This window comes from Oncorhynchus mykiss, unplaced genomic scaffold, assembly GCF_013265735.2.
Source record: "Oncorhynchus mykiss isolate Arlee unplaced genomic scaffold, USDA_OmykA_1.1 un_scaffold_282, whole genome shotgun sequence".
Taxonomy (NCBI): Eukaryota; Metazoa; Chordata; class Actinopteri; order Salmoniformes; family Salmonidae; genus Oncorhynchus; species Oncorhynchus mykiss.
In genome coordinates, this window is record NW_023493736.1 from 51,819 (window position 1) to 195,000 (window position 143,182).

At 42.7% G+C, this 143,182-nt stretch overlaps 1 protein-coding gene across 1 annotated transcript; it reads left to right on the forward strand.

Annotated features, from left to right (window-relative positions):
- The first annotated feature begins 63,532 nt into the window (after positions 1 to 63,532).
- Positions 63,533 to 119,729, forward strand: LOC110503213 (T-box transcription factor TBX18). The gene is made up of 8 exons (XM_036973648.1): positions 63,533 to 64,048; positions 68,183 to 68,342; positions 68,974 to 69,075; positions 69,597 to 69,768; positions 72,313 to 72,480; positions 86,554 to 86,618; positions 117,449 to 117,540; positions 118,911 to 119,729. Exons 1-8 carry the CDS (start codon positions 63,808 to 63,810, stop codon positions 119,462 to 119,464), a joined length of 1,554 nt encoding a protein of 517 aa, XP_036829543.1. The 5' UTR covers positions 63,533 to 63,807; the 3' UTR covers positions 119,465 to 119,729.
- The last annotated feature ends 23,453 nt before the right edge of the window (positions 119,730 to 143,182 follow it).

A 143,182-nucleotide genomic window follows, 5' to 3' on the forward strand; every position in this document is an offset into this window, starting at 1 on the left:
CTAAGCGTCAGTATAGAGACAAAGTAGAGTTGCAATTCAACGGCTCAGACACAAGAGGTATGTGGCAGGGTCTACAGTCAATCACGGATTACAAAAAGAAAACCAGCCCTGTCGCGGACCAGGATGTCTTGCTCCCAGACAGATTAAAACACTTTTTTGCTCGCTTTGAGGAAAATACAGTGCCACTGACACGGCCTGCAACCAAAACCTACGGACTCTCGTTCACTGCAGCCGACGTGAGTAAAACATTTAAACGTGTTAACCCTCGCAAGGCTGCAGGCCCAGACGGCAGGCCCAGATGGCATCCCCAGCCGCGTCCTCAGAGCATGCACAGACCAGCTGGCTGATGTGTTTACGGATATATTCAATCAATCCTTATCCCAGTCTGCTGTTCCCACATGCTTCAAGAGGGCCACCATTGTTCCTGTTCCCAAGAAAGCTAAGGTAACTGAGCTAAACGACAACCGCCCCGTAAGCACTCACTTCCGTCATCATGAAGTGCTTTGAGACTAGTCAAGGACCATATCACCTCCACCCTACCTGACACCCTAGACCCACTCCAATTTGCTTACCGCCCCAGTAGGTCCACAGACGACGCAATCGCATCCACACTGCACACTGCCCTAACCCATCTGGACAAGAGGAATACCTACGTGAGAATGCTGTTCATCGACTACAGCTCAGCATTTAACACCATAATACCCTCCAAACTCGTCATCAAGAGACCCTGGGTCTCAACCCCGCCCTGTGCAACTGGGTACTGGACTTCCTAACGGGCCGCCCCCAGGTGGTGAGGGTAGGTAACAACATCTCTACCCCGCTGATCCTCATCACTGGGGCCCCACAAGGGTGCGTTCTCAGCCCTCTCCTGTAGTCCCTGTTCACCCACGACTGCGTGGCCATGCACGCCTCCAACTCAATCGTCAAGTTTGCAGACGACACTACAGTGGTAGGCTTGATTACCAACAATGACGAGACGGCCTACAGGGAGGAGGTGAGGGCCCTCGGAGTGTGGTGTCAGGAAAACAACCTCACACTCAAAGTCAACAAAACAAAGGAGATGATTGTGGACTTCAGGAAACAAAAGAGGGAGCACCCCCCTATCCACATCGATGGGACAGTAGTGGAGAGGGTAGTAAGTTTGAAGTTCCTCAGCGTACACATCACAGACAATCTGAAATGGTCTACCCACACAGACAGCGTTGGGAAGAAGGCACAGCAGCGCCTCTTCAACCTCAGGAGGCTAAAGAAATTTGGCTTGTCACCAAAAGCACTCACAAACTTCTATAGATGACAAACGAGAGCATCCCTCCATCTCCCCCTCTCTCTCCTTCTCTCTCTCTCTCTCTCTCTCTCTCTCTCCTTCTCTTTCTCTCTCCATCTCCCTCTCTCTCTAGCTCTCTCTCTCTCTCCTTCTCCCTCCATCTCCCTCTCTCTCTCTCTCTCTCTCTCTCCATCTCTCTCTCTCTCTCTCCTTCTCCCTCCATCTCCCTCTCTCTCTCTCTCTCTCTCTCTCCCTCTCTCTCTCCTTCTCTTTCTCTCTCCATCTCTCTCTCTCTCTCACCTTCTCCCTCCATATCCCCCTCTCTCTCCTTCTCCCTCCACCCCACCCCTCTGAAATTGAATTGATAAAAGAAGGAAAGAGAGAGAGAAAGGGTTTAAACTATTGCCGTCCTGTGAAATGGGAGCAGATTAATAGCAGTGAGAGCATTCCCACTCTTGCTAATGCAGACCTTGTGTGTGTGTGTGTGTGTGTGTGTGTGTGTGTGTGTGTGTGTGTGTGTGTGTGTGTGTGTGTGTGTGTGTGTGTGTGTGTGTGTGTGTGTGTGTGTGTGTGTGTGTGTGTGTGTGGAGGGGGGTGGTGGACCGGCGCTTCGCTCCAAATTGAAATGTTTCAGGAGTGTGTTGGAAGGTGATGACAGGAGAGAAGTGAACCAGGCGTTTCCTCCAGATGTTAAACACGCGCACACACACACACACACACACACACACACACACACACACACACACACACACACACACACACACACACACACACACACACACACACACACACACACACACAACCTCTGAGATCTGCTACACATTTCGATTTTATAGCTACCTCAGTCAGCCTGAGGGGGAGGAGGGGGAGAGGGGAGCTGATGGGGAGGAGGGGGGAGGAGAGGGAAGTGGGAGGAGGAGGGGTGAGAAGGAGGAAGAGGAGGGAGGAAAAGGAGGAGAGGGGAGACTAACTCATTAACTCTGTACCAGACTCTCAAAGGAGAGAGAGATGAAGAGAGAAAGAAAGTGAGATATATTGAGAGATAGAGATGGAGATATAGAGAGAGAGACAGAGAGAGAGAGACACCCTACACCGTAATTACCCCCCCCCCACACACACACACACACACAAACACACACACACACACACACACACACACACACACACACACACACACACACACACACACACACTATTGCAGAGTAAAGTCATTTGAACATTCCCCATATTTATGACCATAATTTCACCACTTCCTCAGTGAGTCTCCAAGAAAAAACAGATGTATAACAACTCAATGTTCTAATGTTCTCGCATTCATACCATTCATAATAGATATACCTATTCAGAAAGTACTCAGACCCCTTCCCTTTTTCCATTTTGTTAAGTTACAACCTTATTCTAAAATGGATTAAATAAAACATTTTGACAAAGTGAATATTTTTGTAAAAAAATATACAGTTGAATTCGGAAGTTTACATACACTTAGGTTGGAGTCATTAAAACTAATTTTTCAACCACTCCACACATTTCTTGTTAACAAACTATAGTTTTGGCAAGTCGGTTAGGACATCTACTTTGTGCATGAGACAAGTCATTTTTCCAAAAATAGCTTACAGACAGATTATATCACTTATAATTCACTGTATCACAATTCCAGTGGGTCAGAAGTTTACATACACTAAGTTGACTGTGCCTTTAAACAGATTGGAAAATTACAGAAAATGATGCCATGGCTTTAGAAGCTTCTGATAGGCTAATTGACATAATTTGAGTCAATTGGAGGTGTACCTGTGAATGTATTTCAAGGCCTGCCTTCAAACTCAGTGCCTCTTTGCTTTACATCTTGGGCATATCAAAAGAAATCAGCCAAGACCTCAGAAAAACAATTGTAGACCTCCACAAGTCTGGTTCATCCTTGGGAGCTATTTCCAAACACCTGAAGGTACCACGTTCATCTGTACAAACAATAGTACGCAAGTATAAACACCATGGGACCACGCAGCCGTCATACCGCTCAGGAAGGAGACGCGTTCTGTCTCCTAGAGATGAACGTACTTTGGTACGAAAAGTGCAAATCAGTCCGAGAACAACAGCAAAGGACCTTGTGAAGATGCTGGAGGAAACAGGTACAAAAGTATCTATGTCCACAGGATAACGAGTCCTATATCGACATAACCTGAAAGACCGCTCAGCAAGGAAGAAGCTACTGCTACTGAGATCCTATAAGAACATACTCTGTCCTATAAGAACACACGCTGTCCTATAAGAACACACTCTGTCCTATAAGAACACACTCTGTCCTATAAGAACAAACTCTGTCCTATTAGAACACACTCTGTCCTATAAGAACCTATAAGAACACACTCTGTCCTATAAGAAAACACTCTGATCTATAAGAACACACTCTGTCCTATAAGTACACACTCTGTCCTATAAGAACCTATAAGAACACACTCTGTCCTATAAGAACCTATAAGAACACACTCTGTCCTATAAGAACCTATAAGAACACACTTTGTCCTATAAGAACACACTCTGTCCTATAAGATCACACTCTGTCCTATTAGAACACACTCTGTCCTATAAGAAAACACTCTGTCCTATAAGAACACACTCTGTCCTATACGATCACACTATGTCCTATTAGAACACACTCTGTCCTATAAGAAAACACTCTCTCCTATAAGAACACACTCTGTCCTACACGAACCTATAAGAACACACTCTGTTCTATAAGTACACACTCGGTCCAATAAGAACCTATAAGAACACACTCTGTCCTATAAGAACCTATAAGAACACACTCTGTCCTATAAGAACCTATAAGAACACACTCTGTCCTATAAGAACACACTCTGTCCTATAAGAACACACTCTGTCCTATAAGAACACACTATTTCCTATAAGAACACACTCGGTCCTTTAAGAACACACTCTGTCCTATAAGAACACACTCTGTCCTATAAGAACCTATAAGAACACACTCTGTCCTATAAGAACACACTCTGTCCTATAAGTACACACTCTGTCCTATAAGAACCTATAAGAACACACTCTGTCCTATAAGAACCTATAAGAACACACTCTGTCCTATAAGAACCTATAAGAACACACTTTGTCCTATAAGAACACACTCTGTCCTATAAGATCACACTCTGTCCTATTAGAACACACTCTGTCCTATAAGAAAACACTCTGTCCTATAAGAACACATTCTGTCCTTACGAACCTATAAGAAGGCACTCTGTCCTATAAGTACACACTCTGTCCTATACGATCACACTATGTCCTATTAGAACACACTCTGTCCTATAAGAAAACACTCTCTCCTATAAGAACACACTCTACCCTACACGAACCTATAAGAACACACTCTGTTCTATAAGTACACACTCGGTCCAATAAGAACCTATAAGAACACACTCTGTCCTATAAGAACCTATAAGAACACACTCTGTCCTATAAGAACCTATAAGAACACACTCTGTCCTATAAGAACACACTCTGTCCTACTAGAACACACTCTGTCCTATGAGAAAACACTCTGTCCTATAAGAACACACTCTGTCCTATACGAACCTATAAGAACACACTCTGTCCTATAAGAACACACTCTGTCCTATAAGAACACACTCTGTCCTATAAGTACACACTCTGTCCTATAAGAACCTATAAGAACACACTCTGTCCTATAAGAACCTATAAGAACACACTCTGTCCTATAAGAACCTATAAGAACACACTTTGTCCTATAAGAACACACTCTGTCCTATAAGTTCAAACTCTGTCCTATTAGAACACACTCTGTCCTATAAGAAAACACTCTGTCCTATAAGAACACATTCTGTCCTATACGAACCAATAAGAACCTACTCTGTCCTATAAGTACACACTCTGTCCTATACGATCACATTATGTCCTATTAGAACACACTTTGTCCTATAAGAAAACACTCTCTCCTATAAGAACCTATAAGAACACACTCTGTCCTATAAGAACCTATAAGAACACACTCTGTCCTATAAGAACACACTCTGTCCTATAAGTACATACTCTGTCCTATAAGAACCTATAAGAACACACTCTGTCCTATAAGAACCTATAAGAACACACTCTGTCCTATAAGAACACACTTTGTCAATTAGAACACACTCCGTCCAATCAGAACACTCTGTCCTATAAGAACACACACTGTCCTATAAGAACACACTCTGTCCTATAAGAACACACTCTGTCCTATAAGAACCTATAAGAACACACTCTGTCCTATAAGAACACACTCTGTCTATAAGAACACACTCTGTCCTATAAGAACCTATAAGAACACACTCTGTCCTATAAAAACCTATAAGAACACACTCTGTCCTATAAGAACACACTCTGTCCTATAAGTACACACTCTGTCCTATAAGAACCTATAAGAACACACTCTGTCCTATAAGAACACACTCTGTCCTATAAGAACCTATAAGAACACACTCTGTCCTATAAGAACACACTCTGTCGATTAGAACACACTCCGTCCTATCAGAACACTCTGTCCTATAAGAACACACTCTGTCCTATAAGAACACACTCTGTCCTATAAGAACACACTCTGTCCTATAAGAACCTATAAGAACACACTCTGTCCTATAAGAACACACTCTGTCCTATAAGAACACACTCTGTCCTATAAGAACACATTCTGTCCTATAAGAACCTATAAGAACACACTCTGTCCTATAAGAACCTATAAGAACACACTCTCTCCTATAAGAACACACTCTGTCCTATAACAACACCCTCTGTCCTATAAGAACACACTCTGTCCTATAAGAACACACTCTGTCCTATAAGAATCTATAAGAACACAATCTGTCCTACAAGAACACACTCTGTCCTTTAAGAACACACTCTGTCCTATTAGAACACACTCTGTCCTATAAGAACACACTCTGTCCTATTAGAAAACACTCTGTCCTATCAGAACACACTCTGTCCTATACGAACCTATTAGAACACACTCTGTCCTATAAGAACACACTCTGTCCTATAAGAACACACTCTGTCCTATTAGAACACACTACTTCCTATAAGAACACACTCTGTCCTATAAGAACCTATAAGAACACACTCTGTCCTATAAGAACACACTCTGTCCTATTAGAACACACTCTGTCCTATAAGAAAACACTCTCTCCTATAAGAACCTATAAGAACACACTCTGTCCGATAAGAACACACTCTGTCCTATAAGAACACACTCTGTCCTTTAAGAACACACTCTGTCCTACTTCCTATAAGAACACACTCTGTCCTATAAGAACCTATAAGAACACACTCTGTCCTATAAGAACACACTCTGTCCTATTAGAAGACACTCTGTCCTATAAGAAAACACTCTCTCCTATAAGAACCTATAAGAACACACTCTGTCCGATAAGAACACACTCTGTCCTTTAAGAACACACTCTGTCCTATTAGAACACACTCTGTCCTATTAGAACACACTATGTCCTCTAAGAACACACTCTGTCCTATAAGAACCTATAATAAAACACTCTGTCCTATAAGAACACACTCTGTCCTTTAAGAACACACTCTGTCCTAAAGGAACACACTCTGTCCTATTAGAACACACGTTGTCCTATAAGATCACACTCTGTCCTATTAGAACACACTCTGTCCTGTAAGAACACACTCTGTCCTATAAGAACCTATAAGAACACACTCTGTCCTATAAGAACACACTCTGTCCTATAAGAACCTATAATAACACACTCTGTCCTATAAGAACACACTCTGTCCTTTAAGAACACACTGTCCTATTACAACACACTCTGTCCTATTAGAACACACTCTGTCCTATAAGAACACACTCTGTCCTATTAGAAAACACTCTGTCCTATAAGAAAACACTCTGTCCTATAAGAACACACTCTGTCCTATACAAACCTATAAGAACACACTCTGTCCTATAAGAAAACACTCTGTCCTATTAGAACACACTCAGTCCTATAAGAACCTATAAGAACTCACTCTGTCTTATAGAAACACACTCTGTCCTATAAGAACACACTCTGTCCTATAAGAACACACTCTGTCCTATAAGAACACACTCTGTCCTATTAGAAAACACTCTGTCCTATAAGAACACACTCTGTCCTATTAGAAAACACTCTGTCCTATAAGAATACACTCTGTCCTATTAGAACACACTCTGTCCTATCAGAACACTCTGTCCTATAAGAACACACTCTGTCCTATAAGAACACACTCTGTCCTATAAGAACACACTCTGTCCTATTAGAAAACACTCTGTCCTATAAGAACACACTCTGTCCTATTAGAACACACTCTGTCCTATAAGAAAACACTCTCTCCTATAAGAACCTATAAGAACACACTCTGTCCGATAAGAACACACTCTGTCCTATAAGAACACACTCTGTCCTTTAAGAACACACTCTGTCCTATTAGAACACACTCTGTCCTATTAGAACACACTATGTCCACTAAGAACACACTCTGTCCTATAAGAACCTATAATAACACACTCTGTCCTATAAGAACACACTCTGTCCTAAAGGAACACACTCTGTCCTATTAGAACACACGCTGTCCTATAAGATCACACTCTGTCCTATTAGAACACACTCTGTCCTGTAAGAACACACTCTGTCCTATAAGAACACACTCTGTCCTATAAGAACCTTTAATAACACACTCTGTCCTATAAGAACACACTCTGTCCTTTAAGAACACACTCTGTCCTAAAGGAACACACTCTGTCCTATTAGAACACACGCTGTCCTATAAGATCACACTCTGTCCTATTAGAACACACTCTGTCCTGTAAGAACACACTCTGTCCTATAAGAACACACTCTGTCCTATAAGAACCTATAAGAACACACACTGTCCTATTAGAACACACTCTGTCCTATTAGAACACACTCTGTTCTATAAGAACACACTCTGTCCTATTAGAAAACACTCTGTCCTATAAGAAAACACTCTGTCCTATAAGAACACACTCTGTCCTTTTAGAACACACTCAGTCCTATAAGAACCTATAAGAACTCACTCTGTCTTATAGAAACACACTCTGTCCTATAAGAACACACTCTGTCCTATAAGAACACACTCTGTCCTATAAGAACACACTCTGTCCTATTAGAAAACACTCTGTCCTATAAGAACACACTCTGTCCTATTAGAACACACTCTGTCCTATCAGAACACTCTGTCCTATAAGAACACACTCTGTCCTATAAGAACACACTCTGTCCTATAAGAACACACTCTGTCCTATAAGAACCTATAAGAACACACTCTGTCCTATAAGAACACACTCTGTCCTATAAGAACACACTCGGTCCTATAAGAACACACTCGGTCCTATAAGAACACACTCTGTCCTTTAAGAACACACTCTGTCCTATTAGAACACACTCTGTCCTTTATGAACACACTCTGTCCTACTTCCTATAAGAACACACTCTGTCCTATAAGAACCTATAAGAACACACTCTGTCCTATAAGAACACACTCTGTCCTATTAGAACACACTCTGTCCTATAAGAAAACACTCTCCTATAAGAACCTATAAGAACACACTCTGTCCGATAAGAACACACTCTGTCCTATAAGAACACACTCTGTCCTTTAAGAACACACTCTGTCCTATTAGAACACACTCTGTCCTATTAGAACACACACTGTCCTATAAGATCACACTCTGTCCTATTAGAACACACACTGTCCTGTAAGAACACACTCTGTCCTATAAGAACACACTCTGTCCTTTAAGAACACACTCTGTCCTAAAGGAACACACTCTGTCCTATTAGAACACACACTGTCCTATAAGATCACACTCTGTCCTATTAGAACACACTCTGTCCTGTAAGAACACACTCTGTCCTATAAGAACACACTCTGTCCTATAAGAACCTATAAGAACACACTCTGTCCTATAAGAACACACTCTGTCCTATAAGAACCTATAATAACACACTCTGTCCTATAAGAACACACTCTGTTCTTTAATAACATACTGTCCTATTAGAACACACTCTGTCCTATTAGAACACACTCTGTCCTATAAGAACACACTCTGTCCTATTAGAAAACACTCTGTCCTTTAAGAACACACTCTGTCCTATAAGAACACACTCTGTCCTATAAGAACCTATAAGAACACACTCTCTTTCCTATAAGAACACACTCTGTCCTATTAGAACACACTCCTGTCCTATTAGAACACACTCTGTCCTATTAGAACACACTCTGTCCTATAAGAACACACTATTTCCTATAAGAACACACTCTGTCCTTTAAGAACACACTCTGTCCTATAAGAACACACTCTGTCCTATAAGAACCTATAAGAACACACTCTGTCCTATAAGAACACACTCTGTCCTATTAGAACACACTGTCCTATAAGAACCTATAAGAACACGCTCTGTCCTATATGAACACACTCTGTCCTATAAAAACCTATAAGAACACACTCTGTCCTATATGAACACACTCTGTCCTATAAGAACACGCTCTGTCCTATTAGAACACACTCTGTCCTATTAGAACACACTCTGTCCTATTAGAACACACTCTGTCCTATTAGAACACACTCTGTCCTATTAGAACACACTCTGTCCTGTAAGAACACACTCTGTCCTAGTAGAACACACTCTGTCCTATTAGAACACACTCTGTCCTATCAGAACACTCTGTCCTATAAGAACACACTCTGTCCTATAAGAACACACTCTGTCCTATAAGAACACACTCTGTCCTATAAGAACCTATAAGAACACACTCTGTCCTATAAGAACACACTCTGTCCTATAAGAACACACTCGGTCCTATAAGAACACACTCGGTCCTATAAGAACACACTCTGTCCTTTAAGAACACACTCTGTCCTATTAGAACACACTCTGTCCTTTATGAACACACTCTGTCCTACTTCCTATAAGAACACACTCTGTCCTATAAGAACCTATAAGAACACACTCTGTCCTATAAGAACACACTCTGTCCTATTAGAACACACTCTGTCCTATAAGAAAACACTCTCTCCTATAAGAACCTATAAGAACACACTCTGTCCGATAAGAACACACTCTGTCCTATAAGAACACACTCTGTCCTTTAAGAACACACTCTGTCCTATTAGAACACACTCTGTCCTATTAGAACACACTATGTCCTATAAGAACCTATAATAACACACTCTGTCCTATAAGAACACACTCTGTCCTTTAAGAACACACTCTGTCCTAAAGGAACACACTCTGTCCTATTAGAACACACACTGTCCTATAAGATCACACTCTGTCCTATTAGAACACACTCTGTCCTGTAAGAACACACTCTGTCCTATAAGAACACACTCTGTCCTATAAGAACCTATAAGAACACACTCTGTCCTATAAGAACACACTCTGTCCTATAAGAACCTATAATAACACACTCTGTCCTATAAGAACACACTCTGTTCTTTAATAACATACTGTCCTATTAGAACACACTCTGTCCTATTAGAACACACTCTGTCCTATAAGAACACACTCTGTCCTATTAGAAAACACTCTGTCCTTTAAGAACACACTCTGTCCTATAAGAACACACTCTGTCCTATAAGAACCTATAAGAACACACTCTCTTTCCTATAAGAACACACTCTGTCCTATTAGAACACACTCCTGTCCTATTAGAACACACTCTGTCCTATTAGAACACACTCTGTCCTATAAGAACACACTATTTCCTATAAGAACACACTCTGTCCTTTAAGAACACACTCTGTCCTATAAGAACACACTCTGTCCTATAAGAACCTATAAGAACACACTCTGTCCTATAAGAACACACTCTGTCCTATTAGAACACACTGTCCTATAAGAACCTATAAGAACACGCTCTGTCCTATATGAACACACTCTGTCCTATAAAAACCTATAAGAACACACTCTGTCCTATATGAACACACTCTGTCCTATAAGAACACGCTCTGTCCTATTAGAACACACTCTGTCCTATTAGAACACACTCTGTCCTATTAGAACACACTCTGTCCTATTAGAACACACTCTGTCCTATTAGAACACACTCTGTCCTATTAGAACAAACTCTGTCCTAGTAGAACACACTCTGTCCTATTAGAACACACTCTGTCCTATTAGAACAAACTCTGTCCTATTAGAACACACTCTGTCCTATTAGAACACACTCTGTCCTATTAGAACAAACTCTGTCCTATTAGAACACACTCTGTCCTATTAGAACAAACTCTGTCCTATTAGAACACACTCTGTCCTATTAGAACACACTCTGTCCTATAAGAACACACTCTGTCCTATAAGAACACACTCTGTCCTATAAGAACCTATAAGAACACACTCTCTTTCCTATAAGAACACACTCTGTCCTATTAGAACACACTCCTGTCCTATTAGAACACACTCTGTCCTATTAGAACACACTCTGTCCTATAAGAACACACTATTTCCTATAAGAACACACTCTGTCCTTTAAGAACACACTCTGTCCTATAAGAACACACTCTGTCCTATAAGAACCTATAAGAACACACTCTGTCCTATAAGAACACACTCTGTCCTATTAGAACACACTGTCCTATAAGAACCTATAAGAACACGCTCTGTCCTATATGAACACACTCTGTCCTATAAAAACCTATAAGAACACACTCTGTCCTATATGAACACACTCTGTCCTATAAGAACACGCTCTGTCCTATTAGAACACACTCTGTCCTATTAGAACACACTCTGTCCTATTAGAACACACTCTGTCCTATTAGAACACACTCTGTCCTATTAGAACACACTCTGTCCTATTAGAACAAACTCTGTCCTATTAGAACACACTCTGTCCTATTAGAACACACTCTGTCCTATTAGAACAAACTCTGTCCTATTAGAACACACTCTGTCCTATTAGAACACACTCTGTCCTATTAGAACAAACTCTGTCCTATTAGAACACACTCTGTCCTATTAGAACAAACTCTGTCCTATTAGAACACACTCTGTCCTATAAGAACACTGTTTGTTTGGTTTGCGAGGAACTTTGTCAATCTGCGTCCTTAGTGCTGAAATTCAAAAACACTTTATAGAGAGATCACACACTAATAACCTGAGTTTGTGTTGTGCGTGTGTCACGCCCAGTGACACGGCTGTGGTCTGATTACAGTTTTTTACAATCCCTTTGGCACTAATTTCAGAACCTTGTGGTCCTTTTTAAAAACTCTAGACTCAAAACTCAAAACCGCCATCAGTTGTAACACAGGCTGTCCAATGTTCAAAACATTGCATTGTGCATTCATATCTTTAAAGAAACCTTGCACCTGCAGAATCATCGGTTCAAATAACTCATTTATCATGAAATACCATAGGAACATTAATTTAGATCACCCACACACAAGATACCGATAGTTTTACTGTGTAGTTGTTCGTACAATCATTAAATATTGTCGTACAAAATATGTGATACATGTTTCATTATGCTACTACACATAAATGCATCACTGTAAAAGGACTAGTAGAGAGAATACTACAGACACAGTGGAATCATTGAACAAAATATGACATTTATTGATGGAATACAATAAAATCACTCATAGGTTTCTTTGAATCAAAGCAAAAATAATTAGCTACAAAAAAAGAAAAAACTACTGTACTTCTATATTTCCATCAACCCTGTCTTGTGGATTTGGCCATAGGTTCTCATCCACATCACAATGGATGTTTTCATTGGCCAAACATCTTGGGAAGAATCTTCGGGCGAATCCAGACCTGACACTGGTCTGCCGTGTTGTCATTGCATGGTGAATCCAGGCCTGACACTGGTCTGCCGTGATGTCATTGCATGGTGAATCCAGGCCTGACACTGGTCTGCCGTGATGTCATTGCATGGTGAATCCAGGCCTGACACTGGTCTGCCGTGATGTCATTGCATGGTGAATCCAGGCCTGACACTGGTCTGCAGTGATGTCATTGCATGGTGAATCCAGGCCTGACACTGGTCTGCCGTGATGTCATTGCATGGTGAATCCAGACCTGACTCTAGTCTGCCTTGATGTCATTGCATGGTGAATCCAGGCCTGACACTGGTCTGCCGTGATGTCATTGCATGTGTCATCCATGGCCTGTAGAAGGGCGGCTTGTTCGGTGAAGAAGGGTGGCCTATCATATACCTTCCACCTCCATGTGGAGAAAGATTCCTCAATCATTTTTTAAGAAAGGAGAGTACGGGGGTAAGTACAGGGTGGTAAATTGTGGATGGGCCTGAAACCAGGCTTGCAGCATTTGAGCATGGTGGAACCTGACATTATCCCACACAATGACATAGGTCACGCCATCAGCTCTACAGACTTGATTTAGATCATCAAGGAAGGTTACATTCGAACAGTAAATCATGTGGCTGCCTGCAACTCAATATATAGAGTATTCGAGTAGAGAGCTTTAGATGTTGTTCGACCAAACATTAGAACAGGCAAGATGAGTAATCTAAGCATCTTTGACCGTGGTATGATTGTTGATGCCACACATGGTGATTCCAGCATCTCAGAAACAGCTGCCTTCCTGGGATTTGTACGCACTACAGTCTCTAGAGTTTACAGAGAATGGTGCGATAAACAAAACACATTCAGTGAGCGGCAGTTCTGTGGGAAAAACACCTTGTTAATGAGAGAGGTCAGAGGAGAATGTTCCAGACTCATTCAAGCTAACAGAAAGGCCACAAAACGCTCAAATAACAGCTGTTTAAAACAGTGGTGTGCAGAAGGGCATCTCTTAACGTACAACACCGTGAATAATTCAGGCTGTTGTGGAGGCAAAAGGGGGTCCTACCCAGGACTAGATAGGTGTACCTAAAAAAAGTGAAGTCAGTCAAATCTGAAAACATGGTCTGGAAAAGTGGTACACGGGACCATAGAAACAGTGTCTGATAAAAAATGATGATGAAATATTACATCCATAGATAATGTAGTCCAATTGGTTCATGTTCCACGGTAATTGGTGTCAATGGATCTCGTTATCCTGAAACTTTCATGATCTTAACTTGGAATATTGTTTGTCGGGTTTCCATAAAACTATGCATTAAGAGTAACGCAACAGTTACTTATCATGTTGAGCAGTTGTATCAATTGATAGTCAGATCATTGTAATGAAATGAATAGACAGTCATTTCAGATGTAATGTGTGAATTTCATTTTGAAATGGTAATACTTTGATGTTAAGTTGTGTCATTTTGAACAGGTGATTTTAGTTCAATGAACAAATGATCTTAGCTTTATGTGTGTTGTATCCAAGCAATTGGAAAAAGAGTTTTGAAAAATGCGCATTTTGAGTTTTGTGTCTAAAGTTTTGAAAAATGACCTCAATGTTCCCGAAATTAGTGCCAAAGTGATTGTAAAAAACTGTAAAAAAAAGATGAATGCATAAGAAGTGAAACTATTTTTATTGTCCCTCTCCACAGGGGAAATATTAGAAAAGAGAGGAAGAAATTAATGAAAGAATGAGAGTGGAGGGAGAGAGGGCAGGGTCCATTACACACCTGGATCTGAACTGGCCATTCACCCTGAGAGGGAGAGGGAGAGGGAGAGGGAGAGGGAGAGAGAGAGAAGGGAGGGAGGGAGACGGGTGGGGGAGAGGGAGGGATGGTGAGAGAGAATAGGGGTAAAGAGAGAAGGGGAGATGGAGGAGAGAAAAGTGTTTTAATTTCTCTCAATTTTTTATCCCTGTGGACAGCAAGTGTAAATGTAACCTTTCAATCTTCATCCCTCTCTTTTTGCCAACTCCCTCCTCCTCCTCTCTCCCCTCATCCTCTGTCTCGCCACCGCTCTTTCTCTCTCTCCCCCTCACCCTCATCCTCTGTCTCACCACCCCTCTTTCTCTCTCTCCCCCTCACCCTCATCCTCTGTCTCACCACCCCTCTTTCTCTCTCTCCCCCTCACCCTCATCCTCTGTCTCGCCACCCCTCTCTCTCCCCCTCACCCTCATCCTCTGTCTCGCCACCCCTCTTTCTCTCTCTCCCCCTCACCCTCATCCTCTGTCTCACCACCCCTCTTTCTCTCTCTCCCCCTCACCCTCATCCTCTGTCTCGCCACCCCTCTCTCTCCCCCTCACCCTCATCCTCTGTCTCGCCACCTCTCTTTCTCTCTCTCCCCCTCACCCTCATCCTCTGTCTCGCCACCCCTCTCTCTCTCCCCCTCACCCTCATCCTCTGTCTCGCCACCCCTCTCTCTCTCCCCCTCACCCTCATCCTCTGTCTCGCCACCCCTCCCCAACCCCCCCACCCTTATCCTCTGTCTCGCCACCCCTCTCTCTCTCCCCCTCACCCTCATCCTCTGTCTCGCCACCCCTCCCCCTCACCCCCACCCTCATCCTCTGTCTCGCCACCCCTCTCTCTCTCCCCCTCACCCTCATCCTCTGTCTCGCCACCCCTCTCTCTCCCCCTCACCCTCATCCTCTGTCTCGCCACACCTCTCTCCTCCCTCATCCTTTGCTCCATGCCAACCACCATTAACCCACCGCCACATTAGAGCCTTTAATCGGCACAGCCTGCCAACACACTGCTCTCAGGGGATGTGAAGAGATGGGTGTGTGTTTCTGCGTTACCGTAGTTGTTAATGGCTGGCTGTGTAATCTCTTGCCAAGAATTCATATTTCACACACAAATCCTACATGCACACACGAGCGCACACAAACACAGAAACACACACATCCATCTCCTGACTCCCTTGGGGTACGAGGATGCAGCTGGACCAGACTCCGCCCGATTACATCATCCCCGGACATTCGGCTGTTTGTTTTATTGTTTCTTCGTGTTACGTTTAAAGATGCAATACAATATTTTACTCAACTGCAGTAAATGACACAGAGCCATTGATTTGTGAAGAATACAGCTTAGAAAGGCTTCATGAGCTGAGTTATTGTCTTACCCCATCAGAGCCCCAATAGAAGTTTGCACTTCTACTTTGAGAACGGTCAAATTGATACAGATTTATTTTTATCGCCCAAAAAGGGTTTCCGTTTAGTTGCTGTTTGAATCCCAGATTAAGATTAAGATTAAGATTAAAGATCCACCACTTTTTTTTCAATTTCCACCTAAAATGACATACCCAGATCTAACTGCTTGTAGCTCGGGCCATGAAGCAAGGTTTTGCATATTATTGGTATCAAGAATGAAAGGAAACACTTTGAAGTTTATGGAAATACGAAAGGAATGTAGTAGAATATAACACAATAGATCTGGTAAAAGATAATACAAAGAAAAAAACAACCGTTCTTTTGTATTTTTTTGTACAATCATCTTTGAAATGCAAGAGAAAGGCCATAATGGGCGGCAGGGTAGCCTAGTGGTTAGAGCGTTGTACTAGTAACCGGAAGGTTGCAAGTTCAAATCCCTGAGCTGAGGTAATTAGATTTTGGCCACTAGATGGCAGCAGCGTATGTGCAAAGTTTTAGACTGATCCAATGAAACACTGTATTTCTGTTCAAAATGTTGTATCAAGACTGCCCAAATGTGCCTAATTTGTTTATTAATAACTTTTCATGTTCATAACAGTGCACTCTCCTCAAACAATAGCATGGTATTCTTTCACCTTTAATAGCCACTGTAAATTGGACAGTGCAGTTAGATTACCAATAATTTACGCTTTCTGCCAATATCAGATATACCTATGTCCTGGGAAATGTTCTTGTTACTCACAACCACATGCTAACCGCATTAGCCTATGTTAGCTCAACCATCCCGTGGATAGAACATCGATCCCGAAGAAGTTCATGAACTTCTGCCTGTTCTCGAACTGCATATGGCCTGTCCCTTGTATTTTAATAAATATCAGAGACTCAAACCATCTGCCTCCTGTGTCTGCATCTTGGTCTCGCCCTGTGTCGTTATATCTCTGACAGCTGGAAGTGATAGCTAAAACTTAAACCCTCTTCCATGGCTGTTTCCTACCTACGGTAGCAACAAATTCATTTGGAGTTACAACATTAAATAAATCAAGATAGCTAACTAATTGATGGGAAGTTACCAAGCTGGTGATATTTAATTCACATAGCTAGCTATACAGTATGTAATTTTAGCTAACTAGCGAACATTACGTTAGAGGCTCCTAAGATTTTGCCTGAACACCAAGTTTCTGTAGTCAAATCAAATCAAATCACATTTATTTATATAGCCCTTCTTAGATCAGCTGATATCTCAAAGTGCTGTACAGAAACCCAGCCTAAAACCCCAAACAGCAAGCAATGCAGGTGTAGAAGCACGGTGGCTAGGAAAAACTCCCTAGAAAGGTCAAAATCTAGGAAGAAACCTAGAGAGGAACCAGGCTATGAAGGGTGGCCAGTCCTCTTCTGGCTGTGCCGGGTGGAGATTATAACAGAACATGGCCAAGATGTTCAAATGTTCATAAATATCCAGCAGGGTCAAATAATAATAATCACAGTAGTTGTCGAGGGTGCAGCAAGTCAGCACCTCAGGAGTAAATGTCAGTTGGCTTTTCATAGCCGATCATTGAGAGTATCTCTACCACTCCTGCTGTCTCTAGAGAGTTGAAAACAGCAGGTCTGGGACAGGTAGCACGTCCGGTGAACAGGTCAGGGTTCCATAGCCGCAGGCAGAACAGTTGAAACCGGAGCAGCAGCACGGCCAGGTGTACTGGGGACAGCAAGGAGTCATCATGCCAGGTAGTCCTGAGGCATGGTTCTAGGGCTCAGGTCCTCCGAGACAGAAAGAAAGAGAGAAAGAGAGAATTAGAGAGAGCATACTTAAATTCACACAGGATTATGAGGAAAAACATTAAGATCCACAACATTTATTCCATGGGACAAAACTAGGTCCAGAGTATGACTGTGGCAGTGAGTAGGTTCAGAGACATGTTGGACAAAGTCGATGATGGCTCCGAAAGCCTTTTGGAGTGGGTCTGTGGACTTTTCCATGTGAATATTAAAGTCACCAAAGATTAGAATATTATCTGCTATGACTACAAGGTCCGATAGGAATTCAGTGAACTCAGTGAGGAACGCTGTATATGGCCCAGGAGGCCTGTAAAACAGTAGCTATAAAAAGTGATTGAGTAGGCTGCATAGATTTCATGACGTCATTATTTTTTTTGTAAATTGAAATTTGCTATCGTAAATGTTAGCAACACCTCCGCCTTTGCGGGATGCACGGGGGATATGGTCACTAGTGTAGCCAGGAGGTGAGGCCTCATTTAACACAGTAAATTCATCAGGCTTAAGCCATGTTTCAGTCAGGCCAATCACATCAAGATTATGATCAGTGATTAGTTTGTTGGCTACATGTCACGTTCGTCGTAAAGAGGAGACCAAAGCGCAGCGTAATTAGAATACATGTTATATATTTTAATAAAGACGGACACTAAACAAACGAACGTGAAGCTATAATATAAATGTGCATACACAGGCAACTAGACATAGACAATAACCCACAAAATACCCGAAGAAGATGGCTGCCTAAATATGGTTCCCAATCAGAGACAACGATAAACACATGCCTCTAATTGAGAACCAACGTAGGCAACCATAGACATACATAAACACCTAGATAATAAACAACCCCATAAACCTACAAAACCCCTAGACAGTACAAAAACACATACAAGTGTCCCACTTGTTGTTGATTCTTCACAGAAAAATACAGTTTTATATCTTTATGTTTGAAGCCTGAAATGTGGCAAAAGGTCGCAAAGTTCAAGGGGGCCGAATACTTTCGCAAGGCACTGTACATACACATACCTGTATAGACATACATACTTTTTAAAATAATATACCTTTATTATTATTCCCCGCAAACCCTACCGCCGATCCCCCAATTGGAGTAAACTAATAAACACTTCGGCTTTTACCTTCAATTTATACATCTTATAGACATTTTACAGACAGTCTATTTTACAATAGTTATTTTTGTTTGTTTTTAGTCCTTCCTCTATTTTTGATGTCTATTTGTAACTGTTCTATTTGTAACTGTGCAATTTCACAAAATTCTGTGCTTCCTTCTTTTCACTCAAAGTTGTATTTTATTTGACCGTTATTTTACCAGGTAAGTTGACTGAGAACACATTCTCATTTACAGCAATGGCCTGGGGAAATGTTACAGGGGAGAGGAGGGAGGAATAGGCCAATTGTAAGCTGGGGATGATTAGGTGACCGTGATGGTATGAGGGCCAGATTGGGAATTTAGCTAGGACACCGATGTTAACACCCCTACTCTTAGCGAAACAGCAGCCCTCGGTCTCTGTCCAGTGGTTCCTCCTTTAAAAGTTGGGTCATACTGTGGCCTCGCCGCATTCTGTGGCACGTCATTTAATTGTCAGCCTTTTTTTATTGCAAATTATTGCTAATTTGACCCCCAGAGGGCATCTTTGAGAAGCATTTGATAGTATTCCGTATTGGCTTTACCAGAGAATTTAAAACCTTTTTTCTAATAACATAGTATATGGGATTGATTTTAAGAAATGTTGCTTAATTCATTAGATTAATATTATTGTGTTTCTATTCAGAGGAAAATGAAAAACAAAACCCTCAGGGTTTCCGTTAGGATGGAATGGAAAATATGGCGCTGTACAACGTGACGGTCGGGAGTAGGCTACAGGATTGGAGGATTCTACATTGTTTGCCTTCATTAGACAACTTTGTTCCAATATTTCTGTAAATCAGTGATATTTATTCCCATAGTAATTCGTTATGGATCCATAACTAAATCAACATCTGCACTTTGAAAGTTTTTTTTGTCATTCATTTATTAACAAAATGTGTTTTTTTGCTTATTAGAATGTACAATGTAGAAAATAGTAAAAAAAAATACTTGATTAGTTAATTTCATGGTGTTTCTATTCCATGAAAAATTAAAAACCCTCTGGATGGAACAGAAAATATGTACAACGTGACGCTCAAAAATTCAGAGCGTTGTCAGATTGTCAGTTTGTAAATTCAGACCGTTTCACTCTCGAAGCGCACACTGGACGTTCGGGCCGAGGAGTAGGGTTGATTTGAGCGTGCTGGCCTTACAACGGCAGTCAAGCACCCAAGCTAACGTTGGCTAGCTTGCTAGCTACTTCCAGACACAAATGAACCCACTCTGACCATTTTACTCACCCTAGCAGAGCCGGTAAGGCAGTTTTTGTGTTAACCATAGTGGTGACTGTAACTATGCTGCTGGAAACAATTTATTTACACTTTTTTGACGACGTTTACTGACATTGGCCATGTTCGACAGGTGTTGAGCGCTCGTAAATGAAATATTCTGTGTTCTGGTACTGGATTGGTCGGACGAGCGTTGAACAGACCTGAGCGTGGGTGCTTCCTGTTTCAGTTTCTGTTCATTGGCTGGGAGCAACAAAATGGAGTCGTGGTCAGCTTTTCCGAAAGGAGGGCGGGGGATGGCCTTACATGCGTCGCGGAAGTTAGAATAACAATGATCCAGGGTTTTTCCAGCCCGGGTGGCGCAATCGATACGCTGATAGAATTTAGGGAGCCTTGTTTTCAGATCAGCCTTGTTAAAATCCCCAGCCACAGTAAATGCAGACTCAGGATATGTGGTTTCCAGTTTACATAGAGTCAAATAAAGTTATTTCAGGGCCGTCGATGTGTCTGTTTGGGGGATATATACACGACTGTGATTATGATCGAAGAGAATTCTCTTGGTAGATAATGTGGTCAACATTTGATTGTGAGGAATTCTAAGTCAGGTGAACAGAAGGACTTGAGTTCCTGTATGTTATGATCACACCACGTCTCGTTAACCATAAGGCATACACCCCCGCCCTTCTTCTTACCAATGAGATGTTTGTTTCTGTAGGCGCGATGTGTGAAGAAACCGGGTGGCTGTACTGTCTCTGAAACATACCCCGAGTGAGCCATGTTTCCATGAAACAGAGAACGTTACAATCTCTGATGTCTCTCTGGAAGGCAACCCTTGCTCGGATTTCATCGACCTTGTTGTCAAGAGACTGGACATTGGCTAGTAGTATGCTCGGGAGTGGTGTGCGATGTGCCCATCTACAGAGTCTGACCAGTAGACCGCTCCGTCTGCCCCTTCTACAGCTCCGTTTTTTTGGGTCGATGCAAGAAATAACAACGTAAGAAATAACAAATAAATAAACTAAATACTGCAAAGTTTCCTAGGAACGTGAAGCGAGGCGGCCATCTCTGTCGGTGCCGGAAGTAATGACTAGATGTAGTAACATTAGCCTAATGTTAACTAGAGGTACTAATGTTAGCCTAATGTTAACTAGATGTAGTAACGTTAGCCTAATGTTAACTAGATGTAGTAAATTTAGGATAATGTTAACTAGATTTAGTAACATTAGCCTAATGTTAACTAGAAGTAGTAACGTCAGGATAATGTTAACTAGATGTTGTAATGTCAGGATAATGTTAACTAGATGTAGTAACTAGATGTAGTAACGTCAGAATAATGTTAACAAGATGTAGTAACGTTAGGATAATGTTAACAAGATATAGTAACGTCAGGATAATGTTAACTAGATGTATTAACATTAGCCTAATGTTAACTAGATGTAGTAACGTTAGGATAATGTTAACTAGATGTAGTAACGTCAGGATAATGTTAACTAGATGGTTTAATGTCAGGATAATGTTAACTAGATGTAGTAACGTTAGACGAATGTTAACTAGATGTAGTAACGTTAAGATAATATTAACTAGATGTAGTAACGTTAGGATAATGTTAACAAGATGTAGTAACGTCAGGATAATGTTAACTAGATGTAGCAACATTAGGATAATGTTAACTAGATGCAGTAAAGTCAGGATAATGTCAACTAGATGTATTAACATTAGCCTAATGTTAACTAGATGTAGTAACATCAGGATAATGTTAACTAGATGTAGTAATATTAGCCTAATGTTAACTAGATGTAGTAAGATTAGGATAATGTTAACTGGATGTAGCAATGTTAGCCTAATGTTAACTAGATATAGTAACATTAGGATAATGTTAACTAGATGTAGTAACATTAGCCTAATGTTAACTAGATGTACTAACGTTAGCCTAATGTTAACTAGATGTAGTAACGTTCGCCTAATGTTAACTAGATGTAGTAACGTTAGGATAATGTTAACTAGATTTAGTAACATTAGCCTAATGTTACCTATATGTAGTAACGTCAGGATAATGTTGTCTAGATGTTGTAATGTCAGGATAATGTTAACTAGATGTAGCAACATTAGGATAATGTTAACTAGATTCAGTAAAGTCAGGATAATGTTAACTAGATGTATTAACATTAGCCTAATGTTAACTAGATGTAGTAACGTTAGGATAATGTTAACTAGATGTAGTAACGTCAGGATAATGTTAACTAGATGTAGTAACAGTAGCATAATGTTAACTAGATGTAGTAACGTTAGCCTAATGTTAACAAGATGTAGTAGCGTTGGGATAATGTTAACTAGATGTAGTAATGTTAGCCTAATGTTAACTAGATGTAGTAACGTCAGGATAATTTTAACTAGATGTAGTAACATTAGCCTAATGTTAACTAGATGTAGTAATGTCAGTATAACGTTAACTAGATGTTGTAATGTCAGGATAATGTTAACTAGATGTTGTAATGTCGGGATAATGTTAACTAGATGTAGTAGCGTCAGGATAATGGTAACTAGATGTAGTAACGTTAGGATAATGTTAACTAGATGTAGCAACGTTAGGATAATGTTAACTAGATGCAATAACGTTAGGGTAATGTTAACTAGATGTACTAAATTTAGCCTAATGTTAACTAGCTGATCTGAGAGGATGGAAGTTCAAAATGCAGCTAGATGCAGATGGCTAATGTTATCTAGCTGGCCTTGGAGGATGGATGTTCAATATGTAACTAGATGTAGTAACGTTAGGATAATGTTAACCAGCTGGCCTGGGGCATCGTTGCCCATGAACGGAAGTTAGGCTAGCGGGCAAGCATTTTAGCCAGGTAGCCTAGGACAACAAAAAATAAAAGCGTGTACTGTCTGATAGAGTCATAGACCGTTTAGTGAAAGAGAGATGTTTCTCTACAAGTAGGGTGACTCAGTAGGGTGACTCAGCAGGGTGACAGCGGGGTGACTCAGTATGGTGACTCAGTAGGGTGACTCAGTGGGGTGACTCAGCATGGTGACTCAGCGGGGTGACTCAGTGGGGTGACTCAGTAGGGTGACTCAGTAGGGTGACTCAGTGGGGTGACTCAGGGGGGTGACAATGGGATGACTGTGGGGTGACTCAGTAGGGTGACTCAGTGTGGTGACTCAGTGGGGTGACTCTGCAGGGTGACAGCGGGGTGACTCAGTGAGGTGACTCAGTAGGGTGACTCAGAAGGGTGACTCAGTAGGATGACTCAGTGGGGTGACTCAGTAGGGTGACTCAGTAGGGTGATTCAGTAGGGTGACTAAGTGGGGTGACTCAGAAGGGTGACTCAGTAGGGTGACTGAGCGGGGTGACTGAGCGGGGTGACAGTGTGGTGACTCAGTGGGGTGACTCAGTTGGGTGACTCAGTAGGGTGACTCAGTAGGGTGACTCAGTGGGGTGACTCAGCGGGGTGACAATGGGGTGACTCAGTGGGGTGACTCAGTAGGGTGACTCAGTGTGGTGACTCAGTGGGGTGACTCAGCAGGGTGACAGCGGGGTGACTCAGTAGGGTGACTCAGTAGGGTGACTCAGTAGGGTGACTCAGTGGGGTGACTCAGTAGGGTGACTCAGTAAGGTGACTCAGTAGGGTGCCTCAGTGGGGTGACTCAGAAGGGTGACTCAGTAAGGTGACTGAGCGGGGTGACTGAGCGGGGTGACAGTGTGGTGACTCAGTGGGGTGACTCAGTAGGCTGACTCAATGGGGTGACTCAGAAGGGTGACTCAGTAGGGTGACTGTGCGGGGTGACTGAGAGGGGGTGACTTAGCGGGGTGACAGTGGGGTGACTAAGCGGGGTGAATCAGCGTTTTTTTTCCTACTCCATATATTAAATGAAGGACACGTGTATCTGGAGCATGTCTACTCCTTAGCTCTAACAGAATGCCAGACATCCAGAAGTCTATAAAGATATCTGACCCTTTCCACCGGTGCTTTCTCTCCTTCACTACCTCTCTCATGTGATAGAAGGGGATTTCTGATGGAACTTTCAGTTTTATTTCCAAGTTTCCATTGTTAAAGAATCTGCTCCGAATTACCCTTGACCTGCATCGCACCCATTTCTCTCCCTCCCCCTCTCTCTCCCTCTATCTCCCTCTATCTCTCTCCCTCTCCCTCTCTCTCCCTCATCTCTCTCTCCCTCCATCTCTCTCTCCCTCCACCTCTCTCTCCCTCCATCCCTCTCTCCCTCCCCCTTTCTCTCCTTCCATCTCTCTCTCTCCCTCCATCTCTCTCTCCCTCCCCCTTTCTCTCCCTCCCTCCATCTCTCTCTCTCCCTCCATCTCTCTCTCCCTCCATCTTTCTCTCCCTCCATCTCTCTCTCTCCCTCCATCTCTCTCTCCCTTCCCCTTTCTCTCCCTCCATCTCTCTCTCTCCCTCCATCTCTCTCTCCCTCCATCTTTCTCTCCCTCCATCTCTCTCTCTCCCTCCATCTCTCTCTCCCTCCACCTCTCTCTCCCTCCCCCTTTCGCTCCCTCCATCTCTCTCTCTCCCTCCACCTCTCTCTCCCTCCACCTCTCTCTCCCTCCCCCTTTCGCTCCCTCCATCTCTCTCTCTCCCTCCACCTCTCTCTCCCTCCCCCTTTCTCTAACTCTCTCCCCCTTTCTCTCCCTCCATCTATCTCTCTCCCAACATCTCTCTCTCCCTCCACCTCTCTCCCTTCATCTCTCTGTCCCTCCCCCTTTCGCTCCCTCCATCTCTCTCTCTCCCTCCATCTCTCTCTCTCCCTCCACTTCTCTCTCCCTCCACCTCTCTCTCCCTCCCCCTTTCGCTCCCTCCATCTCTCTCTCTCCCTCCACCTCTCTCTCCCTCCACCTCTCTCTCCCTCCCCCTTTCTCTCTGTCCCTCCCCCTTTCTCTCCCCCATCTCTCTCTCTCCCTACACCTCCTCCTCCCCAACCTCTCTCTCCCTCCATCTCTCTCTCCCTCCCCCTTTCTCTTGCCCTCCATCTCTCTCTCCCTCACCTTTCTCTCCCTCCATCTCTCTCTCCCTCCATCACTCTGTCCCTCCCCCTTTCTCTCCCTCCATCTCTCTCTCCCTCCCCCTTTCTCTCCCCCACCTCTCTCTCCCTCCATCTCCCTCCCCCTCCCCCTCCGCCTCCATCCATCTCGCTCTATCTCTCTCCCCCCACCACCCCACCTCTCTCACTCCATCTCTCTCTCCCCCTACCTCTCTCTCCCCCCACCCCTCTCTCCCTCCACCTCACTCCCCCCACCTCTCTCTCCCTCCACCTCTCTCTCCCCCCACCTCTCTCTCCCTCCCCCTCCATTCTTCTCTCTCTCCCTCCATCTCTCTCTGCCTCCACCTCCCTCCCCCCCACCCCCCCACCTCTCTCCCCCACCTCTCTCTCCCCCCACCCCCCCCCACCTTTCTCCCTCCACCTCTCTCTTCCCCATCTCTCTCTCCCCGTACCTCTCTCTCACTCAATCTCTCTCCCCCCACCTCTCTCTCCCTCCATCTCTCTCTCCCTCCACCTCTCCCTCCCTCCACCTTTCTCTCCCCCCATCTCTCTCTATCCCCCACCTTTCTCCCTCTATCTCTCTCTCCCCACCTCTCTCGCCCTATCTCTCTCTCCCCATCTTTCTCTCCTTCCACCTCTCTATCCCCACCTCTCTCTCCCCCCACCCTTTTCCCTCCATCTCTCTCTCCATCTCTCTCTCTCCCCATCTCTCTCTCTCCACCTCTCTCTCCCCATCTCTCTCTCCCTCCACCTCTCCCTCCCTCCACCTCTCTCTCCCTATCTCTCTCTCCCCATCTCTCTCTCCTTCCACCTCTCTCTCCCCACCTCTCTCTCCCCCCACCCTTTCCCTCCATCTCTCTCTCCCCATCTCTCTCTCTCCCCATCTCTCTCTCTCCACCTCTCTCTCCCTCCATCTCTCTTTCTCCCTCCATCTCTCTCTCCCTCCACCTCTCTCTCCCTCCCCCTTTCTCTCCCTCCATCACTCTCTCTCCCTCCATCTCTCTCTCTCCCTCCCCCTTTCGCTCCCTCCATCTCTCTCTCTCCCTCCACCTCTCTCTCCCTCCACCTCTCTCTCCCTCCCCCTTTCTCTCGCTCTCTCCCCCTTTCTCTCCCTCCCCCTTTCTCTCCCTCCATCTCTCTCTCCCTCCCCCTTTCTCTCCCTCCATCACTCTGTCCCTCCCCTTTCTCTCCCTCCATCTCTCTCTCCCCCCTTTCTCTACCTCCATCTCTCTCTCCCTCCATCACTCTGTCCCTCCCCCTTTCTCTCCCCCACCTCTCTCTCCCTCCATCTCCCTCCCCCTCCACCTCCCCCTCCATCCATCTCTCTCTCTCTCTCCCCCCACCCACCCACCTCTCTCCCTCCATCTCTCTCTCCCCCTACCTCTCTCTCCCCCCACCCCTCTCTCCCTCCACCTCTCTCCCCCCACCTCTCCCTCCACCTCTCTCTCCCCCACCTCTCTCTCCCTCCCCCTCCATTCTTCTCTCTCTCCCTCCACCTCTCTCTCCCTCCACCTCTCTCTCCCCCCACCCCCCCACCTCTCTCCCCAACCTCTCTCTCTCCCCCCCACCTCCCCCCCACCTATCTCCCTCCACCTCTCTCTTCCCCATCTCTCTCTCCCAGTACCTCTCTCTCACTCCATCTCTCTCTCCCCCCAACTCTCTCTCCTTCCATCTCTCTCTCCCCGTACCTCTCTCTCACTCCATCTCTCGCTCCCTCCACCTCTCCCTCCCTCCACCTTTCTCTCCCCCCACCTCTCTCTATCCCCCACCTTTCTCCCTCAATCTCTCTCTCCCCATCTCTCTCTCCCTCCACCTCTCTCTCCCCACCTCTCTCTCCGCCCACCCTTTTCCCTCCATCTCTCTCTCCCCATCTCTCTCTCTCCCCATCTCTCTCTCTCCACCGCTCTCTCCCTCCATCTCTCTCTCCCTCCATCTCTCTCTCCCCCCACCTCTCTCTCCATCCATCTCTCCCTCCCTCCACCTCTATCTCCCCCACCTCTCTCCCTCCACCTCTCCCCCCCACCTCTCTCTCTCCCCATCTCTCTCTCCCCATCTCTCTCTCCACCTCTCTCTCCCTCCACCACCTCTCTCTCCCTCCATCTCTCTCCCCCATCTCTCTCTCCATCCAACTCTCTCTCCATCCACCTCTCCCTCCCTCCACCTCTCTCTCTACCACCTCTCTCCCTCCACCTCTCCCCCCACCTCTCTCTCTCCCCATCTCTCTCCCAATCTCTCTCCCCCATCTCTCTCTCTCCAACTCTCTCTCCCTCCATCTTTCTCTCCCCCAACCTCTCTCTCCCTCCACCTCTCTCTCCCTCCACCTCTCTCTCCCTCCACCTCTCTCCCCCTCCATCTCTCTCCCTCCACCTCTCCCCCCACCTCTCTCTCTCCCCATCTCTCTCTCCCTCCACCTCTCTCTCTCCACCTCTCTCTCCCTCCAACTCTCTCTCCCCTCACCTCTCTCCCTCCATCTCTCTCTCTCCACCTCTCTCTCTCCACCTCTCCCTCCCTCCACCTCTCCCTCCCTCCACCTCTCTCTCTACCACCTCTCTCCCTCCACCTCTCCCCCACCTCTCTCTCTCCCCATCTCTCTCACCATCTCTCTCTCCCCCATCTCTCTCTCCAACTCTCTCTCCCTCCATCTTTCTCTCCCCCAACCTCTCTCTCCCTCCACCTCTCTCTCCCTCCACCTCTCTCCCCCTCCATCTCTCTCCCTCCACCTCCCACCATCCACCTCTCCCTCCCTCCACCTCTCTCTCCCCCACCTCTCTCCCTCCACCTCTCCCCCACCTCTCTCTCTCCCCATCTCTCTCTCCATCCACCTCTCTCTCCACCTCTCTCTCCCTCCAACTCTCTCTCCCCTGACCTCTCTCCCTCCATCTCTCTCCCTCCACCTCTCCCTCCCTCCACCTTTCTCTCCCCCACCTCTCTATAACCCCCACCTTTCTCCCTCATTCTCTCTCTCCCCATCTCTCTCTCCCTCCACCTCTCTCTCCCCACCTCTCTCTCCGCCCACCCTTTTCCCTCCATCTATCTCTCCCCATCTCTCTCTCTCCCCATCTCTCTCTCTCCACCTCTCTCTCCCTCCATCTCTCTCTCCCTTCATCTCTCTCTCCCCCCCATCTCTCTCTCTCCACCTCTCTCTCCCTCCATCTCTCTCTCCCCCCACCTCTCTCTCCATCCATCTCTCCCTCCCTCCACCTCTATCTCCCCCACCTCTCTCCCTCCACCTCTCCCCCCACCTCCCTCTCTCCCCATCTCTCTCTCCCCATCTCTCTCTCTCCACCTCTCTCTCCCTCCACCACCTCTCTCTCCCTCCATCTCTGTCCCCCACCTCTCTCTCCATCCACCTCTCTCTCCATCCACCTCTCCCTCCCTCCACCTCTCGCTCTACCACCTCTCTCCCTCCACCTCTCCCCCACCTCTCTCTCTCCCCATCTCTCTCCCCATCTCTCTCTCCCCCATCTCTCTCTCTCCAACTCTCTCTCCCTCCATCTTTCTCTCCCCCAACCTCTCTCTCCCTCCACCCCTCTCTCCCTCCACCTCTCTCCCCCTCCATCTCTCTCCCTCCACCCACCCTCCACCTCTCCCTCCCTCCACCTCTCTCTCCCCCACCTCTCTCCCTCCACCTCTCCCCCCACCTCTCTCTCTCCCCATCTCTCTCCCCATCTCTCTCCCCCCATCTCTCTCTCTCCACCTCTCTCTCCCTCCATCTCTGTCCCCCACCTCTCTCTCCATCCACCTCTCTCTCCATCCACCTCTCCCTCCCTCCACCTCTCGCTCTACCACCTCTCTCCCTCCACCTCTCCCCCACCTCTCTCTCTCCCCATCTCTCTCCCCATCTCTCTCTCCCCCATCTCTCTCTCTCCAACTCTCTCTCCCTCCATCTTTCTCTCCCCCAACCTCTCTCTCCCTCCACCCCTCTCTCCCTCCACCTCTCTCCCCCTCCATCTCTCTCCCTCCACCTCTCTCTCTCCACCTCTCTCTCCCTCCAACTCTCTCTCCCCTCACCTATCTCCCTCCATCTCTCTCTCTCCACCTCTCTCTCTCCACCTCTCCCTCCCTCCACCTCTCTCTCCCTCCAGCTTTCTCTCTCACTTGTTTTTCTTCTCATTTTAGCCAACAGAACTTAAAGGGGCAATAAAACATACACATTTTAATCAGCCTTTTAAACAGTTGTTTCTCGTTTGCCTTCCAGAGACAGTTTGTAAACTCCTCCCTACCTCCAACCCCACCCCTCCCCTTGCTTGTAGAGTCACTGATGCATAATGGTCAGAACTTGATAGGCATACAGAGGGTATGGGCTAGTGTGCAGTAATGAGAGTGTGTGTGTGTGTGTAGTTGTCTTCGTGTGTGGTCTGTGCATTATATTACTAATACATAGATGTTATTATATTACACACTCTTTCATCTCTGTCTGGTTGTGTCATCATGGAGACAAAGGAACTTCAGTATAGAACTAATGACTACTACAGGACTACAGAGAGAGAGAGAGAGAGAGAGAGGGAGAAGGAGGGAGGGAGGGAGGGAGGGAGGGAGGGAGGGAGGGAGGGAGGGAGGGAGAGAAAGGGGGTGGGAGGGAGGGAGAAAGAGAGAGGGAGAGAGAGGGAGAAGGAGTGAGGGAGAGAGAAAGGGGGTGGGAGGGAGGGAGAAAGAGAGAGGGAGAGAGAGGGAGAAGGAGGGAGGGAGAGAAAGGGGGTGGGAGGGAGGGAGAAAGAGAGAGGGAGAGAGAGGGAGAAGGAGGGAGGGAGAGAGAAAGGGGTGGGAGGCAGGGAGGGAGGGAGAGAGAGAAAGAGAAAGAGAGAGAGAAGGGGTAGGGAGGGAGGGAGGGAGGGAGGGAGGGAGGGAGGGAGGGAGGGAGGGAGGGAGGGAGGGAGGGAGGGAGGGAGGGAGGGAGGGAGGGTGAAAGAGAGAGGGAGAGAGAGGGAGAAGGAGGGAGAAAGAAAGGGGGAGGGAGGGAGGGAGGGAGGGTTGGAGAGAGCGAGAGAGAGAGAGAGAGAGAGAGAGAGAAGGAGTAGGGAGGGAGGGAGGGAGGGAGGGAGGCCGGGGGTATAGTTCTACTAAACTATATGGAATTGTTTTAGGAAGGTCATATCACAGATTATTTATATAATATACAGAAATGTATAGATAGATGGCATGTCTCCTGGTCTGATAAACACTGCTCTAGTTCTGTCACCTTTCACCTCAGATGGGATGTCTCCTGGTCTGACCAACACTGCTCTAGTTCTGTCACCTTTCACCTCAGATGGGATGTCTCCTGGTCTGATAAACACTGCTCTAGTTCTGTCACCTTTCACCTCAGATGGGATGTCTCCTGGTCTGACCCACACTGCTCTAGTTCTGTCACCTTTCACCTCAGATGGGATGTCTCCTGGTCTGATAAACACTGCTCTAGTTCTGTCACCTTTCACCTCAGATGGGATGTCTCCTGGTCTGATAAACACTGCTCTAGTTCTGTCACCTTTCACCTCAGATGGGATGTCTCCTGGTCTGACCAACACTGCTCTAGTTCTGTCACCTTTCACCTCAGAAGGAAAAAAACAGATATCTCTAGCTGAAGCTGACAGATTTTTATGGGGATTTATGTATAATGCTAGATAGATTTCCGCGGGGGCGCGGACATCGACCTTAGAGGGTTAATGGTTGTGAAATGTGAAAACTTAGGATGGATCAAAAACATTGTAGTTACTCCACAATACTAACCTAAATGAAAGAGTGAAAATAAGGAAGCCTGTACAGAAAAAAAAATATTAAAACATGCATCGTATTTAAAAAAAATGTGTCAAAGAAATGAACTTCATGACTCACAACTGTAATCGCTGCCAAATGTGATTCTAACATGTATTGACTCAGGGGTGTGAATAATTCTGTAAATTATATATTTCTGTATTTCATTTTCAATAAATTAGCAAAAATGTCAAAAAACATGTTTTCACTTTGTCATGATAGGGTGTTGTGTGTAGATGGCATGTTGAATTCCGGCTGTCACGTAACAACATGTGGAATAAGTCAAGGGGTCTGAATACTTTCTGAAGGCTGTATGTCCCCATACTTTAAGACAGCTTCTCCTCCCACAGCGTACAGGTTTATATTTACAGAGATCACAGTGTAAAGGTTTATATTTACAGAGATCACAGTGTAAAGGTTTATATTTAAAGAGATCACACAGTGTAAAGGTTTATATTTACAGAGATCACACAGTGTAAAGGTTTATATTTACAGAGATCACAGTGTAAAGGTTTATATTTAAAGAGATCACACAGTGTAAAGGTTTATATTTACAGAGATCACACAGTGTAAAGGTTTATATTTAAAGATATCACAGTGTAAAGGTTTATATTTACAGAGATCACAGTGTAAAGGTTTATAGTTAAAGAGATCACAGTGTAAAGGTTTATATTTAAAGAGATCACACAGTGTAAAGGTTGATATTTAAAGAGATCACACAGTGTAAAGGTTGATATTTAAAGAGATCACAGTGTAAAGGTTTACATTTAAAGAGATCACAGTGTACCCTATAAACTCCACCTGGGTTGGGGTCAATTCCTTTTCAATTCATTCAATGAAGAAAGTTCAGTTTCCTCATTTCCTCCTGTTAGAATTGGACTTTCAGCTGACTTCCTGAGGTGACTGAATTGAAATGGAGCTGACCCCAACCTCCACTGATACATTGCCCCATATGTAAGCCCCAAAATCAACAGGAGTATCTGAGCAGAACAAAGGATCATGCTGACATGCTTCTCCTATTGTTCTACACAATAATCTGTGCAATACGAACATAGACAATATTCATTGGGAGAATATCAACTGCATTTCCTTGATTCCTCACATCCTCTTTCTTTGATTCCTTCAAACCCATTGGATGAGGTGAGGGGCCCTCTCACCATCTCATCCAAGGGGTTTTTAAGAAGGATTCCTCGTGCCCTCAAATGGGTTTTGAGAAGGAGGCAAGGAGAGAGGACACAATAAATCAAGGAAAAACAATTGAGATTCTGTTATTGCCAAAGACATGTGGTCCCTCCCAAATCAACTTCTTGGAAAAATATAATTTCCTTGATTCATTGTGTACTCTCTCCTTGCATCCTTCTCAAAACGCATTTGAGGAAGCAAGGAATCCTTCTCAAACCCATTGGATGAGATGGTGAGAGGGCTCTCCTCTCTGACCTTCTCATCCAATGGGTTTGGAGGAAAACACGAGGAATGCAAGGAGACAAAAAAATGCACTCCTTAAAGTATAGATGTAGGTGGAATCTGCGAAAGCCAGCAGCAACGGGAGGAGTCGGGAACCAGGTTATTTTCTTCTAGTTAGGCTATCTTGATTTCTGTCTCCCTCTTGAGGAATGTGTGTGTCTTGATTATTTAAAGCAACAGTAGCCTATATATAGTTTATTTTACTAAATCAAATCAAATCAAATCAAATCAAATCAAATCTCTATGAAAACACATAAGGAGTGTCTATATAGGGAAAAATACACATTTTAAAATATAAGTTAAAGAATAGGACTAAATCAAATCAAACTTTATTTAGTCAATGTAAAATAGGCGTTGTAGATTGCCTCAAGATAACATCGTAATATTCTATATCTGTAAGTTCAAATCAAAGTTTATTTGTCACGTGCGCCGAATACAACAGGTGTAGTAGACCTCACAGTGAAATGCTGAATACAACAGGTGTAGTAGACCTCACAGTGAAATGCTGAATACAACAGGTGTAGTAGACCTTACAGTGAAATGCTGAATACAACAGGTGTAGTAGACCTCACAGTGAAATGCTGAATACAACAGGTGTAGTAGACCTCACAGTGAAATGCTGAATACAACAGGTGTAGTAGACTTCACAGTGAAATGCTGAATACAACAGGTGTAGTAGACCTCACAGTGAAATGCTGAATACAACAGGTGTAGTAGACCTCACAGTGAAATGCTGAATACAACAGGTGTAGTAGACCTTTTTTATTTTTTTTATTTTTTATTTCACCTTTATTTAACCAGGTAGGCTAGTTGAGAACAAGTTCTCATTTGCAACTGCGACCTGGCCAAGATAAGGCATAGCAGTGTGAACAGACAACACAGAGTTACACATGGAGTAAACAATTAACAAGTCAATAACACAGTAGAAAAAAGGGGAGTCTATATATACATTGTGTGCAAAAGGCATGAGGTAGGCAAATAATTACAATTATGCAGATTAACACTGGAGTGATAAGTGATCAGATGGTTATGTACAGGTAGAGATATTGGTGTGCAAAAGAGCAGAAAAATAAAAATAAATAAATAAAAACAGTATGGGGGTGAGGTAGGTGAAAATGGGTGGGCTATTTACCAATAGACTATGTACAGCTGCAGCGATCGGTTAGCTGCTCAGATAGCAGATGTTTGAAGTTGGTGAGGGAGATAAAAGTCTCCAACTTCAGCGATTTTTGCAGTTCGTTCCAGTCACAGGCAGCAGAGAACTGGAACGAAAGGCGGCCAAATGAGGTGTTGGCTTTAGGGATGATCAGTGAGATACACCTGCTGGAGCGCGTGCTACGGATGGGTGTTGCCATCGTAACCAGTGAACTGAGATAAGGCGGAGCTTTACCTAGCATGGACTTGTAGATGACCTGGAGCCAGTGGGTCTGGCGACGAATATGTAGCGAGGGCCAGCCGACTAGAGCATACAAGTCGCAGTGGTGGGTGGTATAAGGTGCTTTAGTGACAAAACGGATGGCACTGTGATAAACTGCATCCAGTTTGCTGAGTAGAGTGTTGGAAGCAATTTTGTAGATGACGTCGCCGAAGTCGAGGATCGGTAGGATAGTCAGTTTTACTAGGGTAAGTTTGGCGGCGTGAGTGAAGGAGGCTTTGTTGCGGAATAGAAAGCCGACTCTTGATTTGATTTTCGATTGGAGATGTTTGATATGGGTCTGGAAGGAGAGTTTAGAGTCTAGCCAGACACCTAGGTACTTATAGATGTCCACATATTCAAGGTCGGAACCATCCAGGGTGGTGATGCTGGTCAGGCGTGCGGGTGCAGGCAGCGAACGGTTGAAAAGCATGCATTTGGTTTTACTAGCGTTTAAGAGCAGTTGGAGGCCACGGAAGGAGTGCTGTATGGCATTGAAGCTCGTTTGGAGGTTAGATAGCACAGTGTCCAAGGACGGGCCGGAAGTATATAGAATGGTGTCGTCTGCGTAGAGGTGGATCAGGGAATCGCCCGCAGCATGAGAAACATCATTGATATATACAGAGAAAAGAGTCGGCCCGAGAATTGAACCCTGTGGCACCCCCATAGAGACTGCCAGAGGACCGGACAGCATGCCCTCCGATTTGACACACTGAACTCTGTCTGCAAAGTAATTGGTGAACCAGGCAAGGCAGTCATCCGAAAAACCGAGGCTACTGAGTCTGCCGATAAGAATACGGTGATTGACAGAGTCGAAAGCCTTGGCAAGGTCTATGAAGACGGCTGCACAGTACTGTCTTTTATCGATGGCGGTTATGATATCGTTTAGTACCTTGAGCGTGGCTGAGGTACACCCGTGACCGGCTCGGAAACCAGATTGCACAGCGGAGAAGGTACGGTGGGATTCAAGATGGTCAGTGACCTGTTTGTTGACTAGGCTTTCGAAAACCTTAGATAGGCAGGGCAGGATGGATATAGGTCTGTAACAGTTTGGGTCCAGGGTGTCGCCCCCTTTGAAGAGGGGGATGACTGCGGCAGCTTTCCAATCCTTGGGGATCTCAGACGATATGAAAGAGAGGTTGAACAGGCTGGTAATAGGGGTTGCGACAATGGCGGTGGATAGTTTCAGGAATAGAGGGTCCAGATTGTCCAGCCCAGCTGATTTGTACGGGTCCAGGTTTTGCAGCTCTTTCAGGACATCTGCTATCTGGATTTGGGTAAAGGAGAACCTGGAGAGGCTTGGGCGAGTAGCTGCGGGGGGGGGGGAGCTGTTGTCCGAGGTTGGAGTAGCCAGGCGGAAGGCATGGCCAGCCGTTGAGAAATGCTTGTTGAAGTTTTCGATAATCATGGATTTATCGGTGGTGACCGTGTTACCTAGTCTCAGTGCAGTGGGCAGCTGGGAGGAGGTGCTCTTGTTCTCCATGGACTTCACAGTGTCCCAGAACTTTTTGGAGTTGGAGCTACAGGATGCAAACTTCTGCCTGAAGAAGTTGGCTTTAGCTTTCCTGACTGACTGTGTGTATTGGTTCCTGACTTCCCTGAACAGTTGCATATCGCGGGGACTATTCGATGTTAGCGCAGTCCGCCACAGGATGTTTTTGTGCTGGTCGAGGGCAGTCAGGTCTGGAGTGAACCAGGGGCTATATCTGTTCTTAGTTCTGCATTTTTTGAACGGAGCATGCTTATCTAAAATGGTGAGGAAGTTACTTTTAAAGAAAGACCAGGCATCCTCAACTGACGGGATGAGGTCAATGTCCTTCCAGGATACCCGGGCCAGGTCGATTAGAAAGGCCTGCTCACAGAAGTGTTTTAGGGAGCGTTTGACAGTGATGAGGGGTGGTCGTTTGACTGCGGCTCCGTAGCGGATACAGGCAATGAGGCAGTGATCGCTGAGATCCTGGTTGTAGACAGCGGAGGTGTATTTGGAGGGCCAGTTGGTCAGGATGACGTCAATGAGGGTGCCCTTGTTTACAGAGTTAGGGTTGTACCTGGTGGGTTCCTTGATGATTTGAGTGAGATTGAGGGCATCTAGCTTAGATTGTAGGACTGCCGGGGTGTTAAGCATATCCCAGTTTAGGTCACCTAACAGAACAAACTCTGAAGCTAGATGGGGGGCGATCAATTCACAAATGGTGTCCAGGGCACAGCTGGGAGCTGAGGGGGGTCGGTAGCAGGCGGCAACAGTGAGAGACTTATTTCTGGAGAGAGTAATTTTCAAAATTAGTAGTTCGAACTGTTTGGGTATGGACCTGGAGAGTATGACATTACTTTGCAGGCTATCTCTGCAGTAGACTGCAACTCCTCCCCCTTTGGCAGTTCTATCTTGACGGAAGATGTTATAGTTGGGTATGGAAATCTCAGAATTTTTGGTGGCCTTCCTGAGCCAGGATTCAGACACGGCAAGGACATCAGGGTTAGCAGAGTGTGCTAGAGCAGTGAGTAAGACACACTTAGGGAGGAGGCTTCTGATGTTGACATGCATGAAACCAAGGCTTTTTCGATCACAGAAGTCAACAAATGAGGGTGCCTGGGGACATGCAGGGCCTGGGTTTACCTCCACATCACCCGCGGAACAGAGAAGGAGTAGTATGAGGGTGCGGCTGAAGGCTATCAAAACTGGTCGCCTAGGGCGTTGGGGACAGAGAATAAGAGGAGCAGGTTTCTGGGCATGGTAGAATATATTCAGGGCATAATGCGCAGACAGGGGTATGGTGGGGTGCGGGTACAGCGGAGGTAAGCCCAGGCACTGGGTGATGATGAGAGAGGTTGTATCTCTGGACATGCTGGTTGTAATGGGTGAGGTCACCGCATGTGTGGGGGGTGGGACAAAGGAGGTATCAGGGGTATAAAGAGTGGAACTAGGGGCTCCATTGTAAACTAAAACAATGATAACTAACCTGCACAACAGTATACAAGGCATATTGACATTTGAGAGAGACATACAGCAAGGCATACAGTAATCACAGGTGTTGAATTGGGAGAGCTAGCTAAAACAGTAGGTGAGACAACAACAGCTAATCAGCTAGCACAACAACAGCAGGTAGAATGGCGATTGATTAGGCAGAGAGGGTCGGATTAACTACACACAGAGCCTAAATGCGGCTGGGGCCGACAGATAAAACATAAACAAGCAGAATGGATTACCGTGAATTAATGGACAGTCCAGCATGCATCAGCTATGTAGCCAAGTGATCAGTGTCCAAGGGGCAGCGGTGGATGGGGCAGGGAAGCTGGACTGGCGAGTGTTATCCAGGTTAGAAAACTAACAATGACTAAATAGCTTGTAGCCAGTTAGCTGGTTAGCTTCTGAAGGTTCTTGAGTGTGTTCTAAAAGTGTAAAGATAATAGCGGTTCCGTATCACATTGGGTGAGGCAGGTTACCGGAAGGTATAAACAAATAAAAAATCGAAAAGGGATAGAAAGTAAATATGGGTTCAGTGAGTGTTTGGGACGCGGCGATTCAGATGGTTAGCAGGCCAGTGCTAACAAGCTAACAGTTAGTAGACGGTGCTAAACACGGTAGCAGTTAGCGGACCGGGCTAAACAAGCTAGCAGTTAGCAGGCCGAATTTGCAAGCAAGGAGATAGCAAGGGCTAGAGAGTTAGCCTTTGGGGACGTCGCGATGGGGGGAGTCTGTTTATTCCTCTTCATGCGGTGACATCAATGGACCGGTCGTGGGTCTGGATATTGTAGCCCAGGAGCTCAAAATGTTCCGTTTGCGATGGGAATCCGGGGGTGAAAAATAAAAATAAAATAATAGATAGGTCCGTTATGCTCTGGTTAGAGTCGCGTTGTTCGAACTGGCGAGAGCTTTCCGAGCTAAAGGTTAGCTGATGACCGGTTAGCTGACCGGTTAGCTGAAGACCGCTAGCAATGTTTTGCTGAAGCTGGTAGTTAGTTTGCTAGTTGGCTAGCTTCAGTTGAGGGGTTCCAGATCCGAAGTAAATATAAATACTTTAGGAAAAAAAGCTACGTTGGGTGAGGCGGGTTGCAGGAGAGTATTTAGAAGAAGTTGAGGTTCAGCAAAAAGTTTTAAAGATATGTGAAGAAAACGAAACGAAAACAAACGATATATACAAGGAACACGACAACACGTCCTACTGCTACGCCATCTTGGATCTTTCACCTTACAGTGAAATGCTGAATACAACAGGTGTAGTAGACCTTACAGTGAAATGCTTATTTACAAGCTCTAACCAATAGTGCAAAAAATGTACAGTGCCTTGCGAAAGTATTCGGCCCCCTTGAACTTTGCGACCTTTTGCCACATTTCAGGCTTCAAACATAAAGATATAAAACTGTATTTTGTTGTGAAGAATCAACAACAAGTGGGACACAATCATAAAGTGGAACGACATTTATTGGATATTTCAAACTTTTTTAACAAATCAAAAACTGACAAATTGGGCGTGCAAAATTATTCAGCCCCTTTACTTTCAGTGCAGCAAACTCTCTCCAGAAGTTCAATAAGGATCTCTGAATGATCCAATGTTGACCTAAATGACTAATGATGATAAATACAATCCACCTGTGTGTAATCAAGTCTCCGTATAAATGCACCTGCACTGTGATAGTCTCAGAGGTCCGTTAAAAGCGCAGAGAGCATCATGAAGAACAAGGAACACACCAGGCAGGTCCGAGATACTGTTGTGAAGAAGTTTAACGCCGGATTTGGATACAAAAAGATTTCCCAAGCTTTAAACATCCCAAGGAGCACTGTGCAAGCGATAATATTGAAATGGAAGGAGTATCAGACCACTGCAAATCTACCAAGGCCTGGCCGTCCCTCTAAACTTTCAGCTCATACAAGGAGAAGACTGATCAGAGATGCAGCCAAGAGGCCCATGATCACTCTGGATGAACTGCAGAGATCTACAGCTGAGGTGGGAGACTCTGTCCATAGGACAACAATCAGTCGTATATTGCACAAATCTGGCCTTTATGGAAGAGTGGCAAGAAGAAAGCCATTTCTTAAAGATATCCATAAAAAGTGTCGTTTAAAGTTTGCCACAAGCCACCTGGGAGACACACCAAACATGTGGAAGAAGGTGCTCTGGTCAGATGAAACCAAAATGGAACTTTTTGGCAACAATGCAAAACGTTATGTTTGGCGTAAAAGCAACACAGCTGAACACACCATCCCCACTGTCAAACATGGTGGTGGCAGCATCATGGTTTGGGCCTGCTTTTCTTCAGCAGGGACAGGGAAGATGGTTAAAATTGATGGGAAGATGGATGGAGCCAAATACAGGACCATTCTGGAAGAAAACCTGATGGAGTCTGCAAAAGACCTGAGACTGGGACGGAGATTTGTCTTCCAACAAGACAATGATCCAAAACATAAAGCAAAATCTACAATGGAATGGTTCAAAAATAAACATATCCAGGTGTTAGAATGGCCAAGTCAAAGTCCAGACCTGAATCCAATCGAGAATCTGTGGAAAGAACTGAAAACTGCTGTTCACAAATGCTCTCCATCCAACCTCACTGAGCTCGAGCTGTTTTGCAAGGAGGAATGGGAAAAAATGTCAGTCTCTCGATGTGCAAAACTGATAGAGACATACCCCAAGCGACTTACAGCTGTAATCGCAGCAAAAGGTGGCGCTACAAAGTATTAACTTAAGGGGGCTGAATAATTTTGCACGGCCAATTTTTCAGTTTTTGATTTGTTAAAAAAGTTTGAAATATCCAATAAATGTCGTTCCACTTCATGATTGTGTCCCACTTGTTGTTGATTCTTCACAAAAAAATACAGTTTTATATCTTTATGTTTGAAGCCTGAAATGTGGCAAAAGGTCGCAAAGTTCAAGGGGGCACGAATACTTTCGCAAGGCACTGTATTAGGTGAACAATAGGTAAGTAAAGACATAATACAACAGTAAAAAGACAGACTATATACAGTAGAGAGGCTATATACAGTAGAGAGGTTATATACAGTAGAGAGGCTATATACAGTAGAGAGGTTATATACAGTAGAGAGGCTATATACAGTAGAGAGGCTATATACAGTAGAGAGGCTATATACAGTAGAGAGGCTATATACAGTAGTGAGGCTATATACAGTAGAGAGGCTATATACAGTAGAGAGGCTATATACAGTAGTGAGGCTATATACAGTAGAGAGGCTATATACAGTAGAGAGGATATGTACAGTAGAGAGACTATATACAGTAGAGAGGCTATATACAGTAGAGAGGCTATATACAGTAGAGAGGCTATATACAGTAGTGAGGCTATATACAGTAGAGAGGCTATATACAGTAGAGAGACTATATACAGTAGAGAGGCTATATACAGTAGAGAGGCTATATACAGTAGAGAGGCTATATACAGTAGAGAGGCTATATACAGTAGAGAGGATATATACAGTAGAGAGACTATATACAGTAGAGAGGCTATATACAGTAGAGAGGCTATATACAGTAGAGAGGCTATGTACAGTAGAGAGGCTATATACAGTAGTGAGGCTATATACAGTAGAGAGGCTATATACAGTAGAGAGGATATGTACAGTAGAGAGGCTATATACAGTAGAGAGGCTATATACAGTAGAGAGGCTATATACAGTAGCAAGGCTATATAAGTAGCGAGGCTACATACAGACACCGGTTAGTCAGGCTGATTGAGGTAGTATGTACATGTAGATATGGTTAAAGTGACTATGCATGTATGATGAACAGAGAGTAGCAGTAGTGTAAAAGAGGGGTTGGCGGGTGGTGAGTGGCGGGACACAATGCAGATAGCCCGGTTAGCCAATGTGCGGGAGCACTGGTTGGTCTGGCCAATTTAGGTAGTATGTACATGAATGTATAGTTAAAGTGACTATGCATATATGATAAACAGAGAGTAACAGCAGCGTAAACGAGGGGTTGGGGACACACACAATGCAAATAGTCCGGGTAGCCATTTGGTTACCTGTTCAGGAGTCTTATGGCTTAGGGGGTAACAAACTGTTGAGAAGCCTTATGGTCCTAGACTTGGCACTCCGGTACCGCTTGCCATACGATAGTAGAGAGAACAGTCCATGACTGGGGTGGCTGGGGTCTATTACAATTTCTAGGGCCTTCCTCTGACACCGCCTGGTATAGAGATCCTGGATGGTAGGAAGCTTGTGGATGGTAGGAAGCTTCACACCCCAGTGATGTACTGGGCCGTATGCACTACCCTCATTAGTGCCTTGCGGTCAGAGGCCGAGCAATTGCCGTACCAGGCAGTGATGCAACCAGTGCTCTCGATGTCGCTCTCGAAGTTAAACTGAATATTAGCACTTTACATAGTCGAGGGTAATAACCTTCAATCTGGACAGAAAAAATCTTGAGGCTAGAAAAATGAATTGACAGATATTACGAAAACAAGCCACACCCAAACATGACGTAAACAAAGAGAACCAATCTCAAAAAGAAAACACGACTCCTCGACGGACACAGGCGACTTCTGCTTTTAACCACCGGGAATGGTAAGGGTGGAAACCAATCTGTTAAAATCAGTAAATTACAAAATGGTCTTTAATTAGTGTGGACCACCGGAGGGTAGGCTGGGCTCACGGATAGTAGCCCAACAAGGCATGGGAGGCAAGGTAACCAGAGGCAATTAAGCACAGCTGACGGTACTAATGACATACTCTCCTTCCCCTATAAGAGAGAGTATGGAACCAGCAGAGAGAGGAGGGGAAAACTATCTCTGGAAGATGGCCACCGAAGAACCACTAAGACGGTGACAATCTCGTGACTTTTGTTGTAGTTTAAAGATAATCCTATTGTGTTCCTGTTTCATCTGGAGAAGAAGATGTATGTTTTTCCTTGGAATATTTTCGTTGATTATGTTGGAGTGTTTGTGTTGACCCAATGCCCTCAATAGAGAACTGTGTTCAATCAAGAAAACCTACTCCTGACTCGTTTATTCCACCTTCCCGCTTTAGAGTGACGTCCAATTACTTGGTCCGCTCACAGCAGTAAATACACAACAGTTCAGGGGCCTTGCTTTAACAAACTTAACCATTTTCACTGGAGTGTACAAAACGTCTTTCAAGCTGTCAGGCATTCCCTTGGCAGCAAGAGCCTCTCGGTGGATACTGCTGTGTACCCAAGTGACGTCGGGAGCAACTGCACGCGCGTTACCACTCCACTATGTCTCCCGGTCATGGCTTTTGTGCCATCAGCATAGACACCAACACATCTTGACCACCAAAGTCCATTTGATGTCACAAAGCTGTCCAGTACTTTAAAAATATCCTCTCATGTCCTGGTTTGCCGAAGAGGATGTCTTCCTTAATTGACCCCCAATAAATATAACGGACATATTGTTGACTCATCCAGCTGTAATAAATAGAATTCACTGGCTTATATGCGAAGTAGTAATTGTTTGAAAACATCTCCTGCCATGTCACTGATGCGTCGTGAAACAGTGTTGTTTGATGACGAATTGTCTGTATAGTTTTTTGGGGCCTTTTCCCCCAGGACTGTCCCAGCCAAGAACTGTCCCAGCCAGAACTGTCCCAGCCAGAACTGTCCCAGCAAGAACTGTCCCAGCTAGAACTGTCCCAGCCAGAACTGTCCCAGCAAGAACTGTCCGAGCCAGAACTGTCCCAGCCAGAACAGTCCCAGCAAGAACTGTCCCAGCCAGTACTGTCCCAGCCAGAACTGTCCCAGCAAGAACTGTCCCAGCCAGAACTGTCCCAGCAAGAACTGTCCCAGCAAGAACTGTCCCAGCCAGAACTGTCCCAGCAAGAACTGTCCCAGCAAGAACTGTCCCAGCCAGAACTGTCCCAGCAAGAACTGTCCCAGAATATTGTCCTTAATGGAAGATGAGGAAAAATGGGACCTTTCTAGTGAACAAGCTGAAACTGGAGGAGCTTGGAGTGGATGTGTCACCGCTGAATCAGGAGCGATGGCATCAGATCGACTTGAAGTAAGAGAACACTAAACACCCTCACGTGGTAATCTTCAAGCTGAATAGCAAAGTCAACATTCTGAAGGCACAAGGGGGAATGGAGATCAAGGTCCAGATTATTGCTTAGTCCAGGATCTGTCTGATACATGGATACTGGTGTTCCCACTGAGATACATGGATACTGGTGTTCCCACTGAGATACATGGACACTGGTGTTCCCACTGAGATACATGGACACTGGTGTTCCCACTGAGATACATGGACACTGGTGTTCCCACTGAGATACATGGACACTGGTGTTCCCACTGAGATACAAGGACACTGGTGTTCCCACTGAGATACATGGACACTGGTGTTCCCACTGAGATACATGGACACTGGTGTTCCCACTGAGATACATGGACACTGGTGTTCCCACTGAGATACATGGACACTGGTGTTCCCACTGAGATACGTGGACACTGGTGTTCCCACTGAGATACATGGATACTGGTGTTCCCACTGAGATACATGGACACTGGTGTTCCCACTGAGATACGTGGACACTGGTGTTCCCACTGAGATACGTGGACACTGGTGTTCCCACTGAGATACATGGACACTGGTGTTCCCACTGAGATACATGGATACTGGTGTTCCCACTGAGATACATGGACACTGGTGTTCCCACTGAGATACATGGACACTGGTGTTCCCACTGAGATACATGGACACTGGTGTTCCCACTGAGATACATGGACACTGGTGTTCCCACTGAGATACGTGGACACTGGTGTTCCCACTGAGATACGTGGACACTGGTGTTCCCACTGAGATACGTGGACACTGGTGTTCCCACTGAGATACATGGATACTGGTGTTCCCACTGAGATACATGGATACTGGTGTTCCCACTGAGATACATGGACACTGGTGTTCCCACTGAGATACATGGACACTGGTGTTCCCACTGAGATACATGGACACTGGTGTTCCCACTGAGATACGGGGACACTGGTGTTCCCACTGAGATACATGGACACTGGTGTTCCCACTGAGATACATGGACACTGGTGTTCCCACTGAGATACATGGACACTGGTGTTCCCACTGAGATACATGGACACTGGTGTTCCCACTGAGATACATGGACACTGGTGTTCCCACTGAGATACATGGACACTGGTGTTCCCACTGAGATACATGGATACTGGTGTTCCCACTGAGATACATGGACACTGGTGTTCCCACTGAGATACATGGACACTGGTGTTCCCACTGAGATACGTGGACACTGGTGTTCCCACTGAGATACATGGACACTGGTGTTCCCACTGAGATACATGGACACTGGTGTTCCCACTGAGATACATGGACACTGGTGTTCCCACTGAGATACATGGATACTGGTGTTCCCAATGAGATACATGGATACTGGTGTTCCCACTGAGATACATGGACACTGGTGTTCCCACTGAGATACATGGACACTGGTGTTCCCACTGAGATACATGGATACTGGTGTTCCCACTGAGATACATGGACACTGGTGTTCCCACTGAGATACGTGGACACTGGTGTTCCCACTGAGATACATGGACACTGGTGTTCCCACTGAGATACATGGACACTGGTGTTCCCACTGAGATACATGGACACTGGTGTTCCCACTGAGATACATGGACACTGGTGTTCCCACTGAGATACATGGACACTGGTGTTCCCACTGAGATACGTGGACACTGGTGTTCCCACTGAGATACATGGACACTGGTGTTCCCACTGAGATACATGGACACTGGTGTTCCCACTGAGATACGTGGACACTGGTGTTCCCACTGAGATACATGGACACTGGTGTTCCCACTGAGATACATGGATACTGGTGTTCCCACTGAGATACGTGGACACTGGTGTTCCCACTGAGATACATGGACACTGGTGTTCCCACTGAGATACATGGACACTGGTGTTCCCACTGAGATACATGGACACTGGTGTTCCCACTGAGATACATGGATACTGGTGTTCCCACTGAGATACATGGACACTGGTGTTCCCACTGAGATACATGGACACTGGTGTTCCCACTGAGATACATGGACACTGGTGTTCCCACTGAGATACATGGATACTGGTGTTCCCACTGAGATACATGGACACTGGTGTTCCCACTGAGATACATGGATACTGGTGTTCCCACTGAGATACATGGACACTGGTGTTCCCACTGAGATACATGGACACTGGTGTTCCCACTGAGATACATGGACACTGGTGTTCCCACTGAGATACATGGACACTGGTGTTCCCACTGAGATACATGGACACTGGTGTTCCCACTGAGATACATGGACACTGGTGTTCCCACTGAGATACATGGACACTGGTGTTCCCACTGAGATACATGGACACTGGTGTTCCCACTGAGATACATGGACACTGGTGTTCCCACTGAGATACATGGACACTGGTGTTCCCACTGAGATACATGGACACTGGTGTTCCCACTGAGATACATGGACACTGGTGTTCCCACTGAGATACATGGACACTGGTGTTCCCACTGAGATACGTGGACACTGGTGTTCCCACTGAGATACATGGACACTGGTGTTCCCACTGAGATACATGGACACTGGTGTTCCCACTGAGATACATGGACACTGGTGTTCCCACTGAGATACATGGATACTGGTGTTCCCAATGAGATACATGGATACTGGTGTTCCCACTGAGATACATGGATACTGGTGTTCCCACTGAGATACATGGATACTGGTGTTCCCACTGAGATACATGGACACTGGTGTTCCCACTGAGATACATGGACACTGGTGTTCCCACTGAGATACGTGGACACTGGTGTTCCCACTGAGATACATGGACACTGGTGTTCCCACTGAGATACATGGACACTGGTGTTCCCACTGAGATACATGGACACTGGTGTTCCCACTGAGATACATGGATACTGGTGTTCCCAATGAGATACATGGATACTGGTGTTCCCACTGAGATACATGGATACTGGTGTTCCCACTGAGATACATGGACACTGGTGTTCCCACTGAGATACATGGACACTGGTGTTCCCACTGAGATACATGGATACTGGTGTTCCCACTGAGATACATGGACACTGGTGTTCCCACTGAGATACGTGGACACTGGTGTTCCCACTGAGATACATGGACACTGGTGTTCCCACTGAGATACATGGACACTGGTGTTCCCACTGAGATACATGGACACTGGTGTTCCCACTGAGATACATGGACACTGGTGTTCCCACTGAGATACATGGACACTGATGTTCCCACTGAGATACGTGGACACTGGTGTTCCCACTGAGATACATGGACACTGGTGTTCCCACTGAGATACGTGGACACTGGTGTTCCCACTGAGATACATGGACACTGGTGTTCCCACTGAGATACATGGACACTGGTGTTCCCACTGAGATACATGGACACTGGTGTTCCCACTGAGATACATGGATACTGGTGTTCCCACTGAGATACGTGGACACTGGTGTTCCCACTGAGATACATGGACACTGGTGTTCCCACTGAGATACATGGACACTGGTGTTCCCACTGAGATACATGGACACTGGTGTTCCCACTGAGATACATGGACACTGGTGTTCCCACTGAGATACATGGACACTGGTGTTCCCACTGAGATACATGGACACTGGTGTTCCCACTGAGATACATGGACACTGGTGTTCCCACTGAGATACATGGACACTGGTGTTCCCACTGAGATACATGGACACTGGTGTTCCCACTGAGATACATGGACACTGGTGTTCCCACTGAGATACATGGACACTGGTGTTCCCACTGAGATACATGGACACTGGTGTTCCCACTGAGATACATGGATACTGGTGTTCCCACTGAGATACATGGACACTGGTGTTCCCACTGAGATACATGGACACTGGTGTTCCCACTGAGATACATGGACACTGGTGTTCCCACTGAGATACATGGACACTGGTGTTCCCACTGAGATACATGGACACTGGTGTTCCCACTGAGATACATGGACACTGGTGTTCCCACTGAGATACATGGACACTGGTGTTCCCACTGAGATACATGGATACTGGTGTTCCCACTGAGATACATGGACACTGGTGTTCCCACTGAGATACATGGATACTGGTGTTCCCAATGAGATACATGGATACTGGTGTTCCCACTGAGATACATGGACACTGGTGTTCCCACTGAGATACATGGACACTGGTGTTCCCACTGAGATACATGGACACTGGTGTTCCCACTGAGATACATGGACACTGGTGTTCCCACTGAGATACATGGACACTGGTGTTCCCACTGAGATACGTGGACACTGGTGTTCCCACTGAGATACATGGACACTGGTGTTCCCACTGAGATACATGGATACTGGTGTTCCCAATGAGATACATGGATACTGGTGTTCCCACTGAGATACATGGACACTGGTGTTCCCACTGAGATACATGGACACTGGTGTTCCCACTGAGATACATGGACACTGGTGTTCCCACTGAGATACATGGACACTGGTGTTCCCACTGAGATACATGGACACTGGTGTTCCCACTGAGATACATGGATACTGGTGTTCCCACTGAGATACATGGACACTGGTGTTCCCACTGAGATACATGGATACTGGTGTTCCCACTGAGATACATGGACACTGGTGTTCCCACTGAGATACATGGACACTGGTGTTCCCACTGAGATACATGGACACTGGTGTTCCCACTGAGATACATGGACACTGGTGTTCCCACTGAGATACATGGACACTGGTGTTCCCACTGAGATACATGGATACTGGTGTTCCCACTGAGATACATGGACACTGGTGTTCCCACTGAGATACATGGACACTGGTGTTCCCACTGAGATACATGGACACTGGTGTTCCCACTGAGATACATGGACACTGGTGTTCCCACTGAGATACATGGACACTGGGGTTCCCACTGAGATACATGGACACTGGTGTTCCCACTGAGATACATGGATACTGGTGTTCCCACTGAGATACATGGACACTGGTGTTCCCACTGAGATACATGGACACTGGTGTTCCCACTGAGATACATGGACACTGGTGTTCCCACTGAGATACATGGACACTGGTGTTCCCACTGAGATACATGGACACTGGTGTTCCCACTGAGATACATGGACACTGGTGTTCCCACTGAGATACATGGATACTGGTGTTCCCACTGAGATACATGGATACTGGTGTTCCCACTGAGATACGTGGACATTGAAAATACAAATGCATTAAACATGTCTAATGCCGTTCCATTTGTTCTATTCTGGACATTATATAACGAGCCGTTCTCAGCAGCCTCCACTGATGTGTGTGTATATATCTGAATGAGAAAGTGAAGGAGGGTCAATATGAATATGTGTAAGAGTGTGGGAGAGAAGCGGTGTGTGGAGCCATAGGGTATATGTTGTGTTTGAATGAAGAAGAATGGATGAGGAAGTAAATGTATAGATGTCTGAGAAGAAGGGAGAAAGATAGAGGTGGGGATAAACTTGGCCTGGGGGTGTAATAGAGGGCAGGAGGGGAGGTGGTGATAAGCTTGTCTTGGGGGGGGGGGGGGGGGGGGGGGGTATGCTGGTATGCTGAGTGAGCTATACTGTGATATGCTGAGTGAGGTATGCTGAGTGAGCTATGCTGTGATATGCTGAGTGAGGTATGCTGTGGTATGCTGAGAGGTATGCTGAGTGAGCTATGCTCTGATATGCTGAGTGAGCTATGCTCTGATATGCTGAGTGAGGTATGCTGAGTGAGCTATGCTGAGTGAGGTATGCTGAGTGAGGTATGCTGAGTGAAGTATGCTGTGGTATGCTGAGTGAGGTATGCTGAGTGAGCTATGCTGAGTGAGGTATGCTGAGTGAGGTATGCTGAGTGAAGTATGCTGTGGTATGCTGAGTGAGGTATGCTGAGTGAAGTATGCTGTGGTATGCTGAGTGAGGTATGCTGAGTGAAGTATGCTGAGTGAAGTATGCTGTGGTATGCTGAGTGAGGTATGCTGAGTGAGCTATGCTCTGATATGCTGAGTGAGGTATGCTGTGGTATGCTGAGTGAGGTATGCTGTGGTATGCTGTGGTATGCTGAGTGAGCTATGCTCTGATATGCTGAGTGAGGTATGCTGTGGTATGCTGAGTGAGGTATGCTGTGGTATGCTGTGGTATGCTGAGTGAGCTATGCTGTGGTATGCTGAGTGAGGTATGCTGAGTGAAGTATGCTTTGGTATTCTGAGTGAGGTATGCTGAGTGACAGTTCCCAGTTCAAAACTGCAGATAACATTAGGCCAGCTACTGTGAAAGAAAATACTACTCTTCACCTGGTAATTACAGTGCATTCGGAAAGTATTCAGACCCCTTGACCTTTTCCACATTTTGTTACATTTCAGTCTTAATCTATAATAGATTAAATCATTTTTTTCCCCATCATCAATCTACACACAATACCCCATAATGACATCACTATAACCCATAATGACATCACAATACCCCATAATGACATCACTATACCCCATAATGACATCACAATACCCCATAATGACATCACAATACTCCATAATGACATCACTATACCACATAATGACATCACTATACCCCATAATTACATCACAATACCCAATAATGACAAAAGCAAAAACTGATAAATATTTTCTAACTAAATTAAAAAACATTTACAGAAGTTTTCATACCATTTACTCAGTACTAAATTCCAAACATTTGGAAGGGTTGAGACAGCCAAGCCTATGGTTTCGTAACTTCAACCCCACAGCACACACACACATACTAACTGATTAATGGACTGGTGAATGTATGTTGCTTTTTTTGCTCTTTTCCATATCATGTCTCTGATAAGCCACCCAGGAAAGGGCTGAAAACAGCCCATAAGTGGCTCTAACAGTAAACATTACACTACCAAAAGTTTCAAAAGAATAAGACTTTTAAAATGTCACATTGTGTTCAGTGTTGTAATGATGTGCAAAGAGTTAAAGTACAAAAGAGAAATAAATAAACATAAATATGGGTTGTATTTACAATGGTGTTTGTTCTTCACTGGTTGACCTTTTCTTATGGCATCAGCTCACAAATCTTGCTGCTGTGATGTCACACTGTGGTATTTCACCCAGTAGATGTGGGAGTTTATCAAAATTGGATTTGTTTTCAAATTCTTTATGGATCTGTGTAATCTGAGGGAAATATGTGTCTCTAATATGGTCATACATTTGGCAGGAGGCTAGGAAGTGCAGCTCAGTTTCCACCTCATTTTGTGGGCAGTGTGCACATAGCCTGTCTTCTCTTGAGAGCCAGGTGTGCCTACGGCGGCCTTTCTCAATAGCAAGGCTATGTTTACTGAGTCAGTACATAGTCAAAGCTTTCCTTAATTTGGGGTCAGATGTCAAAGTGGTCAGATATTCTGTGTCACGTGTGTTCCATTTCTGGCCTCCTGCCACCATCGTTACGTGCACCTGCGGGTCATCAGACTATATATTTGGCTCCTTCCCTAGGCGTTATTGTTTCTGTTTAAGTTTCCTGTCTGTGTGTTGATCTTTGTTCTTGTCTTGTTAACTTGTTAATTTGTTTATTAAGTTATGCACTCCCTGAACTTGCCAACTCCCAGCGCACTCGTTACATTCTGCCACTGTGTTCTCTCTGTTTAGGGACAAATAGCATTCTAGTTTGCTCTGGTTTTTTGTTTGTAAATTCTTTCCAATGTGTCAAGTAATTAACTTTTTGATTTCTCATGATTTGGTTGGGTCTAATTGTGCTGCTGTCCTGGGGCTCTGTGGGGTCTGTTTGTGTTTGTGAACAGAGCCCCAACACCAGCTTGTTTTTTTAGGGGACTCTTCTCCAGGCTTTGCTGTGGAAGGTTTGGGAATCACTTCCTTTTAGGTGGTTGTAGAATTTAACAAATATTTTCTGGATTTTGATCATTAGCATAATTCTGCATAATGTAAACTGTATGAAATTATCTAGACTATATGGAATAATATGGCATAATGTAGACTATATGAAATGATGTAGACTATATGGAATAATATGGAATAATGTGGACTATATGGAATAATATGGAATAATGTGGACTATATGGAATAATATGGAATAATGTAGACTATATGGAATAATGTGGACTATAAGGAATAATGTGGACTATATGGAATAATATGGAATAATGTAGACTATATGAAATGATGTAGACTATATGGAATAATATGGAATAATGTGAACTATATGGAATAATATGGAATAATGTGGACTATATGAAATGATGTAGACTATATGGAATAATATGGAATAATGTGAACTATATGGAATAATATGGAATAATGTGGACTATATGGAATAATATGGAATAATGTGCAATATATGGAATAATATGGAATAATGTAGACTATATGAAATGATGTAGACTATATGGAATAATATGGAATAATGTGGACTATATGGAATAATATGGCATAATGTAGACTATATGAAATGATGTAGACTATATGGAATAATATGGAATAATGTGGACTATATGGAATAATATGGAATAATGTGGACTATATGGAATAATATGGAATAATGTAGGCTATATGGAATAATATGGAATAATGTGGAATATATGGAATAATATGGAATAATGTAGACTATATGGAATAATGTGGACTATAAGGAATAATGTGGACTATATGGAATAATATGGAATAATGTAGACTATATGAAATGATGTAGACTATATGGAATAATATGGAATAATGTAGACTATATGGAATAATGTAGACTATATGGAATAATGTAGAATATATGGAATAATGTAGACTATATGGAATAATATGGCATAATGTAGACTATATGAAATGATGTAGACTATATGGAATAATATGGAATAATGTGAACTATATGTATTAATATGGAATAATGTGGTCTATATGGAATTATATGGAATAATGTAGACTAAATTGTCATGTACTGTCATGTTGTCTTGTCTCTGTCCTTTCCCTTCACCCTGTCTCCCTCTGCTGGTCGTTGTTATGTTACCTTTTCTCCCCCTCTTTTCCCCAGCTGTGCCTTGTCTCCTCCTAATTACCCATTCACCCCGTTCCCCACCTGTTCCCTTTTTCCCTCTGATTAGGTCCCTATATCTCTCTCTGTTTCTGCTCCTGTCCTTGTCGGATTCTTGTTTGTTTGTTTGTGTGTCTCATGCCTGAACCAGACTATCATCGTGTGTGCTGCAACCTTGTCCTGTCCTGTCGGAATCTACCTGTCCATCTGAGCCACGTATGTTCGTCATTAAAGTACTCTGTTTGTTAATTCGCTTTTGGGTCCTCATTCACGCACCATAACAGAAGAATCCGACCAAGAATGGACCCAGCGACTTCGGATCCTCTCCACTCAGCCGTCGAGATCCAGGGAGCGATGCTAGGCAGACACGAGCAGGAATTGTCTGCTGCTCGACATGCCGTTGAGACCCTGGCCACCCAAGTCTCCAACCTCACAGAACAGGTTCACCATCTCCGCCTCGATCCACCGGCCACTTCCAGGGCTTTCGAATCTCCGGAGCCCAGAATCAATAACCCGCCGTGTTACTCTGGGGAGCCCACTGAATGCCGCTCGTTCCTCACCCAGTGTGATATTGTGTTTTCTCTCCAGCCCAACACTTACGCCAGGAGCACTGCTCGTGTCGCCTACGTCATATCTCTCCTTACTGGACGGGCTCGTGAGTGGGGCACGGCAATCTGGGAGGCAAGGGCTGAGTGTACTAACCAGTATCAGGACTTTAAGGAGGAGATGATACGGGTTTTTGATCGATCTGTTTTTGGGGAGGAGGCTTCCAGGGCCCTGTCTTCCCTATGTCAAGGCAATCGATCCATAACAGACTACTCTATTGAGTTTCGCACTCTTGCAGCCTCCAGTGGCTGGAACGAGCCGGCTTTGCTCGCTCGTCTTCTGGAGGGTCTCCGCGCAGAGGTAAAGGATGAGATTCTCTCCCGGGAGGTTCCTTCCAGCGTGGATTCCTTGATTGAACTCGCTATTCGCATTGAGCGACGGGTTGATCTTCGTCACCGAGCTCGTGGAAAGGAGCTCGCGTTCTCCGTTGTCCCCCTCTCCGCATCACTACCATCTTCCTCTGCCGGCTCGGGAGCTGAGCCTATGCAGCTGGGAGGTATCCGCATCTCGACTAAGGAGAGGGAACGGAGAATCACCAACCGCCTCTGTCTCTATTGCGGTTCTGCTGGTCATTTTGTCACTTCATGTCCAGTAAAAGCCAGAGCTCATCAGTAAGCGGAGGGCTACTGGTGAGCGCTACTACTCCTGTCTCTCCTTCAAGATCCTGCACTACCTTGTCGGTCCATCTACGCTGGACCGGTTCGTCAGCTTCCTGCAGTGCCTTAATAGACTCTGGGGCGGAGGGCTGTTTTATGGACGAGACCTGGGCTCGGGAACATGACATTCCTCTCAGACAGTTAAGGGAGTCCACGGCCTTGTTCGCCCTGGATGGTAGTCCTCTCCCCAGGATTCAGCGTGAGACGCTACCTTTAACCCTCACTGTTTCTGGTAATCATAGCGAAACCATTTCTTTTTTGATTTTTCGTTCACCTTTTACACCTGTTGTTTTGGGCCATCCCTGGCTAGTTTGTCATAATCCTTCCATTAATTGGTCTAGTAATTCTATCCTCTCCTGGAACGTCTCTTGTCATGTGAAATGTTTAATGTCTGCTATCCCTCCTGTTTCCTCTGTCTCTTCTTCACAGGAGGAGCCTGGTGATTTGACAGGGGTGCCGGAGGAATATCACGATCTGCGCACGGTGTTCAGTCGGTCCAGGGCCACCTCTCTTCCTCCACACCGGTCGTATGATTGTAGTATTGATCTCCTTCCGGGAACCACTCCCCCCCGGGGTAGACTATACTCTCTGTCGGCTCCCGAACGTAAGGCTCTCGAGGATTATTTGTCTGTAGCTCTTGACGCCGGTACCATAGTCCCCTCCTCCTCTCCCGCCGGAGCGGGGTTTTTTTTTGTCAAGAAGAAGGACGGGTCTCTGCGCCCCTGCATAGATTATCGAGGGCTGAATGACATAACAGTTAAGAATCGTTATCCGCTTCCTCTTATGTCTTCAGCCTTCGAGATCCTGCAGGGAGCCAGGTTTTTCACTAAGTTGGACCTTCGTAACGCTTACCATCTCGTGCGCATCAGGGAGGGGGACGAGTGGAAGACGGCGTTTAACACTCCGTTAGGGCACTTTGAATACCGGGTTCTTCCTTTCGGCCTCGCTAACGCTCCAGCTGTCTTTCAGGCATTAGTCAATGATGTCCTGAGAGACATGCTGAACATCTTTGTTTTCGTTTACCTTGACGATATCCTGATTTTTTCACCGTCACTCCAGATTCATCTTCAGCACGTTCGACGTGTCCTCCAGCGCCTTTTAGAGAATTGTCTTTTTGTGAAGGCTGAGAAGTGCACTTTTCATGCCTCCTCCGTCACATTTCTCGGTTCTGTTATTTCCGCTGAAGGCATTAAGATGGATCCCGCTAAGGTCCAAGCTGTCATTGATTGGCCCGCTCCTAAGTCACGCGTCGAGCTGCAGCGCTTTCTCGGCTTCGCGAACTTCTATCGTCGTTTCATCCGTAATTTCGGTCAGGTGGCAGCTCCTCTCACAGCCCTTACTTCTGTCAAGACGTGCTTTAAGTGGTCCGTTTCCGCCCAGGGAGCTTTTGATCTCCTCAAGAATCGTTTTACATCCGCTCCTATCCTTGTTACACCTGACGTCTCTAGACAGTTCGTTGTCGAGGTTGACGCGTCAGAGGTGGGCGTGGGAGCCATTCTTTCTCAGCGCTCCCTCTCTGACGACAAGGTCCACCCATGCGCGTATTTTTCTCATCGCCTGTCCCCGTCGGAACGTAACTATGATGTGGGAAACCGCGAACTGCTCGCCATCCGGTTAGCCCTAGGCGAATGGCGACAGTGGTTGGAGGGGGCGACCGTTCCTTTTGTCGTTTGGACTGACCATAGGAACCTTGAGTACATCCGTTCTGCCAAACGACTTAATGCGCGTCAGGCGCGTTGGGCGCTGTTTTTCGCTCGTTTCGAGTTCGTGATTTCTTATCGTCCGGGCTCTAAGAACACCAAGCCTGATGCTTTATCTCGTCTCTTCAGTTCTTCAGTAGCCTCCACTGACCCCGAGGGGATTCTCCCTGAGGGGCGTGTTGTCGGGTTGACTGTCTGGGGAATTGAGAGGCAGGTAAAGCAAGCGCTCACTCACACTCCGTCGCCGCGCGCTTGTCCTAGGAACCTTCTTTTCGTTCCCGTTCCTACTCGTCTGGCCGTTCTTCAGTGGGCTCACTCTGCCAAGTTAGCCGGCCACCCTGGCGTTCGGGGTACGCTTGCTTCCATTCGCCAGCGTTTTTGGTGGCCCACCCGGGAGCATGACACGCGTCGTTTCGTGGCTGCTTGTTCGGTCTGCGCGCAGACTAAGTCCGGTAACTCCCCTCCTGCCGGCCGTCTCAGGCCGCTTCCCATTCCCTCTCGACCGTGGTCTCACATCGCCTTAGATTTTGTCACCGGACTGCCTTCGTCAGCGGGGAAGACTGTTATTCTTACGGTTGTCGACAGGTTCTCTAAGGCGGCTCATTTTATTCCCCTTGCTAAGCTTCCTTCTGCTAAAGAGACGGCACAAATCATCATCGAGAATGTTTTCAGAATTCATGGCCTTCCGTCAGACGTCGTTTCGGACAGAGGTCCGCAATTCACGTCTCAATTTTGGAGGGAGTTTTGCCGTTTGATTGGGGCTTCCGTCAGTCTCTCTTCCGGCTTTCACCCCCAGTCTAACGGTCAAGCAGAACGGGCCAATCAGACTATTGGTCGCATCTTACGCAGTCTTTCTTTTCGCAACCCTGCGTCTTGGTCAGAACAGCTCCCCTGGGCAGAATACGCCCACAACTCGCTTCCTTCGTCTGCGACAGGGCTATCTCCTTTTCAGAGTAGCCTCGGGTACCAGCCTCCGCTGTTCTCATCTCAGTTCGCCGAGTCCAGCGTCCCCTCCGCTCAGGCTTTTGTCCAACGTTGCGAGCGCACCTGGAAGAGGGTCAGGTCTGCACTTTGCCGTTATAGGGCGCAGACTGTGAGAGCTGCTAATAAGCGTAGAACTAAGAGTCCTAGATATTGTCGCGGTCAGAGAGTTTGGCTCTCCACTCAGAACCTTCCCCTTAAGACCGCTTCTCGCAAGTTGACCCCGCGGTTCATTGGTCCGTTCCGTATTTCTCAAATCATTAACCCTGTCGCAGTGCGACTTCTTCTGCCGCGATATCTTCGTCGCGTCCACCCGGTCTTCCATGTCTCCTGTGTCAAGCCCGTTCTTCGCGCCCCCGCTCGTCTTCCCCCCCCCCCCCCCCATCCTTGTCGAGGGCGCACCCATCTACAGGGTCCGTAGGATTTTGGACATGCGTCCTCGGGGCCGTGGTCATCAGTACCTAGTAGATTGGGAGGGGTACGGTCCTGAGGAGAGGAGTTGGGTTCCCTCTCGGGACGTGCTGGACCGTGCGCTGATCGATGATTTCCTCCGTTGCCGCCAGGCTTCCTCCTCGAGTGCGCCAGGAGGCGCTCGGTGAGTGGGGGGGTACTGTCATGTACTGTCATGTTGTCTTGTCTCTGTCCTTTCCCTTCACCCTGTCTCCCTCTGCTGGTCGTTGTTATGTTACCTTTTCTCCCCCTCTTTTCCCCAGCTGTGCCTTGTCTCCTCCTAATTACCCATTCACCCCGTTCCCCACCTGTTCCCTTTTTCCCTCTGATTAGGTCCCTATATCTCTCTCTGTTTCTGCTCCTGTCCTTGTCGGATTCTTGTTTGTTTGTTTGTGTGTCTCATGCCTGAACCAGACTATCATCGTGTGTGCTGCAACCTTGTCCTGTCCTGTCGGAATCTACCTGTCCATCTGAGCCACGTATGTTCGTCATTAAAGTACTCTGTTTGTTAATTCGCTTTTGGGTCCTCATTCACGCACCATAACATAAATGGAATAATATGGAATAATGTAGACTATATGGAATAATGTAGACTATATGGAATAATGTAGACTATATGGAATGATGTAGACTATATGGAATGATGTAGACTATATGGAATAATGTAGACTATATGGAATGATGTAGACTATATGGAATAATGTAGACTATATGGAATAATGTAGACTATATGGAATAATGTAGACTATATGGAATTGCCACGCCCTGGCCTTAGTTATCTTTGTTTTCTTTATTATTTTGGTTAGGCCATGGTGTGATGTGGGTGATTTGTGTTTCACTTGTCGAGGGTTTTTTGTAGATTTATGTGGTTGTGTTCAGTTTAGGTGTATAGGTAAGTCTATGGTTGCCTAGATTGGTTCTCAATCAGAGGCAGGTGTTTATTGTTGTCTCTGATTGGGAACCATATTTAGGCAGCCATATTCTTTGGGTATTTTCTGGGTGATTGTTTCCTGTGTCAGTGTTTGTGCCACACGGGACTGTTTCGGGTTTTCATGTTCCTTGTTTTATAGTTGTGTTCATGTTTGAGTTTTTTTTTATTAAAAAACCATGAACTATAACAACGCTGCATTTTGGTCCGCCTCTCCTTCCCAAGAAGAAAGCCGTGACAGAATCAGGACCAAGCGGCGTGGTGACAGGCAGCGCCAGCAGGAGCAGCGCAATCAGGACTTCTGGACGTGGGAGGAAATCCTCGACGGGAGAGGACCCTGGGCAAAGCCAGGGGAGTGTCGCCACCCCAAGGTGCAGCAGGAGAAGCGGCAGCAGGAGCAGCACAAGGAGGAATGGACATGGTAGGACATGGACGGTGATGGACCCTTGACACAGCCGGGGGAATATCACCGCCCCAAGGCAGAGCTGGAGGCAGCCAAAGCGGAGAGGCGGCGGTTTGAAGAGGCAGCATGGAAGCAGGGCTGGAAACCCGAGTGTCAGCCCCAAAAATGTATTGGGGGGGGGGGGGGGGGACAGGAACTATGACGAAGCCAGGTAGGATACCTGCGCCAACTTCCTGTGCTTACCGGAGAGCGAGAGAGACCGGGCAGGCACCGTGTTATGCTGGAGCGCACGGTGTCCCCAGTGCGGGTGCATAGCCCGGTGCGGTACATACCAGCTCCTCGCATCGGCCGGGCTAGAGTGGGCATCAAGCCAAGTGCCATGAAGCCGGCTCTACGCATCTGGTTTCCAGTGCGTCTCCTTGGGCCGGCGTACATGGCACAAGCCTTACGCATGGTGCCCCCGGTTCGCCTGCACAGCCCAGTGCGGGCTATTCCACCTCGCCGCACTGGCAGGGCGACCGGGAGCATTCAACCAGGTAAGGTTGGGCAGGCTCGGTGCTCAAGAGCTCCAGTGCGCCTGCACGGTCCGGTCTATCCAGTGCCACCTCCACGCACCAGCCCTCCAGTGGCAGCTCCCCGCACCAGGTTTCCTGTGCGTGTCCAGAGCCCAGTACTCCCTGTTCTTCCTCCCCGCACTCTCTCTGAGGTGCGTGTCCTCGGCCCAGTACCACCAGCGCCGGCACCATGCACCAGGCCCACAGTGCGCATCGTCTGTCCAGCGCCGCTAGAGTCTCCCGCCTGTCAAGAGCTGCTAGAGTCTCCCGCCTGTCGAGAGCTGCTAGAGTCTCCCGCCTGTCGAGAGCTGCTAGAGTCTCCCGCCTGTCCAGAGCTGCTAGAGTCTCCCGTCTGTCCAGAGCTGCTAGAGTCTCCCGCCTGTCCAGTCTGCAAGGAGCCGCCATTCAGCCAGGATCTGCCAGAACCGCCAGTCAGCCAGGATCCGCCAGAGTCGTCAGCCAGTCCGGAGCTGCCCTTCAGTCCGGAGCTGCCAATCAGTCCCGAGCTGCCCCTCAGTTCGGAGCTGCCCCTCAGTCCAGTGGGGCCATTTAGAGGATTGCAATCCTAGGATGCTACAAAAATGGACTAAGACTATGGTGGAGTGTGGTCCACATCCCGCGCCAGAGCCGCCAATGTGGACAGACGCCCACCCAGACCCTCCCCTATGAGTTTAGGTGTGCGGCCGGGAGTCTGTACCTTTGGGGGGGGGGGGGGGGCCCTGGCCTTAGTTATCTTTGTTTTCTTTATTATTTTGGTAAGGCCATGGTGTGATATGGGTGATTTGTGTTTAGTCTTGTCTAGGGGTTTTTGTAGATTTATGGGGTTGTGTTCAGTTTAGGTGTATAGGTAAGTCTATGGTTGCCTAGATTGGTTCTCAATCAGAGGCAGGTGTCACCTGTCTCTGATTGGGAACCATATTTAGGCAGCCATATTCTTTGGGTATTTTGTGGGTGATTGTTTCCTGTGTCAGTGTTTGTGCCACATGGGACTGTTTCGGGTTTTCACGTCCCTTGTTTTATAGTTGTGTTCATGTTTGAGTTTTCTTATTAAAGAACCATGAACTATAACCACGCTGCGTTTTGGTCCGCCTCTCCTTCCCAGGAAGAAAGCCGTGACAGGAATAATATGGAATAATGTAGACTATATGGAATAATATGGAATAATGTGGACTATATGGAATAATGTGGACTATATGGAATAATGTGAACTATATGGAATAATATGGAATAATGTGGACTATATGGAATAATATGGAATAATGTGAACTATGTGGAATAATGTGGACTATATGGAATAATGTGAACTATATGGAATAATATGGAATAATGTGGACTATATGGAATAATATGGAATAATGTGAACTATGTGGAATAATATGGAATAATGTGGATTATATGGAATAATGTGGAATAATGTAGACTATATGGAATAATGTGGAATAATGTAGACTATATGGAATAATGTGGACTATATGGAATAATGTGGACTATATGGAATAATGTGGACTATATGGAATAATATGGAATAATGTAGACTATATGGAATAATATGGAATAATGTGGACTATATGGAATAATATGGAATAATATAGACTATATGGAATAATATGGCATAATGTAGACTAAATGGAATAATGTAGACTATTTGGAATAATGTGGACTATATGCAATAATGTAGACTATATGGAATAATGTGTAATAATGTAGACTATATGGAATAATGTAGACTATATGGAATAATGTAGACTATATTGAATAATATGGAATAATGTAGACTATATGGAATAATGTAGACTATATTGAATAATATGGAATAATGTAGACTATATGGAATAATGTGGACTATATGGAATAATATGGCATAATGTAGACTATATGGAATAATGTAGACTATAATAATTAAATAATAAGGCCTGAGGAGGTGGGGTATATGGCCGATCAGCATTCAGGGCTGAACCACTGGTTTATAATAGGATTATTACCTGGGTGGTTTGAGCCCTGAATGCCGATTGGCTGAATGCCATGATATATGAGACAATATACCACTGGTATGACGCAAAACAACTTGTTTACTCTTCTAATGATGTCGGTAACCAGTTTCTAATAGCAATAAGGCACCTCAAGTGTTTGTGGTATATTACAGGGCTGTACCAATGCTCTACTCTGCCTTGCATCTTGCATAAGAACAGCCCTGAGCTGGTTTATTGGCCATATACCATATCTCCTTGAGCCTTATTGGTTCAATAGAAAATTAAAAGTGACCATGCCAGAAAGGGACATGTTTTGATGTTGAACACGAACCATTGTAAGAGTTGATTCTCCTTTTCAAATGGAGTTTATTTGGTTAGCAACGCCTAAGGTCTAAGAGCCAGGGGTTTCTGCTAAACGAACATATGGAATTGTTTTAAAGCATTCCTCCCTGCAGGCAGTGGACACTACTGCCGTTTGATCTGATAATGGGAGAATATGACAGCAGCCTTTCCTGCAACCGTCCATCATTTACATTTACTTTACCACATAATTTACATTACCACATCATGTACATTACATTACCACATAATTTACATTACCACATCATTTACATTACATTACCACATAATTTACATTACCACATAATTTACATTACCACATCATTTACATTACATGACCACATCATTTACATTACCACATCATTTACATTACCACATCATTTACATTACATTACCACATCATTTACATTACCACATCATTTACATTACCACATCATTTACATTACATTACCACATCATTTACATTACCACATCATTTACATTACCACATCATTTACATTACATTACCACATCATTTACATTACCACATCATTTACATTACCACATAATGTACATTACATTACCACATCATTTACATTACCACATCATTTACATTACCACATAATTTACATTACATTACCACATCATTTACATTACATTACCACATCATTTACATTACCACATCATTTACATTACCACATCATTTACATTACCACATCATTTACATTACCACATCATTTACATTACATTAACACATCATGTACATTACCACATAATGTACATTACATTGCCACATCATTTACATTACATTACCACATCATTTACATTACCACATCATTTACATTACATTACCACATCATTTACATTATTTACATTACAACATCATTTACATTAACACATTTTACATTACAAGACATTAGTGGTAACATTAAACCACTGGTAAGCTGTAACATTAAACCACTGGTAAGCGGTAACATTAAACCACTGGTAAGCGGTAACATTAAACCACCGGTAAGCGGTAACATTAAACCACCGGTAAGCGGTAATATTAAACCACCGGTTAGAGGTAACATTAAACCACCGGTAAGCGGTAACATTAAACCACCGGTAAGCGGTAACATTAAACCACCGGTTAGAGGTAACATTAAACCACCGGTAAGCGGTAACATTAAACCACCGGTAAGCGGTAACATTAAATCAAATCAAATCAAATGTATTTATATAGCCCTTCGTACATCAGCTAATATCTCAAAGTGCTGTACAGAAACCCAGCCTTAAACCCCAAACATCAAGCAGTGCAGGTGTAGAAGCACGGTGGCTAGGAAAAACTCCCTAGAAAGGCCAAAACCTAGGAAGAAACCTAGAGAGGAACCAGGCTATGTGGGGTTTCCAGTCCTTTTCTGGCTGTGCCGGGTGGAGATTATAACAAAACATGGCCAAGATGTTCAAATGTTCATAAATGACCAGCATGGTCGAATAATAATAAGGCAGAACAGTTGAAACTGGAGCAGCAGCATGGCCAGGTGGACTGGGGACAGCAAGGAGTCATCATGTCAGGTAGTCCTAGGGCATGGTCCTAGGGCTCAGGTCCTCTGAGAGAGAGAAAGAAAGAGAGAAAGAGAGAATTAGAGAACGCACACTTAGATTCACACAGGACACCGAATAGGACAGGAGAAGTACTCCAGATATAACAAACTGACCCTAGCCCCCCGACACATAAACTACTGCAGCATAAATACTGGAGGCTGAGACAGAAGGGGTCAGGAGACACTATGGCCCCATCCGAGGACACCCCCGGACAGGGCCAAACAGGAAGGATATAACCCCACCCACTTTGCCAAAGCACAGCCCCCACACCACTAGAGGGATATCTTCAACCACCAACTTACAATCCTGAGACAAGGCTGAGTATAGCCCCCAAAGATCTCCGCCATGGCACAACCCACCGGTTAGCGGTAACATTAAACCACTGGTTAGCGGTAACATTAAACCACCGGTAAGAGGTAACATTAAACCACTGGTAAGTGGTAACATTAAACCACCAGTGGTAACATTAAACCACTGGTAAGTGGTAACATTAAACCACTGGTTAGTGGTAACATTAAACCACCGGTTAGAGGTAACATTAAACCACCGGTAAGAGGTAACATTAAACCACTGGTAAGTGGTAACATTAAACCACCAGTGGTAACATTAAACCACCGGTTAGAGGTAACATTAAACCACTGGTAAGTGGTAACATTAAACCACCAGTGGTAACATTAAACCACTGGTTAGTGGTAACATTAAACCACTGGTAAGTGGTAACATTAAACCACCAGTGGTAACATTAAACCACTGGTTAGTGGTAACATTAAACCACCGGTTAGAGGTAACATTAAACCACCGGTTAGCGGTAACATTAAACCACCGGTAAGAGGTAACATTAAACCACCAGTGGTAACATTAAACCACCAGTGGTAACATTAAACCACTGGTAAGTGGTAACATTAAACCACTGGTTAGAGGTAACATTAAACCACCGGTTAGCGGTAACATTAAACCACCGGTAAGTGGAACCACCGATAAGCAGTAACATTAAACCACCGGTAAGTGGTAACATTAAACCACCGGCAAGTGGAACCACCGGTAAGCAGTAACATTAAACCACCGGTTAGCGGTAACATTAAACCACTGATGGACAAATATGCAGAGCATTTTGGGCATTGGTGTGAGAATGGCGCTCTTCAACGACTTCGATGAGATCAGGGCTCCTATTGGCCAGGAGGCAGATAGATTGACAGCTGGCTGCCCAGCCCTGCAACACCCCTCAGATTACACTGTCCAAAACCGGCTCAAGCCTTGGCTCACACACATCACGGAGGTTCTATTTCACTTGCAGAGAGAGAGAGAGAGAGAGAGAGAGAGAGAGAGAAAGAGAGAGAGAGAGAGAGGTAGAGAGAGAGAGGTAGAGAGAGAGAGAGAGAGAGAGAGAGAGAGAGAGAGAGAGAGAGAGAGGGGACATTAGGACGGTTCTGTGCGGTGCTCCAATGTCAGTCCTGAACGGGCCATAGCTAAATGAGAGGAGCGTCATAAAGACCCACAGCTCCGGTACCAGGCTACGGTGGAAGCCCTTCGGATTAACTTTTCACTTGACTTCACTTCTCTTTAGAGCGACAGCTTTCTTCCTCTCGTGCGTCTCTCTACGGTCAGTCGGTGGAATGGCAGAGAAGCGACGCTCTTCGTGCAATCTGAGCGTCAAGGCGCACGCGTTCTCGGTGGAAGCTCTTATCGGGGCAGAGAAGACACGGAAGCTCGGGGACGACGACACCGGGGGGTGCTGTCTTGATGAGTGGACCGAGGTGTTGGAACTTCCCGCTAACGGAGGGGAGAGAGAGAAGAAGGTGTACGACCGCGCCATCGACCGGGGCAGCGAGATAGAGTGTGCTAGTGACGGCTCGCGTAAGTAAAGATCGTTCCGGTTGCAGTGGACTGATGGCACCGGATAAAAGTTAAAATACCCTCACCGCCACTCCGAGGCTCTATCATATCAGCTCCAAACCCTCCACACACATCCACAACACGTAGCCTAAACTCTCTCACACTATAGTCTAGTTACGCTAACTAACTAGTTACGCAAGTTAAACCAAATGTAGCTGCATGCAGATAGTAAACTGAACACTGACGAAAGAAGAATTATTAGGCTACAACTATTCTAACAGTGACTTTCACTCAGAAGGAATAGAACTGCAGATTTATTCAGACCCCTTATTCTCAAATGGATTAAACAAAAGAAAATGTTTCTCATCAATCTACATAAAATACCCCATAATGACAAAGCCGAAACAGGCTTTTAGAAAATTTTACTAATTTATACAAAATAAATAAAAACATAAATACCTTATTTAGTATTCAGACCTTTTGCTATGAAACTCGAAATTGAGCTCATGTGCATCCTGTTTTCATTGATCATCCTTGAGATGTTTCTACAACTTGATTGGAGTAAATTCAATTAATTGGACATGATTTGGAAAGGCTCACACCTGTCTATAAAAGGTCCCACAGTTGACAGGTGCATGTCAGAGCAAAAACCAAGTCATAAAGTCGAAGGAATTGTACTTAGAGATCTGAGACAGGATTGTGTCGAGGCACAGATCTGGAGAAGGGTACCAAGAACATTTCTGCAACATTGAAGGTCCCCAAGAACACAGTGGCCTCCATCATTCTTAAATGGAAGAATTTTGGAACCACGGAGACTCTTCCTAGAACTGTCCGCCCCTCCAAACTGAGCAAACGGGGGAGAAGGGCCTTGAAACTTATGGTCAAACTGACAGAGTTCCAGAGGTCCTCTGTGGAGATAGGAGAATCTTCCAGAAGGACAACCATCTCTGCAGCACTCAACCAAACAGACATTTATGTTAGTGGCCAGACGGAATCCACTCCTCAGTAAAAGACACATGACAGTCCGCTTGGAGTTTGCCAAAAGGCACCTAAAGGACTCAGACCATGAGAATCAAGATTCTCTGGTCTGATGAAACCAAGATTGAACTATTTTGCCTGAATGCCAAGCGTCACATGTGGAGGAAACCTGGCACCATCGCTACGGTGAAGCATGTTGGTGGCAGCATCATGCTGTGGGGATGTTTTTCAGCAGCAGGGACTGGGAGACTAGTCAGGATCGAGGGAAAGATGAACAAAGCAAAGTACAGAGAGATCCTTGATGAAAACCTGCTCCAGATCACTCAGAACCTCAGACAAGGCAGGAGTGGCTTCGGGACAAGTCTCTGAATGTCCTTGAGCGGCCCAGCCAGAGCCAGGACTTGAACCCGATCTAATATCTCTGAAGAGACGTGAAAATAGCTGTGCAGCAACACTCCTCATCCAACCTGACAGAGCTTGAGAGGATCTGCAGAGAAGAATGGGAGAAACTCCCCAAATACAGGTGTGCCAAGCTTGAAGAGTCATACCCAAGAAGACTTGATTCTGTAATCACTGTCTAAGGTGCTTCAACAAAGTAAAGGGTCTGAATACTTATCTAAATATGTTTCAGTTTATTTTTTTTTATCAATTTGCAAACATTTCTATAAACCTGTTTTTGCTTTGTCATTATGGGGTATTGTGTGTAGATTGACGAGGGGAAAAAACGATTTAATCAATTTTAGAATAAGGCTGTAATGTAATAAAATGTGGAAAAAATCAAGGGGTCTGAATACTTTCTGAATGCACCGCAGATATATTATTAGTAGTATTATTGTTGATCTGTATTAATGGTTGTTGTTGTTACTATTAGTAGTATTATTGTTGACCTGTATTAATGGTTGTTGTTGTTATATTATTAGTAGTATTATTGTTGATCTGTATTAATGGTTGTTGTTGTTATATTATTAGTATGTCTTGTTGACCTGTATTACTGGTTGTTGTTGTTATATTATTAGTAGTATTATTGTTGATCTGTATTAATGGTTGTTGTTATATTATTAGTAGTATTATTGTTGACCTGTATTAATGGTTGTTGTTGTTATATTATTAGTAGTATTATTGTTGACCTGTATTAATGGTTGTTGTTGTTATATTATTAGTAGTATTATTGTTGATCTGTATTACTGGTTGTTGTTGTTATATTATTAGTAGTATTATTGTTGACCTGTATTAATGGTTGTTGTTGTTATATTATTAGTAGTATTATTGTTGATCTGTATTACTGGTTGTTGTTGTTATATTATTAGTAGTATTATTGTTGATCTGTATTAATGGTTGTTGTTGTTACTATTAGTAGTATTATTGTTGATCTGTATTAATGGTTGTTGTTGTTATATTATTAGTAGTATTATTGTTGACCTGTATTAATGGTTGTTGTTGTTATATTATTAGTAGTATTATTGTTGATCTGTATTAATGGTTGTTGTTGTTATATTATTAGTATGTCTTGTTGACCTGTATTAATGGTTGTTGTTATATTATTAGTAGTATGTCTTGTTGATCTGTATTAATGGTTGTTGTTGTTATATTATTAGTAGTATTATTGTTGACCTGTATTACTGGTTGTTGTTGTTATATTATTAGTAGTATTATTGTTGACCTGTATTAATGGTTGTTGTTGTTATATTATTAGTAGTATTATTGTTGACCTGTATTACTGGTTGTTGTTGTTATATTATTAGTAGTATTATTGTTGACCTGTATTACTGGTTGTTGTTGTTATATTATTAGTATGTCTTGTTGACCTGTATTAATGGTTGTTGTTATATTATTAGTAGTATTATTGTTGACCTGTATTACTGGTTGTTGTTGTTATATTATTAGTAGTATTATTGTTGACCTGTATTAATGGTTGTTGTTGTTATATTATTAGTATGTCTTGTTGATCTGTATTTATGTGTTAATGGCTGTTGTTGAATGTGGTTGTTATATTTCTGTAACTGAATCCATAGTTACGCTTTCTGAATGACCTCAACAATAAGCTCCGAGGTTTTCGGGAACCTAATTCTTGACAATATCTAAATTAAGGCCGGCATGAATGAATTTAAGTATGTATTAAATTCAATAAAATGCTAATCTTCAACAACCAAGTGCACAGCTATAATAATAGCCCAATAACGATACCTAGGCTTAATGACGTATACACTTGAACAGGTCTACAATTAGATATTTACAAAAGATAAACATTTAGCAAAGGGTTTGGAACTATTTAACCTACAGGCCTAGTTCAGAAACTCACAGCTTTTGAAACACTAGCCTAAATAAATCACATGTTACATCTGTAAAATAATGATTCAAACATGAATGATGTGGTGATTATAGTCCCCGCTCTACTGTAGATATGTGATATATTATCCGGTTATCGGTCTGGTAGATAGAAACAGCTATGCCAGTGAGTAATAGGCGGCTTTATGAGTCGCGTTACAATCATAAACATTCCAATTAGGGGCAGGAAAATGGCCCCCGAACGGAGCCGTTATATGAACGGGGTTTATACATGCATTAAAAACACACAAACACTGCACTGTTAAATTGTAAAATAAAAATAAAAAATATCATCCTGGTTAAACGTCTGAAAGAGGGTTGTGGCTCCAGTATGGCGAGTTGTTTTTATTGGTGATAATTTAGGCATCACCGTGATACAGTAAAACCAACATGGTCGTAAATTAATAAATGCGACAGTAACGCTAATAACATGTCACTGAGTAGAGTTGTTTAAGCCTGTCCTATAGAGTTGTTTAAGCCTGTCCTATAGAGTTGTTTAAGCCTGTCCTATAGAGTTGTTCATTCCTGTCCAATCGTGGCCTGAATACCTATTCTGACAGCAACACAAACGTACCAGCCTGCTCTGGTCAGGTCTGGTATGAGGAGCGGAACAGACACGGCCCGTTTGGCGATTAGCTGTTTAGAGAGCCATGATTATTATAACACACACACACACACACACACACACACACACACACACACACACACACACACACACACACGCACGCACACACGCACGCGCACATACACACATACCCTAACTGTACCTTTAGGCCTGTAATCACTAGACTATTAGTAGCCTATTGTACCAGTAGTATTATTACATTAAAACATCAAACTGTCTTTCCGTAGCGGAGAGTTGTGACGTGGTGTTGGAGGCCCAGGCCCAGCGCACGCCGCCGGTAACAGTAACGGTTCCCGGAGAGGAGATGAGCGTGGACTTGCAGGGCTCCGACCTGTGGAAACGGTTTCACGAGATTGGCACGGAGATGATCATCACGAAGGCCGGCAGGTGGGAGAACACATTAACGTTATCACACACATTACATGACATTACGTCTCATTGACAGATGAAATAAAGAAGAAAGGAAAAAGAAGAGAATCGAACAAATAACAAGTTCGTGTTGAAGGAGGATGTGCAGATGTTTTAGATAAACGTTCTGCTATGATATAATTCGGTTATGTATAATATTATAAATATAATGTTATGTTTTATTCATCGGACTGATTCGTTTATAAGAAGCTCAAAGTTTAAGAAAAGGAAATATCGTAAACATTATTTGGTAGCAATGCTGTAAAAAAAAATGTGGAGCTTCGACTAATAATAATAATAATAATAATAACAACGTTTTAAATATTTGTTTATTCTAATCTCATTTAAAGCATAATTTAGAAACTCCTGTCGGAGCCTATCGGTGATGAAATGTTTTTAATATTCTGACAGGCTCCGTTTCAGAATCATATATTAGTCTAATGGGCGGATATATCAATCTGTGAGAAATGTGTAGGATCATTTCGTGTTATGTGAAATCCTAATGTCAGCTATTGTAAATATGACTACCTGACTATGATGCATACAGATATGAGGCATTTATGTAACTCTATTTAATGTCGGACATCGACTTTCTGTTTTCCCGGTGCAGGCGGATGTTCCCCGCTATGCGCGTGAAGATCTCGGGTCTGGACCCCCGCCAGCAGTACTACGTCGCCATGGACGTTATCCCCGTGGACAACAAAAGATACAGGTGAGGAATAATACAACATCATTTACTAATCATTTATTATAGTATTTTTCAATTCTATGCCTACCGCGGCTACAGGCTATTTCTGTAGTTTTGGTCAAAGTTGAAATAGGCTATAAAGACTAACAGTGGTAGGGGTGGTTAAGATTGGAGACATTTCCATAGTTATCTGTAACACATGGACAAAACAAGGTGTGTCGTATTGTGGGTATAGTATATGGAGGTAACATGGTAGGCTATATTTAATATAGCAGAAACCCGCGAGGTTTAAGGTTTTGGTAAAATCGTTTTCTTCGGTGGCCAGAGGCTGGAGCAGGACAAATGGTGTTGGTCGGTCTGTTGATCGGTCAGAGTCAGAGATGGTTGAATCCCCGTGCCGTTTGGGAAGATAAACTCCTTTTGCACAGCTGACCTCCTAACCTCCCAGGTCTGAAGGTCTACCAACAAATGTTACAATAACAGGATGAACAAAACCCGTTTTGAAGTTATTCTCTCTCTCCCCCTCTCTGTCTATGTGTGTGCAGGTACGTGTACCACAGCTCCAAGTGGATGGTCGCGGGAAACGCGGATTCCCCGGTTCCACCACGTGTGTATGTCCACCCGGACTCGCTGGCTTCTGGTGAGACTTGGATGCGTCAGGTGATCAGCTTCGACAAACTCAAACTGACCAATAATGAGCTGGATGACCAGGGGCATGTAGGTTACCTAGACAACACTACCTACTGTATATATATATTATACATACTGAATATTGTATCTATTATGTCACCAACACTAAACACTATTATCTCTGTATTATTAGACATCATTCTATAGATTGGTGGATGGATATATTTAAGTTCACTGATTGATGAGCCTATATTACTTGTTATTCTACTGTGAAATACAGTGTCTTTAAACCTGTAAAATAAAAATGAAGTAAAATAAAGTGTGTTTAAACCAGAGAAACTTGAGAGGGGACTTCCATCAAATAACACATAAGAAGTTCTGCTTGAAATGTAATATTTGATCATATTTTTTATTATTATCATGTTTACTGTTTAATATATGTTGTGATTGATCAAAGGACAGAGGTCAGTGGTCTCTGGTATATATTCTGAGTAAAGGGATGCTGCTTATTGGCCTGGTTCCTCTCTAGGTTTCTTCCTAGGTTCCTGCCTTTCTAGGGAGTTTTTCCTAACCACTGTGTTTGGGGTTTTAGGCTGGGTTTCTGTACAGCACTTTGAGATATCAGCTGATGTAAGAAGGGCTATATAAATACATTTGATTTATTATATTATTATATTACATTATTATACATTATCATATCTGGGTTGCTTTCAGAGGAAATAAATAGATAATATTTTCCCCAGAAGTTTCATCCTCCAATTAGTATGATATGTATGACAGTTAGTATGATATGTATGGCTATTAGTATGATATGTATGACAGTTAGTAGGATATATAGGACAGTTAGTATGATATGTATGGCTATTAGTATGATATGTATGACAGTTAGTAGGATATATATGACAGTTAGTATGATATGTATGGCTATTAGTATGATATGTATGGCTATTAGTATGATATGTATGACAGTTAGTATGATATATAGGACAGTTAGTATGATATGTATGGCTATTAGTATGATATGTATGACAGTTAGTATGATATATAGGACAGTTAGTATGATATGTATGGCTATTAGTATGATATGTATGACAGTTAGTAGGATATATAGGACAGTTAGTATGATATGTATGGCTATTAGTATGATATGTATGACAGTTAGTATGATATATAGGACAGTTAGTATGATATGTATGGCTATTAGTATGATATGTATGACAGTTAGTAGGATATATAGGACAGTTAGTATGATATGTATGGCTATTAGTATGATATGTATGACAGTTAGTAGGATATATAGGACAGTTAGTATGATATGTATGGCTATTAGTATGATATGTATGACAGTTAGTAGGATATATAGGACAGTTAGTATGATATGTATGGCTATTAGTATGATATGTATGACAGTTAGTAGGATATATATGACAGTTAGTATGTTATGTATGGCTATTAGTATGATATGTATGACAGTTAGTAGGATATATATGACAGTTAGTATGATATGTATGGCTATTAGTATGATATGTATGGCAATTAGTATGATACGTAGGACAGTTAGTATGATATGTATGCTATTAGTATGATATGTATGGCTATTAGTATGATATGTATGACTATTAGTATGATATGTATGGCTATTAGTATGATATGTATGGCTATTAGTATGATATGTATGGCTATTAGTATGAAATGTATGGCTATTAGTGTGTGATATGTATGGCTATTAGTATGATATGTATGGCTATTAGTATGATATGTATGGCGTGTATTCATCTGTGGATGACCATCCTCCAATTCGTACTTTATGTTACGAATTTTCTAAACGTATGATATTAAGTTACGAATTCCAATTTGTTATGGGTAACGTTAGCTAAGTGGCTAATGCTAACGTTAGCTAGGTGGCTAACATTAAACTAGGGGTTAGGGTTAGGAGTTATGTTAAAGGGTTAAGGGTTAGGGGAAGGGTTAGCCAACATGCTAAGTAATTACAAAGTAGCTAAAAGTAGCTAGTAAGTAGTTGAAAAGTTGCTAATTAGCTAAAATGCTTTCATTGTCCTTTGGGTTGCTAGACTTTGGCTTTAAATGCCCACCCATCCAACCCGACCACCCACCCTACTTTCATTTTTGCCTTAAGTAACCTTCTCTTTTTTGCAAACGTAACATATCATACTAATTTGAGTGTGCCGGATTTACATGTATTATGTTACGTCTTGTCTATGAGACCAGGCTGGAAGATTAGTTTAGTTTAATTTGAATGTTTTCAGAATCATTGTTATATGTTAATCAGACTTAAGCCCTCAGGCAGGACAAAATGTTTTTGGCCGTTCAAAGACAACAGTAAGTGTGTGTGTGTGTGTGTGTGTGTGTCTGTGTGTGTGTGTATGTGTATGTGTATGTGTGTGTGTGTGTGTGTGTGTGTGTATGTGTGTGTGTGTGTGTGTGTGTCTGTATGTGTGTGTGTGTGTGTATGTGTGTGTGTGTGTGTTTAAGTATGCATTTGTGCTTTATGGCGTGGGAATATAGCAGGTAACTCCATTGGTGTGTAATTGTGTGCGCCCGCGTGTGTAATTCTGCTGCAGTCTAATTGTGCCCTAACCGGGCTGTGTGTGTGTGTGTGTGTGTGTTCAGATCATTCTCCACTCCATGCATAAGTACCAGCCACGTGTGCATGTGATTCAGAAGGAGTGTGGCGAGGAGCTGTCTCATGTTAGAGCCGTTCCCCAGGGAGACGGAACCAGAACACTCAGCTTCCCAGAGACTGTCTTCACCACTGTCACCGCATACCAGAACCAACAGGTAACATTCATATAACGTTTAAACAGCATTCAGCTTTATATAGGCCTATTATGCATATTGTATAAACAAATAGAATATTCTATAATTGTGGTACAACAAAGGTAAACTAATTACTTGGACATTCCAGGATTTCAAAGAGCACCAACCACCAAGTCAATAAACCATCAAGTTAGTTCTTAAAAATAAAAAAAAATTGATACTTGGAATACTTTAAAAAGTGAGCCTATACAACACTTGGCCTCCCTTGCTAACCTTATAGCACAGTTTAATGGTGCTATCAGGACCTGCAGACAACCATACATACACTAGCCACTATACCACGTCACTGGCTACTCGAACCAACAGCAAACCTTTCCATATAACTCATAGAACATCCACACAACATTTACACAACATTCACAAAACATTCAAACAACATTCAGAAAATATAGACAAACCAACTGTAAACAAACGTTTTCTCACCATCCAGCTCAGAACACAGTAAAGACAGGAGAGTTCTGACTGTAGAGAGTATTAGAGTTAAAGGGAAGGAAACGAGAGTTCTGACTGTAGAGTATTAGAGTTAAAGGGAAGGAAACGAGAGTTCTTACTGTAGAGTATTAGAGTTACAGGCAAGGAAACGAGAGTTCTTACTGTAGAGTATTAGAGTTAAAGGGAAGGAAACGAGAGTTCTGACTGTAGAGAGTATTAGAGTTAAAGGGAAGGAAACGAGAGTTCTGACTGTAGAGTATTAAAGTTAAAGGGAAGGAAACGAGAGTTCTGACTGTAGAGAGTATTAGAGTTAAAGGAAAGGAAACGAGAGTTCTGACTGTAGAGAGTATTAGAGTTAAAGGAAAGGAAACGAGAGTTCTGACTGTAGAGAGTATTAGAGTTAAAGGGAAGGAAACGAGAGTTCTGACTGTAGAGAGTATTAGAGTTAAAGGGAAGGAAACGAGAGTTCTGACTGTAGAGTATTAGAGTTAAAGGGAAGGAAACGAGAGTTCTGACTCTAGAGAGTATTAGAGTTAAAGGGAAGGAAACGAGAGTTCTGACTGTAGAGAGTATTAGAGTTAAAGGAAAGGAAACGAGAGTTCTAACTGTAGAGAGTATTAGAGTTAAAGGAAAGGAAACGAGAGTTCTGACTGTAGAGAGTATTAGAGTTAAAGGAAAGGAAACGAGAGTTCTAACTGTAGAGAGTATTAGAGTTAAAGGAAAGGAAACGAGAGTTCTAACTGTAGAGAGTATTAGAGTTAAAGGAAAGGAAACGAGAGTTCTGACTGTAGAGAGTATTAGAGTTAAAGGAAAGGAAACGAGAGTTCTGACTGTAGAGAGTATTAGAGTTAAAGGGAAGGAAACGAGAGTTCTGACTGTAGAGTATTAGAGTTAAAGGGATTGAAACGAGAGTTCTGACTGTAGAGAGTATTAGAGTTAAAGGGAAGGAAACGAGAGTTCTGACTGTAGAGAGTATTAGAGTTAAAGGGAAGGAAACGAGAGTTCTGACTAGAGTATTAGAGTTAAAGGGAAGGAAACAAGAGTTCTGACTGTAGAGAGTATTAGAGTTAAAGGGAAGGAAACGAGAGTTCTGACTGTAGAGAGTATTAGAGTTAAAGGGAAGGAAACGAGAGTTCTGACTGTAGAGAGTATTAGAGTTAAAGGGAAGGAAACGAGAGTTCTGAAACAACACAGTGTGGTCAAAGTAACTTAGCTCTAGTTACCATCTGGTTACCTGTAACTTCAAGCATAGTTAAGTTTTTGGGTTATTACATATTTATTAACTTATTTCCAGATAACTTGTAAACTGCCCACAATGCACTATTTCTCAACCTCATATGGAGGATCTACTCTGTGCTACTCTGTGCTACAGAGTTCGTATGCTAGCTCAAGCTGTCTAACGTTAGCCACTAGCCATGATACCATGTAACTACACTTCAGATCAAGGGTTGGCGGTGGTGAGCTTCAAACCACCAATCACAGGAAGTGTGTTGTAAGCAAGAAACAGATGGGGCATGTGCAGCATGCTCTTCCTGGAGTTTGTGGCTGTGTTATGTAATGGGAACCCGTTAGCACGGCAGGCTGTGGTGCTCTATTTTTGTAGGTTTAGACACTCGTCGGCTCTCCTATCTGTTGTTTCAACGTTTAGCCACGTTCTCTGTGAAGTAAGCTAAGGGAGTTTTGTAACATTTTCCACCTTGTCTTAGTGCTAGCGCAGATAAAGAAGAGGAGTTGAGGAGATGATAATTGAGAAAGATTCTGGTCTCTACTGTTTTTTACTGGTCTCTAGTTTACTTTATTGGATGCTACTGGACTATTCTGGAGTTAACTCGACTCTAACGCTATCTACTGGTCTTCAATTGTTTCTACTAGTCTTTACTATTCTCTACTGATCTCTGCTGGTATCTACTGGTCTCTACTGACCTCTAATGGTATCTACTGGTCTCTACTGATCTCCAATGGTATTTACTGGTCTCTAATGGTATCTACTAGTCTCTACTGATCTCTAATGGTATCTACTGATCTCTACTGGTATTTACTGGTCTCTACCATTCTCTATTGACCTCTAATGGTATCTACTGGTCTCTACTGATCTCCAATGGTATTTACTGGTCTCTAATGGTATCTACTAGTCTCTACTGATCTCTAATGGTATCTACTGATCTCTACTGGTATTTACTGGTCTCTACCATTCTCTATTGACCTCTAATGGTATCTACTGGTCTCTACTGATCTCCAATGGTATTTACTGGTCTCTAATGGTATCTACTAGTCTCTACTGATCTCTAATGGTATCTACTGATCTCTACTGGTATTTACTGGTCTCTACCATTCTCTATTGACCTCTAATGGTATCTACTGGTCTCTACTATTCTCTACTGATCTTTAATGGTCTCTACTGATCTCTACTGGTCTCTACTGGTCTCTATTGACCTCTAATGGTATCTACTGGTCTCTACTATTCTCTACTGATCTTTAATGGTCTCTACTGATCTCTACTGGTCTCTACTGGTCTCTATTGACCTCTAATGGTATCTACTGGTCTCTACTATTCTCTACTGATCTTTAATGGTCTCTACTGATCTCTACTGGTCTCTACTGGTCTCTATTGACCTCTAATGGTATCTACTGGTCTCTACTATTCTCTACTGATCTTTAATGGTCTCTACTGGTCTCTACTATTCTCTACTGATCTTTAATGGTCTCTACTGGTCTCTACTATTCTCTACTGATCTTTAATGGTCTCTACTGATCTCTAATTGTATCTACTGGTCTCTAATGATCTGTAATGGTCTCTACTAGTCTCTACTGCTCTGTAATGGTCTCTACTGATCTGTAATGATATATTTTGGTCTCTACTTGTTTCTACTGGTGGTTCTGTTTTTACTGAACGAAGTTTAATGTTTGAGGAGAGTGGCGATACCTATAAACTGGACACGGGTAATACACACAAAGACACACACACACACACGCACACAGACACACGCACACGCACACGCTCACGCACACGCTCACGCACACACACGCACACGCACACGCTCACGCACACGCACACACACACACACACAAACATACACGCACACGCACACACACGCACACGCACACGCTCACGCTCACGCACACGCACACGCACACACACACACACTCACGCACACGCTCACACACACGCACACGCTCACACACACGCACACGCAAACTCAGACCATAACTTTCTGGCTAATTGCTGTATCAAACTCTTGTTGTGAAATAAAAAAAACATCAACATCTATTTAATAACATCATCAACATCATCTATATAATAACACCAACATCATCAACTATATAATAACACCATCAATATCATCTATATAATAACACCATCAATATCATCTATATAATAACACCACCAATATCATCTATATAATAACACCACCAATATCATCTATATAATAACATCAACAACATCATCTATGTAATAACACCAACATCATCATCTATATAATAACACCAACAACATTGTCTATATAATAACACCATCAACATCATCGATATAATAACACCAACAACATCATCTATATAATAACACCAACATCATCAACTATATAATAACACCATCAACATCATCTATATAATAACACCAACATCATCATCTATATAATAACACCAACAACATCATCTATATAATAACACCAACATCATCATCTATATAATAACACCAACAACATCATCTATATAATAACACCACCAATATCATCTGTATAATAACATCAACAACATCATCTATGTAATAACACCAACATCATCATCTATATAATAACACCAACAACATTGTCTATATAATAACACCATCAACATCATCGATATAATAACACCAACAACATCATCTATATAATAACACCAACATCATCAACTATATAATAACACCAACAACATCGTCTATATAATAACACCATCAACATCATCTATATAATAACACCAACATCATCTATATAATAACACCAACAACATCGTCTATATAATAACACCAACAACACCATCTACATAATAACACCAACATCATCATCTATATAATAACACCAACAACATCGTCTATATAATAACACCATCAACATCATCTATATAATAACACCAACATCATCTATATAATAACACTGACATCATCTATATAATAACACCAACATCATCAACTATATAATAACACCAACAACATCATCAACATCTATATAATAACACCAACAACATAATCTATTTAATAACACCAACAACATCATCATATAATAACACCAACAACATCAACAACATTAATCTATATAATAACACCATCTATATAATAACACTAACAACTTCATCTATATAATAAAACCAACAACACCATCTATATTATAACACCAACAACATCATCTATATAATAACACCAACAACACCATCTATATAATAACACCAACAACATCATCTATATAACAACACCAACAACATTATCTATAGAATAATAACAACAACATCTATAGAATAACACCAACAACATCAACAACACCATCTATATAATAACACCAACAACATCATCTATATAACTACACCAACAACATCGTCTATATAATAACACCAACAACACCATCTACATAATAACACCAACATCATCATCTATATAATAACACCAACAACATCGTCTATATAATAACACCATCAACATCATCTATATAATAACACCAACATCATCTATATAATAACACTGACATCATCTATATAATAACACCAACATCATCAACTATATAATAACACCATCAACATCATCTATATAATAACACCAACATCATCTATATAATAACACCAACAACATCGTCTATATAATAACACCAACATCATCAACTATATAATAACACCAACAACATCATCTATATAATAACACCATCAACATCATTTATATAATAACACCAACATCATCATCTATATAATAACACCAACAACATCGTCTATATAATAACACCATCAACATCATCGATATAATAACACCAACAACATCATTGATATAATAACATCATCAACATCTATATAATAACACCAACAACATAATCTATTTAATAACACCAACAACATCATCATATAATAACACCAACAACATCAACAACATTAATCTATATAATAACACCATCTATATAATAACACTAACAACTTCATCTATATAATAAAACCAACAACACCATCTATATTATAACACCAACAACATCATCTATATAATAACACCAACAACACCATCTATATAATAACACCAACAACATCATCTATATAACAACACCAACAACAGTATCTATAGAATAACAACAACAACATCTATAGAATAACACCAACAACATCAACAACACCATCTATATAATAACACCAACAACATCATCTATATAACTACACCAACAACATCATCTATATAATAACACAAACAACATCATCTATATAATAACACCAACAACATCATCTATATAATAACACCAACAACATCTATATAATAACACCATCAACATCATCTATATAATAACACCAACAACATCTACAACATCATCTATATAATACCACCAACAACATTATCTATATAATAACACAAACAACATAATCTATATAATAACAGCAACAACGTTATCTATATAATAACACAAACAACATCATCTATATAATAACACCAACAACATCATCTATATAATAACACCAACAAGATCATCTATATAATAACACCAACAAGATCATCGATATAATAACACCAACAACACCATCTATATAATAACACCAACAACATCATCTATATAATAACACCATCAACATCATCTACATAATAACACCAACAGCATCAACAACATCATCTATATAATTACACCAACAACACCATCTATATAATAACACCAACAGCATCATCTATATAATAACACCAACAACACCATCTATATAATAACACCAACAGCATCATCTATATAATAACAACAACAACATAATCTATATAATAACACCAACAAGATCATCTATATAATAACACCATCAACATAATCTATATAATAACACCAACAACACCATCTACATAATAACACCAACATCATCATCTATATAATAACACCAACAGCATCATCTATATAATAACAACAACAACATAATCTATATAATAACACCAACAAGATCATCTATATAATAACACCATCAACATAATCTATATAATAACACCAACAACACCATCTACATAATAACACCAACATCATCATCTATATAATAACACCAACAACATCGTCTATATAATAACACCAACAACATCGTCTATATAATAACACCAACATCATCTATATAATAACACCAACAACATCTATATAATAACACAAACAATGTAATCTATATAACTGACCTTGAATATGTGGACATCTATAAGTACCTAGGTGTCTGGCTAGACTGTAAACTCTCCTTCCAGACTCATATCAAAAATCTACAATCGAAAATCAAATCTAGAGTCGACTTTCTATTCCGCAACAAAGCCTCCTTCACTCACGACGCCAATCTTACCCTAGTAAAACTGACTATCCTACCGATCATCGACTTCGGCGATGTCATCTACAAAATGGCTTCCAACACTCTACTCAGCAAACTGGATGCAGTCTATCACAGTGCCATCCGTTTTGTCACTAAAGCACCTTATACCACCCACCACTGCGACTTGTATGCTCTAGTCGGCTGGCCCTCGCTACATATTCGTCGCCAGACCCACTGGCTCCAGGTCATCTACAAGTCCATGCTAGGTAAAGCTCCGCCTTATCTCAGTTCACTGGTCACGATGGCAACACCCACCCATAGCACGTGTTCCAGCAGGTGTATCTCACTGATCATCCCTAAAGCCAACACCTCATTTTGCCGCCTTTCGTTCCAGTTCTCTGCTGCCTGTGACTGGAACGAATTTCAAAAATCGCTGAATTTGGAGACTTTTATCTCCCTCACCAACTTCAAACATCTGCTATCTGAGCAGCTAACCGATCGCTGCAGCTGTACATACTCTATCGGTAAATAGCCCACCCAATTTTACCTACCTCATCCCCATACTGTTTTTATTTATTTACTTTTCTGCTCTTTTGCACACCAATATCTCTACCTGTACATGACCATCTGATCATTTATCACTCCAGTGTTAATCTGCAAAATTGTAATTATTCGCCTACCTCCTCATGCCTTTTGCACACAATGTATATAGACTCTTTTTTTCTACTGTGTTATTGACTTGTTTATTGTTTACTCCATGTGTAACACTGTGTTGTTGTCTGTTCACACTGCTATGCGTTTATCTTGGCCAGGTCGCAGTTGTAAATGAGAACTTGTTCTCAACTAGACTACCTGGTTAAATAAAGGTGAAAAAAAATATTAAAAAATAAATAAATAAATAACACAAACAACATCAACAACACCATCTATATAATAACATCAACAATCTCATCTATATAACAACACCATCAACATTATCTATTTAATAACACCATCATCATCATCTACATAATAACACCAACAAAATCAACAACATCATCTATATAATAACACCATCAACATCATCTATATAATAACACCAACAGCATCATCTATATAATAACACCAACAGCATCATCTAGATAATAACATCAACAACATCATCTATGTAATAACACCAACAACATCTATATAATAACACCAACAACATCTATATAATAACACCAACATCATCTATATAATAACACCAACAACATCATCTATTTAATAACACCATCAACATCTATATAATAACACCAACAACATCATCTACATAATAACACCTACAACATCATCGATATAATAACACCAACAACATCATCTACATAATAACACCAACAACATCAACAACATCATCTATATAATAACACCAACAGCATCATCTATATAATAACACCAACAACATCAACAACATCATCTATATAATAACACCAACAACACCATCTATATAATAACACCAACAACATAATCTATATAATAACACCAACAGCATCATCTATATAATAACATCAACAACATCATCTATGTAATAACACCAACAACATCTATATAATAACACCAACAACATCTATATAATAACACCAATATCATCTATATAATAACACCAACAACACCATCTATATAATAACACCAACAACATCATCTATATAATAACACCAACAAAATCATCTATATAATAACACCAACAACATAATCTATATAATAACACCAACAACATCAACAACATCATCTATATAATAACACCAACAACACCATCTATATAATAACACCAACATCATCTATATAATAACACCAACAACATCATCTATATAATAACACCAACAACATCATCTATTTAATAACACCATCAACATCTATATAATAACACCAACAACATCATCTACATAATAACACCTACAACATCATCGATATAATAACACCTACAACATCATCTACATAATAACACCAACAACATCAACAACATCATCTATATAATAACACCAACAGCATCATCTATATAATAACACCAACAACATCAACAACATCATCTATATAATAACACCAACAACACCATCTATATAATAACACCAACAACATCATCGATATAATAACACCAAGAGTATCATCTATATAATAACATCAACAACATCATCTATGTAATAACACCAACAACATCTATATAATAACACCAACAACATCTATATAATAACACCAACATCATCTATATAATAACACCAACAACACCATCTATATAATAACACCAACAACATCATCTATATAATAACACCAACAACATCATCTATATAATAACACCAACAACACCATCTATATAATAACACCAACAACATCATCTATATAATAACACCAACAACATCAACAACATCATCTATATAATAACACCAACAACACCATCTATATAATAACACCAACAACACCATCTATATAATAACACCAACAACATCATCTATATAATAACACCAACAACATCATCTATATAATAACACCAACAACACCATCTATATAATAACACCAACAACATCATCTATATAATAACACCAACAACATCTATATAGTAACACCATCAACATCATCTATATAATAACACCAACAACATCTACAACATCATCTATATAATAACACCAACAACATTATCTATATAATAACACAAACAACACCATCTATATAATAACACCAACAACATCATTGATATAATAACATCATCAACATCTATATAATAACACCAACAACATAATCTATTTAATAACACCAACAACATCATCATATAATAACACCAACAACATCATCTATATAATAACACCAACAACATCTATATAGTAACACCATCAACATCATCTATATAATAACACCAACAACATCTACAACATCATCTATATAATAACACCAACAACATTATCTATATAATAACGCAAACAACATAATCTATATAATAACACCAACAACGTTATCTATATAATAACACAAACAACATCATCTATATAATAACACCAACAACATCATCTATATAATAACACCAACAAGATCATCTATATAATAACACCAACAAGATCATCGATATAATAACACCAACAACACCATCTATATAATAACACCAACAACATCATCTATATAATAACACCATCAACATCATCTACATAATAACACCAACAGCATCAACAACATCATCTATATAATTACACCAACAACACCATCTATATAATAACACCAACAGCATCATCTATATAATAACACCAACAACACCATCTATATAATAACACCAACAGCATCATCTATATAATAACAACAACAACATAATCTATATAATAACACCAACAAGATCATCTATATAATAACACCATCAACATCATCTATATAATAACACCAACAACATCTCTATAATAACACCACCTATATCATCTATATAATAACACCAACAACATCGTCTATATAATAACACCAACATCATCTATATAATAACACCAACAACATCTATATAATAACACAAACAATGTAATCTATATAACTGACCTTGAATATGTGGACATCTATAAGTACCTAGGTGTCTGGCTAGACTGTAAACTCTCCTTCCAGACTCATATCAAAAATCTACAATCGAAAATCAAATCTAGAGTCGACTTTCTATTCCGCAACAAAGCCTCCTTCACTCACGACGCCAATCTTACCCTAGTAAAACTGACTATCCTACCGATCATCGACTTCGGCGATGTCATCTACAAAATGGCTTCCAACACTCTACTCAGCAAACTGGATGCAGTTTATCACAGTGCCATCCCTTTTGTTACTAAAGCACCTTATACCACCCACCACTGCGACCTGTATGCTCTAGTCGGCTGGCCCTCGCTACATATTCGTCGCCAGACCCACTGGCTCCAGGTCATCTACAAGTCCATGCTAGGTAAAGCTCCGCCTTATCTCAGCTCACTGGTCACCATAGCAACACCCACCCATAGCACGCGTTCCAGCAGGTGTATCTCACTGATCATCCCTAAAGCCAACACCTCATTTGGCCGCCTTTCGTTCCAGTTCTCTGCTGCCTGTGACTGGAACGAATTTCAAAAATCGCTGAAGTTGGAGACTTTTATCTCCCTCACCAACTTCAAACATCTGCTATCTGAGCAGCTAACCGATCGCTGCAGCTGTACATACTCTATCGGTAAATAGCCCACCCAATTTCACCTACCTCATCCCCATACTGTTTTTATTTATTTACTTTTCTGCTCTTTTGCACACCAATATCTCTACCTGTACATGACCATCTGATCATTTATCACTCCAGTGTTAATCTGCAAAATTGTAATTATTCGCCTACCTCCTCATGCCTTTTGCACACAATGTATATAGACTCTCTTTTTTTCTACTGTGTTATTGACTTGTTTATTGTTTACTCCATGTGTAACTCTGTGTTGTTGTCTGTTCACACTGCTATGCGTTTATCTTGGCCAGGTCGCAGTTGTAAATGAGAACTTGTTCTCAACTAGACTACCTGGTTAAATAAAGGTGAAAAAAAATATTAAAAAATAAATAAATAAATAACACAAACAACATCAACAACACCATCTATATAATAACATCAACAATCTCATCTATATAACAACACCATCAACATTATCTATTTAATAACACCATCATCATCATCTACATAATAACACCAACAAAATCAACAACATCATCTATATAATAACACCATCAACATCATCTATTTAATAACACCAACAGCATCATCTATATAATAACACCAACAGCATCATCTAGATAATAACATCAACAACATCATCTATGTAATAACACCAACAACATCTATATAATAACACCAACAACATCTATATAATAACACCAACATCATCTATATAATAACACCAACAACATCATCTATTTAATAACACCATCAACATCTATATAATAACACCAACAACATCATCTATATAATAACACCAACAACATCATCTACATAATAACACCTACAACATCATCGATATAATAACACCTACAACATCATCGATATAATAACACCTACAACATCATCTACATAATAACACCATCAACATCTATATAATAACACCAACAACATCATCTATATAATAACACCTACAACATCATCGATATAATAACACCTACAACATCATCTACATAATAACACCAACAACATCAACAACATCATCTATATAATAACACCAACAACACCAATCTATATAATAACACCAACAACATCATCTATATAATAACACCAACAGCATCATCTATATAATAACATCAACAACATCATCTATGTAATAACACCAACAACATCTATATAATAACACCAACAACATCTATATAATAACACCAATATCATCTATATAATAACACCAACAACACCATCTATATAATAACACCAACAACATAATCTATATAATAACACCAACAACATCAACAACATCATCTATATAATAACACCAACAACACCATCTATATAATAACACCAACAACATCATCGATATAATAACACCAACATCATCTATATAATAACACCAACAACATCATCTATTTAATAACACCATCAACATCTATATAATAACACCAACAACATCATCTACATAATAACACCTACAACATCATCGATATAATAACACCAACAACATCATCTACATAATAACACCAACAACATCAACAACATCATCCTTATAATAACACCAACAGCATCATCTATATAATAACACCAACAACATCAACAACATCATCTATATAATAACACCAACAACACCATCTATATAATAACACCAACAACATCATCTATATAATAACACCAACAGCATCATCTACATAATAACATCAACAACATCATCTATGTAATAACACCAACAACACCATCTATATAATAACACCAACAACATCATCTATATAATAACACCAACATCATCTATATAATAACACCAACAACACCATCTATATAATAACACCAACAACACCATCTATATAATAACACCAACAACATCATCTATATAATAACACCAACAACATCATCTATATAATAACACCAACAAGATCATCGATATAATAACACCAACATCATCTATATAATAACACCAACAACATCATCTATATAATAACACCAACAACACCATCTATATAATAACACCAACAACATCATCTATATAATAACACCAACAACACCATCTATATAATAACACCAACAACACCATCTATATAATAACACCAACAACACCATCTATATAATAACACCAACAACATCTATATAATAACACCAACAACACCATCTATATAATAACACCAACAACACCATCTATATAATAACACCAACAACATCAACAACATCATCTATATAATAACACCAACAACATCATCTATATAATAACACCAACAGCATCATCTATATAATAACATCAACAACATCATCTATGTAATAACACCAACAACACCATCTATATAATAACACCAACAACACCATCTATATAATAACACCAACAACATCTATATAATAACACCAACAACACCATCTATATAATAACACCAACAACACCATCTATATAATAACACCAACAACATCTATATAATAACACCAACAACACCATCTATATAATAACACCAACAACATCTATATAATAACACCATCAACACCATCTATATAATAACACCAACAACATCTATATAATAACACCAACAACACCATCTATATAATAACACCAACAACATCTATATAATAACACCAACAACACCATCTATATAATAACACCAACAACACCATCTATATAATAACACCAACAACATCTATATAATAACACCAACAACATCATCTATATAATAACACCAACACCATCTATATAATAACACCAACAACATCATCTATATAATAACACCAACAACACCATCTATATAATAACACCAACAACATCATCTATATAATAACACCAACAACACCATCTATATAATAACACCATCAACATCAGTTTTTTACATCAAATCGATCAGGAGATGTAAAGATCAATCCCAAAACTATCCTTTTTGGAAATTAACTTTTATTTATAAAAACCTGATGTTTGAGAAAATCTGCCGGTATTTTATGGTTATTGCTTTGTTGTTTTTAGATGTTACGGTTTATAGTTGTGTTGTGTCCAGATTACCAAGCTGAAGATTGACAGGAATCCATTTGCCAAAGGCTTCAGAGACTCCGGACGAAACCGGTGAGTTGCACTGGGCTGTGTGTGATTGTATCTGTGTGTGATTGTATGTGTGTGTGATTGTATGTGTGTGTGATTGTATGTATGTGTGATTGTATGTGTGTGTGATTGTGGGTGTGTGTGATTGTATGTGTGTGTGATTGTATGTGTGTGTGATTGTGGGTGTGTGTGATTGTATGTGTGTGTGATTGTATGTGTGTGTGATTGTGGGTGTGTGTGATTGTATGTGTGTGTGATTGTGGGTGTGTGTGATTGTATGTGTGTGTGATTGTATGTGTGTGTGATTGTGGGTGTGTGTGATTGTATGTGTGTGTGATTGTATGTGTGTGTGATTGTGGGTGTGTGTGATTGTATGTGTGTGTGATTGTGGGTGTGTGTGATTGTATGTGTGTGTGATTGTGGGTGTGTGTGATTGTATGTGTGTGTGATTGTGGGTGTGTGTGATTGTATGTGTGTGTGATTGTATGTGTGTGTGATTGTGGGTGTGTGTGATTGTATGTGTGTGTGATTGTATGTGTGTGTGATTGTGGGTGTGTGTGATTGTATGTGTGTGTGATTGTATGTGTGTGTGATTGTGGGTGTGTGTGATTGTATGTGTGTGTGATTGTGGGTGTGTGTGATTGTATGTGTGTGTGATTGTATGTGTGTGTGATTGTGGGTGTGTGTGATTGTATGTGTGTGTGATTGTGGGTGTGTGTGATTGTATGTGTGTGTGATTGTGGGTGTGTGTGATTGTATGTGTGGCTGTAGGTGTATATTTGTATTTATTATGGATCCCCATTAGTTCCTGCCAAGGCAGCAGCTTCTCTTCCTGGGGTTTATTATGGATCCCCATTAGTTCCTGTCAAGGCAGCAGCTACTCTTCCTGGGGTTTATTATGGATCCCCATTAGTTCCTGCCAAGGCAGCAGCTACTCTTCCTGGGGTTTATTATGGATCCCCATTAGTTCCTGCCAAGGCAGCAGCTACTCTTCCTGGGGTTTATTATGGATCCCCATTAGTTCCTGCCAAGGCAGCAGCTACTCTTCCTGGGGTTTAGTATGGATCCCCATTAGTTCCTGCCAAGGCAGCAGCTACTCTTCCTGGGGTTTATTATGGATCCCCATTAGTTCCTGCCAAGGCAGCAGCTACTCTTCCTGGTGTTTATTATGGATCCCCATTAGTTCCTGCCAAGGCAGCAGCTACTCTTCCTGGGGTTTATTATGGATCCCCATTAGTTCCTGCCAAGGCAGCAGCTACTCTTCCTGGGGTCTAGCAAAATTAAGGCAGTTATATACAATTAAAATCATTACATGATATTTCACAACACATTGTGTGGCCTCAAGCCACTACTCTACAACACAATATATATGTATACTGGTGTATATTATCTGTGCCTGCTTGTGTGTCTCTTCACAGTCCCCACTTTTCCATAAGGTGTATAACAGTGTGTGCATAAATTATATATTCAGTATATATACAGCACCAGTCTAAAGCTTGGGCACAGCTACTCATTCAATGGTTTTTCTTTATTTTTACTATTTTCTACATTGTAGAATAATAGTGAAGACATCAAAACTACGAAATACACATATGGAATCATGTATTAACCAAAAAAGTGTTAAACAAATCAAAATATATTTTATATTTGAGATTCTTCAAATAGCCACCCTTTGCCTTGATGACAGCTCTGCACACTCTTGAAATTCTCTCAACCAGCTTCACCTGGAATGCTTTTCCAACAGTCTTGAAGCAGTTCCCACATATGCTGAGCACTTATTTGCTGCTTTTCCTTCACTCTGCAGTTCAATTCCAAACCATCTCAATTGGGTTGAGGTCCGGTGATTGTGGATGCCAGGTTATCTGATGCAATACTCCATCATTCTCCTTCTTGGTTAAATAGCCTTTAAACAGCCTGGAGGTGTGTTGGGTCATTGTCCTGTTGAAAAACAAATGATAGTCCCACTAAGCGCAAACCAGATGGTTTGGCGTATCACTGCAGAATGCTGTGGTAGCCATGCTGATTAAGTGTGCCTTGAATTTAAAAAAAATCACAGACAGTGTCAATAGTAAAGCACCCCCACACCATCACACCTACTCCTCCATGCATCACGGTGGGAACCACACATGCGGAGATCATCTGTTCACCTACACTGCGTCTCGCAAAGACACGGCGGTTGGAACCAAAAATCTCAAATTGGGCCAAAGAATAGATTTCCACAGGTCTAATATCCTTTGCAATGCTTGTGTTTCTTGGCCCAAGCAAGTCTCTTCTTCTTATTGGTGTCCTTTAGTAGTGGTTTCTTTGCAGGAAGGCCTGATTCACACATTCTCCTCTGAACAGTTGATGTTGAGCATTTATTTGGGCTGCAATTTCTGAGGCTGATAACTCTAATGAACTTATCCTCTGCAGCAGAGGTAACTCTAGGTCTTCCTTTCCTGTGGCAGTTGTCACGTTCATCGTAATGATGAGACCAAGGCGCAGCGTGAATAGAGTTCCACATATTTTTAGTGAACTGAAACTCACCAAACAAAACAACCAACAACCAAATGAACCGTGACGCTACTAGTGTGCACACAGACACCTAACTGTAGACAAGATCCCACACCAGAAAGTGGGAAAAAGGGCTGCCTAAATATGATCCCCAATCAGAGACAACAATAAACAGCTGTCTCTGATTGGGAACCATATCAGGCCAATATAGAAATACAAAACATAGAATTTACAAAACCCCTAGACATACGAAAACCCTAGACATACAAAACTAGAGTACCCACCCTAGTCACACACTGACCTAACCAAAATATATAGAAAAACAGAGATATCTAAGGTCAGGGCGTGATAGCAGTCCTCATGAGTGCCAGTTTCACCATAGCACTTGATGGTTTTTGCGACTGCACTTGAAGAAACTTATTGAAAGTTATTGACATTTTCCTTATTGACTGACCTTCATGTCTTAAAGTAATGATGGACTGTCGTTTCTCTTTGCTTATTTGAGCTGTTCTTATCATAACATGGACTTGGTATTTTACCAAATAGGGCTATCTTCTCTATACCACCCTGTCACAACACAACTGATTAGCTCAAATGCAATGCAGTAATACATAATAATAATAATAATAATAATAATAATAATATCACTCTGCAGGGCAGTAATACAATACCACTATGCAGGGCAGTAATACAATTTCACTCTGCAGGGCAGTAATACAATACCACTATGCAGGGCAGTAATACAATATCACATACAATATCACTCTGCAGGGCAGTAATACAATATCACATACAATATCACTCTGCAGGGCAGTAATACAATATCACTCTGCAGGGCAGTAATACAATTTCACTCTGCAGGGCAGTAATACAATATCACTCTGCAGGGCAGTAATACAATTTCACTCTGCAGGGCAGTAATACAATTTCACTCTGCAGGGCAGTAATACAATATCACTCTGTAGGGCAGTAATACAATATCACTCTGCAGGGCAGTAATACAATTTCACTCTACAGGGCAGTAATACAATATCACTCTGCAGGGCAGTAATACAATTTCACTCTGCAGGGCAGTAATACAATTTCACTCTGCAGGGCAGTAATACAATATCACTCTGCTGGGCAGTAATACAATATCACTCTGTAGGGCAGTAATACAATATCACTCTGCAGGGCAGTAATACAATATCACTCTGCAGGGCAGTAATACAATATCACTCTGCAGGGCAGTAATACAATATCACTCTGCAGGGCAGTAATACAATATCACTCTGTAGGGCAGTAATACAATATCACTCTGCAGGGCAGTAATACAATATCACTCTGTAGGGCAGTAATACAATATCACTCTGTAGGGCAGTAATACAATATCACTATGCAGGGCAGTAATACAATATCACTCTGTAGGGCAGTAATACAATATCACTCTGCAGGGCAGTAATACAATATCACTCTGCAGGGCAGTAATACAATATCACTATGCAGGGCAGTAATACAATATCACTCTGTAGGGCAGTAATACAATATCACTCTGTAGGGCAGTAATACAATATCACTCTGCAGGGCAGTAATACAATATCACTCTGTAGGGCAGTAATACAATATCACTCTGCAGGGCAGTAATATAATATCACTCTGTAGGGCAGTAATACAATATCACTCTGTAGGGCAGTAATACAATATCACTCTGCAGGGCAGTAATACAATATCACTCTGTAGGGCAGTAATACAATATCACTCTGCAGGGCAGTAATACAATATCACTCTGTAGGGCAGTAATACAATATCACATACAATATCACTCTGCAGGGCAGTAATACAATTTCACTCTGCAGGGCAGTAATACAATATCACTCTGCAGGGCATTAATACAATTTCACTCTGCAGGGCAGTAATACAATTTCACTCTGCAGGGCAGTAATACAATATCACTCTGCAGGGCAGTAATACAATATCAATCTGCAGGGCAGTAATACAATTTCACTCTGCAGGGCAGTAATACAATATCACTCTGCAGGGCAGTAATACAATTTCACTCTGCAGGGCAGTAATACAATTTCACTCTGCAGGGCAGTAATACAATATCACTCTGCAGGGCAGTAATACAATATCACTCTGTAGGGCAGTAATACAATATCACTCTGCAGGGCAGTAATACAATATCACTCTGCAGGGCAGTAATACAATATCACTCTGCAGGGCAGTAATACAATATCACTCTGCAGGGCAGTAATACAATATCACTCTGTAGGGCAGTAATACAATATCACTCTGCAGGGCAGTAATACAATATCACTCTGTAGGGCAGTAATACAATATCACTCTGTAGGGCAGTAATACAATATCACTATGCAGGGCAGTAATACAATATCACTCTGTAGGGCAGTAATACAATATCACTCTGCAGGGCAGTAATACAATATCACTCTGCAGGGCAGTAATACAATATCACTATGCAGGGCAGTAATACAATATCACTCTGTAGGGCAGTAATACAATATCACTCTGTAGGGCAGTAATACAATATCACTCTGCAGGGCAGTAATACAATATCACTCTGTAGGGCAGTAATACAATATCACTCTGCAGGGCAGTAATACAATATCACTCTGTAGGGCAGTAATACAATATCACTCTGTAGGGCAGTAATACAATATCACTCTGCAGGGCAGTAATACAATATCACTCTGTAGGGCAGTAATACAATATCACTCTGCAGGGCAGTAATACAATATCACTCTGTAGGGCAGTAATACAATATAACTCTGCAGGGCAGTAATACAATACCACTATGCAGGGCAGTAATACAATTTCACTCTGCAGGGCAGTAATACAATATCACTCTGCAGGGCAGTAATACAATATCACTCTGCAGGGCAGTAATACAATACCACTATGCAGGGCAGTAATACAATACTACTATGCAGGGCAGTAATACAATATCACTCTGCAGGGCAGTAATACAATATCACATACAATATCACTCTGCAGGGCAGTAATACAATATCACTCTGCAGGGCAGTAATACAATATCACATACAATATCACTCTGCATGGCAGTAATACAATTTCACTCTGCAGGGCAGTAATACAATATCACATACAATATCACTCTGCAGGGCAGTAATACAATATCACTCTGCAGGGCAGTAATACAATATCACTCTGCAGGGCAGTAATACAATATCACTCTGCAGGGCAGTAATACAATATCACTATGCAGGGCAGTAATACAATATCACTCTGCAGGGCAGTAATACAATATCACTATGCAGGGCAGTAATACCATATCACTCTGCAGGGCAGTAATACAATACCACTATGCAGGGCAGTAATACAATACCACTATGCAGGGCAGTAATACAATACCACTATGCAGGGCAGTAATACAATATCACTCTGCAGGGCAGTAATACAATATCACTCTGCAGGGCAGTAATACAATATCACTCTGCAGGGCAGTAATACAATATCACTCTGCAGGGCAGTAATACAATATCACTCCGCAGGGCAGTAATACAATATCACTATGCAGGGCAGTAATACAATTTCACTCTGTAGGGCAGTAATACAATATCACTATGCAGGGCAGTAATACAATATCACTATGCAGGGCAGTAATACAATATCACTCTGTAGGGCAGTAATACAATATCACTATGCAGGGCAGTAATACAATATCACTCTGCAGGGCAGTAATACAATATCACTCTGCAGGGCAGTAATACAATATCACTCCGCAGGGCAGTAATACAATATCACTATGCAGGGCAGTAATACAATATCACTCTGTAGGGCAGTAATACAATATCACTCTGCAGGGCAGTAATACAATATCACTATGCAGGGCAGTAATACAATATCACTCTGCAGGGCAGTAATACAATATCACTCTGCAGGGCAGTAATACAATATCACTCTGCAGGGCAGTAATACAATATCACTCTGCAGGGCAGTAATACAATATCACTCTGCAGGGCAGTAATACAATATCACTATGCAGGGCAGTAATACAATTTCACTCTGCAGGGCAGTAATATAATATCACTCTGCAGGGCAGTAATACAATATCACTCTGCAGGGCAGTAATACAATATCACACTGTAGGGCAGTAATACAATATCACTCTGTAGGGCAGTAATACAATATCACTATGCAGGGCAGTAATACAATATCACTCTGCAGGGCAGTAATACAATATCACTATGCAGGGCAGTAATACAATATCACTATGCAGGGCAGTAATACAATATCACTATGCAGGGCAGTAATACAATATCACTCTGCAGGGCAGTAATACAATATCACTATGCAGGGCAGTAATACAATATCACTCTGCAGGGCAGTAATACAATATCACTCTGCAGGGCAGTAATACAATATCTCTCTGCAGGGCAGTAATACAATATCACTCTGCAGGGCAGTAATACAATATCACTCTGCAGGGCAGTAATACAATATCACTATGCAGGGCAGTAATACAATATCACTATGCAGGGCATTAATACAATATCACTATGCAGGGCAGTAATACAATATCACTCTGCAGGGCAGTAATACAATATCACTATGCAGGGCAGTAATACAATATCACTATGCAGGGCAGTAATACAATATCACTATGCAGGGCAGTAATACAATATCACTATGCAGGGCAGTAATACAATATCACTATGCAGGGCAGTAATACAATATCACTATGCAGGGCAGTAATACAATATCACTCTGCAGGGCAGTAATACAATATCACTATGCAGGGCAGTAATACAATATCACTCTGCAGGGCAGTAATACAATATCACTATGCAGGGCAGTAATACAATATCACTCTGTAGGGCAGTAATACAATATAACTCTGCAGGGCAGTAATACAATACCACTATGCAGGGCAGTAATACAATTTCACTCTGCAGGGCAGTAATACAATATCACTCTGCAGGGCAGTAATACAATATCACTCTGCAGGGCAGTAATACAATACCACTATGCAGGGCAGTAATACAATACTACTATGCAGGGCAGTAATACAATATCACTCTGCAGGGCAGTAATACAATATCACATACAATATCACTCTGCAGGGCAGTAATACAATATCACTCTGCAGGGCAGTAATACAATATCACATACAATATCACTCTGCATGGCAGTAATACAATTTCACTCTGCAGGGCAGTAATACAATATCACATACAATATCACTCTGCAGGGCAGTAATACAATATCACTCTGCAGGGCAGTAATACAATATCACTCTGCAGGGCAGTAATACAATATCACTCTGCAGGGCAGTAATACAATATCACTATGCAGGGCAGTAATACAATATCACTCTGCAGGGCAGTAATACAATATCACTATGCAGGGCAGTAATACCATATCACTCTGCAGGGCAGTAATACAATACCACTATGCAGGGCAGTAATACAATACCACTATGCAGGGCAGTAATACAATACCACTATGCAGGGCAGTAATACAATATCACTCTGCAGGGCAGTAATACAATATCACTCTGCAGGGCAGTAATACAATATCACTCTGCAGGGCAGTAATACAATATCACTCTGCAGGGCAGTAATACAATATCACTCCGCAGGGCAGTAATACAATATCACTATGCAGGGCAGTAATACAATTTCACTCTGTAGGGCAGTAATACAATATCACTATGCAGGGCAGTAATACAATATCACTATGCAGGGCAGTAATACAATATCACTCTGTAGGGCAGTAATACAATATCACTATGCAGGGCAGTAATACAATATCACTCTGCAGGGCAGTAATACAATATCACTCTGCAGGGCAGTAATACAATATCACTCCGCAGGGCAGTAATACAATATCACTATGCAGGGCAGTAATACAATATCACTCTGTAGGGCAGTAATACAATATCACTCTGCAGGGCAGTAATACAATATCACTATGCAGGGCAGTAATACAATATCACTCTGCAGGGCAGTAATACAATATCACTCTGCAGGGCAGTAATACAATATCACTCTGCAGGGCAGTAATACAATATCACTCTGCAGGGCAGTAATACAATATCACTCTGCAGGGCAGTAATACAATATCACTATGCAGGGCAGTAATACAATTTCACTCTGCAGGGCAGTAATATAATATCACTCTGCAGGGCAGTAATACAATATCACTCTGCAGGGCAGTAATACAATATCACTCTGTAGGGCAGTAATACAATATCACTCTGTAGGGCAGTAATACAATATCACTATGCAGGGCAGTAATACAATATCACTCTGCAGGGCAGTAATACAATATCACTATGCAGGGCAGTAATACAATATCACTATGCAGGGCAGTAATACAATATCACTATGCAGGGCAGTAATACAATATCACTATGCAGGGCAGTAATACAATATCACTCTGCAGGGCAGTAATACAATATCACTCTGCAGGGCAGTAATACAATATCTCTCTGCAGGGCAGTAATACAATATCACTCTGCAGGGCAGTAATACAATATCACTCTGCAGGGCAGTAATACAATATCACTATGCAGGGCAGTAATACAATATCACTATGCAGGGCAGTAATACAATATCACTATGCAGGGCAGTAATACAATATCACTCTGCAGGGCAGTAATACAATATCACTATGCAGGGCAGTAATACAATATCACTATGCAGGGCAGTAATACAATATCACTATGCAGGGCAGTAATACAATATCACTATGCAGGGCAGTAATACAATATCACTATGCAGGGCAGTAATACAATATCACTATGCAGGGCAGTAATACAATATCACTCTGCAGGGCAGTAATACAATATCACTATGCAGGGCAGTAATACAATATCACTCTGCAGGGCAGTAATACAATATCACTATGCAGGGCAGTAATACAATATCACTCTGTAGGGCAGTAATACAATATAACTCTGCAGGGCAGTAATACAATACCACTATGCAGGGCAGTAATACAATTTCACTCTGCAGGGCAGTAATACAATATCACTCTGCAGGGCAGTAATACAATATCACTCTGCAGGGCAGTAATACAATACCACTATGCAGGGCAGTAATACAATACTACTATGCAGGGCAGTAATACAATATCACTCTGCAGGGCAGTAATACAATATCACATACAATATCACTCTGCAGGGCAGTAATACAATATCACTCTGCAGGGCAGTAATACAATATCACATACAATATCACTCTGCATGGCAGTAATACAATTTCACTCTGCAGGGCAGTAATACAATATCACATACAATATCACTCTGCAGGGCAGTAATACAATATCACTCTGCAGGGCAGTAATACAATATCACTCTGCAGGGCAGTAATACAATATCACTCTGCAGGGCAGTAATACAATATCACTATGCAGGGCAGTAATACAATATCACTCTGCAGGGCAGTAATACAATATCACTATGCAGGGCAGTAATACCATATCACTCTGCAGGGCAGTAATACAATACCACTATGCAGGGCAGTAATACAATACCACTATGCAGGGCAGTAATACAATACCACTATGCAGGGCAGTAATACAATATCACTCTGCAGGGCAGTAATACAATATCACTCTGCAGGGCAGTAATACAATATCACTCTGCAGGGCAGTAATACAATATCACTCTGCAGGGCAGTAATACAATATCACTCCGCAGGGCAGTAATACAATATCACTATGCAGGGCAGTAATACAATTTCACTCTGTAGGGCAGTAATACAATATCACTATGCAGGGCAGTAATACAATATCACTATGCAGGGCAGTAATACAATATCACTCTGTAGGGCAGTAATACAATATCACTATGCAGGGCAGTAATACAATATCACTCTGCAGGGCAGTAATACAATATCACTATGCAGGGCAGTAATACAATATCACTCTGCAGGGCAGTAATACAATATCACTATGCAGGGCAGTAATACAATATCACTATGCAGGGCAGTAATACAATATCACTATGCAGGGCAGTAATACAATATCACTATGCAGGGCAGTAATACAATATCACTATGCAGGGCAGTAATACAATATCACTATGCAGGGCAGTAATACAATATCACTCTGCAGGGCAGTAATACAATATCACTATGCAGGGCAGTAATACAATATCACTCTGCAGGGCAGTAATACAATATCACTATGCAGGGCAGTAATACAATATCACTCTGTAGGGCAGTAATACAATATAACTCTGCAGGGCAGTAATACAATACCACTATGCAGGGCAGTAATACAATTTCACTCTGCAGGGCAGTAATACAATATCACTCTGCAGGGCAGTAATACAATATCACTCTGCAGGGCAGTAATACAATACCACTATGCAGGGCAGTAATACAATACTACTATGCAGGGCAGTAATACAATATCACTCTGCAGGGCAGTAATACAATATCACATACAATATCACTCTGCAGGGCAGTAATACAATATCACTCTGCAGGGCAGTAATACAATATCACATACAATATCACTCTGCATGGCAGTAATACAATTTCACTCTGCAGGGCAGTAATACAATATCACATACAATATCACTCTGCAGGGCAGTAATACAATATCACTCTGCAGGGCAGTAATACAATATCACTCTGCAGGGCAGTAATACAATATCACTCTGCAGGGCAGTAATACAATATCACTATGCAGGGCAGTAATACAATATCACTCTGCAGGGCAGTAATACAATATCACTATGCAGGGCAGTAATACCATATCACTCTGCAGGGCAGTAATACAATACCACTATGCAGGGCAGTAATACAATACCACTATGCAGGGCAGTAATACAATACCACTATGCAGGGCAGTAATACAATATCACTCTGCAGGGCAGTAATACAATATCACTCTGCAGGGCAGTAATACAATATCACTCTGCAGGGCAGTAATACAATATCACTCTGCAGGGCAGTAATACAATATCACTCCGCAGGGCAGTAATACAATATCACTATGCAGGGCAGTAATACAATTTCACTCTGTAGGGCAGTAATACAATATCACTATGCAGGGCAGTAATACAATATCACTATGCAGGGCAGTAATACAATATCACTCTGTAGGGCAGTAATACAATATCACTATGCAGGGCAGTAATACAATATCACTCTGCAGGGCAGTAATACAATATCACTCTGCAGGGCAGTAATACAATATCACTCCGCAGGGCAGTAATACAATATCACTATGCAGGGCAGTAATACAATATCACTCTGTAGGGCAGTAATACAATATCACTCTGCAGGGCAGTAATACAATATCACTATGCAGGGCAGTAATACAATATCACTCTGCAGGGCAGTAATACAATATCACTCTGCAGGGCAGTAATACAATATCACTCTGCAGGGCAGTAATACAATATCACTCTGCAGGGCAGTAATACAATATCACTCTGCAGGGCAGTAATACAATATCACTATGCAGGGCAGTAATACAATTTCACTCTGCAGGGCAGTAATATAATATCACTCTGCAGGGCAGTAATACAATATCACTCTGCAGGGCAGTAATACAATATCACTCTGTAGGGCAGTAATACAATATCACTCTGTAGGGCAGTAATACAATATCACTATGCAGGGCAGTAATACAATATCACTCTGCAGGGCAGTAATACAATATCACTATGCAGGGCAGTAATACAATATCACTATGCAGGGCAGTAATACAATATCACTATGCAGGGCAGTAATACAATATCACTCTGCAGGGCAGTAATACAATATCACTATGCAGGGCAGTAATACAATATCACTCTGCAGGGCAGTAATACAATATCACTCTGCAGGGCAGTAATACAATATCACTCTGCAGGGCAGTAATACAATATCACTCTGCAGGGCAGTAATACAATATCACTCTGCAGGGCAGTAATACAATATCACTATGCAGGGCAGTAATACAATATCACTATGCAGGGCAGTAATACAATATCACTATGCAGGGCAGTAATACAATATCACTCTGCAGGGCAGTAATACAATATCACTATGCAGGGCAGTAATACAATATCACTATGCAGGGCAGTAATACAATATCACTATGCAGGGCAGTAATACAATATCACTATGCAGGGCAGTAATACAATATCACTATGCAGGGCAGTAATACAATATCACTATGCAGGGCAGTAATACAATATCACTCTGCAGGGCAGTAATACAATATCACTATGCAGGGCAGTAATACAATATCACTCTGCAGGGCAGTAATACAATATCACTATGCAGGGCAGTAATACAATATCACTCTGTAGGGCAGTAATACAATATCACTCTGCAGGGCAGTAATACAATATCACTCTGCAGGGCAGTAATACAATATCACTCTGCAGGGCAGTAATACAATATCACTATGCAGGGCAGTAATACAATATCACTCTGTAGGGCAGTAATACAATATCACTCTGTAGGGAAGTAATACAATATCACTATGCAGGGCAGTAATACAATATCACTCTGCAGGGCAGTAATACAATATCACTATGCAGGGCAGTAATACAATATCACTCTGCAGGGCAGTAATACAATATCACTCTGCAGGGCAGTAATACAATATCACTATGCAGGGCAGTAATACAATATCACTCTGTAGGGCAGTAATACAATATCACTCTGTAGGGCAGTAATACAATATCACTATGCAGGGCAGTAATACAATACCACTATGCAGGGCAGTAATACAATATCACTCTGTAGGGCAGTAATACAATATCACTCTGCAAGGCAGTAATACAATATCACTCTGCAGGGCAGTAATACAATATCACTATGCAGGGCAGTAATACAATATCACTCTGCAGGGCAGTAATACAATATCACTCTGCAGGGCAGTAATACAATATCACTCTGCAGGGCAGTAATACAATATCACTCTGCAGGGCAGTAATACAATATCACTCTGCAGGGCAGTAATACAATATCACTATGCAGGGCAGTAATACAATATCACTATGCAGGGCAGTAATACAATATCACTATGCAGGGCAGTAATACAATATCACTCTGCAGGGCAGTAATACAATATCACTATGCAGGGCAGTAATACAATATCACTATGCAGGGCAGTAATACAATATCACTATGCAGGGCAGTAATACAATATCACTATGCAGGGTAGTAATACAATATCACTATGCAGGGCAGTAATACAATATCACTATGCAGGGCAGTAATACAATATCACTCTGCAGGGCAGTAATACAATATCACTATGCAGGGCAGTAATACAATATCACTCTGCAGGGCAGTAATACAATATCACTATGCAGGGCAGTAATACAATATCACTCTGTAGGGCAGTAATACAATATCACTCTGCAGGGCAGTAATACAATATCACTCTGCAGGGCAGTAATACAATATCACTCTGCAGGGCAGTAATACAATATCACTATGCAGGGCAGTAATACAATATCACTCTGTAGGGCAGTAATACAATATCACTCTGTAGGGCAGTAATACAATATCACTATGCAGGGCAGTAATACAATATCACTCTGCAGGGCAGTAATACAATATCACTATGCAGGGCAGTAATACAATATCACTCTGCAGGGCAGTAATACAATATCACTCTGCAGGGCAGTAATACAATATCACTATGCAGGGCAGTAATACAATATCACTCTGTAGGGCAGTAATACAATATCACTCTGTAGGGCAGTAATACAATATCACTATGCAGGGCAGTAATACAATATCACTATGCAGGGCAGTAATACAATATCACTCTGTAGGGCAGTAATACAATATCACTCTGCAGGGCAGTAATACAATATCACTCTGCAGGGCAGTAATACAATATCACTCTGCAGGGCAGTAATACAATATCACTATGCAGGGCAGTAATACAATATCACTCTGCAGGGCAGTAATACAATACCACTATGCAGGGCAGTAATACAATATCACTCTGCAGGGCAGTAATACAATTTCACTCTGCAGGGCAGTAATATAATATCACTCTGCAGGGCAGTAATACAATATCACTCTGCAGGGCAGTAATACAATTTCACTCTGCAGGGCAGTAATACAATATCACTCTGCAGGGCAGTAATACAATATCACTATGCAGGGCAGTAATACAATATCACTCTGTAGGGCAGTAATACAATATCACTCTGCAGGGCAGTAATACAATATCACTCTGTAGGGCAGTAATACAATATCAATATGCAGGGCAGTAATACAATATCACTATGCAGGGCAGTAATACAATATCACTCCGCAGGGCAGTAATACAATATCACTCTGCAGGGCAGTAATACAATATCACTCTGCAGGGCAGTAATACAATATCACTCTGCAGGGCAGTAATACAATATCACTCTGCAGGGCAGTAATACAATATCACTCTGCAGGGCAGTAATACAATATCACTCTGCAGGGCAGTAATACAATATCACTCTGCAGGGCAGTAATACAATATCACTCTGCAGGGCAGTAATACAATATCACTCTGCAGGGCAGTAATACAATATCACTCTGCAGGGCAGTAATACAATATCACTCTGCAGGGCAGTAATACAATATCACTCTGCAGGGCAGTAATACAATATCACTCTGCAGGGCAGTAATACAATATCACTCTGTAGGGCAGTAATACAATATCACTCTGCAGGGCAGTAATACAATATCACTCTGTAGGGCAGTAATACAATATCACTCTGTAGGGCAGTAATACAATATCACTATGCAGGGCAGTAATACAATATCACTCTGTAGGGCAGTAATACAATATCACTCTGCAGGGCAGTAATACAATATCACTCTGCAGGGCAGTAATACAATATCACTATGCAGGGCAGTAATACAATATCACTCTGTAGGGCAGTAATACAATATCACTCTGTAGGGCAGTAATACAATATCACTCTGCAGGGCAGTAATACAATATCACTCTGTAGGGCAGTAATACAATATCACTCTGCAGGGCAGTAATATAATATCACTCTGTAGGGCAGTAATACAATATCACTCTGTAGAGCAGTAATACAATATCACTCTGCAGGGCAGTAATACAATATCACTCTGTAGGGCAGTAATACAATATCACTCTGCAGGGCAGTAATACAATATCACTCTGTAGGGCAGTAATACAATATCACATACAATATCACTCTGCAGGGCAGTAATACAATTTCACTCTGCAGGGCAGTAATACAATATCACTCTGCAGGGCATTAATACAATTTCACTCTGCAGGGCAGTAATACAATTTCACTCTGCAGGGCAGTAATACAATATCACTCTGCAGGGCAGTAATACAATATCACTCTGCAGGGCAGTAATACAATTTCACTCTGCACGGCAGTAATACAATATCACTCTGCAGGGCAGTAATACAATTTCACTCTGCAGGGCAGTAATACAATTTCACTCTGCAGGGCAGTAATACAATATCACTCTGCAGGGCAGTAATACAATATCACTCTGTAGGGCAGTAATACAATATCACTCTGCAGGGCAGTAATACAATATCACTCTGCAGGGCAGTAATACAATATCACTCTGCAGGGCAGTAATACAATATCACTCTGCAGGGCAGTAATACAATATCACTCTGTAGGGCAGTAATACAATATCACTCTGTAGGGCAGTAATACAATATCACTCTGCAGGGCAGTAATACAATATCACTCTGCAGGGCAGTAATACAATATCACTATGCAGGGCAGTAATACAATATCACTCTGTAGGGCAGTAATACAATATCACTCTGTAGGGCAGTAATACAATATCACTCTGCAGGGCAGTAATACAATATCACTCTGTAGGGCAGTAATACAATATCACTCTGCAGGGCAGTAATACAATATCACTCTGCAGGGCAGTAATACAATATCACTCTGCAGGGCAGTAATACAATATCACTCTGCAGGGCAGTAATACAATATCACTCTGCAGGGCAGTAATACAATATCACTCTGTAGGGCAGTAATACAATATCACTCTGCAGGGCAGTAATACAATATCACTCTGTAGGGCAGTAATACAATATCACTCTGTAGGGCAGTAATACAATATCACTATGCAGGGCAGTAATACAATATCACTCTGTAGGGCAGTAATACAATATCACTCTGCAGGGCAGTAATACAATATCACTCTGCAGGGCAGTAATACAATATCACTATGCAGGGCAGTAATACAATATCACTCTGTAGGGCAGTAATACAATATCACTCTGTAGGGCAGTAATACAATATCACTCTGCAGGGCAGTAATACAATATCACTCTGTAGGGCAGTAATACAATATCACTCTGCAGGGCAGTAATATAATATCACTCTGTAGGGCAGTAATACAATATCACTCTGTAGGGCAGTAATACAATATCACTCTGCAGGGCAGTAATACAATATCACTATGTAGGGCAGTAATACAATATCACTCTGCAGGGCAGTAATACAATATCACTCTGTAGGGCAGTAATACAATATCACATACAATATCACTCTGCAGGGCAGTAATACAATTTCACTCTGCAGGGCAGTAATACAATATCACTCTGCAGGGCATTAATACAATTTCACTCTGCAGGGCAGTAATACAATTTCACTCTGCAGGGCAGTAATACAATATCACTCTGCAGGGCAGTAATACAATATCACTCTGCAGGGCAGTAATACAATTTCACTCTGCACGGCAGTAATACAATATCACTCTGCAGGGCAGTAATACAATTTCACTCTGCAGGGCAGTAATACAATTTCACTCTGCAGGGCAGTAATACAATATCACTCTGCAGGGCAGTAATACAATATCACTCTGTAGGGCAGTAATACAATATCACTCTGCAGGGCAGTAATACAATATCACTCTGCAGGGCAGTAATACAATATCACTCTGCAGGGCAGTAATACAATATCACTCTGCAGGGCAGTAATACAATATCACTCTGTAGGGCAGTAATACAATATCACTCTGTAGGGCAGTAATACAATATCACTCTGCAGGGCAGTAATACAATATCACTCTGCAGGGCAGTAATACAATATCACTATGCAGGGCAGTAATACAATATCACTCTGTAGGGCAGTAATACAATATCACTCTGTAGGGCAGTAATACAATATCACTCTGCAGGGCAGTAATACAATATCACTCTGTAGGGCAGTAATACAATATCACTCTGCAGGGCAGTAATACAATATCACTCTGTAGGGCAGTAATACAATATCACTCTGTAGGGCAGTAATACAATATCACTCTGCAGGGCAGTAATACAATATCACTCTGTAGGGCAGTAATACAATATCACTCTGCAGGGCAGTAATACAATATCACTCCGCAGGGCAGTAATACAATATCACTATGCAGGGCAGTAATACAATTTCACTCTGTAGGGCAGTAATACAATATCACTATGCAGGGCAGTAATACAATATCACTATGCAGGGCAGTAATACAATATCACTCTGTAGGGCAGTAATACAATATCACTATGCAGGGCAGTAATACAATATCACTCTGCAGGGCAGTAATACAATATCACTCTGCAGGGCAGTAATACAATATCACTCCGCAGGGCAGTAATACAATATCACTATGCAGGGCAGTAATACAATATCACTCTGTAGGGCAGTAATACAATATCACTCTGCAGGGCAGTAATACAATATCACTATGCAGGGCAGTAATACAATATCACTCTGCAGGGCAGTAATACAATATCACTCTGCAGGGCAGTAATACAATATCACTCTGCAGGGCAGTAATACAATATCACTCTGCAGGGCAGTAATACAATATCACTCTGCAGGGCAGTAATACAATATCACTATGCAGGGCAGTAATACAATTTCACTCTGCAGGGCAGTAATATAATATCACTCTGCAGGGCAGTAATACAATATCACTCTGCAGGGCAGTAATACAATATCACTCTGTAGGGCAGTAATACAATATCACTCTGTAGGGCAGTAATACAATATCACTATGCAGGGCAGTAATACAATATCACTCTGCAGGGCAGTAATACAATATCACTATGCAGGGCAGTAATACAATATCACTATGCAGGGCAGTAATACAATATCACTATGCAGGGCAGTAATACAATATCACTCTGCAGGGCAGTAATACAATATCACTCTGTAGGGCAGTAATACAATATCACTCTGCTTGGCAGTAATATAATATCACTCTGTAGGGCAGTAATACAATATGACTCTGTAGGGCAGTAATACAATATCACTCTGCAGGGCAGTAATACAATATCACTCTGTAGGGCAGTAATACAATATCACTCTGCAGGGCAGTAATACAATATCACTCTGTAGGGCAGTAATACAATATCACATACAATATCACTCTGCAGGGCAGTAATACAATTTCACTCTGCAGGGCAGTAATACAATATCACTCTGCAGGGCATTAATACAATTTCACTCTGCAGGGCAGTAATACAATTTCACTCTGCAGGGCAGTAATACAATATCACTCTGCAGGGCAGTAATACAATATCACTCTGCAGGGCAGTAATACAATTTCACTCTGCAGGGCAGTAATACAATATCACTCTGCAGGGCAGTAATACAATTTCACTCTGCAGGGCAGTAATACAATTTCACTCTGCAGGGCAGTAATACAATATCACTCTGCAGGGCAGTAATACAATATCACTCTGCAGGGCAGTAATACAATATCACTCTGCAGGGCAGTAATACAATATCACTCTGCAGGGCAGTAATACAATATCACTCTGCAGGGCAGTAATACAATATCACTCTGCAGGGCAGTAATACAATATCACTCTGCAGGGCAGTAATACAATATCACTCTGCAGGGCAGTAATACAATATCACTCTGCAGGGCAGTAATACAATATCACTCTGTAGGGCAGTAATACAATATCACTCTGCAGGGCAGTAATACAATATCACTCTGTAGGGCAGTAATACAATATCACTCTGTAGGGCAGTAATACAATATCACTATGCAGGGCAGTAATACAATATCACTCTGTAGGGCAGTAATACAATATCACTCTGCAGGGCAGTAATACAATATCACTCTGCAGGGCAGTAATACAATATCACTATGCAGGGCAGTAATACAATATCACTCTGTAGGGCAGTAATACAATATCACTCTGTAGGGCAGTAATACAATATCACTCTGCAGGGCAGTAATACAATATCACTCTGTAGGGCAGTAATACAATATCACTCTGCAGGGCAGTAATATAATATCACTCTGTAGGGCAGTAATACAATATCACTCTGTAGGGCAGTAATACAATATCACTCTGCAGGGCAGTAATACAATATCACTCTGTAGGGCAGTAATACAATATCACTCTGCAGGGCAGTAATACAATATCACTCTGTAGGGCAGTAATACAATATCACATACAATATCACTCTGCAGGGCAGTAATACAATTTCACTCTGCAGGGCAGTAATACAATATCACTCTGCAGGGCATTAATACAATTTCACTCTGCAGGGCAGTAATACAATTTCACTCTGCAGGGCAGTAATACAATATCACTCTGCAGGGCAGTAATACAATATCACTCTGCAGGGCAGTAATACAATTTCACTCTGCACGGCAGTAATACAATATCACTCTGCAGGGCAGTAATACAATTTCACTCTGCAGGGCAGTAATACAATTTCACTCTGCAGGGCAGTAATACAATATCACTCTGCAGGGCAGTAATACAATATCACTCTGTAGGGCAGTAATACAATATCACTCTGCAGGGCAGTAATACAATATCACTCTGCAGGGCAGTAATACAATATCACTCTGCAGGGCAGTAATACAATATCACTCTGCAGGGCAGTAATACAATATCACTCTGTAGGGCAGTAATACAATATCACTCTGCAGGGCAGTAATACAATATCACTCTGTAGGGCAGTAATACAATATCACTCTGTAGGGCAGTAATACAATATCACTATGCAGGGCAGTAATACAATATCACTCTGTAGGGCAGTAATACAATATCACTCTGCAGGGCAGTAATACAATATCACTCTGCAGGGCAGTAATACAATATCACTATGCAGGGCAGTAATACAATATCACTCTGTAGGGCAGTAATACAATATCACTCTGTAGGGCAGTAATACAATATCACTCTGCAGGGCAGTAATACAATATCACTCTGTAGGGCAGTAATACAATATCACTCTGCAGGGCAGTAATACAATATCACTCTGTAGGGCAGTAATACAATATCACTCTGTAGGGCAGTAATACAATATCACTCTGCAGGGCAGTAATACAATATCACTCTGTAGGGCAGTAATACAATATCACTCTGCAGGGCAGTAATACAATATCACTCTGTAGGGCAGTAATACAATATAACTCTGCAGGGCAGTAATACAATACCACTATGCAGGGCAGTAATACAATTTCACTCTGCAGGGCAGTAATACTATATCACTCTGCAGGGCAGTAATACAATATCACTCTGCAGGGCAGTAATACAATACCACTATGCAGGGCAGTAATACAATACCACTATGCAGGGCAGTAATACAATATCACTCTGCAGGGCAGTAATACAATATCACATACAATATCACTCTGCAGGGCAGTAATACAATATCACTCTGCAGGGCAGTAATACAATATCACATACAATATCACTCTGCATGGCAGTAATACAATTTCACTCTGCAGGGCAGTAATACAATATCACATACAATATCACTCTGCAGGGCAGTAATACAATATCACTCTGCAGGGCAGTAATACAATATCACTCTGCAGGGCAGTAATACAATATCACTATGCAGGGCAGTAATACAATATCACTCTGCAGGGCAGTAATACAATATCACTATGCAGGGCAGTAATACCATATCACTCTGCAGGGCAGTAATACAATACCACTATGCAGGGCAGTAATACAATATCACTCTGCAGGGCAGTAATACAATATCACTATGCAGGGCAGTAATACAATATCACTCTGCAGGGCAGTAATACAATATCACTCTGCAGGGCAGTAATACAATATCACTCTGCAGGGCAGTAATACAATATCACTCTGCAGGGCAGTAATACAATATCACTCTGCAGGGCAGTAATACAATATCACTATGCAGGGCAGTAATACAATTTCACTCTGCAGGGCAGTAATACAATATCACTCTGTAGGGCAGTAATACAATATAACTCTGCAGGGCAGTAATACAATACCACTATGCAGGGCAGTAATACAATTTCACTCTGCAGGGCAGTAATACAATATCACTCTGCAGGGCAGTAATACAATATCACTCTGCAGGGCAGTAATACAATACCACTATGCAGGGCAGTAATACAATACCACTATGCAGGGCAGTAATACAATATCACTCTGCAGGGCAGTAATACAATATCACATACAATATCACTCTGCAGGGCAGTAATACAATATCACTCTGCAGGGCAGTAATACAATATCACATACAATATCACTCTGCATGGCAGTAATACAATTTCACTCTGCAGGGCAGTAATACAATATCACATACAATATCACTCTGCAGGGCAGTAATACAATATCACTCTGCAGGGCAGTAATACAATATCACTCTGCAGGGCAGTAATACAATATCACTATGCAGGGCAGTAATACAATATCACTCTGCAGGGCAGTAATACAATATCACTATGCAGGGCAGTAATACCATATCACTCTGCAGGGCAGTAATACAATACCACTATGCAGGGCAGTAATACAATACCACTATGCAGGGCAGTAATACAATACCACTATGCAGGGCAGTAATACAATATCACTCTGCAGGGCAGTAATACAATATCACTCTGCAGGGCAGTAATACAATATCACTCTGCAGGGCAGTAATACAATATCACTCCGCAGGGCAGTAATACAATATCACTATGCAGGGCAGTAATACAATATCACTCTGCAGGGCAGTAATACAATATCACTCTGCAGGGCAGTAATACAATATCACTCTGCAGGGCAGTAATACAATATCACTCCGCAGGGCAGTAATACAATATCACTATGCAGGGCAGTAATACAATTTCACTCTGTAGGGCAGTAATACAATATCACTATGCAGGGCAGTAATACAATATCACTATGCAGGGCAGTAATACAATATCACTCTGTAGGGCAGTAATACAATATCACTATGCAGGGCAGTAATACAATATCACTCTGCAGGGCAGTAATACAATATCACTCTGCAGGGCAGTAATACAATATCACTCCGCAGGGCAGTAATACAATATCACTATGCAGGGCAGTAATACAATATCACTCTGTAGGGCAGTAATACAATATCACTCTGCAGGGCAGTAATACAATATCACTATGCAGGGCAGTAATACAATATCACTCTGCAGGGCAGTAATACAATATCACTCTGCAGGGCAGTAATACAATATCACTCTGCAGGGCAGTAATACAATATCACTCTGCAGGGCAGTAATACAATATCACTCTGCAGGGCAGTAATACAATATCACTATGCAGGGCAGTAATACAATTTCACTCTGCAGGGCAGTAATACAATATCACTCTGTAGGGCAGTAATACAATATAACTCTGCAGGGCAGTAATACAATACCACTATGCAGGGCAGTAATACAATTTCACTCTGCAGGGCAGTAATACAATATCACTCTGCAGGGCAGTAATACAATATCACTCTGCAGGGCAGTAATACAATACCACTATGCAGGGCAGTAATACAATACCACTATGCAGGGCAGTAATACAATATCACTCTGCAGGGCAGTAATACAATATCACATACAATATCACTCTGCAGGGCAGTAATACAATATCACTCTGCAGGGCAGTAATACAATATCACATACAATATCACTCTGCATGGCAGTAATACAATTTCACTCTGCAGGGCAGTAATACAATATCACATACAATATCACTCTGCAGGGCAGTAATACAATATCACTCTGCAGGGCAGTAATACAATATCACTCTGCAGGGCAGTAATACAATATCACTATGCAGGGCAGTAATACAATATCACTCTGCAGGGCAGTAATACAATATCACTATGCAGGGCAGTAATACCATATCACTCTGCAGGGCAGTAATACAATACCACTATGCAGGGCAGTAATACAATACCACTATGCAGGGCAGTAATACAATACCACTATGCAGGGCAGTAATACAATATCACTCTGCAGGGCAGTAATACAATATCACTCTGCAGGGCAGTAATACAATATCACTCTGCAGGGCAGTAATACAATATCACTCCGCAGGGCAGTAATACAATATCACTATGCAGGGCAGTAATACAATTTCACTATGCAGGGCAGTAATACAATATCACTATGCAGGGCAGTAATACAATATCACTCTGTAGGGCAGTAATACAATATCACTATGCAGGGCAGTAATACAATATCACTCTGCAGGGCAGTAATACAATATCACTCTGCAGGGCAGTAATACAATATCACTCCGCAGGGCAGTAATACAATATCACTATGCAGGGCAGTAATACAATATCACTCTGTAGGGCAGTAATACAATATCACTCTGCAGGGCAGTAATACAATATCACTATGCAGGGCAGTAATACAATATCACTCTGCAGGGCAGTAATACAATATCACTCTGCAGGGCAGTAATACAATATCACTCTGCAGGGCAGTAATACAATATCACTCTGCAGGGCAGTAATACAATATCACTCTGCAGGGCAGTAATACAATATCACTATGCAGGGCAGTAATACAATTTCACTCTGCAGGGCAGTAATATAATATCACTCTGCAGGGCAGTAATACAATATCACTCTGCAGGGCAGTAATACAATATCACTCTGTAGGGCAGTAATACAATATCACTCTGTAGGGCAGTAATACAATATCACTATGCAGGGCAGTAATACAATATCACTCTGCAGGGCAGTAATACAATATCACTATGCAGGGCAGTAATACAATATCACTATGCAGGGCAGTAATACAATATCACTATGCAGGGCAGTAATACAATATCACTCTGCAGGGCAGTAATACAATATCACTCTGTAGGGCAGTAATACAATATCACTCTGCTTGGCAGTAATATAATATCACTCTGTAGGGCAGTAATACAATATCACTCTGTAGGGCAGTAATACAATATCACTCTGCAGGGCAGTAATACAATATCACTCTGTAGGGCAGTAATACAATATCACTCTGCAGGGCAGTAATACAATATCACTCTGTAGGGCAGTAATACAATATCACATACAATATCACTCTGCAGGGCAGTAATACAATTTCACTCTGCAGGGCAGTAATACAATATCACTCTGCAGGGCATTAATACAATTTCACTCTGCAGGGCAGTAATACAATTTCACTCTGCAGGGCAGTAATACAATATCACTCTGCAGGGCAGTAATACAATATCACTCTGCAGGGCAGTAATACAATTTCACTCTGCAGGGCAGTAATACAATATCACTCTGCAGGGCAGTAATACAATTTCACTCTGCAGGGCAGTAATACAATTTCACTCTGCAGGGCAGTAATACAATATCACTCTGCAGGGCAGTAATACAATATCACTCTGTAGGGCAGTAATACAATATCACTCTGCAGGGCAGTAATACAATATCACTCTGCAGGGCAGTAATACAATATCACTCTGCAGGGCAGTAATACAATATCACTCTGCAGGGCAGTAATACAATATCACTATGCAGGGCAGTAATACAATATCACTATGCAGGGCAGTAATACAATATCACTCTGTAGGGCAGTAATACAATATCACTATGCAGGGCAGTAATACAATATCACTCTGCAAGGCAGTAATACAATATCACTATGCAGGGCAGTAATACAATATCACTCTGTAGGGCAGTAATACAATATCACTCTGCAGGGCAGTAATACAATATCACTCTGCAGGGCAGTAATACAATATCACTCTGCAGGGCAGTAATACAATATCACTATGCAGGGCAGTAATACAATATCACTCTGTAGGGCAGTAATACAATATCACTCTGTAGGGCAGTAATACAATATCACTATGCAGGGCAGTAATACAATATCACTCTGCAGGGCAGTAATACAATATCACTATGCAGGGCAGTAATACAATATCACTCTGCAGGGCAGTAATACAATATCACTCTGCAGGGCAGTAATACAATATCACTATGCAGGGCAGTAATACAATATCACTCTGTAGGGCAGTAATACAATATCACTCTGTAGGGCAGTAATACAATATCACTATGCAGGGCAGTAATACAATATCACTATGCAGGGCAGTAATACAATATCACTCTGTAGGGCAGTAATACAATATCACTCTGCAGGGCAGTAATACAATATCACTCTGCAGGGCAGTAATACAATATCACTCTGCAGGGCAGTAATACAATATCACTATGCAGGGCAGTAATACAATATCACTCTGCAGGGCAGTAATACAATACCACTATGCAGGGCAGTAATACAATATCACTCTGCAGGGCAGTAATACAATTTCACTCTGCAGGGCAGTAATATAATATCACTCTGCAGGGCAGTAATACAATATCACTCTGCAGGGCAGTAATACAATTTCACTCTGCAGGGCAGTAATACAATATCACTCTGCAGGGCAGTAATACAATATCACTCTGCAGGGCAGTAATACAATATCACTATGGAGGGCAGTAATACAATATCACTATGCAGGGCAGTAATACAATATCACTCTGTAGGGCAGTAATACAATATCACTCTGCAGGGCAGTAATACAATATCACTATGCAGGGCAGTAATACAATTTCACTCTGTAGGGCAGTAATACAATATCACTATGCAGGGCAGTAATACAATATCACTATGCAGGGCAGTAATACAATACCACTATGCAGGGCAGTAATACAATATCACTCTGCAGGGCAGTAATACAATATCACTCTGCAGGGCAGTAATACAATATCACTCTGTAGGGCAGTAATACAATATCACTATGCAGGGCAGTAATACAATATCACTCTGCAGGGCAGTAATACAATTTCACTGCAAATCATCCAGAACATACAAAACAGGAAAGAAATGCCTTTACAGTAAAGATGCATTCAGAATGAAGTTTCCTTTTTGATGGGGGGGGGGGGGGGTACTGTAATACTGTATAGTACTGTAATACCGTATAGTACTGTAATACTGTATAGTACTGTAATACCGTATAGTACTGTAATACTGTATAGTACTGTAAGACCTAATAATACTGTAATACTGTAATACACTGCATACTGAAAGTATTCAAACCTCTTGACTTTTTCCACATTTGTGACCGACCGCCTTAATTCAGTCTTATGTAACAACATTTGAGTGTGTTTTTGACATTGGGATAAAAGTAGAGACTCAGAGCAACAACATGGTATATCATACACTGCATTTGAGGAACAATGGGAAAGTTACTCTGCTTTGAAAGTTGATCAATTTGTAACCCCACTTTTTAGTAAATGGCCCCTGAATTTTTGTCTACACCTATTCAGCCTTAAGCCTTAGCCCCACACTTCTCTTTAAGGATTCTCATGTGAGGTCATCTCTTTAAGGATTCTCATGTGTGGTCATCTCTTTAAGGATTCTCTTGTGAGGTCATCTCTTTAAGGATTCTCATGTGATGTCATCTCTTTAAGGATTCTCATGTGAGGTCATCTCTTTAAGGATTCTCATGTGAGGTCATCTCTTTAAGGATTCTCATGTGTGGTCATCTCTTTAAGGATTCTCTTGTGAGGTCATCTCTTTAAGGATTCTCATGTGATGTCATCTCTTTAAGGATTCTCATGTGAGGTCATCTCTTTAAGGATTCTCATGTGAGGTCATCTCTTTAAGGATTATCATGTGAGTCATCTCTTTAAGAATTCTCATGTGAGGTCATCTCTTTAAGGATTCCCATGTTATGTTATCTCTATTAGGATTCTCATGTGAGGTCATCTCTTTAAGGATTATCATGTGAGGTCATCTCTTTAAGGATTCTCATGTGTGGTCATCTCTTTAAGGATTCTCATGTGAGGTCATCTCTTTAAGGATTATCATGTGTGGTCATCTCTTTAAGGATTCCCATGTTATGTCATCTCTATTAGGATTCTCATGAGATCATCTTTTCATGGATTCTCATGTAATGCCATCTCTTTAAGGATTCTCATGTGTGGTCATCTCTTTAAGGATTCTCATGTGAGGTCATCTCGTTAAGGATTCTCATGTGAGGTCATCTCTTTAAGAATTCTCATGTGTGGTAAACTCTTTAAGGAATCTCATGTGAGGTCATCTCTTTAAGGATTCTCATGTGAGGTTATCTCTTTAAGGATTCTCATGTGATGTCATCTCTTTAAGGATTCTCTTGAGATCATCTCTTCAAGGATGAGGGTGAGGTATGGTGGGGGGGTAGCAGGGTGAGGTATGGTGGGGGGGTAGCAGGGTGAGGTATGGTGGGGGGTAGCAGGGTGAGGTATGGTGGGGGGTAGCAGGGTGAGGTATGGTGGGGGGTAGCAGGGTGAGGTATGGTGGGGGTAGCAGGGTGAGGTATGGTGGGGGGGTAGCAGGGTGAGGTATGGGGGGGTAGCAGGGTGAGGTATGGGGGGGTAGCAGGGTGAGTCATCTTGGGGGGGTTGCAGGGTGAGGTATGGTTGGGGGGGGTTGCAGGGTGAGGTATGGTGGGGGGGTAGCAGGGTGAGGTATGGTGGGGGGTAGCAGGTTGAGAGGTATGGTGATGGGGTAGCAGGGTGAGGTATGGTGGGGGGGTAGCGGGTGAGGTATGGTGGGGGTAGCAGGGTGAGGTATGGTGGGTAGGTAGTAGGGTTTTTTATGGTACGGGGTAGCAGGGTGATCGATGGTGGGGGGGTAGCAGGGTGATTTATGGTGGGGGGGAGGTAGTAGGGTGAGGTATGGTGGGGGGTAGCAGGGTGATTTATGGTGGGGAGGTAGTAGGGTTTTTTATGGTACGGGGTAGCAGGGTGAGCTATGGTGGGGGGGTAGCAGGGTGATCTATGGTGGGGGGGTAGCAGGGTGATTTGTGGTGGGGGGGATGTAGTAGGTTGAGATATGGTGGGGGGTAGCAGGGTGAGGTATGGTGGGGGGGTAGCAGGGTGATCTATGGTGAGGGGGATGTAGTAGGTTGAGATATGGTGGGGGGTAGCAGGGTGAGGTATGGTGGGGGGTAGCAGGGTGATCTATGGTGCGGGGTAGCAGGGTGATCTATGGTGGGGGGGTAGCAGGGTGATTTATGGTGGGGGGGGTAGTAGGGTGAGGTATGGTGGGGGGTAGCAGGGTGAGGTATCTTGAGGGGGTAGCAGGGTGAGTTATCTTGGGGGGTAGCAGGGTGAGGTATAGTGGGGGGGTAGCAGGGTGAGGTATGTGGGGATACCAGGGTGAGTTATCTTGGGGGGTAGCAGGGTGAGGTATGGTGGGGGGGGGTAGCAGGGTGAGTTATCTTGGGGGGTAGCAGGGTGAGGTATGGTGGAGGGGTAGCAGGGTGAGGTATGGGGGGATCGCAGGGTGAGTTATCTTCGGGAGTAGCAGGGTGAGGTATGGTGGGGGTAGCAGGGTGAGGTATGGTGGGGGTAGCATGGTGAGGTATGGTGGGGGGTAGCAGGGTGAGCTATGGTGAGGGGAAGCAGGGTGAGGTATGGGGGGATAGCAGGGTGAGGTATGGTGAGGGGTAGCAGGGTGAGGTATGGGGGGTAGCAGGGTGAGGTATGGGGGGGTAGCAGGGTGAGTTATCTTGGGAGGTAGCAGGGTGAGGTATGGTGGGGGTAGCAGGGTGAGGTATGGGGGGGTAGCAGGGTGAGGTATGGTGAGGGTAGCAGGGTGAGGTATGGTGAGGGATAGCAGGGTGAGGTATGGGGGGTAGCAGGGTGAGGTATGTGGGGTAGCAGGGTGAGTTATCTTGGGGGGTAGTAGGGTGAGTCATCTTCGGGGGTAGCAGGGTGAGGTATGATGGGGGGGTAGCAGGGTGAGTTATCTTGGGGGGTAGCAGGGTGAGTTATCTTGGGGGGTAGCAGGGTGAGGTATGGTGGGGGGTAGCAGGGTGAGGTATGGGGGGATAGCAGGGTGAGTTATCTTGGGGGGTAGCAGGGTGAGGTATCTTGGGGGGTAGCAGGGTGAGGTATGGTGGGTGCGTATCAGGGTGAGGTATGGGGGGGTAGCAGGGTGAGTTATCTTGGGGGGTAGCAGGTTGAGGTATGGTGGGGGGATAGCAGGTTGAGGTAGGGGGGATAGCAGGGTGAGTTATCTTGGGGGGTAGCAGGGTGAGTTATGGTGGGGGGGTAGCAGGGTGAGGTATGGGGGGATAGCAGGGTGAGTTATCTTGGGGGGTAGCAGGGTGAGGTATGGTAGGGGGGTAGCAGGTTGAGGTATGGGGGGATAGCAGGGTGAGTTATCTTGGGAGGTAGCAGGGTGAGTTATGGTGGGGGGGGGTAGCAGGGTTAGGTATGGTTGATAGCAGGGTGAGTTATCTTGGGGGGTAGCAGGGTGAGGTATGGTGGGGGGGTAGCAGGGTGAGGTATGGGGGGATAGCAGGGTGAGTTATCTTGGGGGGTAGCAGGGTGAGGTATTTTGGGGGGTAGCATAACTCACCCTGTTTCTGTGCACAAAGTGAAGTTTATACAGAAATGCTTTGTCGAGATCGGTGTGGAAGAACTTGACTGGCTCTGACCTCAACTCAACAAGCAAGGCCTCATCGCCCGACCTCACTAATACTCTTCTGGCTGAATAATAAACAGCAATGTTCTAACAACTAGTGGAAAGCCTTCCCAGAAGAGTGGAGGTTGTTATCATAGCAAAGGGTGGTCCTTCGCCATTTTAATGAGCATGATTCTGGAATCAGATGTTGGACAAGCAGGTGTCCACATACTTTTGGCCATATGGTGAATCTGACTCTATGAATGTGTTTGTGGATCAAATCAAATCAAATGTATTTATATAGCCCTTCGTACATCAGCTGATATCTCAAAGTGCTGTACAGAAACCCAGCCTAAAACCCCAAACAGCAAGCAATGCAGGTGTAGAAGCACGGTGGCTAGGAAAAACTCCATAGAAAGGCCAAAACCTAGGAAGAAACCTAGAGAGGAACCAGGCTATGTGGGGTGGCCAGTCCTCTTCTGGCTGTGCCGGGTGGAGATTATAACAGAACATGGCCAAGATGTTCAAATGTTCATAAATGACCAGCATGGTCGAATAATAATAAGGCAGAACAGTTGAAACTGGAGCAGCAGCACGGTCAGGTGGACTGGGGACAGCAAGGATTCATCATGTCAGGTAGTCCTGGGGCATGGTCCTAGGGCTCAGGTCAGGATAATCTGACTCTATGAATGTGTTTGTGGATAATCTAACTGTGTGTGTGTGTGTGCGTGTGTGTGGGTGTGTTTGCAGGATGGGCCTGGAGGCTCTGGTAGAGTCGTATGGGTTGTGGCGTCCTTCTCTCAGAAGCCTGATGTTTGAAGACATCCCTGGAATGAAACAAGGTGATGAATTTTATGTTAGAAGTACAAGTTTGTTACATTATTGTTACAACATCTTTCTGAGTTAATGATACTGGTGTCTCTAACCCCTGTCTGTCTATAATGATACTGGTGTCTCTAACCCCCTGTCTGTCTATAATGATACTGGTGCCTCTAACCCCCTGTCTGTCTATAATGATACTGGTGTCTCTAACCCCTGTCTGTCTATAATGATACTGGTGTCTCTAACCCCCTGTCTGTCTATAATGATACGGGTGTCTCTAACCCCCTGTCTGTCTATAATGATACTGGTGTCTCTAACACCTGTCTGTCTATAATGATACTGGTGTCTCTAACCCCTGTCTGTCTATAATGATACTGGTGTCTCTAACCCCCTGTCTGTCTATAATGATACTGGTGGCACTAACCCCCTGTCTGTCTATAATGATACTGGTGTCTCTAACCCCTGTCTGTCTATAATGATACTGGTGTCTCTAACCTCTGTCTATAATGATACTGGTGTCTCTAAACCCCTGTCTGTCTATAATGATACGTGTGTCTCTAACCCCCTGTCTGTCTATAATTATACTGGTGTCTCTAACCCCCTGTCTGTATATAATGATACTGGTGTCTCTAACCCCTGTCTGTCTATAATGATAGTGGTGTCTCTAACCCCTGTCTGTCTATAATGATACTGGTGTCTCTAACCCCCTGTCTATCTATAATGATACTGGTGTCTCTAACACCTGTCTGTCTATAATGATACTGGTGTCTCTAACCCCTGTCTGTCTATAATGATACTGGTGTCTCTAACCCCCTGTCTGACTATAATGATACTGGGGTCTCTAACCCCCTGTCTATCTATAATGATACTGGTGTCTCTAACCCCTGTCTGTCTATAATGATACTGGTGTCTCTAACCCCTGTCTGTCTATAATGATACTGGTGTCTCTAACCCCCTGTCTGTCTATAATGATACTGGTGTCTCTAACCACTGTCTGTCTATAATGATACTGGTGTCTCTAACTCTCTGTCTGTCTGTAATGATACTGGTGGCACTAACCCCCTGTCTGTCTATAATGATACTGGTGTCTCTAACCCCTGTCTATAATGATACTGGTGTCTCTAACCCCTGTCTATAATGATACTGGTGTCTCTAACCCCCTGTCTGTCTATAATGATACTGGTGGCACTAACCCCCTGTCTGTCTATAATGATACTGGTGTCTCTAACCCCTGTCTGTCTATAATGATACTGGTGTCTCTAACCACTGTCTGTCTATAATGATACTGGTGTCTCTAACCACTGTCTGTCTATAATGATACTGGTGTCTCTAACCCCCTGTCTGTCTATAATGATACTGGTGTCTCTAACCACTGTCTGTCTCCCTGCAGGAGTCCCAGGGTCGCATGGAGTCCCATCTCAACTGCTCTCCTCTTCTCCTTGCTCCTCCCCATTCAAGGTGTGCCCTCATTCTCCCCTGGACTACACCTGCAGCCGACCAACACACACACACACACACCCCCTCCATCACTACGGCAACCCCGCTTCCTCCTTCCCCCTTCCTGTGGTGCGAAGACCGTCAGCTTATGACCGTGAAGTATTCTGCTCCATGTCTCCGCCCCCCTCTCAGATTGGCTACCTGCATCCTCCACCCCGCCAGGGCTACTGTAGTATCTGCCTCCATTCCCCCCACTACGGTCTCTACGGTTACTCCAACCCCCCCACTAACATCGCAGCCAACCCAGACAAGATGGCGGTTTCTTGTGCTGCTGTGGCCAATCAGAACCCTTTCCTTGGCTCCTCCCCCAGTGGAACCCTGACGGACAGTCTGTGCACGCTCAATGGAGACCAGCAGGCCAACTTCCTTTTTGACTCTCGGACGCTGGGATTGTCTGTGAGCCCGTCAGGGGGAGGGGCTTCACAGGTCACCGCCCACATGACCTGAGACACGCTTCTAAACCCTGACCCCCAAGGTTGCTATGGCAACAGGCTGGTGCTCCGTGGAGAGGGTGTGGTGTGTAATCACCAGCCAATGAGGATTGATTAGACATCTCACAGTCCAATGGGGAGAGAGAGAGAGCTGGTTTGTGTTAAAGAGAGAGAAATAGAGAACTCCACTGACTAATGGGACAATTTTATTAGGTACCTGTTGTTGTTATTGTTGTTGTTTTTTCTAAGCATCTCATTAAAGGAATAAATGGATTGGGACACTACAAGATACTGAAACATCTGGTGTGAACAATTCTGGAGACAGGAGTCTGTTATGCACAGAGACAGAGAGACAGAGAGACATACTCCAGTTATACACAGAGACAGAGAGACAGACTCCAGTTATAAACAGAGACAGAGAGACAGAGAGACAGACTCCAGTTATACACAGAGACAGAGAGACAGACTCCAGTTATAAACAGAGACAGAGACAGAGAGACAGAGAGACAGACTCCAGTTATGCACAGAGACAGAGAGACAGAGAGACAGACTCCAGTTATACACAGAGACAGAGAGACAGAGAGACAGACTCCAGTTATAAACAGAGACAGAGAGACAGAGAGACGGACTCGAGTTATAAACAGAGACAGAGACAGACTCCAGTTATAAACAGAGACAGAGAGACAGAGAGACAGACTCCAGTTATAAACAGAGATAGAGAGACAGAGAGACAGACTCCAGTTATATACAGAGACAGAGAGACAGAGAGACAGACTCCAGCTATAAACAGAGACAGAGAGACAGAGAGACAGACTCCAGTTATATACAGAGACAGAGAGACAAACTCCAGTCATAAACAGAGACAGAGAGACAGAGAGACAGACACCAGTTATAAACAGAGACAGAGAGACGGAGAGACAGACTCCAGTTATAAACAGAGACAGAGAGACAGACTCCAGTTGTACACAGAGACAGAGTAGACAGAGAGACAGACTCCAGTTATGCACAGAGACAGAGAGACAGAGAGACAGACTCCAGTTATAAACAGATACAGAGAGACAGACTCCAGTTATAAACAGAGACAGAGAGACAGAGAGACAGACTCCAGTTATAAACAGAGACAGAGAGACAGAGAGGCAGATTCCAGTTATATACAGAGACAGAGAGACAGACTCCAGTTATGTACAGAGACAGAGAGACAGACTCCAGTTATAAACAGAGACAGAGAGACAGAGAGACAGACTCCAGTTATATACAGAGACAGAGAGACGGACTCCAGTCATAAACAGAGACAGAGAGACAGAGAGACAGACACCAGTTATAAACAGAGACAGAGAGACGGAGAGACAGACACCAGTTATAAACAGAGACAGAGAGACAGAGAGACAGACTCCAGTTATAAACAGAGACAGAGAGACAGACTCCAGTTATAAACAGAGACAGAGAGACAGAGAGACAGACTCCAGTTATATACAGAGACAGAGAGACAGACTCCAGTTATAAACAGAGACAGAGAGACAGAGAGGCAGACTCCAGTTATATACAGAGACAGAGAGACAGACTCCAGGTATAAACAGAGACAGAGAGACAGAGAGACAGAAACCAGTTATATACAGAGACAGAGAGACAGACTCCAGTTATATACAGAGACAGAGAGACAGACACCAGTTATAAACAGAGACAGAGAGACGGAGAGACAGACACCAGTTATAAACAGAGACAGAGAGACAGAGAGACAGACTCCAGTTATAAACAGAGACAGAGAGACAGAGAGGCAGACTCCAGTTATAAACAGAGACAGAGAGACAGAGAGACAGACTCCAGTTATATACAGAGACAGAGATACAGACTCCAGTTATATACAGAGACAGAGAGACAGACACCAGTTATAAACAGAGACAGAGAGACGGAGAGACAGACACCAGTTATAAACAGAGACAGAGAGACGGAGAGACAGACTCCAGTTATAAACAGAGACAGAGAGACAGAAACCAGTTATATACAGAGACAGAGAGACAGACTCCAGTTATAAACAGAGACAGAGAGACAGAGAGACAGACTCCAGTTATATACAGAGACAGAGAGACAGACTCCAGTTATAAACAGAGACAGAGAGACAGAGAGACAGAAACCAGTTATATACAGAGACAGAGAGACAGACTCCAGTTATATACAGAGACAGAGAGACAGACTCCAGTTATAAACAGAGACAGAGAGACAGAGAGACAGACTCCAGTTATAAACAGAGACAGAGAGACAGAGAGGCAGACTCCAGTTATATACAGAGACAGAGAGACAGACTCCAGGTATAAACAGAGACAGAGAGACAGAGCGACAGAAACCAGTTATATACAGAGACAGAGAGACAGACTCCAGTTCTATACAGAGACAGAGGGACAGACTCCAGTTATAAACAGAGACAGAGAGACAGAGAGACAGACTCCAGTTATGTACAGAGACAGAGAGACAGACTCCAGTTATAAACAGAGACAGAGAGACAGAGAGACAGACTCCAGTTATATACAGAGACAGAGAGACGGACTCCAGTCATAAACAGAGACAGAGAGACAGAGAGACAGACACCAGTTATAAACAGAGACAGAGAGACGGAGAGACAGAAACCAGTTATATACAGAGACAGAGAGACAGACTCCAGTTCTATACAGAGACAGAGAGACAGACTCCAGTTAGAAACAGAGACAGAGAGACAGAGAGACAGACTCCAGTTATATACAGAGACAGAGAGACAGACTCCAGTTATAAACAGAGACAGAGAGACAGAGAGGCAGACTCCAGTTATATACAGAGACAGAGAGACAGACTCCAGGTATAAACAGAGAAAGAGAGACAGAGAGACAGAAACCAGTTATATACAGAGACAGAGAGACAGACTCCAGTTCTATACAGAGACAGAGGGACAGACTCCAGTTATAAACAGAGACAGAGAGACAGAGAGACAGACTCCAGTTATGTACAGAGACAGAGAGACGGACTCCAGTCATAAACAGAGACAGAGAGACAGAGAGACAGACACCAGTTATAAACAGAGACAGAGAGACGGAGAGACAGAAACCAGTTATATACAGAGACAGAGAGACAGACTCCAGTTCTATACAGAGACAGAGAGACAGACTCCAGTTATAAACAGAGACAGAGAGACAGAGAGACAGACTCCAGTTATATACAGAGACAGAGAGACAGACTCCAGTTATAAACAGAGACAGAGAGACAGAGAGACAGAAACCAGTTATATACAGAGACAGAGAGACAGACTCCAGTTATATACAGAGACAGAGAGACAGAATCCAGTCATAAACAGAGACAGAGAGACAGAGAGACAGACACCAGTTATAAACAGAGACAGAGAGACGGAGAGACAGACTCCAGTTATAAACAGAGACAGAGAGACAGACTCCAGTTATAAACAGAGACAGAGAGACAGAGAGACAGACTCCAGTTATATACAGAGACAGAGAGACGGACTCCAGTCATAAACAGAGACAGAGAGACAGAGAGACAGACACCAGTTATAAACAGAGACAGAGAGACGGAGAGACAGAAACCAGTTATATACAGAGACAGAGAGACAGACTCCAGTTCTATACAGAGACAGAGAGACAGACTCCAGTTATAAACAGAGACAGAGAGACAGAGAGACAGACTCCAGTTATATACAGAGACAGAGAGACAGACTCCAGTTATAAACAGAGACAGAGAGACAGAGAGACAGAAACCAGTTATATACAGAGACAGAGAGACAGACTCCAGTTATATACAGAGACAGAGAGACAGAATCCAGTCATAAACAGAGACAGAGAGACAGAGAGACAGACACCAGTTATAAACAGAGACAGAGAGACGGAGAGACAGAAACCAGTTATATACAGAGACAGAGAGACAGACTCCAGTTCTATACAGAGACAGAGAGACAGACTCCAGTTATAAACAGAGACAGCGAGACAGAGAGACAGACTCCAGTTATATACAGAGACAGAGAGACAGACTCCAGTTATAAACAGAGACAGAGAGACATAGAGACAGAAACCAGTTATATACAGAGACAGAGAGACAGACTCCAGTTATATACAGAGACAGAGAGACAGAATCCAGTCATAAACAGAGACAGAGAGACAGAGAGACAGACACCAGTTATAAACAGAGACAGAGAGACGGAGAGACAGACTCCAGAAATAAACAGAGACAGAGAGACAGACTCCAGTTATAAACAGAGACAGAGAGACAGAGAGACAGACTCCAGTTATATACAGAGACAGAGAGACGGACTCCAGTCATAAACAGAGACAGAGAGACAGAGAGACAGACACCAGTTATAAACAGAGACAGAGAGACGGAGAGACAGAAACCAGTTATATACAGAGACAGAGAGACAGACTCCAGTTCTATACAGAGACAGAGAGACAGACTCCAGTTATAAACAGAGACAGAGAGACAGAGAGACAGACTCCAGTTATATACAGAGACAGAGAGACAGACTCCAGTTATAAACAGAGACAGAGAGACAGAGAGACAGAAACCAGTTATATACAGAGACAGAGAGACAGACTCCAGTTATATACAGAGACAGAGAGACAGAATCCAGTCATAAACAGAGACAGAGAGACAGAGAGACAGACACCAGTTATAAACAGAGACAGAGAGACGGAGAGACAGACTCCAGTTATAAACAGAGACAGAGAGACAGAGAGACAGACTCCAGTTGTACACAGAGACAGAGAGACAGAGAGACAGACTCCAGTTATATACAGAGACAGAGAGACAGAGAGACAGACTCCAGTTATAAACAGAGACAGAGAGACAGAGAGGCAGACTCCAGTTATAAACAGAGACAGAGAGACAGAGAGACAGACTCCAGTTATATACAGAGACAGAGATACAGACTCCAGTTATATACAGAGACAGAGAGACAGACACCAGTTATAAACAGAGACAGAGAGACGGAGAGACAGACTCCATTTATAAACAGAGACAGAGAGACAGACTCCAGTTGTACACAGAGACAGAGAGACAGACTCCAGTTATGCACAGAGACAGAGAGACAGAGAGGCAGACTCCAGTTATAAACAGAGACAGAGAGACAGAGAGACAGACTCCAGTTATATACAGAGACAGAGAGACAGAGAGACAGACTCCAGTTATAAACAGAGACAGAGAGACAGACTCCAGTTATAAACAGAGATAGAGAGACAGACTCCAGTTATAAACAGAGACAGAGAAACAGATACCTCTCCCTATCCCCCACCTCTCTCTATCCCCCCACCTCTCTCTATCCCCCACCTCTCTCTATCCCCCACCTCTCTTTCCACCACCTCTCTCTATCCCCCACCTCTCTCTATCCCCCATCTCTCTATCCCCCCACCTCTCTCTATCCTCCACCTCTCTATCCCCCACCTCTCTCTATCCCCCACCTCTCTCTATCCCCCACCTCTCTCTATCCCCCACCTCTCTATCCCCCACCTCTCTCTATCCCCCACTTCTCTCTATCCCCCACCTCTCTCTATCCCCCCACCTCTCTATCCCCCAATTCTCTCTATCCCCCACCTCTCTCTATCCCCCACCTCTCTCTATCCCCCCACCTCTCTCTATCCCCCACCTCTCTCTATCCCCCACCTCTCTCTATCCCCCACCTCTCTCTTTCCCCCACCTCTCTCTATCCCCCACCTCTCTATCCCCCACCTCTCTCTATCCCCCACCTCTCTATCCCCCACCTCTCTCTATCCCCCACCTCTCTATCCCCCACCTCTCTCTATCCCCCCCACCTCTCTATCCCCCAATTCTCTCTATCCCCCACCTCTCTCTATCCTCCACCTCTCTATCCCCCCACCTCTCTATCCCCACACCTCTCCATCCCCATACCTCTCTCTATCCCCCACCTCTCTATCCCCCACCTCTCTCTATCCCCCACTTCTCTCTATCCCCCTCCTCTCTCTATCCCCCCACCTCTCTATCCCCCAATTCTCTCTATCCCCCACCTCTCTCTATCCCCCACCTCTCTCTATCCCCCCACCTCTCTCTATCCCCCACCTCTCTCTATCCCCCACCTCTCTCTATCCCCCACCTCTCTCTATCCCCCACCTCTCTCTATCCCCCACCTCTCTATCCCCCACCTCTCTCTATCCCCCACCTCTCTCTATCCCCCCACCTCTCTCTATCCCCCACCTCTCTCTATCCCCCACCTCTCTATCCCCCACCTCTCTCTATCCCCCACCTCTCTATCCCCCACCTCTCTCTATCCCCCCCACCTCTCTATCCCCCAATTCTCTCTATCCCCCACCTCTCTCTATCCTCCACCTCTCTATCCCCCCACCTCTCTATCCCCACACCTCTCTATCCCCATACCTCTCTCTATCCCCCACCTCCCTATCCCCCACCTCTCTCTATCCCCCACCTCTCTATCCCCCACCTCTCTCTATCCCCAACCTCGCTCTATCCCCCATCTCTCTCTGTCCCCCACCTCTCTCTATCCCCCACCTCTCTCTATCTCCCACCTCTCTCTCCCCCCACCTCTCTATCCCCCAATTCTCTCTATCCCCCACCTCTCTCTATCCCCCACCTCTCTATCCCCCCACTTCTCTATCCCCCCACCCCTCTCTATCCCCATACCTCTCTCTATCCCCCATCTCTCTCTGTCCCCCACCTCTCTCTGTCCCCCATCTCTCTATCCCCCCACCTCTCTATCCCCCATCTCTCTCTATCCCACACCTCTCTATCCCTCACCTCTCTATCCCCCCCACCTCTCTTTTCCCCCCCACCTCTCTTTTCCCCCCACCTCTCTATCCCCCACCTCTCTCTATCCCCCTCCTCTATTCTCCTCTCCATACCTCTCATCTCCTCCCCAACTCTCTCTCTATTCCTCTTCTCTCATCTCCTCCCCACCTCTCTCTATTCCCATACCTCTCTCTAACCCCCACCTCTCTATCCCCCCTCTCTCTCTATCCCCCACCTCTCTCTATCCCCCACCTCTCTCTATGCCCATACCTCTCTCTATCCCCCACCTCTTTAACCCCCACCTCTCTCTATCCCCCACCTCTCTGTCCCCCACTCTCTATCCCCCACCTCTCTATCCCCCACCTCTCTATCCCCCACCTCTTTAACCCCCACCTCTCTCTATCCCCCACCTCTCTGTCCCCCACTCTCTATCCCCCACCTCTCTATCCCCCACCTCTCTCTATCCCCCACCTCTCTATCCCCCACCTCTCTATCCCAAACCGCTCTCTATCCCCCACCTCTCTATACCCCCACCTCTCTATCCCCCCAACTCTCTATCCCCCCACCTCTCTATCCCCCCAACTCTCTATCCCCATACCTCTCTCTATCCCCCACCTCTCTATCCCCCATCTCTCTCTATCCCCCACCTCTCTTTCCCCCACCTCTCTATCCCCCACCTTTCTCTATCCCCCACCTCTCTATCCCCCACCTCTCTATCCCCCACCTCTCTCTATCCCCCACCTCTCTATCCCCCACCGCTCTCTATCCCCCACCTCTCTATACCCCCACCTCTCTATCCCCCACCTCTCTATCCCCCACCTCACTCTATCCCCCACCTCTCTATCCCCCACCGCTCTCTATCCCCCACCTCTCTATCCCCCACCTCTCTATCCCCCACCTCTCTATCCCCCCAACTCTCTATCCCCCACCTCTCTCTATCCCCATACCTCTCTCTATCCCCCACTTCTCTATCCCCCACCTCTCTATCCCCCACCTCTCTCTATCCCCCACCTCTATCCCCCCCACCTCTCTATCCCCCACCTCTCTCTATCCCCCACCTCTATCCCCCCCACCTCTCTATCCCCCACCTTTCTCTATCCCCCACCTCTCTATCGCCCATCTCTCTATCCCCCACCTCTCTATCCCCCACCTCTCTCTATCCCACACCTCTCTATCCCCCACCTCTCTCTATCCCACAACTCTCTCTATCCCCCCCACCTCTCTTTTCCCCCCCACCTCTCTATCCCCCACCTCTCTCTATCCCCCACCTCTCTCTATCCCCCACCTCTCTATCCCCCACCTCTCTATCCCCGACCTCTCTGTCCCCCACTCTCTATCCTCCACCTCTCTATCCCCCACCTCTCTCTATCCCCCACCTCTCTATCCCCCACCTCTCTCTATCCCAAACCGCTCTCTATCCCCCACCTCTCTATCCCCCCACCTCTCTATCCCCCAACTCTCTATCCCCCCACCTCTCTATCCCCCCAACTCTCTATTCCCCACCTCTCTCTATCCCCATACCTCTCTCTATCCCCCACCTCTCTCTATCCCCCACCTCTCTCTATCCCCCACCTCTCCCTATCCCCCACCTCTAGTCTAGGTGACAGTGTGGTGGTAGTCTAGGTGACAGTGTGGTGGTAGTCTAGATGACAGTGTGGTGGTAGTCTAGGTGACAGTGTGGTGGTATTCTAGGTGACAGTGTGGTGGTAGTCCAGGTGACAGTGTGGTGATAGTCTAGGTGACAGTGTGGTGGTAGTCTAGGTGACAGTGTGGTGGTAGTCTAGGTGACAGTGTGGTGGTAGTCTAGGTGACAGTGTGGTGGTAGTCAAGGTGACAGTGTGGTGGTAGTCTAGGTGACAGTGTGGTGGAAGTCTAGATGACAGTGTGGCGGTTGTCTTAATGACAGTGTGTTGGTTGTCTAGGTGACAGTGTGGTGGTAGTCTAGGTGACAGTGTGGTGGTAGTCTAGGTGACAGTGTGGTGGTAGTCTAGGTGACAGTGTGGTGGTAGTCTAGGTGACAGTGTGGTGGTAGTCTAGGTGACAGTGTGGTGGTAGTGACAGTGTGGTGGTAGTCTAGGTGACAGTGTGGTGGTAGTCTAGGTGACAGTGTGGTGGTAGTCTAGGTGACTTAGATTTTGATAAACATGACACACACAGATATACAGATAAACACACACACACACACACACTCAAATACACACCACAGATACACACACACACACACACAGACACTCAAATATACACACAGATACACACACACAGAGACACTCAAATACACACACAGATACACACACAGATACACACACACATACTTACAAATACACACACAGATACACACAGACACACATACACACACACACACACACACACACACACACACACACACACACACACACACACACACACACACAAATACACACACATACAAACACATACACAAAACTACACATTCACACAAGCACACACAGCCAAGCACACTCACCACCCCCTTAGACAGGAGAGTATGTAAACCATCTTAAGAATTTGATTCGCTGTTGGAACTCGACACTGATGGAATCACCAAACACTCTCTTCACACAGTTGCTAAGCAACGCTCTAAGGATGTGTCTTAGTAAATAAAACCTTCATATGATGCAGTTTATCTCCAGTAACGCACAACGTGGTCTGTTTAGTGGTATGGAAGACAATGTTCTCCTGATGCTGTGTGTGTGTGTGTGTGTGTGTGTGTGTTTGTGTGTGTGTGTGTGTCAGTGGTGGCTCCTCAGAGGAGGAAGGGGACCATCAGTTGAAGTAGGAAGTTTACATACACTTAGGTTGGAGTCATTAAAACTCGTTTTTCAACCACTCCACTATAGTTTTGGCAAGTCGGTTAGACCTCCACAAGTCTGGTTCATCCTTGGGAGCAATTTCTAAACACCTGAAGGTACCACGTTCATCTGTACAAACAATAGTACACAAGTATAAACACCATGGGACCATGCAGCTGTCATACCGCTCAGGAAGGAGACGCGTTCTGAACTTACTTTGTTGAGTAAAGTGCAAATCAAATCCTAGAACAACTGCAAAGGACCTTGTGAAGATGCTGGAGTTAACAGGTACAAAAGGTATCTATATCCACAGTAAAACGAGTCCAATATCGACACAACCTGAAAGGCCGCTCATTAAGGAAGAAGCCACTGCTACAAAACCGCCCCCAAAAAAGCCAGACTACGGTTTACAACTGCACATGGGGACAAAGATCGTACTTTTTGGAGAACTGTCCTCTGGTCTGATGAAACAAAAATAGAACTGTTTGGCCATAATGACCATCGTTATGTTTGGAGGAAAAAGGGGGAGGACTGCATGCCGAAGAACACCATCCCAACCATGAAGCACGAGGGTGTTAGCATCATGTTGTGTGGGTGGCAGCATCATGTTGTGTGGGTGGCAGCATCATGTTGTGGGGGTGGCAGCATCATGTTGTGTGGGTGGCAGCATCATGTTGTGTGGGTGGCAGCATCATGTTGTGGGGGTGGCAGCATCATGTTGTGTGGGTGGCAGCATCATGTTGTGGGGGTGGCAGCATCATGTTGTGGGGGTGGCAGCATCATGTTGTGTGGGTGGCAGCATCATGTTGTGGGGGTGGCAGCATCATGTTGTGTGGGTGGCAGCATCATGTTGTGGGGGTGGCAGCATCATGTTGTGGGGGTGGCAGCATCATGTTGTGGGGATGGCAGCATCATGTTGTGGGGGTGCTTTGCTGCAGGAGGGACTGGTGCACTTCACAAAATAGATGGCATCATGAGGCAGGAAAATTATGTGGATATATTGAAGCATCATCTCAAGACATCAGTCAGGAAGTTAAACATCTGTCGCAAATGGGTCTTCCAAATGGACAATGAAAACAAGCATACTTCCAAAGTTGTGGCTTAAGGACAACAAATGGAATAAAACACAATTTAAACCATTTCAGAATAAGGCTGTAATGTATAAAAGATCAATGAGAATACTTTCCGAGTGCACTGGACATTTCAAAATGAGAGAGAGAGAGAGAGAATGAGGGACAAAGAGAGAGAGAGAGAGAGAGAGAGAGAGAGAGAGTGAGAGAGAGAGAGAGAGAGAGAGAGTGAGAGAGAGAGAGGGCATTCTACGCCATTAAACGCAAATTCAGATTGAAATACCTATTAAAATTTGTCTAAAACTAATTGAAAATGTCATTGAACCTATTGCACTTTATATCAGCGAGGTGTGGGGTCCACTTACAAAACAAGATTTCATCAAATGGGACAAACACCCCATTGAAACCTTGCATGCAGAGTTCTGTAAGATTCTCCTACATGTCCAGAGGAAAACTACAAACCCTGCATGCAGGGCAGAATTAGGCCAATATCCACTAATAATAAAACTCAAAAAAGAGCAATTAGGTTTTGGAAACATCTAAAATACAGTGACCCCCTCTCATATAATTACCAAGCCCTGCAATGCCAAGAGCTGAGCAAAGAATAGAGTCCCCTCATCCAGCTGGTCCTGGGGGTGAGTTCACCAACCTGTTCTACTAACACTCTGAAGCCTCAGTCCCCTCATCTAGCTGGTCCTGGGGCTGAGTTCACCAACCTGTTCTACTAACACTCTGAAGCCTCAGTCCCCTCATCCAGCTGGTCCTGGGGCTGAGTTCACAAACCTGTTCTACTAACACACTGAAGCCTCAGTCCCCTCATCCAGCTGGTCCTGGGGCTGAGTTCACAAACCTGTTCTACTAACACACTGAAGCCTCAGTCCCCTCATCCAGCTGGTCCTGGGGCTGAGTTCACAAACCTGCTCTACTAACACACTGAAGCCTCAGTCCCCTCATCGAGCTGGTCCTGGGGCTGAGTTCACTAACCTGTTCTACTAACACACTGAAGCCTCAGGACCAGAACATCAAATCAATCAGGATAAACCAAATTACAACACAGTCATAACAAAACTGTATTACTTATTGGGAAACACAAGCACAAAGCAAAATGCAGTGCTATCTTTCCCTAAACCGACAGTACACTGTGGCTAACTATATGACCATGGTTACTGATCAAAACCTTAGAAAAACCTTGACAAAGTACAGGCTCAGTGAGCACAGCCTTGCCATTGAGAAGGGTAGACACAGGAAAACCTGGCTCCCTGTAGAGGAAAGGCTGTGCAACCACTGCACAACAGCAGAACCTGAGACGGAGCTGCATTTCCTGACAAAATGTCAAAAATATAAAACAATTAGAGAGTGTCAATTTCCCAAATTTTAAACCCTTATTCAAGGTTTCAAAGACCTCTCTGATGAGGACAGGCTACCCGTCCTGTTGGGGGAGGACGCAGAGAGCTGTGGGTTGGCAGACCACTACATTGCTGCCTGCCATAAGATGAGGGACAGTGTCTGACAGACCAATCAAACTGCACATGTCCTCTACTGTATGCTTATTGTATGCTTATTGTTATTGTTGAATGTATGGTTATTTTGACCCTTGGTTATTGTTGTTCCTGTTGTCCCGTTGACAATTTGATTCTCATATTTATTTATTTTTTATATTGTAAATATCCTAAATAAGTTTTGGCAATATGTACATCGTTACGTTATGCCAATAAAGCGAATTGAATTGAATTGAATTGAGAAAGTTTGAGTGGTATTTTTTATTCTTAGTTTACCTTTCACTTACTCAGCTAGCTGATCGCTCATTCACCTTACTCAACAACGTAACTCCACAAGAGAATCGTGTTTTTTATGTTAGCTAGCAGGCTATCCAACACTGCAACTTTTCCAAGTAAAGGTAATGATGTGATAATGTCTTTATTTGGGAAGGTTGAGGAGTTTGTTGATGAAAACGATAGCTCCTGAAATGCCTTGTTTTTGTGGTTAATGACATTGATAATGCCAAAACGAATCTTGCTGAGCTGCTGAGTATGTGAAGGGTCGTATTCTACATGACCTTATTCCAGCCCTGCTTTCTGAGACGAGTTATGATAGTGGTATGTGTGAAGTGGAATTTCAGCACAGCTCTGTCAGAAGGTGTGAAGAGTGTTCATTTTCATAACTGTAACCAAAAGGCAGATCAGATTATATCCAGTTTCATCTCGGTAATTTTAGAGATCAGCTGGAGCCGACGCTGAGTGACAGAATTGTTTTGTGGGGGGGGGGGGGGGGTTAAATGAGTCTCTCCAATGGTACCTTTTGGCTGAGCCCAATCTGGCATTTAGAGCGACGTAGGAAAAAGCCTTGTTGGCTGAGACTGCTGTAGAGAATGCCTGCATGCTTCACCCTGAGACCATGTCCTTAAAACGTGTCTGACATTCATCTCACTGTGGCCAATAGTAGGCCTGTGGGGGCGTCAGAGAGGACATCAGAGCCTGTTTCAGATGTGGGGGGTGCCCGTAATTCCAACAGCTGTAGGTTTAGTGCTGCAATCTGTCACTACTGTAAACTGAGAGGACATTATAGCTGTTTGAAAAAGACTGCAGCCCATTAGGACCACACAGCAGATACACTTGGTAAACTGTGACCAGACCCTGGGCAGTAGGGTGTCTATAGTACAGTCTGAGAGGGAGAAGGCCTGGGCAGTATGGTGTCTATAGTACAGTATGAGAGGGAGAAGGCCTGGGTAGTATAGTGTCTATAGTACAGTCTGAGAGGGAGAAGGCCTGGGCAGTATGGTGTTTATAGTACAGTCTGCGAGGGAGAAGGCCTGGGCAGTATGGTGTCTATAGTACAGTCTTAGAGGAAGAAGGCCTGGCTAGGGAGGGGGACCTTCCATGATGTGTGATATGCATCCTGGAACTTTGAGGATGAAGATGGTGGCCTGGGATGGACATGGAAATTGAGGCTGTGGTGTGTGATTCAGATCATGTCATCTAGTAAGGCAAAACATTTTAAGGAACTAAATTAGGTTAGACATTTACTGAAAGGTACAGTGGGTCAGCAGAGTAGGACACCAACTCAGAACCCTGCTGTAAGCTAAGGAGAGCTTGAGGAAACACCTTCAACGTATTTACACTGGATGCAGTTCAGAAAGGGACCTGGTCTCCACCTGTCAGGAGTCCCGCCATGCTTCACCCATGGTCCTATTGCACCCATGGTCCTATTGCACCCATGGTCCTATTGCACCAGTATTGCACCCATGGTCCTATTGCACCCATGGTCCTATTGCACCCATGGTCCTATTGCACCCATGGTCCTATTGCACCCATGGTCGTATTGCACCCATGGTCCTATTGCACCCATGGTCCTATTGCACCCATGGTCCTATTGCACCCATGGTCCTATTGCACCCATGGTCCTATTGCACCCATGGTCCTATTGCACCAGTATTGCACCCATGGTCCTATTGCACCAGTATTGCACCCATGGTCCTATTGCACCCATGGTCCTATTGCACCCATGGTCCTAACTATTGCTGTCCACACCTTTGGTTTATTCATGTACTGTCCATATTGTCTATGTCGTTGTATATACAGTATATATGGCTGGTACTGTATATATACGCACACTACACTAAACAACAATATAAACACAACATGTAAAGTGTTGGTCCCATGTTTCATGAGCTGAAATAAAAGATCCCAGAAATGTTCCATTTGCACAACAAACTTATTTCTCTCAAATGTTGTGCACAAATTTGTTCACCTCTCTGTTAGTGAGCATTTCTCCTTTGCCAAGATAATCCATACACCTGACAGTGGTGGCATGTTTACAATCTGATTAAATAGCATGGTAATTACACAGGTGCACCTTGTGCTGGGGACACAACACAATGCCACAGATGTTTCAAGATTAGAGGGAACGTGCAATTGGCATATTGACTGCTGGAATGTCCACCCGAGCTGTTTCCAGATAAATGAAGGTAATGTCTCTACCATAAGCCGCTTCCAACGTAGGTTTTGACAATTTGATAGTACGTTCAACCGGCTTCACAACCGCAGACAGCGTTTATGGCAATGTGTAGGCAAGCAGAATGCTGCTTTCAACGTTGTGAACACACTGCCCCATGATGGCGATGTGGTTATGGTATGTGAAGGCATAAGCTAGCTGGGTGAATATGAATGACAGTAACCTAAACCTGTCACTGTTACATTGAACTGGGTGAATATGAATGACAGTAACCTAAACCTGTCACTGTTACATTGAACTGGGTGAATATGAATGACAGTAACCTAAACCTATTGATGTTACATTGAACTGGGTGAATATGAATGACAGTAACCTAAACCTGTCACTGTTACATTGAACTGGGTGAATGACAGTAACCTAAACCTGTTGACGTTACATTGAACTGGGTGAATATGAATGACAGTAACCTAAACCTGTCACTGTTACATTGAACTGGGTGAATGACAGTAACCTAAACCTATTGATGTTACATTGAACAGTGTGAATATGAATGACAGTAACCTAAACCTATTGATGTTACATTGAACTGGGTGAATATGAATGACAGTAACCTAAACCTATTGATGTTACATTGAACTGGGTGAATATGAATGACAGTAACCTAAACCTGTCACTGTTACATTGAACTGGGTGAATGACAGTAACCTAAACCTGTCACTGTTACATTGAACTGGGTGAATATGAATGACAGTAACCTAAACCTGTCACTGTTACATTGAACTGGGTGAATATGAATGACAGTAACCTAAACCTGTCACTGTTACATTGAACTGGGTGAATATGAATGACAGTAACCTAAACCTGTCACTGTTACATTGAACTGGGTGAATATGAATGACAGTAACCTAAACCTGTCACTGTTACATTGAACTGGGTGAATATGAATGACAGTAACCTAAACCTGTCACTGTTACATTGAACTGGGTGAATATGAATGACAGTAACCTAAACCTCTCACTGTTACATTGAACTGGGTGAATATGAATGACAGTAACCTAAACCTGTCACTGTTACATTGAACTGGGTGAATATGAATGACAGTAACCTAAACCTATTGATGTTACATTGAACTGGGTGAATATGAATGACAGTAACCTAAACCTATTGATGTTACATTGAACTGGGTGAATGACAGTAACCTAAACCTGTCACTGTTACATTGAACTGGGTGAATATGAATGACAGTAACCTAAACCTGTCACTGTTACATTGAACTGGGTGAATATGAATGACAATAACCTAAACCTGTCACATTGAACTGGGTGAATATGAATGACAGTAACCTAAACCTGTCACTGTTACATTGAACTGGGTGAATATGAATGACAGTAACCTAAACCTGTCACTGTTACATTGAACTGGGTGAATATGAATGACAGTAACCTAAACCTATTGACGTTACATTGAACTGGGTGAATATGAATGACAGTAACCCTAACCTGTCACTGTTACATTGAACTGGGTGAATATGAATGACAGTAACCTAAACCTGTCACTGTTACATTGAATGACAGTAACCTAAACCTGTCACTGTTACATTGAACTGGGTGAATATGAATGACAGTAACCTAAACCTGTCACTGTTACATTGAACTGGGTGAATATGAATGACAGTAACCTAAACCTATTGACGTTACATTGAACTGGGTGAATATGAATGACAGTAACCCTAACCTGTCACTGTTACATTGAACTGGGTGAATATGAATGACAGTAACCTAAACCTGTCACTGTTACATTGAACTGGGTGAATATGAATGACAGTAACCTAAACCTGTCACTGTTACATTGAACTGTGTGAATATGAATGACAGTAACCTAAACCTCTCACTGTTACATTGAACTGTGTGAATATGAATGACAGTAACCTAAACCTATTGATGTTACATTGAACTGGGTGAATATGAATGACAGTAACCTAAACCTGTCACTGTTACATTGAACTGGGTGAATATGAATGACAGTAACCTAAACCTGTCACTGTTACATTGAACTGGGTGAATATGAATGACAGTAACCTAAACCTGTCACTGTTACATTGAACTGGGTGAATATGAATGACAGTAACCTAAACCTGTCACTGTTACATTGAACTGGGTGAATATGAATGACAGTAACCTAAACCTATTGATGTTACATTGAACTGGGTGAATATGAATGACAGTAACCTAAACCTATTGATGTTACATTGAACTGGGTGAATGACAGTAACCTAAACCTGTCACTGTTACATTGAACTGGGTGAATATGAATGACAGTAACCTAAACCTGTCACTGTTACATTGAACTGGGTGAATATGAATGACAATAACCTAAACCTGTCACATTGAACTGGGTGAATATGAATGACAGTAACCTAAACCTGTCACTGTTACATTGAACTGGGTGAATATGAATGACAGTAACCTAAACCTGTCACTGTTACATTGAACTGGGTGAATATGAATGACAGTAACCTAAACCTATTGACGTTACATTGAACTGGGTGAATATGAATGACAGTAACCCTAACCTGTCACTGTTACATTGAACTGGGTGAATATGAATGACAGTAACCTAAACCTGTCACTGTTACATTGAATGACAGTAACCTAAACCTGTCACTGTTACATTGAACTGGGTGAATATGAATGACAGTAACCTAAACCTGTCACTGTTACATTGAACTGGGTGAATATGAATGACAGTAACCTAAACCTGTCACTGTTACATTGAACTGGGTGAATATGAATGACAGTAACCTAAACCTCTCACTGTTACATTGAACTGGGTGAATATGAATGACAGTAACCTAAACCTGTCACTGTTACATTGAACTGGGTGAATATGAATGACAGTAACCTAAACCTATTGATGTTACATTGAACTGGGTGAATATGAATGACAGTAACCTAAACCTATTGATGTTACATTGAACTGGGTGAATGACAGTAACCTAAACCTGTCACTGTTACATTGAACTGGGTGAATATGAATGACAGTAACCTAAACCTGTCACTGTTACATTGAACTGGGTGAATATGAATGACAATAACCTAAACCTGTCACATTGAACTGGGTGAATATGAATGACAGTAACCTAAACCTGTCACTGTTACATTGAACTGGGTGAATATGAATGACAGTAACCTAAACCTGTCACTGTTACATTGAACTGGGTGAATATGAATGACAGTAACCTAAACCTATTGACGTTACATTGAACTGGGTGAATATGAATGACAGTAACCCTAACCTGTCACTGTTACATTGAACTGGGTGAATATGAATGACAGTAACCTAAACCTGTCACTGTTACATTGAATGACAGTAACCTAAACCTGTCACTGTTACATTGAACTGGGTGAATATGAATGACAGTAACCTAAACCTGTCACTGTTACATTGAACTGGGTGAATATGAATGACAGTAACCTAAACCTATTGACGTTACATTGAACTGGGTGAATATGAATGACAGTAACCCTAACCTGTCACTGTTACATTGAACTGGGTGAATATGAATGACAGTAACCTAAACCTGTCACTGTTACATTGAACTGGGTGAATATGAATGACAGTAACCTAAACCTGTCACTGTTACATTGAACTGTGTGAATATGAATGACAGTAACCTAAACCTCTCACTGTTACATTGAACTGTGTGAATATGAATGACAGTAACCTAAACCTATTGATGTTACATTGAACTGGGTGAATATGAATGACAGTAACCTAAACCTGTCACTGTTACATTGAACTGGGTGAATATGAATGACAGTAACCTAAACCTGTCACTGTTACATTGAACTGGGTGAATATGAATGACAGTAACCTAAACCTGTCACTGTTACATTGAACTGGGTGAATATGAATGACAGTAACCTAAACCTGTCACTGTTACATTGAACTGGGTGAATATGAATGACAGTAACCTAAACCTATTGATGTTACATTGAACTGGGTGAATATGAATGACAGTAACCTAAACCTATTGATGTTACATTGAACTGGGTGAATGACAGTAACCTAAACCTGTCACTGTTACATTGAACTGGGTGAATATGAATGACAGTAACCTAAACCTGTCACTGTTACATTGAACTGGGTGAATATGAATGACAATAACCTAAACCTGTCACATTGAACTGGGTGAATATGAATGACAGTAACCTAAACCTGTCACTGTTACATTGAACTGGGTGAATATGAATGACAGTAACCTAAACCTGTCACTGTTACATTGAACTGGGTGAATATGAATGACAGTAACCTAAACCTATTGACGTTACATTGAACTGGGTGAATATGAATGACAGTAACCCTAACCTGTCACTGTTACATTGAACTGGGTGAATATGAATGACAGTAACCTAAACCTGTCACTGTTACATTGAATGACAGTAACCTAAACCTGTCACTGTTACATTGAACTGGGTGAATATGAATGACAGTAACCTAAACCTGTCACTGTTACATTGAACTGGGTGAATATGAATGACAGTAACCTAAACCTATTGACGTTACATTGAACTGGGTGAATATGAATGACAGTAACCCTAACCTGTCACTGTTACATTGAACTGGGTGAATATGAATGACAGTAACCTAAACCTGTCACTGTTACATTGAACTGGGTGAATATGAATGACAGTAACCTAAACCTGTCACTGTTACATTGAACTGTGTGAATATGAATGACAGTAACCTAAACCTCTCACTGTTACATTGAACTGTGTGAATATGAATGACAGTAACCTAAACCTATTGATGTTACATTGAACTGGGTGAATATGAATGACAGTAACCCTAACCTGTCACTGTTACATTGAACTGGGTGAATATGAATGACAGTAACCTAAACCTGTCACTGTTACATTGAACTGGGTGAATATGAATGACAGTAACCTAAACCTGTCACTGTTACATTGAACTGGGTGAATATGAATGACAGTAACCTAAACCTGTCACTGTTACATTGAACTGGGTGAATATGAATGACAGTAACCTAAACCTGTCACTGTTACATTGAACTAGGTGAATATGAATGACAGTAACCTAAACCTGTCACTGTCACATTGAACTGGGTGAATATGAATGACAGTAACCTAAACCTGTCACTGTTACATTGAACTGGGTGAATATGAATGACAGTAACCTAAACCTGTCACTGTTACATTGAACTGGGTGAATATGAATGACAATAACCTAAACCTGTCACATTGAACTGGGTGAATATGAATGACAGTAACCTAAACCTATCACTGTTACATTGAACTGGGTGAATATGAATGACAGTAACCTAAACCTGTCACTGTTACATTGAACTGGGTGAATATGAATGACAGTAACCTAAACCTATCACATTGAACTGGGTGAATATGAATGACAGTAACCTAAACCTTTCACATTGAACTGGGTGGATATGAATGACAATAACCTAAACCTGTCACATTGAACTGGGTGAATATGAATGACAGTAACCTAAACCTGTCACTGTTACATTGAACTGGGTGAATATGAATGACAGTAACCTAAACCTGTCACTGTTACATTGAACTGGGTGAATATGAATGACAGTAACCTAAACCTATTGATGTTACATTGAACTGGGTGAATATGAATGACAGTAACCTAAACCTGTCACTGTTACATTGAACTGGGTGAATGACAGTAACCTAAACCTGTTGACGTTACATTGAACTGGGTGAATATGAATGACAGTAACCTAAACCTGTCACTGTTACATTGAACAGGGTGAATGACAGTAACCTAAACCTATTGATGTTACATTGAACTGTGTGAATATGAATGACAGTAACCTAAACCTATTGATGTTACATTGAACTGGGTGAATATGAATGACAGTAACCTAAACCTATTGATGTTACATTGAACTGGGTGAATATGAATGACAGTAACCTAACCTGTCACTGTTACATTGAACTGGGTGAATGACAGTAACCTAAACCTGTCACTGTTACATTGAACTGGGTGAATATGAATGACAGTAACCTAAACCTGTCACTGTTACATTGAACTGGGTGAATATGAATGACAGTAACCTAAACCTGTCACTGTTACATTGAACTGGGTGAATATGAATGACAGTAACCTAAACCTGTCACTGTTACATTGAACTGGGTGAATATGAATGACAGTAACCTAAACCTGTCACTGTTACATTGAACTGGGTGAATATGAATGACAGTAACCTAAACCTGTCACTGTTACATTGAACTGGGTGAATATGAATGACAGTAACCTAAACCTCTCACTGTTACATTGAACTGGGTGAATATGAATGACAGTAACCTAAACCTGTCACTGTTACATTGAACTGGGTGAATATGAATGACAGTAACCTAAACCTATTGATGTTACATTGAACTGGGTGAATATGAATGACAGTAACCTAAACCTATTGATGTTACATTGAACTGGGTGAATGACAGTAACCTAAACCTGTCACTGTTACATTGAACTGGGTGAATATGAATGACAGTAACCTAAACCTGTCACTGTTACATTGAACTGGGTGAATATGAATGACAATAACCTAAACCTGTCACATTGAACTGGGTGAATATGAATGACAGTAACCTAAACCTGTCACTGTTACATTGAACTGGGTGAATATGAATGACAGTAACCTAAACCTGTCACTGTTACATTGAACTGGGTGAATATGAATGACAGTAACCTAAACCTATTGACGTTACATTGAACTGGGTGAATATGAATGACAGTAACCCTAACCTGTCACTGTTACATTGAACTGGGTGAATATGAATGACAGTAACCTAAACCTGTCACTGTTACATTGAATGACAGTAACCTAAACCTGTCACTGTTACATTGAACTGGGTGAATATGAATGACAGTAACCTAAACCTGTCACTGTTACATTGAACTGGGTGAATATGAATGACAGTAACCTAAACCTATTGACGTTACATTGAACTGGGTGAATATGAATGACAGTAACCCTAACCTGTCACTGTTACATTGAACTGGGTGAATATGAATGACAGTAACCTAAACCTGTCACTGTTACATTGAACTGGGTGAATATGAATGACAGTAACCTAAACCTGTCACTGTTACATTGAACTGTGTGAATATGAATGACAGTAACCTAAACCTCTCACTGTTACATTGAACTGTGTGAATATGAATGACAGTAACCTAAACCTATTGATGTTACATTGAACTGGGTGAATATGAATGACAGTAACCTAAACCTGTCACTGTTACATTGAACTGGGTGAATATGAATGACAGTAACCTAAACCTGTCACTGTTACATTGAACTGGGTGAATATGAATGACAGTAACCTAAACCTGTCACTGTTACATTGAACTGGGTGAATATGAATGACAGTAACCTAAACCTCTCACTGTTACATTGAACTGGGTGAATATGAATGACAGTAACCTAAACCTGTCACTGTTACATTGAACTGGGTGAATATGAATGACAGTAACCTAAACCTATTGATGTTACATTGAACTGGGTGAATATGAATGACAGTAACCTAAACCTATTGATGTTACATTGAACTGGGTGAATGACAGTAACCTAAACCTGTCACTGTTACATTGAACTGGGTGAATATGAATGACAGTAACCTAAACCTGTCACTGTTACATTGAACTGGGTGAATATGAATGACAATAACCTAAACCTGTCACATTGAACTGGGTGAATATGAATGACAGTAACCTAAACCTGTCACTGTTACATTGAACTGGGTGAATATGAATGACAGTAACCTAAACCTGTCACTGTTACATTGAACTGGGTGAATATGAATGACAGTAACCTAAACCTATTGACGTTACATTGAACTGGGTGAATATGAATGACAGTAACCCTAACCTGTCACTGTTACATTGAACTGGGTGAATATGAATGACAGTAACCTAAACCTGTCACTGTTACATTGAATGACAGTAACCTAAACCTGTCACTGTTACATTGAACTGGGTGAATATGAATGACAGTAACCTAAACCTGTCACTGTTACATTGAACTGGGTGAATATGAATGACAGTAACCTAAACCTATTGACGTTACATTGAACTGGGTGAATATGAATGACAGTAACCCTAACCTGTCACTGTTACATTGAACTGGGTGAATATGAATGACAGTAACCTAAACCTGTCACTGTTACATTGAACTGGGTGAATATGAATGACAGTAACCTAAACCTGTCACTGTTACATTGAACTGTGTGAATATGAATGACAGTAACCTAAACCTCTCACTGTTACATTGAACTGTGTGAATATGAATGACAGTAACCTAAACCTATTGATGTTACATTGAACTGGGTGAATATGAATGACAGTAACCCTAACCTGTCACTGTTACATTGAACTGGGTGAATATGAATGACAGTAACCTAAACCTGTCACTGTTACATTGAACTGGGTGAATATGAATGACAGTAACCTAAACCTGTCACTGTTACATTGAACTGGGTGAATATGAATGACAGTAACCTAAACCTGTCACTGTTACATTGAACTGGGTGAATATGAATGACAGTAACCTAAACCTGTCACTGTTACATTGAACTAGGTGAATATGAATGACAGTAACCTAAACCTGTCACTGTCACATTGAACTGGGTGAATATGAATGACAGTAACCTAAACCTGTCACTGTTACATTGAACTGGGTGAATATGAATGACAGTAACCTAAACCTGTCACTGTTACATTGAACTGGGTGAATATGAATGACAATAACCTAAACCTGTCACATTGAACTGGGTGAATATGAATGACAGTAACCTAAACCTATCACTGTTACATTGAACTGGGTGAATATGAATGACAGTAACCTAAACCTGTCACTGTTACATTGAACTGGGTGAATATGAATGACAGTAACCTAAACCTATCACATTGAACTGGGTGAATATGAATGACAGTAACCTAAACCTTTCACATTGAACTGGGTGGATATGAATGACAATAACCTAAACCTGTCACATTGAACTGGGTGAATATGAATGACAGTAACCTAAACCTTTCACATTGAACTGGGTGGATATGAATGACAGTAACCTAAACCTGTCACTGTTACATTGAACTGGGTGAATATGAATGACAGTAACCTAAACCTGT

What these genes read in the sequence shown, in the direction of transcription:
- LOC110503213 (XM_036973648.1), top strand. Translation starts at nt 63,808, where the DNA reads ATGGCAGAGAAGCGACGCTCTTCGTGCAATCTGAGCGTCAAGGCGCAC. An exon ending in ATCATCACGAAGGCCGGCAG is followed by an intron (nt 68,343 to 68,973) that starts GTGGGAGAACAC and finishes TTCCCGGTGCAG; the next exon opens with GCGGATGTTCCCCGCTATGC. An exon ending in GTGGACAACAAAAGATACAG is followed by an intron (nt 69,076 to 69,596) that starts GTGAGGAATAAT and finishes ATGTGTGTGCAG; the next exon opens with GTACGTGTACCACAGCTCCA.